The following is a 134,103-nucleotide window of genomic DNA, read 5'->3' as shown; positions in this document are numbered from 1 at the left end:
TAAAATGCTCAGCTGTTTAGCCTAGCTGGATTGTAAATAAATAAACATATTTCATGGTGGCATCACTGACAGTAAAACAGAGGCGTGTGTGGGCATCATCTTCATCACTCGTTCAGGTGTGTTTGTTTTATTCATTCATTTTTCCGGCCATTGATGAAAATGACTGCATCTCATGTTTAGCCAAAATATTTACCAGTCTTATGCAAAATATAATAATAATAATAATTATTATTATTATTATTTGTGTCGAGGTGGGGCTATATTACTAATTGCGCATATTCGAGCGAGGGTTGTTGCACACTGGAAATTTTAAGATAACGCTACTGCGCATGTCAGAGGACGACTCAAACGTTTGGCGTCTGACTGCGGGCGAATGCTCGCTGTGAGTATTATTTATATGAATACGTTTAGTAGCTTGAGATTCAAACGTGTAAAAGGTGAAAAAAATAAAATATTGAAAAAAAATTCTTGATTTTCTATTTAAAAATAACACAATTCTAATTTTATTTCACTAACAATCTTTTCTCATTGCTGGCTAATGTATTCTAATGTATTCTGGTTTTAATCTCCCTTAAGCTGCATTTAGGAGGGCATATAAGGAGACTGTGCACCATATATTAATCAATTACTTCCACAGCTGGAAATGTTTAGTTAATGACATTTAACATAATATAAAAAATGTAATAAATGCTGCAGTCTGAGTTGATTATCTGCTTCCTTTCCTGCCTATGATTTAGGAAGGATGGAGACGGGTCATGCGTTGTTCCATGATTGGTAAATACTGTCTTTGACACATGCCTACAGGCTTGCTGTGGGCAAGCTTATTCTCCTGCACCTCTAAAATGCAGCTATCTTGGTAAAATAGCCAACTCAGCTTAAGATGACAGAGAATTCAGTGCTTGCTCCAATAGTTTTAGACTATTCCTTAAGGGGGAAACAGTTTCCCTCCTCACGGGGTTATTCATGTGTGAAATTACACAAAATTACAAGAAACAGAGCAGAAGAATACTAGAAGAGTATTATACTATTATACAAGAGTGCAGTATCGAGGCAGAGAAAGCAGATGTGGTCACACGTGGTTGTCTGGTTAGCTGGGAGGGGAGTGTAAACAAGAACTAAAGTGGCATGTGAGAGCGCCAGCGGGTGTGCAGAGTGGATGTTACCCCACAGCCAAATGAAAAGCAAGTTGCTTGTCATGTGTCATTCTGTTGACTTGCTGGTGAACAGCACAGGCTGTAGTTGTGTGGGTAAACCTCTTGCTTGTTAGGCCAGGAGGACCCTTGCTCCTAATAGCAGTCGCTTCAATCATGCCCCATCAAGGTTGAGATGAATGTAACTGGGCACCTGCCTACTCCTCTGTACCTGGGGTTCTGTCAGATTTCATTGGTTTTTCACAGCCTGATTGCTGTGTTGCGATGTTTCTCTCCCCTGTGTGCGTCCCTTAACTGTTCAGTATAACCTACTTTCTTTCACGGTTATATGATCAGTGCAGCACGATTTGTTGTTAATAAAAGTGACAACCCATCTGAGTCTTCCCTCGCCACTTTCAGTTTGTTCCGCTTTGCCCAAACTGCCTGAAAGCCTTGATGATAATGATGGGATCCAGAGTTAAACCTGCTGCCATGTCTGTGAATCATGACATTATTACACTGAAGTCTCTTCAATTTCTCAGAATGGCCGCAAGCTTCTCCACTGTCAATTTTTCTCACACTGTCCAGGACGGTGTGAGATAATACAGGAGATATACAGCTTATATCTCGGTCTATCTGGACCCGCCTGTTTTCCCTCGTGGCTTTGTTCCTCCCCTGAAGCTCTGCATGACATCCTGTAATTTCTTTGGGTCTGTTCTTGCTGTGGTTGTGAATGCAAGGATCAAAAGACCTTTCATTTTGAGTAGACAACAGCCTGTGTTTACCACCCGCAAAATGTCATATACAGTGGGAAGAATTTCAGCCTGTAGATGTGCAAAGCTGGTAGAGTCAGACCCCAAAAGACTGGCAGCTGTAATTGCAGCAAAAGGTGGTTCTACAAAGTATTGACTCAGGGGGCTGAATAATTACCACACCCCACTTTGCAATTATTTATTTGTAAAAAATGTTTGGAATCATGTCTGATTTTCGTTCCACTTCTCACGTGTGCACCACTTTGTGTTGGTCTTTCACCTGGAATTCCAATAACATTGATTCATGTTTGTGGCTGTAATGTGACAAAATGTGGGAAAGTTCAAGGGGGCCGAATACTTTTGCAAACCACTGTATGAGCTGGATAGACATCATCACCTCAGCTACAAACCCAAGTGCATGGAAGTAGTTGTCTTTGGCCTTTGGACAGCTTTGGTTGGAGGTAATGGTGCCTCTTTGGCCAAGATCTCCCTGTCCTCTTTCATCTGAAAAGCCAAACCACTGGCTCAAAACCCCCAACAATCTATTTGACCAGTTTCCAAGTAACTCAAAGCCACAACATAACTCACATTATGAGACCTCAGTAAAACCCGTCGTAGCTGGAACCCTACTCGGGTACTCAGTGTTTTCTGTATTTCACCCTCCTTTTAAATGGTCTTAAAAAGCTATGATGTGGTTTTCTTGTGGTGGTGTTTCGCAGAGTGAGCGAGACACTGAATCTAACGTGGGAGCTGCTCAGAGCTGAGTTATGGCCAGAAGGTGCTCTATTGGATTTGAATCTGGTGAAGGACACGATACTTTGGCTGAAAAGTATCACGTTTCTTCCGAATTCTGATGTTCATTTTGAACTTCACCCTGAAGTCCCCTGCATGCCTGAGTGCACCAACTGCTCCTGCGATTCACTCATTAAATATTTGGAGCATTTGAGCAGATGTACCTAACAAAGTGGCGAGTGAAAACCTTCTTAGTGAGGAACAAACCTCTTTTCATCAGAGTTTGTATCTTCATATATTGTCTTCTGCTGATTATTGAAATCAAAGATAATTGAAATAATGGTTAAAAACAAGATGAGATGAGCTTTACAGTAAGAAGATGAAACAAAATGGGATGTAACTGGTTCGCACCCTGTCTGGACGCATCTGTTGGGACTGCTTGCTGCTGTGGTTATCATTGCAAAGAAAGACCTGTCATTTTAAATAGACTAAATAGACTAAATATTTATATTATTATTTAGAATAAATATTCTAAATATCTTTTTAGCTGTGGTTAGCTGGATGTCAGTCTGATGTTACAGCAGCTGTGTCGAGCTTTGGATACGTGACATATCCAAACCGACATCATGACCAGCAGCTTTACAGCCGTGGCTCCAGCAGACCTCAGCTGATACTAGAAAGTAATATTAAATACATTCTAACAACAGCTGATCACGCTTAAACGTGCTGCTGTTGTTTATCCGCTGGTCTTCTCTTTCTAGCGCAAAGTGGGCCATAAACAAACGAGAAAGGCGGGACTTGCGGCAGAAAAGCCGATCAGCTGATCATTGATCAGCTTCATGTTTGAAGTAATAACATAAATCGCTTCCTTTTCACCTCATTATGGAACTCCGATGGCCAGTCCAGCTGTGGCTCAATATATCAGTTGTTCAGCTTAACGTGGAAAACCTATGCAAACATTCAGGGATGAACTGACACACTTGCTTTACTTCTCTGGGATAGTTTTCGCCGAGATGAAACGCTGCGGTTAGGAAGCATGTAGGAGGCTCCAAATGCTCCAACACAGCCGCTCTGCCGCCTGACACATACCGCTCTGATGCGCCGGGCTGGGTTACACCGACTAGCGCGTTTTGTGAGGTGACTTCATGATACTTCGGATAGGATTACATTTTTTATTTCTCTCCGATATCCGATCCAGTAATTTAGGTCAGTATCGGACCGATACCGATACGACCATCTCTAGTCTCTATATGTTAAACCATGATATAAAGCATTATATGATGGTCTACAGAAAAGAGCCAGTACATTTACTGTGCACCCTAAATGTTATTGCTGTCTTCAGCATAGAAATGTTCTTCTTTGTATTTCCTGTCTTTTCTTTTTTTGTTCTTTTGTCTTCTTATGTTCTCCTGTCTGTTTTGTAGTGTAGCTGTATTGTTTCTTACATGCTGTGTTGCTGTTGTTTGTCTTTTATTTTTTTTAAAGTCGACGTTTCAAAATGTGCTACTTTTGTCTTAGAAAAGTTTTCAACTAAAAGAAATGAGCCTGTTAGCTGTTTCCTGTCAGCACATGAAATTCTAGCTTTGTTCAGAACCTGACAAAGGTTTTTGACGTTCACACTAGATTGCTAATTCTATTGTAAAGTCAGTGTGTGACTTTCATGGGCATGTGCCTCGAGATGGACTAGAAAACTATTTCTGTAAATGACGCTAATGACACAAAGTGACAAGACAAAGAAAAGCATAAAAAAACCTCCCTCATTTTGTGACTGTGCACTTCACCACATCAGTTTCAGCGCGTTAGCCTGACAGCTTGTTAGCCTGTTCAGTGCACTCTGCGGGCTCTCCTCGTCTGTCACTCGGTGAGCGTCAGGAAAACGATAATGAGGCTGTTACTGTTCTTACTGTTCGGTTTCATCTTCACAGACTCGAGCAGACATCCGGTCAAGATGCTAGCGAGAGGCCGGAGAGGCTGTAGGAAGCAACTCAGAGGTATTATCATACTGTAAGTGAATAATTGGATATTCAAACCTGTATTACAGTGCACTTTAAAGTCACTCTACACCTGAAAGCATGTCAGTCTACACTGAAGCTTCCTTACAGGTGTGCTGCCTTTTTTGTGCTGCCACAGTGGAAATCTGCATTTACGTTCTATTAATTTGTTAATTTACTAATTATTTGGCACCAACCTCATAGCAGGCCACATTTTAAAAGCCAAGCTAGTGTTGTACCCCAATGATTTGACTTAAAATGCCCCTAATGTTCTCTAAAGTTATTTAGCAAAAAATTCTTTCCCTCTTAATTACAATATTTATTCATGTTTTAAAATTCAACTGTTCAGCTCAGTCAGCCAGTTTTCAGTGCTGCTGTGAGTCTTGTTTCTGAAAGGGTGTCAGTGTCAGAAACGAGTCATGTGTTAATCATGCGAGTGTGAAACCAAGAGTGACTAAATGTTGTGAAAGACGGAAAAGACCTTTTGTGTTGTTGTATTGTAGTAATCACATTTTTTGGTATCGTCTGACTGCCGCTGAACCTGCTGTGCCACAGCCACACCTGGACAAACCTTTCAGTGTGCAAGCTGTCAATTCCATGACTTAGTTCCACGTATGCCACGTTTTCCAAAACTAATTTCAGATTTCGACCACAGAACAGTTTTCCATCTTGCCTCAGTCTATTTTAAACGAGCTTTGCCTGCAGGGCAGACTGTAGCATAGCATTTCTGAATCATATAGTTATATACATATAGCTTCTCCTTTGCATGATAGAGTTTTATTCTTTACCTGGGCGGTTTGGGGAAATGTGCTCAATGATTTCTGGAAGGGTTCCTGAACCATTCAGTGATTTTCATGACAGAATCGTGCCTGTTTTTGATGCAGTGCCCCCTGAAGTCCTGAAGATCGCAGCATCCAGCACTGATTTTCAGCCTTATTGCTTGCACAGACATTTCTCCAGATTCTATAAACGTTGAGATATTTGAAACCGTTGTTCCACAGTTAGTAGACAGATTGGTGAACCTCTGCCCAGCTTGACATCTGAGAAACTCTGCCTCTCTAAGATGCTCTTTTTATACCCGATCCTGTTACTGACCTGCTGCCGTGTTCAAAGGATTACGAGGACAGTTAATTAATTTCCTGCTTGAGAATTCTGGTCAAGTTTGCTTCGTTGGCAAAAGTTGGTCAATTACAGCAAATATGAATTTCTTAGTGCATAGTTCATAAACTTACATGGAGTATTGCAGAATTCTAAAACAAAGCAAAACTAAAAAGCTTTGGCAACATTTTTTAGGAATAATGTTACACAGTGTGCTGCAGCATAGGGACTTCATCATATCTGTTTTAGGAAGAAACAACCTCCTTTATACTTAGTTCATCGTTTGTTCTTCTACACCAGAGAGCCGTAAGTTAGTCCTTACATGGTGCAGCACTCACCAACACATTTCTTCCTCTCTTACAGTCGTTGCCAATTCATTACAAATTGGAACTCCGTTTTGGCGGACCACATGTTTACAAAAAAGACTTTTCTATATAGAATCTCCAGTGTTTGAAGGTAAAAAACAGCAAATTCATCTGTTACTCTGCGTATCTGTAGGAGGCTAACTGCTTTTGTGCAAGCTTTCCTCATTTAATGAATCATTGTTGTTTATCTCCTCATCGCTACCCAAGGAAAAAAGGTTAATGAGAGGAATTTAAAATTTGTTTAATGACGCAGTAAAATTTGTAATATTTAAGTGTTTATGAGAAGTGTTTGTATTTAAGTGCTCAGTTAGGTGTAGATGAGGTGAAAAATCACCTGCACATGCATACTGTGAACATTTATCACAGCCTTTTTGTTCTTTTTTTTTTTAAAGGCAAAGGGTTGAGATGCACACAAATGTACATCTTTTGTTAGGACAACAGTTACCAACTGTTATTTTGATTTGTTGCTTTATAAAACTGAATTAATAGAACTGAATTAATCATTTTCAGATATTTTTCCTGGGTTTCATTTCTAGAAAAAATGTGTGGAATGAAGAAAACGTGTGTTTAAAGTAGCCTGATTTTATAAATCACTTTGACTTCAACAATAACATGAGAAAAAACATTCTGGTACAATTTTTTTTCTTTCTTAGGACTGAATGAACTTTCTGAGGACTGGCCCAAAAGAGAGGAAAGCAGCAGCAGTATAAATAACTAGCCTTTATCTTAAATAAAAGCTTGCTCCTCTTTGATCTTGAAAGCATGATGGGGTCTGTAAGAGAGGATAATGGTGACTTTTTGAGCTGTCTGTATTCCTACTGAGGAGGTAATATCACCCCTGACTGAAGCCTAGTATGCACTATATGATGACACACCCTGCTAATGTGTGTCCCCTGAACGACTGAAAGGAAGCCAGAAATCTCAGGAAACTGAGTTGTTGTGCTGCATAGGGAACAATAACTACAAAGGCTCAATCATTAGCTAGATTTACCTCCTCATTATGTGATTTAGCATGGGATAAATCTGCTTGCTCCAAGCATTATTTAATACAAATGAGGATGCAACCTTGAGTTTTTCTATACTTGTTCAAAAATAAGCTGCTTTCATACAAACATGCTGATGTGTATCGGAGGACGTACACTGGGAATGCCAGTTGTATTAGCATGACCAAGTTAAGTACTGAGTCCTGGTAAAAGAAATTATCCCGTCCTTACTAGAGATGGCACGATACCATTTTTTTAATGTCCGATACCGATACCATAAATTTGGATATCTGCCGATACTGATATGAATCGATATAGTCAATTATATAACGAATAAAACTGTTTTTTAATGTCCTGCTGCATTTTGTACAAGTTCAGACTAAAATTTAAAAAAACAAAACACTAAAGCTATTCTATTGTACTTGTATGCAAAACATGCACTGCACTCACAATATTTTTTGCAGTTCAGCAATACTGATCTTTTAAACTTGTAGCAGAACTTTCAATCTAAGTATTTAAAGTAATACTCAAAAAGTTATTAATATGTAATTTTATGCAGATTTCAAAAACTCTTTGGTTCTGAAAAAAAGAAGTGCAATATCTGCACAAAATAATGTTTATAACCAACAACAATTTGTAGAATGGACCCTTTTATACTTAAAGCTTAACATAAATAGACATCTGGAGTGGAAAGCAGTGCAAATAGATGCAAACACAGCTTCATTAGTCTCATCTTTTATCAAGACGGATGTCAGTGTAAACTGTTTCTATCACATTTGTGTCATTTCTATACAAAATGTAACAAAAGTATGATAAAAGGGTTTTGGTCGTGTCATGCTGGTGGAATTTGTTTCCCCTGCGTCGAGAGCACACACTGGGCTGTCCAAATCACGGACAAACGGTATCTCACAGTCGTGATTTTTTTTTTTTTTTTTTTTGTTCACAAAAACTTCTTATAACAACGAACTACTCCTGAAACTTTGGAGGTTTTAGCTCTTTATACAGTAAAGTTACAGGAGAACAAAAATAAATGTCCTTCGTTTGTTAAACTGATCTTGTCCGATACCACGTGAGAACAATAAATATTTACTTTTTTGTTGTAATCCTCAAACTGAATGGTAATGTAATGACACTCACTTTTCACCTTTTCACAAAACTAAAACATCACTACTGCCACATCTAATTGTCTGTAATGGAGGCGGAGTAAACCAGATCCACACTCCGTGCCCAGCAGGTGCTCTCGGCGCTGGGGGAGCGGGTTTTGTCGGGATGCCTACCTTGGCACAACACCTGGTTTGGAAGCATGTAGCGAGGCTCCGGATGCTTTCAGTGTGAAGTAGCTCCAGAGTGCCGATAGGTTTCTCGCACAACAGCCGCTCTATCATGTTACGCATACTGCTCCGACGTGCTCAGGTCACTACCTGGGTTACGCCATGTCGCAAGGTTTGTGAGGTGCTTTTGTGATATTTAATGGATCGATTACATTTTTTGTTTCTCTCTGATATCCGATCCAGTAATTTAGGTCAGGATCAGACTGATACTGTATATCGGATCGGTCCTTACCAGGTCCAAACATTAGATAAATATACAAACCCCGAAGGATAAAATTGAACATGTATTAAACTGTAAAAGTATTTATTTAACAGAAATCGAACCAAAATGCAGACTTGCTAACACTCTGTGATTCAGCAGCTTGTAGAACCCCTCTTAGCAGCAATAACCTGAAGTCGTGGTTTTCTTTATGAATTTATCAGTCGCACGTTGTGGAGGAATTGGGTTTGGGTTCTTTAGACCACTGCTTCAGTTTAGGTTTGCAGCATTTCTTATGCACGGCTCTCTTGAGGTCCAGATTTGGTCTGCATGTCAACGGGACCTTGCAGCACCTTGAACCTTGTTTTGTTTTTTTGGGATGATTGTCCTGTTGTCAGTTTGATCCGTCAGAGAGCCAACCTCACATTTGACTCTACGAATACTTTGATATACAGAGGATTTCATGGTCAGCTCTGTGACCGCGAGGTGCCAAAACAGGCCGAAATCATCACCCCTCAACCATGGTGCTGCCAGCCAGTGTGTGGTGTTTGTGCTGATGTGATGTGTCTGCTTTTCACTAAACATGGCACTGTGCATTACATCAGACATACTTTGGGCTAGGGCTGCTCAATTAATCGAATTTTAATCTCGATTACGATCTGGGCTTTCAACGATCATTAAAAATGACTGAGCCGATTATTAGCACCTCCCTCGTGCTTTACTCTCCGTTGTGGCAAATCGAGCGCACCGCTCTGCATTTCGAACACGCGTCACAACAATTAAGAGGACCCGAGGGAAGCTCGGAAAGCTAAGCAGAAGTTATTTGGAGAGGAGAGTGACTGCCGTTGGTTGAAAAGAGGTAAAAAAACTTCAGTGGTGTGGAAACATTATGGTTCACGGAGTCAGACGTGGATCAAGTAGACACAGTGTGTAAACTTTGCTACGGTGTCGTAGCTGCACCACAGAGCAACACTGCAAAGTTCACTAAACATAGATGTTTACATTTTTCATTTATTTCTTATATTGCAAACATTTGCACTGTTATCAGTATTTGCACTATTTTATATTATTTTTTAAAGTCATTATTCAACACATTGTTATTGTTAAATAAATATCGTCAAATAATCGAGATCTCAATTTCAGTGAAAATAATCGTGATTATCATTTTTGCCATAATCGAGCAGCCCTACTTTGTGCTTGTCAGTCCGAACAACATTGTTCCAGACGTCTCGAGTCCTGATCAGATCCAGCTTTGCTTAAGCAACCCACGCTTGTTCTTTTCAGAGAGAGGAGAGTTTCTCCTCGCAGACCTTCTAAACAAGCCATACTTGTTCAGTGTTTTTCTAATTTTACTGTCATGAAGTTCAGCATTTAACATCCTAACTAACTGAGGCCTGTAGAGTCTTAGATGTAGCTCTGGGGATTTTTGCACTTTCTCAGAGTTTCTCTGACCTCAGGGTGAATTTGTTTGGATGCAGGAACATTTGCAGCTGTTTTTGACTTGTGAATAAGTGAATAATCTCTCTTACTATAGAGTCATTGACACTGAAGGCTTTGACATTGTGTTAACACACAGCTGAATGCGCCAGACCAGCAAATTGACAAAACCTCTGCTTTTGTGGAGGTGCTAACACCACCGTTGATCAATTATTCAAGTACATTTGATTAGCAGTACGTGGCTGCTACAGTACTTACCTACCAATTCATATGGAAGCTGTAAGGTTGTTCCCCGTTTTCTGCAGATTGACTTTGAGTTTTTCTTAAATAAAACAGTGTAAATTTGCTGGTCGTGCGAGTATTTTATTTGATGTCACTCTACATTTTTTATGTGCATATTTCATCTCCTTTTTTTTTCTCATGAAAAAAGTATAATAAATAAGAGGATGCCACTTGATGACCTAGACCTGATCAGGTAGTACATCTGCGTGTCTGTCATCATTTCCAAATTGCAATCTCAGACTTTTGTGGTGGCCTAAAGTCAAGGAGTGTGAGCGCTAGGAGAACATGTGTTATGTGAAAAGGGGAGGATTTCTTTTTTGTTTTGTTTAGTTTGAATGAAAATGTAATATTGTAGACAGCATAAGTCTTAAAGCCAGTTAAAACATTTTGTTTTTAAATTTTGTTTGTGAGGGGGATCCAGAACATGAATTAATGCATGATTCTAGCTGAAAATGGTCCCTTTTCTTGAGGCATCTCGTGTGGTTTCTGTTGGCTTGGCTGGACAATATTTGCACATACAGCCAAGTTTGCTGCTGCCTCTTCAGCTCCTCCATCTGTCCTGGCACTCTCGTCTCAGTGAAGCTGGTTAACAGCAGCTGTGCTTCCACCTCAGCAGGGCTGTTTGTTTCCTACTTCAATTAGGAATAGCTAACTGTGAACTGCAGCGTGGTTGAAGATGCCGAAAGCTGTGGTTTACTGCAGCAGGACGGGTCTGTAGATTTTAAACCGGATGCTGTGTAGCTTATTTGACAGAAATCTATACATTTAGATGTTATTTATGATTGTTTGAAGACCAGATGATGGAACACAAATTCAGTAAACTATGAAAAAACTAGATCTCCACTCATGAAATAATGTAAGATAAAAATAAGAGCATATTTAGCAACAAGTGCACTCACTTGGGTGAATTTAGTATTTGACATTAACCACTGTAAAATCATATAGATTCTGCAGTCTAAAACTTCAGAATAAAGTATTTTACCTAAACTTTTTAGTTATGCAGTTTAAAGTAATCTATATTCATCCTCCACTGAGCCTTGAAGTCCCTCAGTTCATCCACTGTCTGAATATATTTTAGGTCTCTTCCTCATAAGGTTAAACAGCATGTGGGTCTGGAGTGTGGGGCCTCCCTGCTGCTGTGGAGTCGGGGCGGTCTGCCTCCCCCCACCGCAGGGAAAAGGGTAACACCACCTGGGTCTGGGTGCAGTTCCCCCCTCCAGGGGCAAGGGTACCTAGACCCGGTTCGTAGAGTACGCTTGGGGAGTGTGATCGTGTGTACAGCGTCTCTTTATGTCTGTCTCCACGTTGGTTGAGTGTGGAGTAAGTGCATATGAGAGCATGAGGGTGGGAATGGATGTTTGTGTCTGTGTGTGCCTGTATGTCTGTGTCTATATGTCAGGTTGGGTGTCAGGCGCCACCTCTCTGGGGACATCTCAGGCCCTCCAAGGTTTGGAGGCCTATCTCCACCTACCACCACTTCCCCTGCCAGTGGCGGACTCCCTCAGACATCGGTGCGTTGGTGGTTCTTTGTGTCCGGGGATGGGCGTCCAGGTACACACCGGCTCACTCCTTGGCGGCCGCTTATCGGGGCCTGGAGCCTGGGGCTCGCTCGAGCCACTTCGGAGGTGGGGTGCCCCCGGCCTCTCGGCCTGGGGCTCGGTCACTCAGGCACGGCTGGCTGCCGGCGGAGCTCACGGGCGCGTCACTGCAACTCCCCCTGGCTTCTGCTCCGCGGCTGCTGAGTGAGCCCTCATCTGGGACTCTCCTCAGCTCTTTCTGGGACAGTGGCGCGGCTGCCCCTCTGTTGGTCTTCCATGGTCTCTTGTGTTCTGGGGGCCTCTGGATGTCTGGAGTTTTGATCTCCTCCATACCTGCTTCATGCCCTGGAGGACGGGGCTGTGGCCCCCCCCACACAAACCAGAGCCAGGTAGCAGCAGTGGACTTCCCACTGACTCCCTCTCCTGAGCCTGGATACTTGCAAAGGTATTCAAAAATGTCAGTAGACAAATAAAAACAACAACTCTTAGTAATTGTACATTTATTAACTTGTGTTCTTAAGAATTATCTTGTTGATAACACACATACATACTTTGTATTTTTTTAAGTTATCTCATTTCTTTCTGGCCTGCGAGGTGGGTGACTTTCCCCTGCAGGCCCATCTTCTCCAGAATTGTCCTGATCACACACAAAATATAAGAGACGAGAAAAAACCACGGCAACTATGATGATCCCTAAATCCAAAAGCTTTCACAGCAGAACACCAGAGGAACACCGTCTGGACATCACATTCGAGGACTCTTCTAATTTGGACAGCCTTCGTTGCGTCGCTGTGACATCATTGCCTCCAAATATGCCATTTGAAGCATCCTTCTCCTGAATTTGGACACAGCGTGGTTTTGCTTTCCCCTTGTCTTGTGTTTGATTGCTCCCACAGCTCTCCCCCTGTGTCCCAGTCCCTCGTTATCCCTCAGTGTATTTTAGCCCTGTGTTTCTCTCTGTCAGTGTTGCGTCGTCCCCTCACCATGTTGTGTCTCCTTCCGTTCTCCCTGAGATCTCTGTCTCTAGTTTCCAGGTTTCCCAGTGTTTTTGTTATTAGTTCCCAGTTTCTAGTTTGGTTTTTGCAAGTTCATTTTTGTGAAAAGCATGCAACTGCAATAAAACAGCCTCTTTACATTTATTCCTACGTTGACTGTTTTGCGTTAGGGTCCTACATCCTGCCTGCCACACAGCTGTACCGCGACAGTTTCTATACAGATGGGATGTGGGAATACAGGGAGAAATGCTGCATTTGTATCAAATATTGATTAAAATAATACAGTAAAGTGCTTCTTTGTACAAATGGGATATGGGAATACACTACAGCTTTATGATGCTCGGGGGAGAGACTAATGTTGCGGGACAACCCAGAAAGAGTGGACGGTCTGATTTCTTTGTAAATTTCAGATGAAATACTGCTGTTTAAACAGCTGGAAGAATCTGACACTCTGCTTGTAGAGCTCAGCTCTGAATGTCGTGGCAGGAACAAACACCCAGAGCCTGTGCGGACAGAACATGATAACAACATGTTGCTTTTACTGTATTCCCCTCCTGCTGTCAATGACAGCTGTCAGGCGCTGGTGGGTAAAGCCGTCATCTGTCAGGGCTCTGTGTGCGGGCAGGAGGAGAGCAGGACTCGAACACTGAGTAGTAACTCAAAAAAAACTCAGCTTTATTTGCTGGCAGAAAACAAAACATAAACTGAGCAATGGTACTGAACACGAAAACACACAGGCATAATCCGAAGGTGCGGCAGGAAAACACAGGGCTATATACACAGGGTGGTAATCAGGGAACGGGCAACAGGAGGGAGTCACAGCTGGGGGTGTGTCTCCCAGCTGTGTCTCCCTGACTAACGAGACAGGGGGAGCAAAGCTGCACACACTGACATAAGACATAGACCTTCACAATAAAACAGGAAACAAGAAAACACTAAACAAAGATGCAGACCCGACACAGAGAGACAGAAAATGACACATGGAACTGAACTATACATGAAACAACAAATCCTTAAATACAGATACACAGAAACATGAAACTAATAATAATCTATCATCATCATATCCATCACCACCACCACAAGAGACTGAGAAAACAATCCATAACACCAAGATAACTGAAACACAAAGACCAGAGAAACCTAAAGAATAATCCATCATTCAAAAATAAACCAAAACGTAACAACTCAAAAAGCTGGGTCAAAATCATCGCTGGATTCTCAGTGGCACAGAATCTTTAATACTCTGAGGCAGAAGGAAGTTGTTACCGTCAGACTGTTATGGGTGATTGAAGTGTAAAAGCTCACTGCTACCTCGCCCTGGCAGGAAGCTTTTTGACATGAGGAGAAGTGGGAGGGAAAAAATCCCTGATGTGATTTAAAAAAAAAAAATGAAATCATTGCTCAGCAATTTAGTTTTAGTCTCTTATGAAAACTGCCCATTAGTTTCCCAGAGGCCGATGTTTTATGTCGCCTGTATTCCCTGAAAAGCAGACACAACCCTAAAATTTCCAATCAAGGGAATATTTATCTGTGCAACTGCAAAACTCTGCTTGCTGTAATTTTGATTATGCTGCGCTGCATGAAAGGTGGATGGCAACAGAAAGCCTACAGTCTATCTGTGACGCCTACAATAACAGTAGCTGGTAGCTCTGATGAGCTGTGGGTGTCATTTCGCTGGCATGATTCAGGTCCATATTCTGTATCCTGCTGTAAAGCGTACTCTGTGGCACAGACGGAACCGCAACGCTGCGTAGGTGTAAATAATTCTGTATACATTCAAGGCTATTCACTCTCTCTCTCCACCGTACCTCTCTGACTTATTACAGATGAAGCTCCCATCCCGCTGCCTCAGATCTTCATCTTCTCTTTCTCTCTCTGTTCCCTCTGCTCGTCTGATCACAATGGGAGGGAGGGCCTTTAGCTGCTCTGCCCCTCGACTTTGGAATTCCCTACCCCCGGACCTCAGAAATATTAGTTCATTCTCTCTTTTTAAGTCCACCCTCAAAACTCATCTGTTTAAAATTGCCTATTCTTAAATTTCTGTATGTTTTAACTTTTATCTTCTATTTTTACCATTGTGTATATTTCCAGTTTTTATCTGTTGTACAGTGTCCTTGGGTGCTTTGAAAGGCGCTATTTAAATAAAATGTATTATTAGATGATGTTACTTCTCCTCTGCAGACACAGTGTATCTGAAGAAGAGCGAGAAGTAGTTCTGAACATGTTTATGTGAAGTTTCATAAATTGAGCATTACTTTTGGACATTTCCTTCATCACACGGTGCCACAGTGAGTAGCTCAACGTGTTTGATTTGGCAGATTTGGACGCCTGATGTAATGGTATTGGTGTCTCTGCTGGGATCAAGCCAGGGATCTTCTGCTTGTTAGATGAATGTGTAAACCACTACTCTCTCTCACTAGTTAATGAGTACTTTAACAGGCTTTAGAATACACAGGAACAATGTTTCCTTAATTTTGATCCAGAAAAACTTCTCTTGCCAATTGGTGCCGGTGATCGTAGTCCTGTCCGAGATGCCCTCTCACACAGTGCAGCACTTATTGGAGTTTTCTTCATCCACTCTTTCATTCATTCAGTGATGGCTTCTCTCCTTATGCCTCCGCTTCTTTTCCCTTTCATTTTTCCCAATGTGACATCATATTACAATTAGAGATGGCACGATACCACTTTTTTATGTCCGATACCGATACCGATATCATAAATTTGGATATCTGCCGATACCGATATGAATCCGATATAGTGTTTTTTAATCAACAAAACTGTTTTTTAAATATCTTGCTGCATTTTGCAAGTCTGCAAGTTCATACCCAAGTTTAAAACAACAACTACACTAAAGCTATTCTGTTATACCTGTATACAAAAAAAATGTTTCATAGTTCAGCAATACTGATCAATCTAATAAACTTAGACCTACACCATCCTCCCTATTCTGGTATTTTAAAGAGTACTTAGCATAAATATTAAGCAACCTAACTAATAGGGTTCCAACTCCCAGCAACAAAAATAAATAAATAAAAAATAGGGAACCACCCCTCACGCTCCACCTCATGATGCTTAATCGACGTAATCAACCTTAATTTGATGCAGTGTGAAAAAAAATGCACAGAAATCAATTATTTTTCAAGAAATATTAAATAGATTCAACATCTTTCTTCAACAAAATTGCAGACTGCACAGATGGTACCTTCCCAAAGGAAAAAGTACTATAGCTTACTAGGGTATATATATTAGACTTAACAGTTACTATATACAGTAATGGACTTCTATTCATTTTGCATCAAATTAAAACTTTGGGTGTCAGATAATTATTTATTAAAAGCTCGACATTTTAAATGAGAATAAGAAAGAAAAGTATGTCTTTGTGCCCCCTTTTCCCAGTTAATGCCCTATCGGCCCCCCTGGCTAAACTTTGCTAGATCCGCCCCTGCACAGTTACCAGCGTCAGCTACATAGAAAAAGATCCTGGTGTAGAAAGTAATATTAAATACATTCTAACAACAGCTTATCAAGCTTAAACGTGCTGCTGTTGTTCAGCCGCTGGTTTCCTCTTTCTGGTGCAAAGTGGACCAAAAACAAACAAGAGACACGGACTCGCGACAGAAAAGCCGATCAGCTGATCAGTTTCATGATTGAAGTAGCAGCCGGAGAGCGAGAGGCAGTCGCTCGTTAAGCTTAACGCAGGAATGCTTTACAAACATTCAGAGATGGACTTACACACTTGCTTTACTTCTCTCGGGGATAACTTTGTCGGAGATGAAATGCCGGGTTGCTAGCAAAGCTCCAAATGCTATCTAGACCACCGACAGGTCCCGCATGCCACAGCCGCTCTATCACGTGATGCATACTGCTCCGACGTGCTAACGTTCTGAGGTGAGTTACGGCGTGTTGCAAGTTTTGTGAGGTGCTTTCGTGATATTTAATGGATCGGATTACATTTTTTATTTTTCTCCGATATCCGATCCAGTAATTTAGGTCAGTATCGGACCGATACCGATACGTAATATCGGATCGGTCCATCTCTAATTACAATCCTCCTCTTCTCATAATTCATCCAAAGACTCCCTCTGATCTTTTCACATAATGATCTTTGGGTGTTTGCTCTTTTCTAAAACTCATTAGTCAGTCTGATGAACCACATTTCTGCTGCACTGATGGTTTTTACACTTTTTTAAAAAAATGTCTGCACTTCACTTCCATGCATGAGGACTGGTGTAATGTATGCATCTAGAACTCTATCTTGTCTCAGAAGAAATTTGTTGGTTATTAAAATCTTGTCAGTGAAAGCCAGCTTTGCTGCTGCAATCCGAATCTTAATTTCATGCAACGATCTAGTGTTACCCAAAAAACTGAACTTGTTGAGTTTTTGTAGTCTGATGTTACATGTTGGGTTGTCTTTTTGGACATGACCAGTGTCTCAGTTGTCTTCACATTCGGGAACAGTCCCACTTCTTCATTCTTCTCGTTTACGATGTTTTCTGGTCACGTTTTCTTCAGATGTTGACGTTGTCTGCATACCTCAGATTATTAATGCGAAAAACAGAAACATTTAAAATGCCACTTAATGCGAAGTTTGTATTTTATACTTCTGTAAAGAAACCAAGAAAGATGTTGCACATTTGTTTTGGGGTTTTTTGGGTTGTTTTTTTTTTATTTAGGGTCACATTGAAAAATAATTGAGATTAGACCAGTGGTTTGCTGTTTGACAGGCGATCTGTCTCTTATTAATGCTACGTGGAACTTCTCAAGCTGAGAGGCCAGCAAATTCAGCTAATTTGTTTTTGCATACACATTATGGATGAACTTGTGGTGGAGTGGAGTGGAGACTGATGGGAGATTAGCATGCCACACGAGTTGCCACTGGCTCTGCTTTCACTGCTCTGAGATGAGTTGCGCTTTGTGTGAGAACACAACTATCTTTAGTATAAGATGAGCTTCTGTGATTTATCATCACAACAGATACACTTTCCCTTACTGAGCATCTTGGCTATTTTGAGAGAAGATGGGGTGCAGAGTGAAGAAACTTTGAATAACTCTGTTAGCAGATTAGCAAAGAACGCCTTGATGATTTAGAGGAGACGCGAGTTGAACGGGTGCAGGCTCAGCAGCTCGTTCACTGTCTCTGGTTGCCTCTCTGTAAAAGTTACTGCACTCCACTTCAGGATTAAAAACTTTTATTTGTTCTTGTTTAGATTTTTGTCTGTAGCACTTTCATGAGAGCAGAAGTCCCGAATGCTCTTTTTGTTTCTTTTCTTTTTTTTTGTAATATATCCCTGGGTCTTCTGAGGCAGCAAGATGGTGTGGATAAATTCAAGGACGGGAAGAAGGCAGGCAGTAATTTTCTGGGTGGAGAAATGACCTTCTAGTGCACTCCCCTGTCTGCTAAGGAACAGCCAGTCATCCCTGCAGGGCTGCAGTAATATAGCAGTATCCCAGTGAACAGTAGTAGATGGACACCAGTGGTTCCCCATTAAAGTTGGTCTGTCTGATGATGCTCTGAGCGTTTCTGATTACAAGCATGCGTTAGTGATCCACAATAGGCTGTAAACTATTTGCACACTTAGAAATCTGCAGCACACAGTTCCTATAAAGATTTTCTTCCTACTACAGTCGATGGTGACTTCTTCTGTTCAGAGGTGGATGTGTTCTCTGAACAGCATCTCTTCATCTCTATATATTTCCCCCCACACGGTAAGCCTCACTGCTGTGAAGTCAACACACAGCCCCCGTGGGGGGCCAGCACTGAAGGACAGTCCTCCAACACTGTTGGATGCGTTGATTTTCAGGCTGTTAACAAGGAGAGGTGATGCACCAAGCACTGTTTCAAGTAGACTGAAGAAAAACGTCCAAATGTTTTGAACAATGTAGCTCAATATAATCTTGGCAATTTTTAGGTTTGTTTGTTCGCACTATTAAAAATAGGTGGCTCGTTTTGTTATGAACAAGACATGGCTGTGTTTTTTAAACTTTGAATTGTAAACTTGAACTTTTTAAAATCATCACCAATGGTGTTTCACAGAGAAAATAAAGTTTTGAATGAGTGGTCGACCTGCATCCGTCCATCTTTGAAGTTTCCTCACATGGCCGAAATTGCAGTGGCTGCTTGTGATGATCTGCAAGATTAAATTAGGTTCAGTCTGGTGTATCCTCATTTATCTAAGAAATGTTAACTAAGCAGTGCATCATCTGTGAGTATGACATCAAAATATGCATCTGTAGAGTGATTCACATTACCTCAAGAAAATGTGGCCAGTATTTTTTGTATTATATTTGTATTTTTATAGAATCTTTTGCACCTGTATAGTTTTATTGGTGATGTTAGATGTTTTTCATGGACACTGAAACCTAATGAAACCTTTAGAAGCCTTGGATACAGCACATGAAAAAAATATAAAGAGTAACTGAAGTTAAGTTAAATTATGTGTATTGACAAATTCTTCTATACTTTATTTTATTTACTAGGTGCATTTCAAAATATTGTCAATAGTGCTTAATGGTACTTGAGACAACAATTTTTTCTTCCCTGAATTAAGTTGAAGTAGTTGCAGCAACTAACCAGAGGTTGAGGAGGTTGCACGCTCAACCTCTCGGTGACTACTTGGTTGCCAAAATTCCTACATTCAATTGCAAGGGAATTGCACGGGTCACCTAGTGGGAGGCAACCTCCAAGTCATTGTGCTCCAACTCAGACTGATTGCAATCACTCTCAACAGACATAATTGCCATCAAATATCTAAAAACTCTTTATGTTCCATCTATGCTAAAGTCATCTGCAATGCATCTCTTTGTGGTTAGACTTCACTCAGCTGGTTGTATTCTGATAACGTTCCTGACACAGATGCAGGGCCGCCAAGCATCGTTTTCATATTTGAACTCATTCCTGCAGCAACGTTGTCACTATTTGTGAAGTCATTTCTTCCAGTCTGAGGTTCCGGCTGGATAATGATAATGGGAATTTCTGTATGTGCAGCTGGCAACAGATTTGCACGAGACGTTTGTACAATATTATCTTTATTCATGACCATTTGGATGTTTTGTTGCTCACAAAAACACAGATACACCCTCACACGGTCTGGGCATGTTGAAATATCCCTTGATTTAAAGAGGAAAAAAAGACAGAAAAGAAAAAAGCAGGACAGAAAAAAAAAGCATACAGGGAGTGCAGAATTATTAGGCAAATGAGTATTTTGTCCACATCATCCTCTTCATGCATGTTGTCTTACTCCAAGCTGTATAGGCTCGAAAGCCTACTACCAATTAAGCATATTAGTTGATGTGCATCTCTGTAATGAGAAGGGGTGTGGTCTAATGACATCAACACCCTATGTCAGGTGTGCATAATTATTAGGCAACGTCCTTTCCTTTGGCAAAATGGGTCAAAAGAAGGACTTGACAGGCTCAGAAAAGTCAAAAATAGTGAGATATCTTGCAGAGGGATGCAGCAGTCTCAAAATTGCAAAGCTTCTGAAGTGTGATCATCGAACAATCAAGCGTTTCATTCAAAATAGTCAACAGGGTCGCAAGAAGCGTGTGGAAAAACCAAGGCGCAAAATAACTGCCCATGAACTGAGAAAAGTCAAGCGTGCAGCTGCCAAGATGCCACTTGCCACCAGTTTGGCCATATTTCAGAGCTGCAACATCACTGGAGTGCCCAAAAGCACAAGGTGTGCAATACTCAGAGACATGGCCAAGGTAAGAAAGGCTGAAAGACGACCACCACTGAACAAGACACACAAGCTGAAACGTCAAGACTGGGCCAAGAAACATCTCAAGACTGGTTTTTCTAAGGTTTTATGGACTGATGAAATGAGAGTGAGTCTTGATGGGCCAGATGGATGGGCCCGTGGCTGGATTGGTAAAGGGCAGAGAGCTCCAGTCCGACTCAGACGCCAGAAAGGTGGAGGTGGAGTACTGGTTTGGGCTGGTATCATCAAAGATGAGCTTGTGGGGCCTTTTCGGGTTGAGGATGGAGTCAAGCTCAACTCCCGGTCCTACTGCCAGTTTCTGGAAGACACCTTCTTCAAGCAGTGGTACAGGAAGAAGTCTGCATCCTTCAAGAAAAACATGATTTTCATGCAGGACAATGCTCCATCACACGCGTCCAAGTACTCCACAGCGTGGCTGGCAAGAAAGGGTATAAAAGAAGAAAAACTAATGACATGGCCTCCTTGTTCACCTGATCTGAACCCCATTGAGAACCTGTGGTCCATCATCAAATGTGAGATTTACAAGGAGGGAAAACAGTACACCTCTCTGAACAGTGTCTGGGAGGCTGTGGTTGCTGCTGCACGCAATGTTGATGGTGAACAGATCAAAACACTGACAGAATCCATGGATGGCAGGCTTTTGAGTGTCCTTGCAAAGAAAGGTGGCTATATTGGTCGCTGATTTGTTTTTGTTTTGTTTTTGAATGTCAGAAATGTTTATTTGTGAATGTGGAGATGTTATATTGGTTTCACTGGTAAAAATAAATAATTGAAATGGGTATATATTTGTTTTTTGTTAAGTTGCCTAATAATTATGCACAGTAATAGTCACCTGCACACACAGATATCCCCCTAAAATAGCTAAAACTAAAAACAAACTAAAAACTACTTCCACAAACATTCAGCTTTGATATTAATGAGTTTTTTGGGTTCATTGAGAACATGGTTGTTGTTCAATAATAACATTATTCCTCAAAAATACAACTTGCCTAATAATTCTGCACTCCCTGTACACACAACCACCACTTTTCCCCACTGATTCAACACTAACACAATTAGGGTCCTTAAGGGAATATACACTCAGTGATCAGAACAATGAAACTACTGGTCTGTGAAGGAAGGTGTTTTCTGTCAATGTGGAATGAGCGCTGGAGATGGAGGGCTTTCACTTGGCACAGCTTTGGTTCATCTAATCATGGAAATGATTAGCTTGAGTCATGCCCTGCAGAATTTTTGCAAAAAGCAGCAAAACATCAGAGGCACATAATAAATTAAGAAAATGGGGCATTTTATCCTGTCATTATAAGAAGATAAACAAAGAATAGTTGTAGGAATGTTCAAGGAAATTAGTTTGCCATTAGACTCGGGAGCATATTAATGTTGAACTGTACTTCTGCTTTTGTGCACAGCCAGAATACTTATTGTCTCTGAACTCCCCTCGAGCCAGTGGTGCTTCAAGGTGGTACTAAGCAGAGACTCTATTGTTCTGGTCACTGAGTATATAAAACAGAGATGGAAGGCAAGTATCAGCTTTTGAAAGTAGAACAAAAAGAAATCAGAAAAGCATTAAACAGAGATTCTGTCCAAAATCACTCACTGTTCCAGACTAGCTTAAAAAGCAGGAATGAGCTTAGTTGGGAAATTGCTTTCCGATATTCACTGGACACCATTTACACATTATTCTAAGGCAGTCACATAAATTAATTCATTTTTAATCATTTAACTACAAGAAAAATTAGAAGTCGTGACCATCTATAGATTTCAGGTCATGTTAATGAGTCATTTTAACATACTTGATAATTTTTGATCACTGTACATAGACATTAATTCTCACTAGACAGCTGGACGACATTAGAGGAAAAAAAGGGAGAATAGAAATTTGTAGACTAAAAGAGAAATAATGAACAATTTTGGACAAATATGCATCTTTTCTCAAAGACACTATCAAAAAATAGACCAGAGTAATCCTGTGTTTGTTTTTATAAATAAATAGTACTACAGCGTGTGCGTCGTACAGTGGAGCAGCGTTCACAGACCTTGAAGACACATCTAGTTCCTTTCAGGATGGGATGAATTCAGAGCATATGCTTTGCACTCACGAATTCTCACCATCCTTCTCGTCAGCAACAACAACACAGACTGTTCGTCTCAGTCTGCATAGCTAAGCATTAAGCTACAAGTACGTCATATCACAGGTAGCAAATCATATGAGAACACAAAGTGGCTGCCATAAAGTCACTAGCAACCAGTTTGAGACCACGTTCAGACTGGTCTGCGTAAGAAGATGCTTCTCTTATTCATTATCTCCAATAAGGCAGTGCATAAGTCATCATGGGTTAGATTGCCATGTGTGCCACACCAGGTCAAAAATGCCCCCCCCCCTCCCTTTTTTTTCTTTTGTAAATGATGTCACTAGGCCACTTTATTAGATACACCTTGGAGTACTAGGCTGAACCTCATTTTGCCACAGGTCGGCATGAGGTGTTTAAACAAAGGTCAGCTGGCGATAATGGCCCCAAAGTGGACCAAGGAAATATCCTTCCCATCTTAATATTATGAATCCGAGTCGGACTCTTTCCCGATGGGTGATGGACTCTGGCAGGGCTGGTCTTTGTCACCAATTCTGTTGTACTCAAGGTGCAGCCAAGTGTCAGAAGGCTTTCACTTCGGTGGCCTCAGAATCTCATCTCTGCTTTTCGCAGATGATGTGGTTCTGTTGGCTTCATCGGGTGATGGCTTTCAGCTCGCACTGGAACGGTTCACGGCCGAGTGTGAAGCGGTGGAAATGAGAATCAGCACCTCCAAATCTGAGGCCATGGTCCTCAGCTGGAAAAGGGTGGAGTGCCCACTCTGGGTCAGGGATGAGTTCAAGCTCCAAGTGGAGGACTTTAAGTATCTCGAGGTCTTGTTCACGAGTGACGGGAGAAGGGAGCGGGAGACAGACGGTGCTGCAGCTGCAGTGATGCTGGCGTTGTACTGGTCCATGGTGGTAAAGAGAGAGCTGAGTGTAAAAGCAAATCTCTCAATTTACCATTCGACCTACGTCCCTACCCTCACCTATGGCCACGAAAGAACGAGATCGCGGATACAAGCGGTGGAAATGAGCTTCCTCCGAAGGGTGGACGGCCTCTCCCTTAGAGATAGTGTAAGGAGCTCAGACATCCGGGAGGGGCTCAGATTAGAGCCGCTGCTCCGCCACATCGAAAGGAGCCAGGTGAGGTGGATCAGGTCTGATAAGGATGCCTCCTGGGCACCTCGTGGGTGAGGTGTTCTGGACATGTCCCACCTGGAGGAGTCCCTGGGGCAGACCCCCCCAAGGCTGGCCTGGGAACGCCTTGGTGTTCCGCCGGACAAGGTGGGCAGGGAGAGAGAGGTCTGGGGTTCTCTGCTTAGGCTGCTACCCCCGGAGAAGCAGATGGATGGCTCAGTCAGTCAATATTGGTGAGTTTGTAGCCTGGGTTTCCTGTTCTCAGCTGACAGAAGTGGCTCTGGTCTTCTGTTTCTGTAGCCCTTCTGCTTCCAGGGGGGGGGGTTGAAAAAGACCAGCCCATCTGGCACCAACAACCTTCAGTTGGTCACTCCGAACATGTCTGCACACCTGGATGCTTAGAAATCTCTGTTAATAAGCTGAACAGGTGTACCCAATAAAGTGTCTAAGATGTGTCGCAGGTCTGTCTGTTGTAATGTCATCAGGCTTTTTCAGAGGCACATCTGTTTAAATCTGGTCATTAAACTTCTGGTCTCCCTAATATATAACAAACGTGTCAAGAAATTGTTATTTTACCACTATTGGCATGAATTAGAGGCATTAAGACATTTCATTAGAAACTTGATTATAAACCTTGCCTAAATTTTGTGCTGACAATCACAGAGGTAATAGATAATCTGATGAATAGCCCTTCACAATTTAAAATAGGACACCGTTCGCTTCCTCGCCTTCAGTAAAAACCTACAATCTCCATTCTATTAAAAAAAGTCCACATTTGTGTCCCATTAAATAAACAATATTTACGAACACAAACACAAAAGAACACACATGCTACTACACAAAATAGTCACATGCAAGCTACACAAAGGTACCAAGAGATCACAAAAAGTATTTCACAGTAATTCATTGCAATGTGATTATTTTTTTTCACCACAGGCACCAAAAAGTACAAATTCATTACATTCAAAACTGGACCTTCATACATGTTTGTGCTAAATGTGTTTGCTGGAGTGTTGTGTACCTCAGCAGTGTTGTCGTGTTTAAGTTATTGTTGACGTCTTTGGCAGTAAAATCAAAACAGCTCACTGCTTGAATCAGAGAAAAGTGTAACGGCTACATAACAAAATGAGAAACGCACCAAAATGTGGAACCAATATCTATTTTTGGCTTAACTAATGGTACAACTAGTACTTTGAAGCTGAAAAACAAAAATATGTGAGTATTGTCTGATGTCTTGGTATTAATTATCAAATGCACCATCTGGATCTTGGTTCTGTTCATTTAATATTTACAGTGTTTATTTTTCTGCAGGTATTTTTGTTTGTTTGTGTAAGAAGTTAAACCAGGAACCAGGAATGATGCTATAAAATGTGTTATTTGGACGCTGTAGCGAAACTTGTTCTTTATATTAGCATTAATATTTAAAAAAAAACAACCTTGTTGTGGCTGTGATGTATCCATGCTGTGGCTTGCTTGGATAAGAGAGGCTGGATTTGCTACATGCACTTTGGATCCAAGTTTAGATCTCGTAACTGCCCAGATTCCCCAGTCTTAACTTAAATTTTAAGCGCTCTTGAGCCACTCCTCAGTTCTTTGTTTTTGTTTCCAAGAAGCCAGATTTTCTTCTCATTCTTTTAAAGCAAACCTTCTCCAGGCTTTCTGAAGGTCTTTCAAAGTTTTTCTTTGGACATTGACTGCTTTTTCACTCATTTCAATCCTCTGATTATTTTTAGAGCAATGCTTTTGTTGTTTTTTTAAGCCTTTTAAATGACTCATAGGTCAGTATTAAGTGTAAAAACTGCACTTTAATCGAGGGATGAAATATCTGCAGCAGCTGAACAGTATCTAATGTCAGGTCCTTAGAAAGAGATGCATTTCTTCAGGACCTGAGATCCATCTGGCCCTCCATCCATATACTGTTCACTAGTCTCATCACAAATGGTCTCAGTGGACACGTTGGCTGCCAGGAAGCCATTTTTGAAGGGAAACAGTGGGAAAAGGCTAAGGTTATAGAAATTACACACAAATCAGTGGCAACAGGTCTGATGGCGTGATGAACCTAAACGGTATAACTGTGATGGTTTAGGAGCGTTGTCATGTTTGGGGCTGCATTTCAAGCAGTGGTGTTGGAGATCTTCTCAGAATTGATGAATTACGAGCACGGAAAATTGAACCACCATCTGAAAAGCACGTGGATTAGCAATCGCTACATTTTTCAGCATGACAGTGATCCCAAACACAGTGCCTATGCAGTAAAAGCATACCTGGATAGAAAAACGCACACTGGAACAATATATTAAAGCAGACTGGGAACGTCTTGATGGAGACCGGAATAAAAGGCAGGAACATTCAGAGAAGAGCTTTGAATGTCTTTGCGGGAGCCTGGAGAACTATTTAAAGAAATAACAAGAATAAATAAAGCTTGCCTTATACACTGTATTTCAGTTCATGCTGTCCATAAATCAGGACAACCTCAGCAAAATATGAAGAAATGAGTGGTGGCTCAAGACTCATGTAAATTTTTATTATTATTTCATGAGAATTCATATTTGAAGTACTGATTTGATTAAAGGACCAGTGGCACCCAATGCTCTAACTTAAAAAAAACACTCAGCTATACTGAGTATATGTTTCTTTGCCCACATTCACGCTGCATTTTTTCTCTCTACAGTGAATTATGAATTCTTTCGGCATGTATAATCAATATGGCACAAAGTTGAATTTGAGTAGCAGTATGAAGTGAAGAAGTGAGCAGGCTGTTTGGGGTCAAATCAGGGTCTAAAGGGAGACATGCACCCTCTTCAGCAGACATGTCGAGGTCAGCGGTTATGTTGTTAGCAGTTACATTAAATGGCAGAATACGTTATGACCACAAAGACCAAGGGTGTGACTGCAGTGTAAAGGTTAGCGGGAGTTATAAAATGCCTGGAAACCATGTCTGGCACCATAATAAAACAGTGTAAAGATGGCAGTTTGTTTTTGATATTTCTAAACAAGACAGAGACTTGGTCTTCATCTAATCATTGAAAACCTAATGTTTTGGGACAATGACTCTCATATAGCAATAATTGATGACATCGAGTCCAGTACATTGTGCCCAGTGCACACAAAAAAAGTGTCGGATGGATGTCACCTCTGAGCCTTGCATTCATTCATTCATCATGCTGAGACCGCGCACCGGTCAACTGCAGGGAAGCAGCCACTTTCAGGCTAAATGTGTTTGTCTCTTGTAAGTTCAGTTAGTTTCTACGTGCACGTGGATATCCGTTTACTGAACTGGTTGATGTGGACAACTTGTCAAGCGTAAGTTTGCCTGCCTTTGAGAAGTGTCCGAGTTTTTTAGCATTAGCGGATCCATTTATTTCCCTCTGGGACGGCAGTGATCACTGTGCACTTACTCACAGCAGGCAAAGAGCTACAACCTGCTGTGCTGAAAGGCTTCTGCTGATTTTGCAATAATTTGATGTTTTGATTTTTTTAAAACATGACATATTCACACTAATGCTAAAGGTTGGAGTGATATGAAGAAATTTTAGGTTGTAGAGCTCAACTTTAAAACTGAATTGTATCACATTACATGGCATATTATCAGTGTGTATATATCTGTGCTGTAAAGACTCAGCAGTAGAAATCTGCATGAAATTAGCATCTAAAACGTGGAAATTATTGGACTGTGAACATGTTTATCTGAGAGGTAAATAATGCCTACCTTAACTGACACCACATGCCTTATCCTGGATGTAGTGGTATTCTTTTCATTTCGGGATGTAGAATTTTTTTTTTTCTTGCAGTCTCAGCAAGCATACGTGATTCAGCTGCACTGAGCTATATTAGTGATTGGGCTTAGCGGGTTCATGACTTCTTGGGTGACTGCCTTGTCCCTAAAAGCAGCTGTCCTGCACATTTCACTGCAGGCATTCATCATTAGAGAACGCTGACAGTGTTTCCAAAATGGATCACTGACTGCAACTCATTGTAAACTCCAACTGTACGCAAACTCATTACAGCCTGATATGAAGTTGCTCTGATGCTATTTGCAGTAAATATTTGCCTGCGGTGGTTTTGCCAAAAGCAGCGACTAAAATCAGTCGAGTTTCTGGGTGATTTTATTTAGTGATGGCTGGCCTGGTTAGCCTTTGCTGCACTGTTCAGGCTTACTTGAGGGGTTTTGTAGCAGGAGAGAGATGCAAACACGAGATGTGTTGCTTACTGAAAGGGTAAACTACATAAAGCAATGTTAAATTTTAACCTTTGTATAAATCGACATATATAAAGATGTCAACAAGACCAAAGCATTAAAGTGTTGGCAATCTGAATGTGTTGTGTATTTACCGAGGTACCCCTTGAAGTTGTTCTAGTTTAGATCTCACAGCTGCCAGAGTTTATAATGTAAATAATGTAAAATCATGATGTTTTTGTTGATTACAGCTTTACTTTTTCTGTGATTTATAATCTTTTCTATGAATATTTTCAAAATTGCTTGAAAAAGGACATTTAGTACAAAAAGCGACTGAAGTCATTCATTGGATCATATTTACAGTGTGACGACAGCACAACAGGGTTCAGAGAGATTTTAAAAAATAAAATAAAATGACAGGAAAAGATTTGATGTGGTGTTTACACGGCACATTCATAAAGGGCTCATTGAAGGTTTCTGTATAAATAATGTGCATAATTGCACGTTGACGTGTGGATGTTTACAGAGCAGATTTTAGGGTAAAATCCTGAATGAAAATTTTGTAAATGGATAATCATAGCTTTCATCTCTTTGCCATCTATAGGGCTTTATGCCCGAATAAAAAAACCCAGTAAATGTGTCACCTGCAGAATATCTGTTGGCAAGTATCATCTTTCCTGCTTAATGTCTTTCTGTCAATAAAAAGACACAAACTGTCTTCAGTTCAAAGCAACATCTTCACAAAAAATGATTCTAATGTTTTAATGTCAACAGATCATTAGCACATTTATTATGTGACCTTATTTTAGTTATCATAAGCAAAGTACATGTTTATCATTTTTAATCCAATCTCTATAGCAGAGCTCTCAAACCTAAGCCTCTTTGCCCATCTCCAGTGTCTCTGAGAAAAATCTTGGTGAATATCAGAACTCGCAGCAAACTCTCCTAACTACTGGTGTGTTTGCTCTGCTGCTGGACTTTAATCAAAATCAAGTGGAAACCTTCCTTTTTTAAGTTTTACAACCTTTAATTATCACTTTTGCACAAACAGGGTTTTTTCTGTCTTTGTGGTTTTGGAGTTACTCTGTTTCAAAGAAGGCCATCCATTCTCTTAGCTGCTTATCCGACTGTCATGGAGGAGGCTACTCTGGACAGGTTGATTGCAGGGCTGACACAGAAAGACAACCATCCGTAGCTACGCCTAAAGACCGTTCGTGTCTCCATATGCATGTTAGATCAAAAACTGCTTAATTATGGCTACTTTCATAACTGTTACATCCTGTGAGGCTGTGGGAGTGTGTGGGTGGGGTGTTTGCCCGCTCTCCCCGCCTCCTCTCTTGCCACTCCTACCCCCTCTGTCTCTCTCACTCTCCTCTCTCCCCAGGACACAGCTGCTTTTGATTAGCCTCGTTTGCCACCTGACTCCAGTCAGCAATCACCTCTGAGGCTATTTAAAAAGGCTGATTGCTCCTGCTTTACAGTCTACTACTTCTCCTCCTTTGAGTTGATTCACACAAACTTGCCTTTCTTAGTGTAAAGATGTCACCTTTCTGCACCATTTTTATAGGAGCAGCTACAAACTGGGTTACAAAACAGCTTGTTGTAAGCCTCTAGATTAATGGCATAAAAATCATAGAAAAAGATTTCATATTTACTGAAATTACTTGTTAGTTGATCTCTGAAGTGAGTGTGATATGCTGTGGCTGTGATAGCAGAGCATAAAAACATGCCTCGCTTTAAAAAAGAACTGTTCTCATGTATTAATGCATCTGTGAATATAAAAGATCGTGATGACTAATACTTGCTAATAGTTGCTACATCAACCTCCACTTCTTTTCTCAACTCCTTTATTCCTCATTTGAGCCCTTTGACTTTTATATCTTGTGTATGTTGTTTGACTTAATAAAGCAGTTCAAACATTAGGCGACACAAACCACACAACGTGGGATTTCTCCTCGTGATCTGAAAGTTGCCGAAGGTTTCAGCAGCAGCAGCAGTGAATAATACGAGACAGATGTTGGGAGAATTTTTGTTCGTGTAGTTTGCCACATTACAAAGACATATCTTGAAATCTTCTCTGCAAGTGTCATGCTGTCATGTTTGATGCATCTTTATACATTTATACACAGAAATTTTATATGGTGCAGATTAAAGATTAAAGGGACACTTGAGCATTACTGTGAAGGGATCTGGGGGCTCTTTTATGCTTTCGGGGACATTTATCAGATTTGTACGTCTGTTTTTGTCTCCTATAATGAAACGTTTCTGTCGTGATCAGGGCAGTTTCTTCAAGTTTGACAGGGGCTCCTTAAAAAGTTATGAATCATTAAAAGACTAGAAATGCATTTTGAAAGGATGGCGCTCATCCCTCCGTCACAGTTTTGGACCTGAAATCTTACATGGTGTTGTTGGCTGCTCTTTTTTCCCCTTTAATTTGACACCATCTGTATGTCAAGTGTGCAGCAGCCTGTTATCAAAGCAATATTGACAAGTCTAATTGACCATTCTGCAACGGACAGCAGGAATATTAAGTCCTGCCCTTGCACGTGTGTCACATGGTGTGCATCTGAAGTGATAAGATTACAACCAAAGGCTGTGTTCCCCTTAAAACTAGTCACTTAAAGATGTGTATTTATTATTTTTATTTATTTTCTTGCCTTGAAATCTTGTATTGTATTGAAATCTTGGACATTTTCCAGCTCACCATCCGCTTGTAAAATCTATTTAAGGGAGCCTTGTGGTTTTCTTAGGCACAGCACAGCATGATTTAAGATTCAAATATCTTTCCTCACCACCTACAACAAAGTGTGTGTGTGCGTCCTCAAATAGACACTGCAGTCACACCCCCACTACTGCAAGATGCCTTTTCCAGGTCCTCCATGACCAAATCCTGCTCGGTGACATGGTTGATTCGCCTGGACGTGTTCTTTTCCAAGCTGTTGAGAGAGATGGGTTCCAGGCAGGTCTGTGCATTATTCGCAGGGAGGACAGAGTTTCCCTGCAGCCTGTGCGAGTAGGTTTTCCTCCGCTGGCCGTCGGCTGTGCACAGGCTGAACTTGAACACGGCTTGAAAGCCTCTGCGGAAATTCTCATTGAAGAAACCGTAGATGATGGGGTTGACGCTGCTGTTGAAGAAGGCCAGCCAGTGGGCAAAGGGGTAGATGTAAATGTTGATGATCCTGTACTGCTGCTCAGTCAGCCTGGCGTAGTCGCTCAACATCATGAGAGTCCACAGAGGCAGCCAGGACAGGATGAAGAGCAAAGCAACTATGAGAAGCATTTTAATGACACGTTGCTTTTTCTTGGACACCGTGTGGCGGTTCTCGTGGCCCGGCTTTCCTCCCGTTGGAACTGCTGTTTTGAAAAGCGTAATCCCAATCCGGGCGTACATGATCACAATGAGGGAAAGAGGGGCAAGATAGATGTTGGCAAACAGGACTGTGGTGTAAATCTTTCTCATGTCTTGGTTTGGCCAGTTCTCTCTGCACCAATAAAAAGGAATAGTTTTGTTATCATATCCCAGCAACACCCGGATGGTTTGCTCCTTGGTCACTTGTAGCATCACGCCAGAGGGACACATGATGGATACGGCCAGAACCCAGATGATGACTATTATCAGCGTGGCTGTGGAGATGGTCAGCTTTTGCTTGAATGGGTAGACGATGCATCTGAACCTGCAAGAGGGTACAAAAGGTGATGGTTAAGATGCATGTAGGCATTTAAAATACTTTTTCTGACTACGTGAGCATGTGCGTCTGAAAAGCTACATGGCGTTCACATCATATTGCACTAAAGGTCACCGTGCACCTGGCATGCTGTTTGAATAAATGCTGCTGATTAGCTCATTAGGACATTAAGGTTTACGAGGACTATTTTTGTGTCATTTTCCTTTGTGTTCAAAGCCTTAAGAAGCACAAATGTGTTCTTTAAGGTTCAAGGTTCTTTATTTGTCACATGCATAGTTATACAAGTATAACACACAGTGAAATGTAGCCTGACACGCTCCTCGACATGTGCAGAAATGGGGGGTGTAGAGGAAGAACATTATATATATATATATATATATATATATATATATATATATATATATATATATATATATATATATATATATATATATATATATATATATATATATATATATATATATATATATATGTATGTATATATGTATATATGTATATATATATGTATATATATATATATATGTATATATGTATATATATATGTATATATATATATATATATATATATACATATATATATATATATACATACATATATATATATATATATATATATATATATATATATATATATATATATATATATATATATATGTGTGTGTGTAGTATATACATTGGGTGAATGTGCAGTAGTAGCAGCAAGCAGGTGAATTCTGTACATTAATATGAATAGACATCTGACTATTTTACAGGATAGACAATATAAACATATTTAAAATTAAAGGAATTGAAATGTACATTGTTCCTTGGTTTAGTGTCTGGAAGAGTCCTGTCTCAGTCAATTATAGATGATGTGAGAGGGCGGGTGTGTGTGTTTAGGGCACGGATGGCTTGGGGATAGAAGCTCCTCTTGAGTCTCTCTGTCCTTGCCCGGATGATGCTGAACCTTCTACCAGATTGCAGAAGTTGGAACAGTTTGTTGCCAGGATGGGACGGGTCCTTCAGTATCTGCTCTAGTCCGGCATCTCCTGGTGTAGGTGTCCTGAAGCCGGGGGAGAGCAATCCTGCAGCAGCGTTCTGCTGTACGGATCACTCTCTGGAGAGCTTTTTGGTCCTTCACACAGCTGTTCCCAAACCACGATGTCATGTTCTGTGTGAGGATGCTCTCCACAGCGCCTGTATAGAAAATCCTGAGGATCTTTGGAGAGACCCTGAACTTCCTCAGTTGTCGTAGGTGATACAGGCGCTGCCTAGCCTTTTTGGTCTGGACCTGAATGTGGGCAGCCCATGTCAGGTCTGAGGAGATGTGGACACCAAGATACTTGAAGGACTGCACCCTCTCCACCGGAGCTCCATTGATGATAATGGGCTTGTAGTCTCTGTGCTGACTCCTTCTGAAGTGAGCACTTGCCAGCTATAGTTACAGTGTACAATTCATTTAGAAATCAGCTTATATGGTCGTGTTCTCACCTCTCCATGCAAACATTACACCATCACTTTCCATTTGTTTGCAGTATCTGACAGTCATGTCAGCTGCATTGTGTCTAAGCATGCAAACTGTATTTGAAAAGTTTCAGTTGGACTTATTTTGGTGTGGCTAATTTGCTTTGTGGATGTCATTGTGAAGTAAAGCCCTTTTTTCCCTTGATGCCTGTCACCGTGCAGCGCTGGATAAACGAGTGACTAAATAAGTTCCCCCGGGCCAGTCTGCTTTTTCCGTGTTTACAAATGTCACTGCCGGGTACTTCAAAAATGCTAATGCCCTCCTTCTTCTGTGCCTTTTTCTCCAGCCATTGTCTGAGATGTCTTGCCCACTGACTTCACGGTAACACAACAACATATAATCAAAAGCTTCAATCCAACTGGACATGCTGTGCAAACATTCAACCTGCATGACTCTCGGAGTTTAAAATGAATTGCTCGTAGACTGAAAAGATATTTTGGTATTAAATTAGTCATGATGATACAGTGCTGTGTAATGTGACAGCAGTAAGGTGAAGGCACAGAAGATGAGACTGAGTGATTACTGGCTCACTGAACAATGACAGCAAAGGTGACAACACACAGCTCTGTGTCTCCTTGTCCTTTCAAATTTAATTCTAAGTATGTAGCTGATGGATATTGAAGGTGACTTTCAATTCTGTATGTCAAAGCATTTCAAAATCTGTCCATCCCAGAGGCACAGACAGCCTCTAGTGATATCAAATAGTGATGGAGTGATATCGCTGCATGTCTAGTGTCTGAGGACAGAGAGATGATAATATACAGCGCTGTCAGTTTACACCACGCAGAGCTTTTGTCACCCTCATATTTACACCTTCTAACTCCACTTAGGATGTGGGGCTTTTTGTGGGGCTCGAGTGCTGGCGACAGACTGGATTCTAAAGCCTCTTGCTTTGGTTTGTAAAGCGATTAAGCAGGATTAACATCTTTGACATTGACATCTTGTGGACGGCAATGAAGCAATTCAAATGAAGACATGTGCCAGTTAAAGATAATAAAGCTGCACAAGCCTGTCCGGCTTATGTCTTTCTCAACAAGACATCACAAAACAGATTTCACTGACATTTGGTGAATTTGAAAAAAGGGGCAGGATAGTTGTTTTGTTTTTTAATTATTATTTTTTTTGCCACTTGAGGGAAACAAGCAGATAAAATTTTAACACAGCCGCCACTTATGGCTAAGTAAGACTGGCAGTGTTTTACAGACGTGTCTCTGTGATCTAATGCCTGCAGTCCAATATTCTCCAACTTCAAGCATTATGAAGAACCCTGCACTACAGGCAATTTTAAGGATTGTTTTTGGTCTCCTTTTGCACCCAAGAGAAAATCTTTCCTCCTTTAGCTGACAGATGCTCCGTAGCTGCGGCACATAGGTGTGCCGTGGAAGATTATCCGGTTCCACCTGATTAGTACTCTAAGTGATCGGTGTGAGTAACAACTACATTCTCTTCCACTAGAGGGCAGCACAACTACCTGCTCTTATTACAGTTTTTTACAGACGCTAGGACACATTTCCCAATATTTAGGTCACTTTTGCAAAACTCTTCACACAATCCTCCTAACTGACCGTCAGCTTGGCAAAGCAGTTCATTTCACATTCAAAATGCACTACAACTACCAAAACACTTCATTCAGGTCTCAAATAACCTCATTCTTCCAGAACACTAGCAAAGGTTGACAGCCGACAAACACACTTTGTCACCCACAAAACAATGACCTAAAAAACACTAGCAACATGTAGCATTACAGTGTTTTCTTGTGTAAAACAAGGACACATCTCATATGTTACTGGAATGAATCAGACATCATGCAGAATTCGTTAATATTTGTTTATGTATTTTTATTTTTTTTGCACTAAGTAATCCCAAAATACAAGAATTTGTATACACACCATCCACTGATACACATACAATAGTAATGCTAATCTACTCGGTCTCCTCCATTTGGCCACAGGTTCTCATCCACATCACATCTTATGTCATCTTGGGCAACACACCTAGGAAAGAATCTTCTGGCTGCCAGAATTGAAGGAGTTGAACAATTGAAGGAGTAACACCTGTGTAGATGTTCACAATGAGAATCAGCTGTGGCTGGTTAAACTGCATTTTTAGATTTAAAATATGTTTCAATAAAATATTGCTGTTGCATTTTGCTCTTTTCAAGTTTTGCATTGTGTTATTGTTTTGGCCATAAGTTTAACAGTTTTGAAAACAGTATGTAAGCACATGCAAAATGTCCTGTACGTACAAAGATTTTTGGCAGTTGTTGTGTCTGAGTGAGAAGATAATTCATGAAATTTGAGAGATGTAGTCATTGAATGCGTCCAAAGACATGCAGTTTGTGGGGATAGGTTAATTGGATAATCCAAATTGCCACTAGGTGTGAATGTGAGTATGAATGGTTGTCTGTCCTTGTGTGTTAGCCCTGCGACAGACTGGCGACCTGTCCATGGTGTACCCCGCCTCTCGCCCTATGACAGCTGGGATTGGCTCCAGCACCCCCCGCGACCCTGAAAAGGATAAGCGGTAGCGAATGGATGGATGGATGGATAGTCATTGAATGCATTTTGTGCCAAAACAATGATAACTGGTCCTCAGTTTAGCCCACATAGACTTCTGTTGTGCTCACTGTGTGAGGAGTTTTGCAAAAGTGACCTAAGTATTGAGAAATGTGTCCTAGCGTCTGTAAAAAACTGTAAATGGGTTGCCAACCGCCAGTAAAACAGAAGACAAAGAAGAAATTACATAATGTCATGCTGTGAGTGAGATAACCAGCGTGTAATAGCAATAGATACATATTTGAAAAGGAAAAGTGGTCAATCCGACCTGGTCCCGGAGAAAATTCTCACCCAGATGAAGGCAGGAGTAGTGGTCAGAAGAAAGCAAAAAAGGTATACTGGGGACAAACCGAGCCAATTCCACTGTGCCTGGTGAAAAATGATCAATATGCTTCTTGTGACACTTTTGTTTGGTGGTGTGCCGTGTGATTTTTCTAATGTGAAATATGTGCCGCGGCTCCAAAAGGTTGGGAAACACTGCCGTAGCGTTTCCATTTCCTGCTGAGGCAAAAACAGCAACAGTCTGAGAATGAAAAAAAAATTATTGGTATAATAGCTCAGCTATTAAATACCCAAAGGCTGAGAGAAGTTAGATTAAGGCGATTCTCTGGTTCGATTCAATTTTTAATTCAGTTTTATTTATACAGCGCCAAATCCCAACAACAGTCGCCTCAAGGCGCTTTATATATATTGTAAGATAGATCGTACAATAATAGATACAGAGAAAAACCCAACAATCATATGACCCCTATGAGCAAGCACTTCGGCGACAGTGGGAAGGAAAAACTCCCTTTTAACAGGAAGAAACCTCCGGCAGAACCAGGCTCAGGGAGGGGCGGGGCCATCTGCCCTGACTGGTGAGAGAAGGACGACCGGATGAAGACAAAGGTTCTCTGTTTGCTCAGTAGTTGTTCAGCCCATGCACTCTGTTACTGTAATGGTACAAATCTCCTGTAACACTCACCAAGAGGACGTAACTAACTGTGATGGCTTAGGTGCATTTCTGCACACACGAGATAACAAAAGAGGAGACAGGATCCACTGTTTCCGTCACTGACATGCGTGTAATCCTCGATTAGAGGACACAAATAGATGTATGTCAGCTATCTGTGGTGTTTGGGGCCAGCAGGGTGCCCAACTCAGGCCAGATGGGCCGCAGAAAGTATAGAAACAAGGGGATTTTATGGGAATTTTGATAATCCCCATAAAATTATCTCAGAACTCTGAAGCTGCAGTTTCCTGTTTCTTTGCATCAGAGCACTACCATTTACTTGCCTACTGTCATCAACGTCTTCTTGTTTGGGCTGCTGCTTTTAGAGTCTCACTCTTTTCCTCCTGCCTGGCAGCTTCATATTCAAAATCTTTTGTCCAGTATCTCCAGCATCCCTAAACCATCTTACCCGTGCCTCTCTACCTTTGTCTCCATACTTTTTAACCTGAGCTAGCCCTCTGTCCCTCTAATCCTGTCCTTCCTGGTCTGTCCAAATTAAGTTTTACTATCTTCAGCTCGACCTCTTGTCTTTTTATCAGTGCCATCACCACAGCAGGTCTTCCTACCATTTTATAAACCTTCCCTTTCACTCTTGTGATAGAAGGACACTCATCTCCACCTGCTCCACCCTGCCTGTGCACTCTTCTTCACCTCTCTTGTTTACTGCCCATCGCTTTGGATGCTTGACCCCAGGTATTTCATTTCATCCACCTTCAATATCTCTACTCCTTACATGTTCACCTTTGCTTCTGCGTCCCTGTCATTCACACACATGTATTCTGTTTTGCTTCTGCAGACCTTCCTTCCCCTTCTCTCCAGAGCATACCTCCCCGCTACAGATTCTCCTCCATCTGCTTCCAACTCTCACTGCAGATCTCAAAGTTGTCTGCAAACATCATAGTCCACAGAAACTCCTGCATAGCCTCACTTGTCAACCTGTCCATCCCTACTACAAACGATCCCACACTCAACTTAAACTCATCTGTCACTCCTCACACTGTACCACTGTCTTTCCTATGCCCCCTCACATACCTCTGACTTCCTCATGCAGTACCACAGTTCTTCTCTCGGCACCCCATTATTATTAGTGTGAATGCTTGAAAAGCATTCACAGTATTGTTCTTCTAATTAGTGTGAATGCTTGAAAAGCATTCACAGTATTGTTCTTCTAATCTTTATTCTATTTTATTTATTATTCTGTATTCCGTACGTTTTTTGTAATCTATCTCCTTCAAAACCGTTCAACTTAGAAAAACCATTCAAACACCGTTAGATTCCTATTCTTTTGGACATGACTGCTTCTATTTTTCTCATTTCTAACATTTATATTTTTAATTTTATTCAACTTTATTTAACAAAAATTTATAATGTATTTCAATGGAGAGACCCTTCAAATTCTCATTCAAATTCCTCCTCTTTAAACTGTATCTACTTCCACATACATTGACATAGAGCCACCATTCAAACTTTAAAACGAAGACAAGACATTCAACTATTCAACTTGTATTTATCTTTTCAATATCTATTATACTTTTTCTTCAGTTCCAGTTTAAGTTTCATGATGTTTTTTCACCCGTTTCAGAGTTTATAATGGGTGTGTATGGGACGGAATGTTGGGGCTAGAGTGAGGCAGCTCAACTGCTAGAGTGAGAGGAGCAAAAAAAATAATCTTAAAATCTTTTTTAAAACTGCTGCTGTGTCCGCAGCGTTTGCTCTACAGGTATGATTTTACCCTCAAAACGTAGCCATGGCTGTCCTCTTTCATCCAATGTGTTTACTATTGTCCTAGGTGTTATGGTTCTTTCGTAAATGTCACCAATGCACAGCCTCCTCCCTCCAACTCTTCCATAGACTCTAATGTTAAAATGGCTCAGAAGGTTCGTTTGAAAATCAGAAGAGCATGGTGTCTTTACACTGTCACCACGTCCATATAATAAGCTCCACAGGCATGAAAACTGAGAATTAGGTAGACTAGACATGGCTGTCGCTCACGGTGAAAGAATTTTGTCAGTACGACATGTACTTTTCATTTGGGAACGATTTGTTTCGGCCTGACTTTTCTGTTCATTTTAAGCAGCAAAAGTGAGGCGCATGTCTGTGTGCGTGTGTATGGAGCCATTGGGTGCGGTCACTATAGCAACCAGGCTCACACCTGCCTGCTTAACGAGCTCTGCCTGCCACTGTACCAAGATTCATCTTAAACACTTCTCTTTCAACTGCTGCTGTGTCCACAGTGTTACAGCCATCATTTTACCCTCAAAACGTCGCCATCGTTGTTCTTTTTCCAACATCTTGTCTTTCAAAGCTCAGAGATGTAAACTTTTTAAACTGTGTGGGTCCAAGTGGAGGGATCACATTTTAGTCATTCAGTGATTCAAAGAATATGACCTTTTAATATTCTTTCAGATGTTTTCTGACTCTAAATGTTCTTTTCTCATTTCTTAGGTTTTTCTAATTTACAATTAAAACATTTTCAGCTTTTTTCCAACTTCTTCTTCTGTGTAACCTTCAGCTTTTAGCAGTTCAGCACCTTTGTTTTCAGGTTAAATTCGGGTTTTTTTTTTAATCTCATTCAAAATTTTTAACTTAAATTCAGTAATTATTTCATTTCAATGCATACATTCAGATTCAAGCATTCACACTGCAGTTTCTTCAGAAAATGCACTTTCTAGTCTTTATTCTATTTTATTTATTATTCTGTATTCCGTACGTTTTTTGTAATCTATCTCCTTCAAAACCGTTCAACTTAGAAAAACCATTCAAACACCGTTAGATTCCTATTCTTTTGGACATGACTGCTTCTATTTTTCTCATTTCTAACATTTATATTTTTAATTTTATTCAACTTTATTTAACAAAAATTTATAATGTATTTCAATGGAGAGACCCTTCAAATTCTCATTCAAATTCCTCCTCTTTAAACTGTATCTACTTCCACATACATTGACATAGAGCCACCATTCAAACTTTAAAACGAAGACAAGACATTCAACTATTCAACTTGTATTTATCTTTTCAATATCTATTATACTTTTTCTTCAGTTCCAGTTTAAGTTTCATGATGTTTTTTCACCCGTTTCAGAGTTTATAATGGGTGTGTATGGGACGGAATGTTGGGGCTAGAGTGAGACAGCTCAACTGCTAGAGTGAGAGGAGCAAAAAAATTAATCTTAAAATCTTTTTTAAAACTGCTGCTGTGTCCGCAGCGTTTGCTCTACAGGTATGATTTTACCCTCAAAACGTAGCCATGGCTGTCCTCTTTCATCCAATGTGTTTACTATTGTACTAGGTGTTATGGTTCTTTCATAAATGTCACCAATGCACAGCCTCCTCCCTCCAACTCTTCCATAGACTCTAATGTTAAAATGGCTCAGAAGGTTCGTTTGAAAATCAGAAGAGCATGGTGTCTTTACACTGTCACCACGTCCATATAATAAACTCCACAGGCATGAAAACTGAGAATTTGGTAGACTGGACATTGCTGCCGCTCACGGTGAAAGAATTTTGTCAATACGACCTATACTTTTCATTTGGGAGCGATTTGTTTAGGGCTGACGTTTCTGTTCATTTTAAGGAGCAAAAGTGAGGCGCATGTCTGTGTACGTGTGTATGGAGCCATTGGGTGCGGTCACTATAGCAACCAGGCTCACACCTGCCTGCTTAACGAGCTCTCTCTCTCACTCTGCCAAGATTCATCTTAAACACTTCTCTTTCAACTGCTGCTGTGTCCACAGTGTTACAGCCATCATTTTACCCTCAAAATGTCACCATCGTTGTTCTCTTTCCAACATTGTCTTTCAAAGCTCAGACTTTTACATTTTTTAAACTGTGTGGATCCAAGCGGAGGGATCACATTTTAGTCATTCGGTGATTCAAAGAATATGACCTTTTAATATTCATTCAGATGTTTTCTGACTCTAAATGTTCTTTTCTCATTTCTGAGGTTTTTCTAATTAGTGTGAATGCTTGAAAAGCATTCACAGTATTGTTCTTCTAATCTTTATTCTATTTAGTGTGAATGCTTGAAAAGCATTCACAGTATTGTTCTAATCTTTATTAGTGTGAATGCTTGAAAAGCATTCACAGTATTGTTATTCTAATCTTTATTATTAGTGTGAATGCTTGAAAAGCATTCACAGTATTGTTATTCGAATCTTTATTAGTGTGAATGCTTGAAAAGCATTCACAGTATTGTTCTTCTAATCTTTATTATTATATCATCTTCCGTACGTTTTTTGGCATCTAACTCCTTCAAAACCGTTCAACTTAGAAAAACCATTCAAACACCGTTAGATTCCTATTATTTTGGACATGACTGCTTCTATTTTTCTCATTTCTAACATTTATATTTTTAATTTTATTCAACTTTATTCAACAAAAATTTCCCATGTATTTCAATGGGGAGACCCTTCAAATTCTCATTCAACTTACTCATTTTTAAACGCTTACTACTTCCACATACATTGACATAGAGCCACCATTCAAACTTTAAAACGAAGACAAGACATTCAACTATTCAACTTGTATTTATCTTTTCAATATCTATTATACTTTTTCTTCAGTTCCAGTTTAAGTTTCATGATGTTTTTTCACCCGTTTCAAAATTTATAATGGGTGTGTATGGGACGGAATGTTGGGGCTAGAGTGAGACAGCTCAACTGCTAGAGTGAGAGGAGCAAAAAAATTAATCTTAAAATCTTTTTTAAAACTGCTGCTGTGTCCACAGCGTTTGCTCTACAGGTATGATTTTACCCTCAAAACGTAGCCATGGCTGTCCTCTTTCATCCAATGTGTTTACTATTGTACTAGGTGTTATGGTTTTTTCATAAATGTCACCAATGCACAGCCTCCTCCCTCCAACTCTTCCATAGACTCTAATGTTAAAATGGCTCAGAAGGTTCGTTTGAAAATCAGAAGAGCATGGTGTCTTTCCACTGTCACCACGTCCATATAATAAACTCCACAGACATGAAAACTGAGAATTTGGTAGACTAGACATTGCTGTCGCTCACAGTGAAAGAATTTTGTCAATACGACTTTTACTTTTCATTTGGGAACGATTTGTTTCGGCCTGACTTTTCTGTTCATTTTAAGCAGCAAAAGTGAGGTGCATGTCTGTGTCCGTGTGTATGGAGCCATTGGGTGCGGTCACTATAGCAACCAGGCTCACACCTGCCTGCTTAACGAGCTCTCTCTGCCACTCTGCCAAGATTCATCTTAAACACTTCTCTTTCAACTGCTGCTGTGTCCACAGTGTTAAAGCCATCATTTTACCCTCAAAACGTCGCCATCGTTGTTCTTTTTCCAACATCTTGTCTTTCAAAGCTCAGAGATGTAAACTTTTTAAACTGTGTGGGTCCAAGTGGAGGGATCACATTTTAGTCATTCAGTGATTCAAAGAATATGACCTTTTAATAATATTCTTTCAGATGTTTTCTGACTCTAAATGTTCTTTTCTCATTTCTTAGGTTTTTCTAATTTACAATTAAAACATTTTCAGCTTTTTTCCAACTTCTTCTTCTGTGTAACCTTCAGCTTTTAGCAGTTCAGCACTTTTGTTTTCAGGTTAAATTCGGGTTGTTTTTTTTTATCTCATTCAAGATTTTTAACTTAAATTCAGTAATTAATTCATTTCAGTGCATACATTCAGATTCAAGCATTCACACTGCAGTTTCTTCAGAAAATGCACTTTCTAGTTAGTGTGAATGCTTGAAAAGCATTCACAGTATTGTTATTCGAATCTTTATTATTAGTGTGAATGCTTGAAAAGCATTCACAGTATTGTTCTTCTAATCTTTATTAGTGTGAATGCTTGAAAAGCATTCACAGTATTGTTATTCTAATCTTTATTATTATTATATTTTATTTTTCCGTACGTTTTTTGAAAGCCTACTCCTTCAAAACCGTTCAACTTAGAAAAACCATTCAAACACCGTTAGATTCCTATTATTTTGGACAACATTGCTTCTATTTTTCTCATTTTTAACATTTATATTTTTAATTTTATTCAACTTTTTTCAACAAAAATTTATAATGTATTTCAATGGGGAGACCCTTCAAATTCTCATTCAACTTCCTCCTCTTTAAACTGTATCTACTTCCACATACATTGACATAGAGCCACCATTCAAACTTTAAAACGAAGACAAGACATTCAACTATTCAACTTGTATTTATCTTTTCAATATCTATTATACTTTTTCTTCAGTTCCAGTTTAAGTTTCATGATGTTTTTTCACCCGTTTCAGAGTTTATAACGGGTGTCTATGGGACGGAATGTTGGGGCTAGAGTGAGGCAGCTCAACTGCTAGAGTGAGAGGAGCAAAAAAATTAATCTTAAAATCTTTTTTAAAACTGCTGCTGTGTCCACAGCGTTTGCTCTACAGGTATGATTTTACCCTCAAAACGTAGCCATGGCTGTCCTCTTTCATCCAATGTGTTTACTATTGTCCTAGGTGTTATGGTTCTTTCATAAATGTCACCAATGCACAGCCTCCTCCCTCCAACTCTTCCATAGACTCTAATGTTAAAATGGCTCAGAAGGTTCGTTTGAAAATCAGAAGAGCATGGTGTCTTTACACTGTCACCACGTCCATATAATAAGCTCCACAGGCATGAAAACTGAGAATTAGGTAGACTAGACATGGCTGTCGCTCACGGTGAAAGAATTTTGTCAATACGACATGTACTTTTCATTTGGGAAGAATTTGTTTGGGCCTGACTTTTCTGTTCATTTTAAGCAGCAAAAGTGAGGTGCATGTCTGTGTACGTGTGTATGGAGCCATTGGGTGCAGTCACTGTAGCAACCAGGCTCACACCTGCCTGCTTAACGAGCTCTCTCTCTCACTCTGCCAAGATTCATCTTAAACACTTCTCTTTCAACTGCTGCTGTCTCCACAGTGTTACAGCCATCATTTTACCCTCAAAATGTCGCCATCGTTGTTCTCTTTCCAACATCTTGTCTTTCAAAGCTCAGAGATGTAAACTTTTTAAACTCTGTGGATCCAAGTGGAGGGATCACATTTTAGTCATTCAGTGATTCAAAGAATATGACCTTATAATATTCTTTCAGATGTTTTCTGACTCTAAATGTTCTCTTCTCATTTCTTAGGGTTTTCTAATTTACATTTAAAACATTTTCAGCTTTTTTCCAACTTCTTCTTCTGTGTAACGTTCAGCTTTTAGCAGTTCAGCACCTTTGTTTTCAGGTTAAATTCGTTTTTTTTTGTTGTTTTTTTTTATCTCATTCAATATTTTTAACTCAAAATTCAGCAATTAATTCATTTCAGTGCATACATTCAGATTCAAGCATTCACACTGCAGTTTCTTCAGAAAATGCACTTTCTAGTTATTATATTTTATTCTGTATTCCGTACGTTTTTTGAAAGCCTACTCCTTCAAAACCGTTCAACTTAGAAAAACCATTCAAACATCGTTAGATTCCTATTATTTTGGACAACATTGCTTCTATTTTTCTCATTTTTAACATTTATATTTTTAATTTTATTCAACTTTATTCAACAAAAATTTCCCATGTATTTCAATGGGGAGACCCTTCAAATTCTCATTCAACTTACTCATTTTTAAACTCTTACTACTTCAACATACGTTCACATAGAGCCACCATTCAAACTTTAAAACGAAGACAAGACATTCAACTATTCAACTTGTATTTATCTTTTCAATATCTATTATACTTTTTCTTCAGTTCCAGTTTAAGTTTCATGATGTTTTTTCACCCGTTTCAGAGTTTATAATGGGTGTGTATGGGACGGAATGTTGGGGCTAGAGTGAGGCAGCTCAACTGCTAGAGTGAGAGGAGCAAAAAAATTAATCTTAAAATCTTTTTTAAAACTGCTGCTGTGTCCGCAGCGTTTGCTCTACAGGTATGATTTTACCCTCAAAACGTAGCCATGGCTGTCCTCTTTCATCCAATGTGTTTACTATTGTCCTAGGTGTTATGGTTCTTTCGTAAATGTCACCAATGCACAGCCTCCTCCCTCCAACTCTTCCATAGACTCTAATGTTAAAATGGCTCAGAAGGTTCGTTTGAAAATCAGAAGAGCATGGTGTCTTTCCACTGTCACCACGTCCATATAATAAACTCCACAGGCATGAAAACTGAGAATTCAGTAGACTAGAAGCTGCTGTCGCTCACGGTGAAAGAATTTTGTCAATACGACTTTTACTTTTCATTTGGGAACGATTTGTTTCGGCCTGACTTTTCTGTTCATTTTAAGCAGCAAAAGTGAGGCGCATGTCTGTGTACGTGTGTATGGAGCCATTGGGTGCGGTCACTATAGCAACCAGGCTCACACCTGCCTGCTTAACGAGCTCTGCCTGCCACTGTACCAAGATTCATCTTAAGCACTTCTCTTTCAACTGCTGCTGTGTCCACAGTGTCACAGCCATCATTTTACCCTCAAATTGTCGCCATTATTGTTCTCTTTCCAACACCGTATCTTTCAAAGCTCAGGCATTTAAACTTTTTAAACTGTGTGGATCAAAGTGGAGGGATCACATTTGAGTCATTCAGTGATTCAAAGAATATGACCTTTTAATATTCATTCAGATGTTTTCTGACTCTAAATGTTCTTTTCTCATTTCTTAGGGTTTTCTAATTTACATTTAAAACATTTTCAGTTTTTTTCCAACTCCTTCTTCTGTGTAACCTTCAGCTTTTAGCAGTTCAGCACCTTTGTTTTCAGGTTAAATTCGTTTTTTTTTTTTTATCTCATTCAATATTTTTAACTCAAAATTCAGCAATTAATTCATTTCAGTGCATACATTCAGATTCAAGCATTCACACTGCAGTTTCTTCAGAAAATGCACTTTCTAGTTAGTGTGAATGCTTGAAAAGCATTCACAGTATTGTTCTTCTAATCTTTATTATTAGTGTGAATGCTTGAAAAGCATTCACAGTATTGTTATTCGAATCTTTATTAGTGTGAATGCTTGAAAAGCATTCACAGTATTGTTCTTCTAATCTTTATTATTAGTGTGAATGCTTGAAAAGCATTCACAGTATTGTTATTCGAATCTTTATTAGTGTGAATGCTTGAAAAGCATTCACAGTATTGTTCTTCTAATCTTTATTATTATATTTTATTAGTGTGAATGCTTGAAAAGCATTCACAGTATTGTTCTTCTAATCTTTATTATTATATTTTATTATTTTTCCGTACGTTTTTTGAAAGCCTACTCCTTCAAAACCGTTTAACTTAGAAAAACCATTCAAACATCGTTAGATTCCTATTATTTTGGACATGACTGCTTCTATTTTTCTCATTTTTAACATTTATATTTTTAATTTTATTCAACTTTATTCAACAAAAATTTCCCATGTATTTCAATGGGGAGACCCTTCAAATTCTCATTCAACTTACTCATTTTTAAACTCTTACTACTTCCACATACATTGACATAGAGCCACCATTCAAACTTTAAAACGAAGACAAGACATTCAACTATTCAACTTGTATTTATCTTTTCAATATCTATTATACTTTTTCTTCAGTTCCAGTTTAAGTTTCATGATGTTTTTTCACCCGTTTCAGAGTTTATAATGGGTGTGTATGGGACGGAATGTTGGGGCTAGAGTGAGACAGCTCAACTGCTAGAGTGAGAGGAGCAAAAAAATTAATCTTAAAATATTTTTTAAAACTGCTGCTGTGTCCGCAGCGTTTGCTCTACAGGTATGATTTTACCCTCAAAACGTAGCCATCGCTGTCCTCTTTCATCCAATGTGTTTACTATTGTCCTAGGTGTTATGGTTCTTTCATAAATGTCACCAATGCACAGCCTCCTCCTTCCAACTCTTCCATAGACTCTAATGTTAAAATGGCTCAGAAGGTTCGTTTGAAAATCAGAAGAGCATGGTGTCTTTCCACTGTCACCACGTCCATATAATAAGCTCCACAGGCATGAAAACTGAGAATTAGGTAGACTAGACATTGCTGTCGCTCACGGTGAAAGAATTTTGTCAATACGACTTTTACTTTTCATTTGGGAGCGATTTGTTTCGGCCTGACTTTTCTGTTCATTTTAAGCAGCAAAAGTGAGGCGCATGTCTGTGTACGTGTGTATGGAGCCCTTGGGTGCAGTCACTATAGCAACCAGGCTCACACCTGCCTGCTTAACGAGCTCTCTCTCTCTCTCTGCCAAGATTCATCTTAAACACTTCTCTTTCAACTGCTGCTGTGTCCACAGTGTTAAAGCCATCATTTTACCCTCAAAACGTCGCCATCGTTGTTCTCTTTCCAACACCGTATCTTTCAAAGCTCAGGCATTTAAACTTTTTAAACTGTGTGTATCAAAGTGGAGGGATCACATTTGAGTCATTCAGTGATTCAAAGAATATGACCTTTTAATATTCATTCAGATGTTTTCTGACTCTAAATGTTCTTTTCTCATTTCTTAGGGTTTTCTAATTTACATTTAAAACATTTTCAGTTTTTTTCCAACTCCTTCTTCTGTGTAACCTTCAGCTTTTAGCAGTTCAGCACCTTTGTTTTCAGGTTAAATTCGTTTTTTTTTTTTGTTTTTTTTTATCTCATTCAATATTTTTAACTCAAAATTCAGCAATTAATTCATTTCAGTGCATACATTCAGATTCAAGCATTCACACTGCAGTTTCTTCAGAAAATGCACTTTCTAGTTATTAGTGTGAATGCTTGAAAAGCATTCACAGTATTGTTATTCTAATCTTTATTATTATTATATTTTATTTTTCCGTACGTTTTTTGAAAGCCTACTCCTTCAAAACCGTTCAACTTAGAAAAACCATTCAAACACCGTTAGATTCCTATTATTTTGGACAACATTGCTTCTATTTTTCTCATTTTTAACATTTATATTTTTAATTTTATTCAACTTTATTCAACAAAAATTTATAATGTATTTCAATGGGGAGACCCTTCAAATCCTCATTCAACTTACTCATTTTTAAACTCTTACTACTTCCACATACATTGACATAGAGCCACCATTCAAACTTTAAAACGAAGACAAGACATTCAGCTATTCAACTTGTATTTATCTTTTCAATATCTATTATACTTTTTCTTCAGTTCCAGTTTAAGTTTCATGATGTTTTTTCACCCGTTTCAGAGTTTATAATGGGTGTGTATGGGACGGAATGTTGGGGCTAGAGTGAGGCAGCTCAACTGCTAGAGTGAGAGGAGCAAAAAAATTAATCTTAAAATATTTTTTAAAACTGCTGCTGTGTCCACAGCGTTTGCTCTACAGGTATGATTTTACCCTCAAAACGTAGCCATGGCTGTCCTCTTTCATCCAATGTGCTTACTATTGTACTAGGTGTTATGGTTCTTTCATAAATGTCACCAATGCACAGCCTCCTCCCTCCAACTCTTCCATAGACTCTAATGTTAAAATGGCTCAGAAGGTTCGTTTGAAAATCAGAAGAGCATGGTGTCTTTCCACTGTCACCACGTCCATATAATAAGCTCCACAGGCATGAAAACTGAGAATTAGGTAGACTAGACATTGCTGTCGCTCACGGTGAAAGAATTTTGTCAATACGACTTTTACTTTTCATTTGGGAGCGATTTGTTTCGGCCTGACTTTTCTGTTCATTTTAAGCAGCAAAAGTGAGGCGCATGTCTGTGTACGTGTGTATGGAGCCATTGGGTGCGGTCACTATAGCAACCAGGCTCACACCTGCCTGCTTAACGAGCTCTGCCTGCCACTCTACCAAAATTCATCTTAAACACTTCTCTTTCAACTGCTGCTGTGTCCACAGTGTTAAAGCCATCATTTTACCCTCAAAACGTCGCCATCGTTGTTCTTTTTCCAACATCTTGTCTTTCAAAGCTCAGAGATGTAAACTTTTTAAACTGTGTGGGTCCAAGTGGAGGGATCACATTTTAGTCATTCAGTGATTCAAAGAATATGACCTTTTAATATTCTTTCAGATGTTTTCTGACTCTAAATGTTCTTTTCTCATTTCTTAGGTTTTTCTAATTTACAATTAAAACATTTTCAGCTTTTTTCCAACTTCTTCTTCTGTGTAACCTTCAGCTTTTAGCAGTTCAGCACCTTTGTTTTCAGGTTGAATTCGTTTTTTTTTGTTTGTTTTTTTTATCTCATTCAATATTTTTAACTCAAAATTCAGCAATTAATTCATTTCAGTGCATACATTCAGATTCAAGCATTCACACTGCAGTTTCTTCAGAAAATGCACTTTCTAGTTATTATTATCTATTCCGTACGTTTTTTGAAAGCCTACTCCTTCAAAACCGTTCAACTTAGAAAAACCATTCAAACACCGTTAGATTCCTATTCTTTTGGACAACACTGCTTCTATTTTTCATATTTTTAACATTTATATTTTTAATTTTATTCAACTTTATTCAACAAAAATTTATAATGTATTTCAATGGGGAGACCCTTCAAATCCTCATTCAACTTACTCATTTTTAAACTCTTACTACTTCCACATACATTGACATAGAGCCACCATTCAAACTTTAAAACGAAGACAAGACATTCAACTATTCAACTTGTATTTATCTTTTCAATATCTATTATACTTTTTCTTCAGTTCCAGTTTAAGTTTCATGATGTTTTTTCACCCGTTTCAGAGTTTATAATGGGTGTGTATGGGACGGAATGTTGGGGCTAGAGTGAGGCAGCTCAACTGCTAGAGTGAGAGGAGCAAAAAAATTAATCTTAAAATCTTTTTTAAAACTGCTGCTGTGTCCACAGCGTTTGCTCTACAGGTATGATTTTACCCTCAAAACGTAGCCATGGCTGTCCTCTTTCATCCAATGTGTTTACTATTGTCCTAGGTGTTATGGTTCTTTCATAAATGTCACCAATGCACAGCCTCCTCCCTCCAACTCTTCCATAGACTCTAATGTTAAAATGGCTCAGAAGGTTCGTTTGAAAATCAGAAGAGCATGGTGTCTTTCCACTGTCACCACGTCCATATAATAAACTCCACAGGCATGAAAACTGAGAATTCAGTAGACTAGAAGCTGCTGTCGCTCACGGTGAAAGAATTTTGTCAATACGACTTTTACTTTTCATTTGGGAACGATTTGTTTCGGCCTGACTTTTCTGTTCATTTTAAGCAGCAAAAGTGAGGCGCATGTCTGTGTACGTGTGTATGGAGCCATTGGGTGCGGTCACTATAGCAACCAGGCTCACACCTGCCTGCTTAACGAGCTCTGCCTGCCACTGTGCCAAGATTCATCTTAAGCACTTCTCTTTCAACTGCTGCTGTGTCCACAGTGTTACAGCCATCATTTTACCCTCAAATTGTCGCCATTATTGTTCTCTTTCCAACACCGTATCTTTCAAAGCTCAGGCATTTAAACTTTTTAAACTGTGTGGATCAAAGTGGAGGGATCACATTTGAGTCATTCAGTGATTCAAAGAATATGACCTTTTAATATTCTTTCAGATGTTTTCTGACTCTAAATGTTCTTTTCTCATTTCTTAGGGTTTTCTAATTTACATTTAAAACATTTTCAGTTTTTTTCCAACTCCTTCTGTGTAACCTTCAGCTTTTAGCAGTTCAGCACCTTTGTTTTCAGGTTAAATTCGTTTTTTTTTTTTGTTGTTTTTTTAATCTCATTCAATATTTTTAACTCAAAATTCAGCAATTAATTCATTTCAGTGCATACATTCAGATTCAAGCATTCACACTGCAGTTTCTTCAGAAAATGCACTTTCTAGTTATTATTCTATTTTATTATTATCTATTCCGTACGTTTTTTGAAAGCCTACTCCTTCAAAACCGTTCAACTTAGAAAAACCATTCAAACACCGTTAGATTCCTATTATTTTGGACAACATTGCTTCTATTTTTCTCATTTTTAACATTTATATTTTTAATTTTATTCAACTTTATTCAACAAAAATTTCCCATGTATTTCAATGGGGAGACCCTTCAAATTCTCATTCAACTTACTCATTTTTAAACTCTTACTACTTCAACATACGTTCACATAGAGCCACCATTCAAACTTTAAAACGAAGACAAGACATTCAACTATTCAACTTGTATTTATCTTTTCAATATCTATTATACTTTTTCTTCAGTTCCAGTTTAAGTTTCATGATGTTTTTTCACCCGTTTCAGAGTTTATAATGGGTGTGTATGGGACGGAATGTTGGGGCTAGAGTGAGGCAGCTCAACTGCTAGAGTGAGAGGAGCAAAAAAATTAATCTTAAAATATTTTTTAAAACTGCTGCTGTGTCCGCAGCGTTTGCTCTACAGGTATGATTTTACCCTCAAAACGTAGCCATGGCTGTCCTCTTTCATCCAATGTGTTTACTATTGTCCTAGGTGTTATGGTTCTTTCGTAAATGTCACCAATGCACAGCCTCCTCCCTCCAACTCTTCCATAGACTCTAATGTTAAAATGGCTCAGAAGGTTCGTTTGAAAATCAGAAGAGCATGGTGTCTTTCCACTGTCACCACGTCCATATAATAAACTCCACAGGCATGAAAACTGAGAATTCAGTAGACTAGAAGCTGCTGTCGCTCACGGTGAAAGAATTTTGTCAATACGACTTTTACTTTTCATTTGGGAACGATTTGTTTCGGCCTGACTTTTCTGTTCATTTTAAGCAGCAAAAGTGAGGCGCATGTCTGTGTACGTGTGTATGGAGCCATTGGGTGCGGTCACTATAGCAACCAGGCTCACACCTGCCTGCTTAACGAGCTCTGCCTGCCACTGTACCAAGATTCATCTTAAGCACTTCTCTTTCAACTGCTGCTGTGTCCACAGTGTTACAGCCATCATTTTACCCTCAAATTGTCGCCATTATTGTTCTCTTTCCAACACCGTATCTTTCAAAGCTCAGGCATTTAAACTTTTTAAACTGTGTGGATCAAAGTGGAGGGATCACATTTGAGTCATTCAGTGATTCAAAGAATATGACCTTTTAATATTCATTCAGATGTTTTCTGACTCTAAATGTTCTTTTCTCATTTCTTAGGGTTTTCTAATTTACATTTAAAACATTTTCAGTTTTTTTTCCAACTCCTTCTTCTGTGTAACCTTCAGCTTTTAGCAGTTCAGCACCTTTGTTTTCAGGTTAAATTCGTTTTTTTTTTGTTTTTTTTTTATCTCATTCAATATTTTTAACTCAAAATTCAGCAATTAATTCATTTCAGTGCATACATTCAGATTCAAGCATTCACACTGCAGTTTCTTCAGAAAATGCACTTTCTAGTTAGTGTGAATGCTTGAAAAGCATTCACAGTATTGTTATTCGAATCTTTATTATTATTATTATATTTTATTATTCTTCCGTACGTTTTTTGTAATCCTACTCCTTCAAAACCGTTCAACTTAGAAAAACCATTCAAACACCGTTAGATTCCTATTCTTTTGGACAACACTGCTTCTATTTTTCATATTTTTAACATTTATATTTTTAATTTTATTCAACTTTATTCAACAAAAATTTATAATGTATTTCAATGGGGAGACCCTTCAAATCCTCATTCAACTTACTCATTTTTAAACTCTTACTACTTCCACATACATTGACATAGAGCCACCATTCAAACTTTAAAACGAAGACAAGACATTCAACTATTCAACTTGTATTTATCTTTTCAATATCTATTATACTTTTTCTTCAGTTCCAGTTTAAGTTTCATGATGTTTTTTCACCCGTTTCAGAGTTTATAATGGGTGTGTATGGGACGGAATGTTGGGGCTAGAGTGAGGCAGCTCAACTGCTAGAGTGAGAGGAGCAAAAAAATTAATCTTAAAATCTTTTTTAAAACTGCTGCTGTGTCTGCAGCGTTTGCTCTACAGGTATGATTTTACCCTCAAAACGTAGCCATCGCTGTCCTCTTTCATCCAATGTGTTTACTATTGTCCTAGGTGTTATGGTTCTTTCGTAAATGTCACCAATGCACAGCCTCCTCCCTCCAACTCTTCCATAGACTCTAATGTTAAAATGGCTCAGAAGGTTCGTTTGAAAATCAGAAGAGCATGGTGTCTTTCCACTGTCACCACGTCCATATAATAAACTCCACAGGCATGAAAACTGAGAATTCAGTAGACTAGACATTGCTGTCACTCACGGTGAAAGAATTTTGTCAATACGACCTATACTTTTCATTTGGGAACGATTTGTTTGGGCCTGACTTCTCTGTTCATTTTAAGCAGCAAAAGTGAGGCGCATGTCTGTGTACGTGTGTATGGAGCCATTGGGTGCGGTCACTATAGCAACCAGGCTCACACCTGCCTGCTTAACGAGCTCTGCCTGCCACTGTACCAAGATTCATCTTAAGCACTTCTCTTTCAACTGCTGCTGTGTCCACAGTGTTACAGCCATCATTTTACCCTCAAATTGTCGCCATTATTGTTCTCTTTCCAACACCGTATCTTTCAAAGCTCAGGCATTTAAACTTTTTAAACTGTGTGGATCAAAGTGGAGGGATCACATTTTAGTCATTCAGTGATTCAAAGAATATGACCTTTTAATATTCATTCAGATGTTTTCTGACTCTAAATGTTCTTTTCTCATTTCTTAGGGTTTTCTAATTTACATTTAAAACATTTTCAGTTTTTTTCCAACTCCTTCTTCTGTATAACCTTCAGCTTTTAGCAGTTCAGCACCTTTGTTTTCAGGTTAAATTCGTTTTTTTTTTGTTGTTTTTTTTAAATCTCATTCAATATTTTTAACTCAAAATTCAGCAATTAATTCATTTCAGTGCATACATTCAGATTCAAGCATTCACACTGCAGTTTCTTCAGAAAATGCACTTTCTAGTTATATTTTATTATTTTTCCGTACGTTTTTTGAAAGCCTACTCCTTCAAAACCGTTCAACTTAGAAAAACCATTCAAACACCGTTAGATTCCTATTCTTTTGGACAACACTGCTTCTATTTTTCATATTTTTAACATTTATATTTTTAATTTTATTCAACTTTATTCAACAAAAATTTATAATGTATTTCAATGGGGAGACCCTTCAAATCCTCATTCAACTTACTCATTTTTAAACTCTTACTACTTCCACATACATTGACATAGAGCCACCATTCAAACTTTAAAACGAAGACAAGACATTCAACTATTCAACTTGTATTTATCTTTTCAATATCTATTATACTTTTTCTTCAGTTCCAGTTTAAGTTTCATGATGTTTTTTCACCCGTTTCAGAGTTTATAATGGGTGTGTATGGGACGGAATGTTGGGGCTAGAGTGAGAGAGCTCAACTGCTAGAGTGAGAGGAGCAAAAAAATTAATCTTAAAATATTTTTTAAAACTGCTGCTGTGTCCACAGCGTTTGCTCTACAGCCACCATTTTACCCTCAAAACGTAGCCATGGCTGTCCTCTTTCATCCAATGTGTTTACTATTGTCCTAGGTGTTATGGTTCTTTCATAAATGTCACCAATGCACAGCCTCCTCCCTCCAACTCTTCCATAGACTCTAATGTTAAAATGGCTCAGAAGGTTCGTTTGAAAATCAGAAGAGCATGGTGTCTTTCCACTGTCACCACGTCCATATAATAAACTCCACAGGCATGAAAACTGAGAATTCAGTAGACTAGAAGCTGCTGTCGCTCACGGTGAAAGAATTTCGTCAATACGACTTGTACTTTTCATATGGGAACGATTTGTTTCGGCCTGACTTTTCTGTTCATTTTAAGCAGCAAAAGTGAGGTGCATGTCTGTGTACGTGTGTATGGAGCCATTGGGTGCGGTCACTATAGCAACCAGGCTCACACCTGCCTGCTTAATGAGCTCTCTCTCACTCTGTGCCAAGATTCATCTTAAGCACTTCTCTTTCAACTGCTGCTGTGTCCACAGTGTCACAGCCATCATTTTACCCTCAAATTGTCGCCATTATTGTTCTCTTTCCAACACCGTATCTTTCAAAGCTCAGGCATTTAAACTTTTTAAACTGTGTGGATCAAAGTGGAGGGATCACATTTGAGTCATTCAGTGATTCAAAGAATATGACCTTTTAATATTCATTCAGATGTTTTCTGACTCTAAATGTTCTTTTCTCATTTCTTAGGGTTTTCTAATTTACATTTAAAACATTTTCAGTTTTTTTCCAACTCCTTCTTCTGTGTAACCTTCAGCTTTTAGCAGTTCAGCACCTTTGTTTTCAGGTTAAATTCGTTTTTTGTTTTTTGTTTTTAATCTCATTCAATATTTTTAACTCAAAATTCAGCAATTAATTCATTTCAGTGCATACATTCAGATTCAAGCATTCACACTGCAGTTTCTTCAGAAAATGCACTTTCTAGTTATTATTAGTGTGAATGCTTGAAAAGCATTCACAGTATTGTTATTCTAATCTTTATTATTAGTGTGAATGCTTGAAAAGCATTCACAGTATTGTTATTCGAATCTTTATTATTAGTGTGAATGCTTGAAAAGCATTCACAGTATTGTTATTCGAATCTTTATTAGTGTGAATGCTTGAAAAGCATTCACAGTATTGTTCTTCTAATCTTTATTATTATATTTTATTATTTTTCCGTACGTTTTTTGAAAGCCTACTCCTTCAAAACCGTTCAACTTAGAAAAACCATTCAAACACCGTTAGATTCCTATTCTTTTGGACAACACTGCTTCTATTTTTCATATTTTTAACATTTATATTTTTAATTTTATTCAACTTTATTCAACAAAAATTTATAATGTATTTCAATGGGGAGACCCTTCAAATCCTCATTCAACTTACTCATTTTTAAACTCTTACTACTTCCACATACATTGACATAGAGCCACCATTCAAACTTTAAAACGAAGACAAGACATTCAACTATTCAACTTGTATTTATCTTTTCAATATCTATTATACTTTTTCTTCAGTTCCAGTTTAAGTTTCATGATGTTTTTTCACCCGTTTCAGAGTTTATAATGGGTGTGTATGGGACGGAATGTTGGGGCTAGAGTGAGAGAGCTCAACTGCTAGAGTGAGAGGAGCAAAAAAATTAATCTTAAAATCTTTTTTAAAACTGCTGCTGTGTCCACAGCGTTTGCTCTACAGCCACCATTTTACCCTCAAAACGTAGCCATCGCTGTCCTCTTTCATCCAATGTGTTTACTATTGTCCTAGGTGTTATGGTTCTTTCATAAATGTCACCAATGCACAGCCTCCTCCCTCCAACTCTTCCATAGACTCTAATGTTAAAATGGCTCAGAAGGTTCGTTTGAAAATCAGAAGAGCATGGTGTCTTTCCACTGTCACCACGTCCATATAATAAACTCCACAGGCATGAAAACTGAGAATTCAGTAGACTAGAAGCTGCTGTCGCTCACGGTGAAAGAATTTCGTCAATACGACTTGTACTTTTCATATGGGAACGATTTGTTTCGGCCTGACTTTTCTGTTCATTTTAAGCAGCAAAAGTGAGGTGCATGTCTGTGTACGTGTGTATGGAGCCATTGGGTGCGGTCACTATAGCAACCAGGCTCACACCTGCCTGCTTAACGAGCTCTCTCTCACTCTGTGCCAAGATTCATCTTAAGCACTTCTCTTTCAACTGCTGCTGTGTCCACAGTGTTACAGCCATCATTTTACCCTCAAATTGTCGCCATTATTGTTCTCTTTCCAACACCGTATCTTTCAAAGCTCAGGCATTTAAACTTTTTAAACTGTGTGGATCAAAGTGGAGGGATCACATTTGAGTCATTCAGTGATTCAAAGAATATGACCTTTTAATATTCATTCAGATGTTTTCTGACTCTAAATGTTCTTTTCTCATTTCTTAGGGTTTTCTAATTTACATTTAAAACATTTTCAGCTTTTTTCCAACTCCTTCTTCTGTGTAACCTTCAGCTTTTAGCAGTTCAGCACCTTTGTTTTCAGGTTAAATTCGGGGTTTTTTTTTTTTTTTAATCTCATTCAATATTTTTAACTCAAAATTCAGCAATTAATTTATTTCAGTGCATACATTCAGATTCAAGCATTCACACTGCAGTTTCTTCAGAAAATGCACTTTCTAGTTATTATTATTATTATATTTTATTCTGTATTCCGTACGTTTTTTGTAATCCTATAACTTCAAAACCGTTCAACTTAGAAAAACCATTCAAACACCGTTAGATTCCTATTCTTTTGGACAACACTGCTTCTATTTTTCATATTTTTAACATTTATATTTTTAATTTTATTCAACTTTATTCAACAAAAATTTATAATGTATTTCAATGGGGAGACCCTTCAAATCCTCATTCAACTTACTCATTTTTAAACTCTTACTACTTCCACATACATTGACATAGAGCCACCATTCAAACTTTAAAACGAAGACAAGACATTCAACTATTCAACTTGTATTTATCTTTTCAATATCTATTATACTTTTTCTTCAGTTCCAGTTTAAGTTTCATGATGTTTTTTCACCCGTTTCAGAGTTTATAATGGGTGTGTATGGGACGGAATGTTGGGGCTAGAGTGAGGCAGCTCAACTGCTAGAGTGAGAGGAGCAAAAAAATTAATCTTAAAATCTTTTTTAAAACTGCTGCTGTGTCTGCAGCGTTTGCTCTACAGGTATGATTTTACCCTCAAAACGTAGCCATCGCTGTCCTCTTTCATCCAATGTGTTTACTATTGTCCTAGGTGTTATGGTTCTTTCATAAATGTCACCAATGCACAGCCTCCTCCCTCCAACTCTTCCATAGACTCTAATGTTAAAATGGCTCAGAAGGTTCGTTTGAAAATCAGAAGAGCATGGTGTCTTTCCACTGTCACCACGTCCATATAATAAGCTCCACAGGCATGAAAACTGAGAATTAGGTAGACTAGACATTGCTGTCGCTCACGGTGAAAGAATTTCGTCAATACGACTTTTACTTTTCATTTGGGAACGATTTGTTTGGGCCTGACTTTTCTGTTCATTTTAAGCAGCAAAAGTGAGGCGCATGTCTGTGTACGTGTGTATGGAGCCATTGGGTGCGGTCACTATAGCAACCAGGCTCACACCTGCCTGCTTAACGAGCTCTGCCTGCCACTGTGCCAAGATTCATCTTAAGCACTTCTCTTTCAACTGCTGCTGTGTCCACAGTGTTACAGCCATCATTTTACCCTCAAAATGTCGCCATTATTGTTCTCTTTCCAACACAGTCTCTTTCAAAGCTCAGACATTTAAACTTTTTAAACTGTGTGGATCAAAGTGGAGGGATCACATTTGAGTCATTCAGTGATTCAAAGAATATGACCTTTTAATATTCATTCAGATGTTTTCTGACTCTAAATGTTCTTTTCTCATTTCTTAGGTTTTTCTAATTTACATTTAAAACATTTTCAGCTTTTTTCCAACTCCTTCTTCTGTGTAACCTTCAGCTTTTAGCAGTTCAGCACCTTTGTTTTCAGGTTAAATTCGTTTTTTTTTTGTTTTTTTTTTAATCTCATTCAATATTTTTAACTCAAAATTCAGCAATTAATTCATTTCAGTGCATACATTCAGATTCAAGCATTCACACTGCAGTTTCTTCAGAAAATGCACTTTCTAGTTATATTTTATTTTTCCGTACGTTTTTTGAAAGCCTACTCCTTCAAAACCGTTCAACTTAGAAAAACCATTCAAACACCATTAGATTCCTATTCTTTTGGACAACATTGCTTCTATTTTTCTCATTTTTAACATTTATATTTTTAATTTTATTCAACTTTATTCAACAAAAATTTATAATGTATTTCAATGGGGAGACCCTTCAAATTCTCATTCAACTTACTCATTTTTAAACTCTTACTACTTCCACATACATTGACATAGAGCCACCATTCAAACTTTAAAACGAAGACAAGACATTCAACTATTCAACTTGTATTTATCTTTTCAATATCTATTATACTTTTTCTTCAGTTCCAGTTTAAGTTTCATGATGTTTTTTCAGCCGTTTCAGAGTTTATAATGGGTGTGTATGGGACGGAATGTTGGGGCTAGAGTGAGACAGCTCAACTGCTAGAGTGAGAGGAGCAAAAAAATTAATCTTAAAATCTTTTTTAAAACTGCTGCTGTGTCCACAGCGTTTGCTCTACAGCCATCATTTTACCCTCAAAACGTAGCCATGGCTGTCCTCTTTCATCCAATGTGTTTACTATTGTCCTAGGTGTTACGGTTCTTTCATAAATGTCACCAATGCACAGCCTCCTCCTTCCAACTCTTCCATAGACTCTAATGTTAAAATGGCTCAGAAGGTTCGTTTGAAAATCAGAAGAGCATGGTGTCTTTCCACTGTCACCACGTCCATATAATAAACTCTACAGGCATGAAAACTGAGAATTCAGTAGACTAGAAGCTGCTGTCGCTCACGGTGAAAGAATTTTGTCAATACGACTTTTACTTTTCATTTGGGAACGATTTGTTTCGGCCTGACTTTTCTGTTCATTTTAAGCAGCAAAAGTGAGGCGCATGTCTGTGTACGTGTGTATGGAGCCATTGGGTGCGGTCACTATAGCAACCAGGCTCACACCTGCCTGCTTAACGAGCTCTGCCTGCCACTGTACCAAGATTCATCTTAAGCACTTCTCTTTCAACTGCTGCTGTGTCCACAGTGTTAAAGCCATCATTTTACCCTCAAATTGTCGCCATTATTGTTCTCTTTCCAACACCGTATCTTTCAAAGCTCAGGCATTTAAACTTTTTAAACTGTGTGGATCAAAGTGGAGGGATCACATTTGAGTCATTCAGTGATTCAAAGAATATGACCTTTTAATATTCATTCAGATGTTTTCTGACTCTAAATGTTCTTTTCTCATTTCTTAGGGTTTTCTAATTTACATTTAAAACATTTTCAGTTTTTTTCCAACTCCATCTTCTGTGTAACCTTCAGCTTTTAGCAGTTCAGCACCTTTGTTTTCAGGTTAAATTCGTTTTTTTTTTTTGTTTTTTTTTTATCTCATTCAATATTTTTAACTCAAAATTCAGCAATTAATTCATTTCAGTGCATACATTCAGATTCAAGCATTCACACTGCAGTTTCTTCAGAAAATGCACTTTCTAGTTATTAGTGTGAATGCTTGAAAAGCATTCACAGTATTGTTATTCGAATCTTTATTATTATTATTATATTTTATTATTCTTCCGTACGTTTTTTGTAATCCTACTCCTTCAAAACCGTTCAACTTAGAAAAACCATTCAAACACCGTTAGATTCCTATTCTTTTGGACAACACTGCTTCTATTTTTCATATTTTTAACATTTATATTTTTAATTTTATTCAACTTTATTCAAGAAAAATTTATAATGTATTTCAATGGGGAGACCCTTCAAATCCTCATTCAACTTACTCATTTTTAAACTCTTACTACTTCCACATACATTGACATAGAGCCACCATTCAAACTTTAAAACGAAGACAAGACATTCAACTATTCAACTTGTATTTATCTTTTCAATATCTATTATACTTTTTCTTCAGTTCCAGTTTAAGTTTCATGATGTTTTTTCACCCGTTTCAGAGTTTATAATGGGTGTGTATGGGACGGAATGTTGGGGCTAGAGTGAGGCAGCTCAACTGCTAGAGTGAGAGGAGCAAAAAAATTAATCTTAAAATATTTTTTAAAACTGCTGCTGTGTCCGCAGCGTTTGCTCTACAGGTATGATTTTACCCTCAAAACGTAGCCATGGCTGTCCTCTTTCATCCAATGTGTTTACTATTGTACTAGGTGTTATGGTTCTTTCATAAATGTCACCAATGCACAGCCTCCTCCCTCCAACTCTTCCATAGACTCTAATGTTAAAATGGCTCAGAAGGTTCGTTTGAAAATCAGAAGAGCATGGTGTCTTTCCACTGTCACCACGTCCATATAATAAGCTCCACAGGCATGAAAACTGAGAATTAGGTAGACTAGACATTGCTGTCGCTCACGGTGAAAGAATTTTGTCAATACGACCTATACTTTTCATTTGGGAGCGATTTGTTTCGGCCTGACTTTTCTGTTCATTTTAAGCAGCAAAAGTGAGGCGCATGTCTGTGTACGTGTGTATGGAGCCATTGGGTGCGGTCACTATAGCAACCAGGCTCACACCTGCCTGCTTAACGAGCTCTGCCTGCCACTGTACCAAGATTCATCTTAAGCACTTCTCTTTCAACTGCTGCTGTGTCCACAGTGTTACAGCCATCATTTTACCCTCAAATTGTCGCCATTATTGTTCTCTTTCCAACACCGTATCTTTGAAAGCTCAGGCATTTAAACTTTTTAAACTGTGTGGATCAAAGTGGAGGGATCACATTTTAGTCATTCAGTGATTCAAAGAATATGACCTTTTAATATTCATTCAGATGTTTTCTGACTCTAAATGTTCTTTTCTCATTTCTTAGGGTTTTCTAATTTACATTTAAAACATTTACAGTTTTTTTCCAACTTCTTCTTCTGTGTAACCTTCAGCTTTTAGCAGTTCAGCACCTTTGTTTTCAGGTTAAATTCGGGTTTTTTTTTTGTTTTGTTTTTTATCTCATTCAATATTTTTAACTCAAAATTCAGCAATTAATTCATTTCAGTGCATACATTCAGATTCAAGCATTCACACTGCAGTTTCTTCAGAAAATGCACTTTCTAGTTATATTTTATTCTGTATTCCGTACGTTTTTTGAAAGCCTACTCCTTCAAAACCGTTCAACTTAGAAAAACCATTCAAACATCGTTAGATTCCTATTATTTTGGACAACATTGCTTCTATTTTTCTCATTTTTAACATTTATATTTTTAATTTTATTCAACTTTATTCAACAAAAATTTCCCATGTATTTCAATGGGGAGACCCTTCAAATTCTCATTCAACTTACTCATTTTTAAACTCTTACTACTTCCACATACATTGACATAGAGCCACCATTCAAACTTTAAAACGAAGACAAGACATTCAACTATTGAACTTGTATTTATCTTTTCAATATCTATTATACTTTTTCTTCAGTTCCAGTTTAAGTTTCATGATGTTTTTTCACCCGTTTCAGAGTTTATAATGGGTGTGTATGGGACGGAATGTTGGGGCTAGAGTGAGGCAGCTCAACTGCTAGAGTGAGAGGAGCAAAAAAATTAATCTTAAAATCTTTTTTAAAACTGCTGCTGTGTCCGCAGCGTTTGCTCTACAGGTATGATTTTACCCTCAAAACGTAGCCATCACTGTCCTCTTTCATCCAATGTGTTTACTATTGTCCTAGGTGTTATGGTTCTTTCGTAAATGTCACCAATGCACAGCCTCCTCCCTCCAACTGTTCCATAGACTCTAATGTTAAAATGGCTCAGAAGGTTCGTTTGAAAATCAGAAGAGCATGGTGTCTTTCCACTGTCACCACGTCCATATAATAAACTCCACAGACATGAAAACTGAGAATTTGGTAGACTAGACATTGCTGTCGCTCACGGTGAAAGAATTTTGTCAATACGACTTTTACTTTTCATTTGGGAACGATTTGTTTCGGCCTGACTTTTCTGTTCATTTTAAGCAGCAAAAGTGAGGTGCATGTCTGTGTGCGTGTGTATGGAGCCATTGGGTGCGGTCACTATAGCAACCAGGCTCACACCTGCCTGCTTAACGAGCTCTCTCTGCCACTCTGCCAAAATTCATCTTAAGCACTTCTCTTTCAACTGCTGCTGTGTCCACAGTGTTAAAGCCATCATTTTACCCTCAAAACGTCGCCATCGTTGTTCTTTTTCCAACATCTTGTCTTTCAAAGCTCAGAGATGTCAACTTTTTAAACTGTGTGGGTCCAAGTGGAGGGATCACATTTTAGTCATTCAGTGATTCAAAGAATATGACTTTTTAATATTCATTCAGATGTTTTCTGACTCTAAATGTTCTTTTCTCATTTCTTAGGTTTTTCTAATTTACAATTAAAACATTTTCAGCTTTTTTCCAACTTCTTCTTCTGTGTAACCTTCAGCTTTTAGCAGTTCAGCACTTTTGTTTTCAGGTTAAATTCGGGTTTTTTTTTTTAATCTCATTCAAGATTTTTAACTTAAATTCAGTAATTAATTCATTTCAGTGCATACATTCAGATTCAAGCATTCACACTGCAGTTTCTTCAGAAAATGCACTTTCTAGTTATATATTCCGTACGTTTTTTGGCATCTAACTCCTTCAAAACCGTTCAACTTAGAAAAACCATTCAAACACCGTTAGATTCCTATTCTTTTGGACAACACTGCTTCTATTTTTCATATTTTTAACATTTATATTTTTAATTTTATTCAACTTTATTCAACAAAAATTTATAATGTATTTCAATGGGGAGACCCTTCAAATCCTCATTCAACTTACTCATTTTTAAACTCTTACTACTTCCACATACATTGACATAGAGCCACCATTCAAACTTTAAAACGAAGACAAGACATTCAACTATTCAACTTGTATTTATCTTTTCAATATCTATTATACTTTTTCTTCAGTTCCAGTTTAAGTTTCATGATGTTTTTTCACCCGTTTCAGAGTTTATAATGGGTGTGTATGGGACGGAATGTTGGGGCTAGAGTGAGGCAGCTCAACTGCTAGAGTGAGAGGAGCAAAAAAATTAATCTTAAAATCTTTTTTAAAACTGCTGCTGTGTCCACAGCGTTTGCTCTACAGGTATGATTTTACCCTCAAAACGTAGCCATCGCTGTCCTCTTTCATCCAATGTGTTTACTATTGTACTAGGTGTTATGGTTCTTTCATAAATCTCACCAATGCACAGCCTCCTCCCTCCAACTCTTCCATAGACTCCAATGTTAAAATGTCTCAGAAGGTTGGTTTGAAAATCAGAAGAGCATGGTGTCTTTACACTGTCACCACGTCCATATAATAAGCTCCACAGGCATGAAAACTGAGAATTAGGTAGACTAGACATTGCTGTCGCTCACGGTGAAAGAATTTTGTCAATACGACTTTTACTTTTCATTTGGGAGCGATTTGTTTCGGCCTGACTTTTCTGTTCATTTTAAGCAGCAAAAGTGAGGCGCATGTCTGTGTACGTGTGTATGGAGCCATTGGGTGCGGTCACTATAGCAACCAGGCTCACACCTGCCTGCTTAACGAGCTCTGCCTGCCACTGTACCAAGATTCATCTTAAGCACTTCTCTTTCAACTGCTGCTGTGTCCACAGTGTTACAGCCATCATTTTACCCTCAAATTGTCGCCATTATTGTTCTCTTTCCAACACCGTATCTTTCAAAGCTCAGGCATTTAAACTTTTTAAACTGTGTGGATCAAAGTGGAGGGATCACATTTGAGTCATTCAGTGATTCAAAGAATATGACCTTTTAATATTCATTCAGATGTTTTCTGACTCTAAATGTTCTTTTCTCATTTCTTAGGGTTTTCTAATTTACATTTAAAACATTTTCAGTTTTTTTCCAACTCCTTCTTCTGTGTAACCTTCAGCTTTTAGCAGTTCAGCACCTTTGTTTTCAGGTTAAATTTGTTTTTTTTTTTTGTTTTTTTTTAATCTCATTCAATATTTTTAACTCAAAATTCAGCAATTAATTCATTTCAGTGCATACATTCAGATTCAAGCATTCACACTGCAGTTTCTTCAGAAAATGCACTTTCTAGTTAGTGTGAATGCTTGAAAAGCATTCACAGTATTGTTCTTCTAATCTTTATTCTATTTTATTCTTCCGTACGTTTTTTGAAAGCCTACTCCTTCAAAACCGTTCAACTTAGAAAAACCATTCAAACATCGTTAGATTCCTATTATTTTGGACATGACTGCTTCTATTTTTCTCATTTTTAACATTTATATTTTTAATTTTATTCAACTTTATTCAACAAAAATTTCCCATGTATTTCAATGGGGAGACCCTTCAAATTCTCATTCAACTTACTCATTTTTAAACTCTTACTACTTCCACATACATTGACATAGAGCCACCATTCAAACTTTAAAACGAAGACAAGACATTCAACTATTCAACTTGTATTTATCTTTTCAATATCTATTATACTTTTTCTTCAGTTCCAGTTTAAGTTTCATGATGTTTTTTCACCCGTTTCAAAATTTATAATGGGTGTGTATGGGACGGAATGTTGGGGCTAGAGTGAGAGAGCTCAACTGCTAGAGTGAGAGGAGCAAAAAAATTAATCTTAAAATCTTTTTTAAAACTGCTGCTGTGTCCACAGCGTTTGCTCTACAGCCGCCATTTTACCCTCAAAACGTAGCCATGGCTGTCCTCTTTCATCCAATGTGTTTACTATTGTCCTAGGTGTTATGGTTCTTTCATAAATGTCACCAATGCACAGCCTCCTCCCTCCAACTCTTCCATAGACTCTAATGTTAAAATGGCTCAGAAGGTTCGTTTGAAAATCAGAAGAGCATGGTGTCTTTCCACTGTCACCACGTCCATATAATAAACTCCACAGGCATGAAAACTGAGAATTAGGTAGACTAGACATTGCTGTCGCTCACGGTGAAAGAATTTTGTCAATACGACTTTTACTTTTCATTTGGGAGCGATTTGTTTCGGCCTGACTTTTCTGTTCATTTTAAGCAGCAAAAGTGAGGCGCATGTCTGTGTACGTGTGTATGGAGCCCTTGGGTGCAGTCACTATAGCAACCAGGCTCACACCTGCCTGCTTAACGAGCTCTCTCTCTCACTCTGCCAAGATTCAACTTAAACACTTCTCTTTCAACTGCGGCTGTCTCCACAGTGTTACAGCCATCATTTTACCCTCAAAACGTCGCCATCGTTGTTCTCTTTCAAACATCTTGTCTTTCAAAGCTCAGAGATGTAAACTTTTTAAACTGTGTGGATCCAAGTGGAGGGATCACATTTTAGTCATTCAGTGATTCAAAGAATATGACCTTTTAATATTCATTCAGATGTTTTCTGACTCTAAAGGTTCTTTTCTCATTTCTTAGGTTTTTCTAATTTACAATTAAAACATTTTCAGCTTTTTTCCAACTTCTTCTTCTGTGTAACCTTCAGCTTTTAGAAGTTCAGCACTTTTGTTTTCAGGTTAAATTCGGACTTTTTTTTTTTATCTCATTCAATATTTTTAACTCAAAATTCAGCAATTAATTCATTTCAGTGCATACATTCAGATTCAAGCATTCACACTGCAGTTTCTTCAGAAAATGCACTTTCTAGTTAGTGTGAATGCTTGAAAAGCATTCACAGTATTGTTATTCTAATCTTTATTATTAGTGTGAATGCTTGAAAAGCATTCACAGTATTGTTCTTCTAATCTTTATTATTATTATTATTATTATTATTATTATATTTTATTCTGTATTCCGTACGTTTTTTGTAATCCTACTCCTTCAAAACCGTTCAACTTAGAAAAACCATTCCAACACCGTTAGATTCCTATTCTTTTGGACAACACTGCTTCCATTTTTCATATTTTTAACATTTATATTTTTAATTTTATTCAACTTTATTCAACAAAAATTTATAATGTATTTCAATGGGGAGACCCTTCAAATCCTCATTCAACTTACTCATTTTTAAACTCTTACTACTTCCACATACATTGACATAGAGCCACCATTCAAACTTTAAAACGAAGACAAGACATTCAACTATTCAACTTGTATTTATCTTTTCAATATCTATTATACTTTTTCTTCAGTTCCAGTTTAAGTTTCATGATGTTTTTTCACCCGTTTCAGAGTTTATAATGGGTGTGTATGGGACGGAATGTTGGGGCTAGAGTGAGGCAGCTCAACTGCTAGAGTGAGAGGAGCAAAAAAATTAATCTTAAAATCTTTTTTAAAACTGCTGCTGTGTCCACAGCGTTTGCTCTACAGGTATGATTTTACCCTCAAAACGTAGCCATGGCTGTCCTCTTTCATCCAATGTGTTTACTATTGTCCTAGGTGTTATGGTTCTTTCATAAATGTCACCAATGCACAGCCTCCTCCCTCCAACTCTTCCATAGACTCTAATGTTAAAATGGCTCAGAAGGTTCGTTTGAAAATCAGAAGAGCATGGTGTCTTTACACTGTCACCACGTCCATATAATAAACTCCACAGACATGAAAACTGAGAATTCAGTAGACTAGACATTGCTGTCGCTCACAGTGAAAGAATTTTGTCAATACGACTTTTACTTTTCATTTGGGAACGATTTGTTTCGGCCTGACTTTTCTGTTCATTTTAAGCAGCAAAAGTGAGGTGCATGTCTGTGTACGTGTGTATGGAGCCATTGGGTGCGGTCACTATAGCAACCAGGCTCACACCTGCCTGCTTAACGAGCTCTGCCTGCCACTCTGCCAAAATTCATCTTAAACACTTCTCTTTCAACTGCTGCTGTGTCCACAGTGTTAAAGCCATCATTTTACCCTCAAAACGTCGCCATCGTTGTTCTTTTTCCAACATCTTGTCTTTCAAAGCTCAGAGATGTAAACTTTTTAAACTGTGTGGGTCCAAGTGGAGGGATCACATTTTCTTCATTCAGTGATTCAAAGAATATGACCTTTTAATATTCTTTCAGATGTTTTCTGACTCTAAATGTTCTTTTCTCATTTCTTAGGTTTTTCTAATTTACAATTAAAACATTTTCAGCTTTTTTCCAACTCCTTCTTCTGTGTAACCTTCAGCTTTTAGCAGTTCAGCACCTTTGTTTTCAGGTTAAATTCGGTTTTTTTTTTGGTTTTTTTTTAATCTCATTCAATATTTTTAACTCAAAATTCAGCAATTAATTCATTTCAGTGCATACATTCAGATTCAAGCATTCACACTGCAGTTTCTTCAGAAAATGCACTTTCTAGTTATTAGTGTGAATGCTTGAAAAGCATTCACAGTATTGTTATTCTAATCTTTATTAGTGTGAATGCTTGAAAAGCATTCACAGTATTGTTCTTCAAATCTTTATTATTATTCCATATTCCGTACGTTTTTTGGCATCTAACTCCTTCAAAACCGTTCAACTTAGAAAAACCATTCAAACATCGTTAGATTCCTATTATTTTGGACATGACTGCTTCTATTTTTCTCATTTTTAACATTTATATTTTTAATTTTATTCAACTTTATTCAACAAAAATTTCCCATGTATTTCAATGGGGAGACCCTTCAAATTCTCATTCAACTTACTCATTTTTAAACTCTTACTACTTCCACATACATTGACATAGAGCCACCATTCAAACTTTAAAACGAAGACAAGACATTCAACTATTCAACTTGTATTTATCTTTTCAATATCTATTATACTTTTTCTTCAGTTCCAGTTTAAGTTTCATGATGTTTTTTCACCCGTTTCAAAATTTATAATGGGTGTGTATGGGACGGAATGTTGGGGCTAGAGTGAGACAGCTCAACTGCTAGAGTGAGAGGAGCAAAAAAATTAATCTTAAAATCTTTTTTAAAACTGCTGCTGTGTCCGCAGCGTTTACTCTACAGGTATGATTTTACCCTCAAAACGTAGCCATCGCTGTCCTCTTTCATCCAATGTGTTTACTATTGTACTAGGTGTTATGGTTCTTTCATAAATGTCACCAATGCACAGCCTCCTCCCTCCAACTCTTCCATAGACTCTAATGTTAAAATGGCTCAGAAGGTTCGTTTGAAAATCAGAAGAGCATGGTGTCTTTCCACTGTCACCACGTCCATATAATAAACTCCACAGGCATGAAAACTGAGAATTCAGTAGACTAGAAGCTGCTGTCGCTCACGGTGAAAGAATTTCGTCAATACGACTTGTACTTTTCATATGGGAACGATTTGTTTCGGCCTGACTTTTCTGTTCATTTTAAGCAGCAAAAGTGAGGTGCATGTCTGTGTACGTGTGTATGGAGCCATTGGGTGCGGTCACTATAGCAACCAGGCTCACACCTGCCTGCTTAACGAGCTCTCTCTGCCACTCTGCCAAGATTCATCTTAAACACTTCTCTTTCAACTGCTGCTGTGTCCACAGTGTTAAAGCCATCATTTTACCCTCAAAACGTCACCATCGTTGTTCTCTTTCCAACACCGTGTCTTTTAAAGGTCACACTTTTAAATTTTTTAAACTGTGTGGATCAAAGTGGAGGGATCACATTTGAGTCATTCAGTGATTCAAAGAATAAGACCTTTTAATATTCATTCAGATGTTTTCTGACTCTAAATGTTCTTTTCTCATTTCTTAGGTTTTCTAATTTACATTTAAAACATTTTCAGTTTTTTTCCAACTCCTCCTTCTGTGTAACCTTCAGCTTTTAGCAGTTCAGCACCTTTGTTTTCAGGTTAAATTCGTTTTTTTTTTTTTTTTTTTAATCTCATTCAATATTTTTAACTCAAAATTCAGTAATTAATTCATTTCAGTGCATACATTCAGATTCAAGCATTCACACTGCAGTTTCTTCAGAAAATGCACTTTCTAGTTATTATTATATTTTATTCTGTATTCCGTACGTTTTTTGTAAGCCTACTCCTTCAAAACCGTTCAACTTAGAAAAACCATTCAAACACCGTTAGATTCCTATTCTTTTGGACAACACTGCTTCTATTTTTCATATTTTTAACATTTATATTTTTAATTTTATTCAACTTTATTCAACAAAAATTTATAATGTATTTCAATGGGGAGACCCTTCAAATCCTCATTCAACTTACTCATTTTTAAACTCTTACTACTTCCACATACATTGACATAGAGCCACCATTCAAACTTTAAAACGAAGACAAGACATTCAACTATTCAACTTGTATTTATCTTTTCAATATCTATTATACTTTTTCTTCAGTTCCAGTTTAAGTTTCATGATGTTTTTTCACCCGTTTCAGAGTTTATAATGGGTGTGTATGGGACGGAATGTTGGGGCTAGAGTGAGGCAGCTCAACTGCTAGAGTGAGAGGAGCAAAAAAATTAATCTTAAAATCTTTTTTAAAACTGCTGCTGTGTCCGCAGCGTTTGCTCTACAGGTATGATTTTACCCTCAAAACGTAGCCATGGCTGTCCTCTTTCATCCAATGTGTTTACTATTGTCCTAGGTGTTATGGTTCTTTCGTAAATGTCACCAATGCACAGCCTCCTCCCTCCAACTCTTCCATAGACTCTAATGTTAAAATGGCTCAGAAGGTTCGTTTGAAAATCAGAAGAGCATGGTGTCTTTCCACTGTCACCACGTCCATATAATAAACTCCACAGACATGAAAACTGAGAATTAGGTAGACTAGAAGCTGCTGTCGCTCACGGTGAAAGAATTTTGTCAATACGACTTTTACTTTTCATTTGGGAACGATTTGTTTCGGCCTGACTTTTCTGTTCATTTTAAGCAGCAAAAGTGAGGCGCATGTCTGTGTACGTGTGTATGGAGCCATTGGGTGCGGTCACTATAGCAACCAGGCTCACACCTGCCTGCTTAACGAGCTCTGCCTGCCACTGTACCAAGATTCATCTTAAGCACTTCTCTTTCAACTGCTGCTGTGTCCACAGTGTTACAGCCATCATTTTACCCTCAAATTGTCGCCATTATTGTTCTCTTTCCAACACCGTATCTTTCAAAGCTCAGGCATTTAAACTTTTTAAACTGTGTGGATCAAAGTGGAGGGATCACATTTGAGTCATTCAGTGATTCAAAGAATATGACCTTTTAATATTCATTCAGATGTTTTCTGACTCTAAATGTTCTTTTCTCATTTCTTAGGGTTTTCTAATTTACATTTAAAACATTTTCAGTTTTTTTCCAACTCCTTCTTCTGTGTAACCTTCAGCTTTTAGCAGTTCAGCACCTTTGTTTTCAGGTTAAATTCGTTTTTTTTTTTTTGTTTTTTTTTAATCTCATTCAATATTTTTAACTCAAAATTCAGCAATTAATTCATTTCAGTGCATACATTCAGATTCAAGCATTCACACTGCAGTTTCTTCAGAAAATGCACTTTCTAGTTATATTTTATTCTGTATTCCGTACGTTTTTTGTAAGCCTACTCCTTCAAAACCGTTCAACTTAGAAAAACCATTCAAACACCGTTAGATTCCTATTCTTTTGGACAACACTGCTTCTATTTTTCATATTTTTAACATTTATATTTTTAATTTTATTCAACTTTATTCAACAAAAATTTATAATGTATTTCAATGGGGAGACCCTTCAAATCCTCATTCAACTTACTCATTTTTAAACTCTTACTACTTCCACATACATTGACATAGAGCCACCATTCAAACTTTAAAACGAAGACAAGACATTCAACTATTCAACTTGTATTTATCTTTTCAATATCTATTATACTTTTTCTTCAGTTCCAGTTTAAGTTTCATGATGTTTTTTCACCCGTTTCAGAGTTTATAATGGGTGTGTATGGGACGGAATGTTGGGGCTAGAGTGAGGCAGCTCAACTGCTAGAGTGAGAGGAGCAAAAAAATTAATCTTAAAATCTTTTTTAAAACTGCTGCTGTGTCCGCAGCGTTTGCTCTACAGGTATGATTTTACCCTCAAAACGTAGCCATGGCTGTCCTCTTTCATCCAATGTGTTTACTATTGTACTAGGTGTTATGGTTCTTTCATAAATGTCACCAATGCACAGCCTCCTCCCTCCAACTCTTCCATAGACTCTAATGTTAAAATGGCTCAGAAGGTTCGTTTGAAAATCAGAAGAGCATGGTGTCTTTCCACTGTCACCACGTCCATATAATAAGCTCCACAGGCATGAAAACTGAGAATTAGGTAGACTAGACATTGCTGTCGCTCACGGTGAAAGAATTTTGTCAATACGACTTTTACTTTTCATTTGGGAGCGATTTGTTTCGGCCTGACTTTTCTGTTCATTTTAAGCAGCAAAAGTGAGGCGCATGTCTGTGTACGTGTGTATGGAGCCATTGGGTGCGGTCACTATAGCAACCAGGCTCACACCTGCCTGCTTAACGAGCTCTGCCTGCCACTGTACCAAGATTCATCTTAAGCACTTCTCTTTCAACTGCTGCTGTGTCCACAGTGTTACAGCCATCATTTTACCCTCAAATTGTCGCCATTATTGTTCTCTTTCCAACACCGTATCTTTGAAAGCTCAGGCATTTAAACTTTTTAAACTGTGTGGATCAAAGTGGAGGGATCACATTTTAGTCATTCAGTGATTCAAAGAATATGACCTTTTAATATTCATTCAGATGTTTTCTGACTCTAAATGTTCTTTTCTCATTTCTTAGGGTTTTCTAATTTACATTTAAAACATTTTCAGTTTTTTTCCAACTTCTTCTTCTGTGTAACCTTCAGCTTTTAGCAGTTCAGCACCTTTGTTTTCAGGTTAAATTCGGTTTTTTTTTTTTGTTTTGTTTTTTATCTCATTCAATATTTTTAACTCAAAATTCAGCAATTAATTCATTTCAGTGCATACATTCAGATTCAAGCATTCACACTGCAGTTTCTTCAGAAAATGCACTTTCTAGTTAGTGTGAATGCTTGAAAAGCATTCACAGTATTGTTATTCTAATCTTTATTATTATTATATTTTATTCTGTATTCCGTACGTTTTTTGTAAGCCTACTCCTTCAAAACCGTTCAACTTAGAAAAACCATTCAAACACCGTTAGATTCCTATTCTTTTGGACAACACTGCTTCTATTTTTCATATTTTTAACATTTATATTTTTAATTTTATTCAACTTTATTCAACAAAAATTTATAATGTATTTCAATGGGGAGACCCTTCAAATCCTCATTCAACTTACTCATTTTTAAACTCTTACTACTTCCACATACATTGACATAGAGCCACCATTCAAACTTTAAAACGAAGACAAGACATTCAACTATTCAACTTGTATTTATCTTTTCAATATCTATTATACTTTTTCTTCAGTTCCAGTTTAAGTTTCATGATGTTTTTTCACCCGTTTCAGAGTTTATAATGGGTGTGTATGGGACGGAATGTTGGGGCTAGAGTGAGGCAGCTCAACTGCTAGAGTGAGAGGAGCAAAAAAATTAATCTTAAAATCTTTTTTAAAACTGCTGCTGTGTCCACAGCGTTTGCTCTACAGGTATGATTTTACCCTCAAAACGTAGCCATGGCTGTCCTCTTTCATCCAATGTGTTTACTATTGTACTAGGTGTTATGGTTCTTTCATAAATGTCACCAATGCACAGCCTCCTCCCTCCAACTCTTCCATAGACTCTAATGTTAAAATGGCTCAGAAGGTTCGTTTGAAAATCAGAAGAGCATGGTGTCTTTCCACTGTCACCACGTCCATATAATAAGCTCCACAGGCATGAAAACTGAGAATTAGGTAGACTAGACATTGCTGTCGCTCACGGTGAAAGAATTTTGTCAATACGACTTTTACTTTTCATTTGGGAGCGATTTGTTTCGGCCTGACTTTTCTGTTCATTTTAAGCAGCAAAAGTGAGGCGCATGTCTGTGTACGTGTGTATGGAGCCATTGGGTGCGGTCACTATAGCAACCAGGCTCACACCTGCCTGCTTAACGAGCTCTGCCTGCCACTCTGCCAAGATTCATCTTAAGCACTTCTCTTTCAACTGCTGCTGTGTCCACAGTGTTACAGCCATCATTTTACCCTCAAATTGTCGCCATTATTGTTCTCTTTCCAACACCGTATCTTTCAAAGCTCAGGCATTTAAACTTTTTAAACTGTGTGGATCAAAGTGGAGGGATCACATTTTAGTCATTCAGTGATTCAAAGAATATGACCTTTTAAAATTCATTCAGATGTTTTCTGACTCTAAATGTTCTTTTCTCATTTCTTAGGGTTTTCTAATTTACATTTAAAACATTTTCAGTTTTTTTCCAACTTCTTCTTCTGTGTAACCTTCAGCTTTTAGCAGTTCAGCACCTTTGTTTTCAGGTTAAATTCGGTTTTTTTTTTGGGTTTTTTTTTATCTCATTCAATATTTTTAACTCAAAATTCAGCAATTAATTCATTTCAGTGCATACATTCAGATTCAAGCATTCACACTGCAGTTTCTTCAGAAAATGCACTTTCTAGTTATTATTATTATTATTATATTTTATTCTGTATTCCGTACGTTTTTTGTAATCCTACTCCTTCAAAACCGTTCAACTTAGAAAAACCATTCCAACACCGTTAGATTCCTATTCTTTTGGACAACACTGCTTCCATTTTTCATATTTTTAACATTTATATTTTTAATTTTATTCAACTTTATTCAACAAAAATTTATAATGTATTTCAATGGGGAGACCCTTCAAATCCTCATTCAACTTACTCATTTTTAAACTCTTACTACTTCCACATACATTGACATAGAGCCACCATTCAAACTTTAAAACGAAGACAAGACATTCAACTATTCAACTTGCATTTATCTTTTCAATATCTATTATACTTTTTCTTCAGTTCCAGTTTAAGTTTCATGATGTTTTTTCACCCGTTTCAGAGTTTATAATGGGTGTGTATGGGACGGAATGTTGGGGCTAGAGTGAGGCAGCTCAACTGCTAGAGTGAGAGGAGCAAAAAAAATAATCTTAAAATCTTTTTTAAAACTGCTGCTGTGTCCGCAGCGTTTGCTCTACAGGTATGATTTTACCCTCAAAACGTAGCCATGGCTGTCCTCTTTCATCCAATGTGTTTACTATTGTACTAGGTGTTATGGTTCTTTCATAAATGTCACCAATGCACAGCCTCCTCCCTCCAACTCTTCCATAGACTCTAATGTTAAAATGGCTCAGAAGGTTCGTTTGAAAATCAGAAGAGCATGGTGTCTTTCCACTGTCACCACGTCCATATAATAAACTCCACAGACATGAAAACTGAGAATTTGGTAGACTAGACATTGCCGTCGCTCACAGTGAAAGAATTTTGTCAATACGACTTTTACTTTTCATTTGGGAACGATTTGTTTCGGCCTGACTTTTCTGTTCATTTTAAGCAGCAAAAGTGAGGTGCATGTCTGTGTACGTGTGTATGGAGCCATTGGGTGCGGTCACTATAGCAACCAGGCTCACACCTGCCTGCTTAACGAGCTCTGCCTGCCACTGTACCAAGATTCATCTTAAACACTTCTCTTTCAACTGCTGCTGTGTCCACAGTGTTAAAGCCATCATTTTACCCTCAAAACGTCGCCATCGTTGTTCTTTTTCCAACATCTTGTCTTTCAAAGCTCAGAGATGTAAACTTTTTAAACTGTGTGGGTCCAAGTGGAGGGATCACATTTTAGTCATTCAGTGATTCAAAGAATATGACCTTTTAATATTCTTTCAGATGTTTTCTGATTCTAAATGTTCTTTTCTCATTTCTTAGGGTTTTCTAATTTACAATTAAAACATTTTCAGCTTTTTTTCCAACTTCTTCTTCTGTGTAACCTTCAGCTTTTAGCAGTTCAGCACCTTTGTTTTCAGGTTAAATTCGGGTTTTTTTTTAATCTCATTCAAGATTTTTAACTTAAATTCAGTAATTAATTCATTTCAGTGCATACATTCAGATTCAAGCATTCACACTGCAGTTTCTTCAGAAAATGCACTTTCTAGTTATTATTAGTGTGAATGCTTGAAAAGCATTCACAGTATTGTTATTCGAATCTTTATTATTATTAGTGTGAATGCTTGAAAAGCATTCACAGTATTGTTATTCGAATCTTTATTATTATTATTATTATTATTATTATTATTATATATTCCGTACGTTTTTTGGCATCTCACTCCTTCAAAACCGCTCAACTTAGAAAAACCATTCAAACACCGTTAGATTCCTATTCTTTTGGACATGAATGCTTCTACTTTTCTCATTTTTAACATTTATATTTTTAATTTTATTCAACTTTATTTAACAAAAATTTATAATGTATTTCAATGGAGAGACCCTTCAAATCCTCATTCAACTTACTCATTTTTAAACTCTTACTACTTCCACATACATTGACATAGAGCCACCATTCAAACTTTAAAACGAAGACAAGACATTCAACTATTCAACTTGTATTTATCTTTTCAATATCTATTATACTTTTTCTTCAGTTCCAGTTTAAGTTTCATGATGTTTTTTCACCCGTTTCAGAGTTTATAATGGGTGTGTATGGGACGGAATGTTGGGGCTAGAGTGAGGCAGCTCAACTGCTAGAGTGAGAGGAGCAAAAAAATTAATCTTAAAATCTTTTTTAAAACTGCTGCTGTGTCCGCAGCGTTTGCTCTACAGGTATGATTTTACCCTCAAAACGTAGCCATGGCTGTCCTCTTTCATCCAATGTGTTTACTATTGTACTAGGTGTTATGGTTCTTTCATAAATGTCACCAATGCACAGCCTCCTCCCTCCAACTCTTCCATAGACTCTAATGTTAAAATGGCTCAGAAGGTTCGTTTGAAAATCAGAAGAGCATGGTGTCTTTCCACTGTCACCACGTCCATATAATAAGCTCCACAGGCATGAAAACTGAGAATTAGGTAGACTAGACATTGCTGTCGCTCACGGTGAAAGAATTTTGTCAATACGACTTTTACTTTTCATTTGGGAGCGATTTGTTTCGGCCTGACTTTTCTGTTCATTTTAAGCAGCAAAAGTGAGGCGCATGTCTGTGTACGTGTGTATGGAGCCATTGGGTGCGGTCACTATAGCAACCAGGCTCACACCTGCCTGCTTAACGAGCTCTGCCTGCCACTGTACCAAGATTCATCTTAAACACTTCTCTTTCAACTGCTGCTGTGTCCACAGTGTTACAGCCATCATTTTACCCTCAAATTGTCGCCATTATTGTTCTCTTTCCAACACCGTATCTTTCAAAGCTCAGGCATTTAAACTTTTTAAACTGTGTGGATCAAAGTGGAGGGATCACATTTGAGTCATTCAGTGATTCAAAGAATATGACCTTTTAATATTCTTTCAGATGTTTTCTGACTCTAAATGTTCTTTTCTCATTTCTTAGGGTTTTCTAATTTACATTTAAAGCATTTTCAGTTTTTTTCCAACTCCTCCTTCTGTGTAACCTTCAGCTTTTAGCAGTTCAGCACCTTTGTTTTCAGGTTAAATTCGTTTTCTTTTTTTTTGTTTTTTTTTAATTTCATTCAATATTTTTAACTCAAAATTCAGCAATTAATTCATTTCAGTGCATACATTCAGATTCAAGCATTCACACTGCAGTTTCTTCAGAAAATGCACTTTCTAGTTATTATTATATATTCCGTACGTTTTTTGGCATCTCACTCCTTCAAAACCGTTCAACTTAGAAAAACCATTCAAACACCGTTAGATTCCTATTCTTTTGGACAACACTGCTTCTATTTTTCATATTTTTAACATTTATATTTTTAATTTTATTCAACTTTATTCAACAAAAATTTATAATGTATTTCAATGGGGAGACCCTTCAAATCCTCATTCAACTTACTCATTTTTAAACTCTTACTACTTCCACATACATTGACATAGAGCCACCATTCAAACTTTAAAACGAAGACAAGACATTCAACTATTCAACTTGTATTTATCTTTTCAATATCTATTATACTTTTTCTTCAGTTCCAGTTTAAGTTTCATGATGTTTTTTCACCCGTTTCAGAGTTTATAATGGGTGTGTATGGGACGGAATGTTGGGGCTAGAGTGAGGCAGCTCAACTGCTAGAGTGAGAGGAGCAAAAAAATTAATCTTAAAATCTTTTTTAAAACTGCTGCTGTGTCCGCAGCGTTTGCTCTACAGGTATGATTTTACCCTCAAAACGTAGCCATGGCTGTCCTCTTTCATCCAATGTGTTTACTATTGTACTAGGTGTTATGGTTCTTTCATAAATGTCACCAATGCACAGCCTCCTCCCTCCAACTCTTCCATAGACTCTAATGTTAAAATGGCTCAGAAGGTTCGTTTGAAAATCAGAAGAGCATGGTGTCTTTCCACTGTCACCACGTCCATATAATAAGCTCCACAGGCATGAAAACTGAGAATTAGGTAGACTAGACATTGCTGTCGCTCACGGTGAAAGAATTTTGTCAATACGACTTTTACTTTTCATTTGGGAGCGATTTGTTTCGGCCTGACTTTTCTGTTCATTTTAAGCAGCAAAAGTGAGGCGCATGTCTGTGTACGTGTGTATGGAGCCATTGGGTGCGGTCACTATAGCAACCAGGCTCACACCTGCCTGCTTAACGAGCTCTGCCTGCCACTGTACCAAGATTCATCTTAAGCACTTCTCTTTCAACTGCTGCTGTGTCCACAGTGTTACAGCCATCATTTTACCCTCAAATTGTCGCCATTATTGTTCTCTTTCCAACACCGTATCTTTCAAAGCTCAGGCATTTAAACTTTTTAAACTGTGTGGATCAAAGTGGAGGGATCACATTTGAGTCATTCAGTGATTCAAAGAATATGACCTTTTAATATTCTTTCAGATGTTTTCTGACTCTAAATGTTCTTTTCTCATTTCTTAGGTTTTTCTAATTTACAATTAAAACATTTTCAGCTTTTTCCCAACTTCTTCTTCTGTGTAACCTTCAGCTTTTAGCAGTTCAGCACTTTTGTTTTCAGGTTAAATTCGGGTTTTTTTTTTATTTTATTCTAAATTTTTAACATAAATTCAGTAATTATTTCATTTCAATGCATACATTCAGATTCAAGCATTCACACTGCAGTTTCTTCAGAAAATGCACTTTCTAGTTATTAGTGTGAATGCTTGAAAAGCATTCACAGTATTGTTATTCGAATCTTTATTATTATTAGTGTGAATGCTTGAAAAGCATTCACAGTATTGTTATTCGAATCTTTATTATTATTATTATATTTTATTCTGTATTCCGTACGTTTTTTGTACTCCTACTCCTTCAAAACCGTTCAACTTAGAAAAACCATTCAAACACCATTAGATTCCTCTTCTTTTGGACATGACTGCTTCTATTTTTCATATTTTTAACATTTATATTTTTAATTTTATTCAACTTTATTCAAAAAAAATTTCCCAAAATTTCCCATGTATTTCAATGGGGAGACCCTTCAAATTCTCATTCAACTTATTCATTTTTAAACTCTTACTACTTCCACATACATTGACATAGAGCCACCATTCAAACTTTAAAACGAAGACAAGACATTCAACTATTCAACTTGTATTTATCTTTTCAATATCTATTATACTTTTTCTTCAGTTCCAGTTTAAGTTTCATGATGTTTTTTCACCCGTTTCAGAGTTTATAATGGGTGTGTATGGGACGGAATGTTGGGGCTAGAGTGAGGCAGCTCAACTGCTAGAGTGAGAGGAGCAAAAAAATTAATCTTAAAATCTTTTTTAAAACTGCTGCTGTGTCCGCAGCGTTTGCTCTACAGGTATGATTTTACCCTCAAAACGTAGCCATGGCTGTCCTCTTTCATCCAATGTGTTTACTATTGTCCTAGGTGTTATGGTTCTTTCATAAATGTCACCAATGCACAGCCTCCTCCCTCCAACTCTTCCATAGACTCTAATGTTAAAATGGCTCAGAAGGTTCGTTTGAAAATCAGAAGAGCATGGTGTCTTTACACTGTCACCACGTCCATATAATAAGCTCCACAGGCATGAAAACTGAGAATTAGGTAGACTAGACATTGCTGTCGCTCACGGTGAAAGAATTTTGTCAATACGACTTTTACTTTTCATTTGGGAGCGATTTGTTTCGGCCTGACTTTTCTGTTCATTTTAAGCAGCAAAAGTGAGGCGCATGTCTGTGTACGTGTGTATGGAGCCATTGGGTGCGGTCACTATAGCAACCAGGCTCACACCTGCCTGCTTAACGAGCTCTGCCTGCCACTGTACCAAGATTCATCTTAAGCACTTCTCTTTCAACTGCTGCTGTGTCCACAGTGTTACAGCCATCATTTTACCCTCAAATTGTCGCCATTATTGTTCTCTTTCAAACACTGTATCTTTCAAAGCTCAGGCATTTAAACTTTTTAAACTGTGTGGATCAAAGTGGAGGGATCACATTTGAGTCATTCAGTGATTCAAAGAATATGACCTTTTAATATTCATTCAGATGTTTTCTGACTCTAAATGTTCTTTTCTCATTTCTTAGGGTTTTCTAATTTACATTTAAAACATTTTCAGTTTTTTTCCAACTCCTTCTTCTGTGTAACCTTCAGCTTTTAGCAGTTCAGCACCTTTGTTTTCAGGTTAAATTCGTTTTTTTTTTGTTTTTTTTTTAATCTCATTCAATATTTTTAACTCAAAATTCAGCAATTAATTCATTTCAGTGCATACATTCAGATTCAAGCATTCACACTGCAGTTTCTTCAGAAAATGCACTTTCTAGTTATTAGTGTGAATGCTTGAAAAGCATTCACAGTATTGTTCTTCTAATCTTTATTATTATATCATCTTCCGTACGTTTTTTGGCATCTAACTCCTTCAAAACCGTTCAACTTAGAAAAACCATTCAAACACCGTTAGATTCCTATTATTTTGGACATGACTGCTTCTATTTTTCTCATTTCTAACATTTATATTTTTAATTTTATTCAACTTTATTCAACAAAAATTTCCCATGTATTTCAATGGGGAGACCCTTCAAATTCTCATTCAACTTACTCATTTTTAAACTCTTACTACTTCCACATACATTGACATAGAGCCACCATTCAAACTTTAAAACGAAGACAAGACATTCAACTATTCAACTTGTATTTATCTTTTCAATATCTATTATACTTTTTCTTCAGTTCCAGTTTAAGTTTCATGATGTTTTTTCAGCCGTTTCAGAGTTTATAATGGGTGTGTATGGGACGGAATGTTGGGGCTAGAGTGAGGCAGCTCAACTGCTAGAGTGAGAGGAGCAAAAAAATTAATCTTAAAATCTTTTTTAAAACTGCTGCTGTGTCCGCAGCGTTTGCTCTACAGGTATGATTTTACCCTCAAAACGTAGCCATCGCTGTCCTCTTTCATCCAATGTGTTTACTATTGTCCTAGGTGTTATGGTTCTTTCGTAAATGTCACCAATGCACAGCCTCCTCCCTCCAACTCTTCCATAGACTCTAATGTTAAAATGGCTCAGAAGGTTCGTTTGAAAATCAGAAGAGCATGGTGTCTTTCCACTGTCACCACGTCCATATAATAAACTCCACAGACATGAAAACTGAGAATTTGGTAGACTAGACATTGCTGTCGCTCACAGTGAAAGAATTTTGTCAATACGACTTTTACTTTTCATTTGGGAACGATTTGTTTCGGCCTGACTTTTCTGTTCATTTTAAGCAGCAAAAGTGAGGCGCATGTCTGTGTACGTGTGTATGGAGCCATTGGGTGCGGTCACTATAGCAACCAGGCTCACACCTGCCTGCTTAACGAGCTCTGCCTGCCACTGTGCCAAGATTCATCTTAAACACTTCTCTTTCAACTGCTGCTGTGTCCACAGTGTTACAGCCATCATTTTACCCTCAAATTGTCGCCATTATTGTTCTCTTTCCAACACCGTATCTTTCAAAGCTCAGGCATTTAAACTTTTTAAACTGTGTGGATCAAAGTGGAGGGATCACATTTTAGTCATTCAGTGATTCAAAGAATATGACCTTTTAATATTCATTCAGATGTTTTCTGACTCTAAATGTTCTTTTCTCATTTCTTAGGGTTTTCTAATTTACATTTAAAACATTTTCAGTTTTTTTCCAACTCCTTCTTCTGTGTAACCTTCAGCTTTTAGCAGTTCAGCACCTTTGTTTTCAGGTTAAATTCGGGTTTTTTTTGTTTTTGTTTTTTTAATCTCATTCAATATTTTTAACTCAAAATTCAGCAATTAATTCATTTCAGTGCATACATTCAGATTCAAGCATTCACACTGCAGTTTCTTCAGAAAATGCACTTTCTAGTTATTATTAGTGTGAATGCTTGAAAAGCATTCACAGTATTGTTATTCGAATCTTTATTATTATTATATATTCCGTACGTTTTTTGGCATCTAACTCCTTCAAAACCGTTCAACTTAGAAAAACCATTCAAACACCGTTAGATTCCTATTCTTTTGGACATGACTGCTTCTATTTTTCATATTTTTAACATTTATATTTTTAATTTTATTCAACTTTATTCAACAAAAATTTCCCATGTATTTCAATGGGGAGACCCTTCAAATTCTCATTCAACTTACTCATTTTTAAACTCTTACTACTTCCACATACGTTGACATAGAGCCACCATTCAAACTTTAAAACGAAGACAAGACATTCAACTATTCAACTTGTATTTATCTTTTCAATATCTATTATACTTTTTCTTCAGTTCCAGTTTAAGTTTCATGATGTTTTTTCACCCGTTTCAGAGTTTATAATGGGTGTGTATGGGACGGAATGTTGGGGCTAGAGTGAGGCAGCTCAACTGCTAGAGTGAGAGGAGCAAAAAAATTAATCTTAAAATCTTTTTTAAAACTGCTGCTGTGTCCGCAGCGTTTGCTCTACAGGTATGATTTTACCCTCAAAACGTAGCCATCGCTGTCCTCTTTCATCCAATGTGTTTACTATTGTCCTAGGTGTTATGGTTCTTTCGTAAATGTCACCAATGCACAGCCTCCTCCCTCCAACTCTTCCATAGACTCTAATGTTAAAATGGCTCAGAAGGTTCGTTTGAAAATCAGAAGAGCATGGTGTCTTTCCACTGTCACCACGTCCATATAATAAACTCCACAGGCATGAAAACTGAGAATTCAGTAGACTAGACATTGCTGTCACTCACGGTGAAAGAATTTTGTCAATACGACCTATACTTTTCATTTGGGAACGATTTGTTTCGGCCTGACTTTTCTGTTCATTTTAAGCAGCAAAAGTGAGGCGCATGTCTGTGTACGTGTGTATGGAGCCATTGGGTGCGGTCACTATAGCAACCAGGCTCACACCTGCCTGCTTAACGAGCTCTGCCTGCCACTGTACCAAGATTCATCTTAAGCACTTCTCTTTCAACTGCTGCTGTGTCCACAGTGTTACAGCCATCATTTTACCCTCAAATTGTCGCCATTATTGTTCTCTTTCCAACACCGTATCTTTCAAAGCTCAGGCATTTAAACTTTTTAAACTGTGTGGATCAAAGTGGAGGGATCACATTTGAGTCATTCAGTGATTCAAAGAATATGACCTTTTAATATTCATTCAGATGTTTTCTGACTCTAAATGTTCTTTTCTCATTTCTTAGGGTTTTCTAATTTACAATTAAAACATTTTCAGCTTTTTTCCAACTTCTTCTTCTGTGTAACCTTCAGCTTTTAGCAGTTCAGCACTGTTGTTTTCAGGTTAAATTCGTTTTGTTTTTTTTTGTTTTTTTTCAATCTCATTCAACATTTTTAACTTAGAATTCAGCAATTAATTCATTTCAGTGCATACATTCAGATTCAAGCATTCACACTGCAGTTTCTTCAGAAAATGCACTTTCTAGTTATTATTATATATTCCGTACGTTTTTTGGCATCTCACTCCTTCAAAACCGTTCAACTTAGAAAAACCATTCAAACACCGTTAGATTCCTATTCTTTTGGACAACACTGCTTCTATTTTTCATATTTTTAACATTTATATTTTTAATTTTATTCAACTTTATTCAACAAAAATTTATAATGTATTTCAATGGGGAGACCCTTCAAATCCTCATTCAACTTACTCATTTTTAAACTCTTACTACTTCCACATACATTGACATAGAGCCACCATTCAAACTTTAAAACGAAGACAAGACATTCAACTATTCAACTTGTATTTATCTTTTCAATATCTATTATACTTTTTCTTCAGTTCCAGTTTAAGTTTCATGATGTTTTTTCACCCGTTTCAGAGTTTATAATGGGTGTGTATGGGACGGAATGTTGGGGCTAGAGTGAGGCAGCTCAACTGCTAGAGTGAGAGGAGCAAAAAAATTAATCTTAAAATCTTTTTTAAAACTGCTGCTGTGTCCACAGCGTTTGCTCTACAGGTATGATTTTACCCTCAAAATGTAGCCATCGCTGTCCTCTTTCATCCAATGTGTTTACTATTGTACTAGGTGTTATGGTTCTTTCATAAATGTCACCAATGCACAGCCTCCTCCCTCCAACTCTTCCATAGACTCCAATGTTAAAATGGCTCAGAAGGTTCGTTTGAAAATCAGAAGAGCATGGTGTCTTTACACTGTCACCACGTCCATATAATAAACTCCACAGGCATGAAAACTGAGAATTAGGTAGACTAGACATGGCTGTCGCTCACGGTGAAAGAATTTTGTCAATACGACATGTACTTTTCATTTGGGAAGAATTTGTTTCGGCCTGACTTTTCTGTTCATTTTAAGCAGCAAAAGTGAGGTGCATGTCTGTGTGCGTGTGTATGGAGCCATTGGGTGCGGTCACTATAGCAACCAGGCTCACACCTGCCTGCTTAACGAGCTCTGCCTGCCACTGTGCCAAGATTCATCTTAAGCACTTCTCTTTCAACTGCTGCTGTGTCCACAGTGTTACAGCCATCATTTTACCCTCAAATTGTCGCCATTATTGTTCTCTTTCCAACACCGTGTCTTTCAAAGCTCAGGCATTTAAACTTTTTAAACTGTGTGGATCAAAGTGGAGGGATCACATTTGAGTCATTCAGTGATTCAAAGAATATGACCTTTTGATATTCATTCAGATGTTTTCTGACTCTAAATGTTCTTTTCTCATTTCTTAGGGTTTTCTAATTTACATTTAAAACATTTTCAGTTTTTTTCCAACTCCTTCTTCTGTGTAACCTTCAGCTTTTAGCAGTTCAGCACCTTTGTTTTCAGGTTAAATTCGGGTTTTTTTTTGTTTTTTTTAAATCTCATTCAATATTTTTAACTCAAAATTCAGCAATTAATTCATTTCAGTGCATACATTCAGATTCAAGCATTCACACTGCAGTTTCTTCAGAAAATGCACTTTCTAGTTATTATATTTTATTCTGTATTCCGTACGTTTTTTGTAATCCTATAACTTCAAAACCGTTCAACTTAGAAAAACCATTCAAACACCGTTAGATTCCTATTCTTTTGGACAACACTGCTTCTATTTTTCATATTTTTAACATTTATATTTCTAATTTTATTCAACTTTATTCAACAAAAATTTATAATGTATTTCAATGGGGAGACCCTTCAAATCCTCATTCAACTTACTCATTTTTAAACTCTTACTACTTCCACATACATTGACATAGAGCCACCATTCAAACTTTAAAACGAAGACAAGACATTCAACTATTCAACTTGTATTTATCTTTTCAATATCTATTATACTTTTTCTTCAGTTCCAGTTTAAGTTTCATGATGTTTTTTCACCCGTTTCAGAGTTTATAATGGGTGTGTATGGGACGGAATGTTGGGGCTAGAGTGAGGCAGCTCAACTGCTAGAGTGAGAGGAGCAAAAAAATTAATCTTAAAATATTTTTTAAAACTGCTGCTGTGTCCACAGCGTTTGCTCTACAGGTATGATTTTACCCTCAAAACGTAGCCATCGCTGTCCTCTTTCATCCAATGTGTTTACTATTGTACTAGGTGTTATGGTTCTTTCATAAATGTCACCAATGCACAGCCTCCTCCCTCCAACTCTTCCATAGACTCTAATGTTAAAATGGCTCAGAAGGTTCGTTTGAAAATCAGAAGAGCATGGTGTCTTTCCACTGTCACCACGTCCATATAATAAGCTCCACAGGCATGAAAACTGAGAATTAGGTAGACTAGACATTGCTGTCGCTCACGGTGAAAGAATTTTGTCAATACGACTTTTACTTTTCATTTGGGAGCGATTTGTTTCGGCCTGACTTTTCTGTTCATTTTAAGCAGCAAAAGTGAGGCGCATGTCTGTGTACGTGTGTATGGAGCCATTGGGTGCGGTCACTATAGCAACCAGGCTCACACCTGCCTGCTTAACGAGCTCTGCCTGCCACTGTACCAAGATTCATCTTAAGCACTTCTCTTTCAACTGCTGCTGTGTCCACAGTGTTACAGCCATCATTTTACCCTCAAATTGTCGCCATTATTGTTCTCTTTCCAACACCGTATCTTTCAAAGCTCAGGCATTTAAACTTTTTAAACTGTGTGGATCAAAGTGGAGGGATCACATTTGAGTCATTCAGTGATTCAAAGAATATGACCTTTTAATATTCATTCAGATGTTTTCTGACTCTAAATGTTCTTTTCTCATTTCTTAGGGTTTTCTAATTTACATTTAAAACATTTTCAGTTTTTTTCCAACTCCTTCTTCTGTGTAACCTTCAGCTTTTAGCAGTTCAGCACCTTTGTTTTCAGGTTAAATTCGTTTTTTTTTTGTTTTTTTTTAATCTCATTCAATATTTTTAACTCAAAATTCAGCAATTAATTCATTTCAGTGCATACATTCAGATTCAAGCATTCACACTGCAGTTTCTTCAGAAAATGCACTTTCTAGTTATTAGTGTGAATGCTTGAAAAGCATTCACAGTATTGTTCTTCTAATCTTTATTATTATATTTTATTATTATTATCTATTCCGTACGTTTTTTGAAAGCCAACTCCTTCAAAACCGTTCAACTTAGAAAAACCATTCAAACACCGTTAGATTCCTATTCTTTTGGACAACATTGCTTCTATTTTTCTCATTTTTAACATTTATATTTTTAATTTTATTCAACTTTTTTCAACAAAAATTTATAATGTATTTCAATGGGGAGACCCTTCAAATTCTCATTCAACTTCATCCTCTTTAAACTGTATCTACTTCCACATACATTGACATAGAGCCACCATTCAAACTTTAAAACGAAGACAAGACATTCAACTATTCAACTTGTATTTATCTTTTCAATATCTATTAAACTGGAACTGAAGAAAAAGTATAAGTTTCATGATGTTTTTTCACCCGTTTCAGAGTTTATAATGGGTGTGTATGGAACGGAATGTTGGGGCTAGAGTGAGGCAGCTCAACTGCTAGAGTGAGAGGAGCAAAAAAATTAATCTTAAAATCTTTTTTAAAACTGCTGCTGTGTCCGCAGCGTTTGCTCTACAGGTATGATTTTACCCTCAAAATGTAGCCATCGCTGTCCTCTTTCATCCAATGTGTTTACTATTGTACTAGGTGTTATGGTTCTTTCATAAATGTCACCAATGCACAGCCTCCTCCCTCCAACTCTTCCATAGACTCTAATGTTAAAATCGCTCAGAAGGTTGGTTTGAAAATCAGAAGAGCATGGTGTCTTTCCACTGTCACCATGTCCATATAATAAACTCCACAGGCATGAAAACTGAGAATTCAGTAGACTAGAAGCTGCTGTCGCTCACGGTGAAAGAATTTTGTCAATACGACTTTTACTTTTCATTTGGGAACGATTTGTTTCGGCCTGACTTTTCTGTTCATTTTAAGCAGCAAAAGTGAGGCGCATGTCTGTGTACGTGTGTATGGAGCCATTGGGTGCGGTCACTATAGCAACCAGGCTCACACCTGCCTGCTTAACGAGCTCTGCCTGCCACTGTACCAAGATTCATCTTAAGCACTTCTCTTTCAACTGCTGCTGTGTCCACAGTGTTACAGCCATCATTTTACCCTCAAATTGTCGCCATTATTGTTCTCTTTCCAACATCTTGTCTTTCAAAGCTCAGGCATTTAAACTTTTTAAACCGTGTGGATCAAAGTGGAGGGATCACATTTTCTTCATTCAGTGATTCAAAGAATATGACCTTTTAATATTCATTCAGATGTTTTCTGACTCTAAATGTTCTTTTCTCATTTCTTAGGGTTTTCTAATTTACATTTAAAACATTTTCAGCTTTTTTCCAACTTCTTCTTCTGTGTAACCTTCAGCTTTTAGCAGTTCAGCACTTTTGTTTTCAGGTTAAATTCGGTTTTTTTTTTATCTCATTCAAGATTTTTAACTCAAAATTCAGCAATTAATTCATTTCAGTGCATACATTCAGATTCAAGCATTCACACTGCAGTTTCTTCAGAAAATGCACTTTCTAGTTATTATTCTGTATTCCGTACGTTTTTTGTAATCTATCTCCTTCAAAACCGTTCAACTTAGAAAAACCATTCAAACACCGTTAGATTCCTATTCTTTTGGACAACATTGCTTCTATTTTTCTCATTTTTAACATTTATATTTTTAATTTTATTCAACTTTTTTCAACAAAAATTTATAATGTATTTCAATGGGGAGACCCTTCAAATTCTCATTCAACTTCCTCCTCTTTAAACTGTATCTACTTCCACATACATTGACATAGAGCCACCATTCAAACTTTAAAACGAAGACAAGACATTCAACTATTCAACTTGTATTTATCTTTTCAATATCTATTATACTTTTTCTTCAGTTCCAGTTTAAGTTTCATGATGTTTTTTCACCCGTTTCAGAGTTTATAATGGGTGTGTATGGGACGGAATGTTGGGGCTAGAGTGAGGCAGCTCAACTGCTAGAGTGAGAGGAGCAAAAAAATTAATCTTAAAATCTTTTTTAAAACTGCTGCTGTGTCTGCAGCGTTTGCTCTACAGGTATGATTTTACCCTCAAAACGTAGCCATCGCTGTCCTCTTTCATCCAATGTGTTTACTATTGTCCTAGGTGTTATGGTTCTTTCGTAAATGTCACCAATGCACAGCCTCCTCCCTCCAACTCTTCCATAGACTCTAATGTTAAAATGGCTCAGAAGGTTCGTTTGAAAATCAGAAGAGCATGGTGTCTTTACACTGTCACCACGTCCATATAATAAACTCCACAGGCATGAAAACTGAGAATTCAGTAGACTGGACATTGCTGTCACTCACGGTGAAAGAATTTTGTCAATACGACTTTTACTTTTCATTTGGGAACAATTTGTTTCGGCCTGACTTTTCTGTTCATTTTAAGCAGCAAAAGTGAGGCGCATGTCTGTGTACGTGTGTATGGAGCCATTGGGTGCGGTCACTATAGCAACCAGGCTCACACCTGCCTGCTTAACGAGCTCTGCCTGCCACTCTGCCAAGATTCATCTTAAGCACTTCTCTTTCAACTGCTGCTGTGTCCACAGTGTTAAAGCCATCATTTTACCCTCAAAACGTCGCCATCGTTGTTCTTTTTCCAACATCTTGTCTTTCAAAGCTCAGAGATGTAAACTTTTTAAACTGTGTGGGTCCAAGTGGAGGGATCACATTTTAGTCATTCAGTGATTCAAAGAATATGACCTTTTAATATTCTTTCAGATGTTTTCTGACTCTAAATGTTCTTTTCTCATTTCTTAGGTTTTTCTAATTTACATTTAAAACATTTTCAGTTTTTTTCCAACTCCTTCTTCTGTGTAACCTTCAGCTTTTAGCAGTTCAGCACCTTTGTTTTCAGGTTAAATTCGTTTGTTTTTTTTTGGGTTTTTTTTTAATCTCATTCAATATTTTTAACTCATTCAGCAATTAATTCATTTCAGTGCATACATTCAGATTCAAGCATTCACACTGCAGTTTCTTCAGAAAATGCACTTTCTAGTTATTATTATTATTATTATTATTATTATTATTACCCATCTGAGCTTTGTCATAAGCTTAATGATATCATTCACTCTAAAAGACTGTTTTAAATAAAGCTGGGGGTGGAACTGCAGGAGAACTGAAGGCTCAAATACACAAGAGGTAATCTGGGAGATGTGACGCACCGGGGAAACACAGCTGAGCTAAATCAGGGGAAGCATGACAGAGTGAAACAAAGCTACACGCAAAGCACATGAGACAAGGGACTGGCAAATTAAACAGGAACTAAGTGAACAGGTGACTGACTGATATATACAAACTTGACACGAAACAAGAAACACCGAACTGACATAGAAAAAGAAATCCAAACAGATGGGGGGACATGACTGAGGAGACAGAGGGATGACAAAGGAGGACGAGAATATAAAAATAGTACAAACAGATTCCAAACGAGAGACTCTTACAACTAAAAGGAATCACAAGCTCACAAAAAGCCCAGGATCATGACAGGACTTCAAAGTACTTAATTACACAAATTCATGGAAAGCACATATTGAACAAATTGCATAAAAGACGCTGCGACCTTTATATTTTTCAAAAGCAGCTTAAAAGATAAAATACATCTACGTTACCTGTCAACAGCAATAGCGACGAGCGTGAAGACAGAAGCTGACACAGAGATGCCTTGAACCATGCCGCTCATTTTGCAGACCAAGCTTCCGAAAGGCCATCCTGTTGACAAGAGAGATGCACTCAGCTGATTTACTACTGAGACAACAAACTGTGACAGTTGGCATGATGACTGTAGCCCCAGGCTGTGACTCTCATGTAATGGCATACTTCTGGGACACAGAAGAAACCATCAGTTCCTCTAAGAAATATTTAACCAGTGAGTTCTGAAAAAGCCAGAAGGCCATTTAGGAAACACTTTTCAAAACAACCTTTTAATAATCCAGACCATAGTGTTAAACACTGCCGGTTAGTCTTAATTATGCGACCCACATGTATGCAAAGGCCTGAGAGGCACGACTGCTCTATATGATAGTTTTCCAGTACCTATGTAAATTCTGGAGAAGAATAAGAAACGAGAAAACAAAGATTACACCCACAAACTCACCAGTGTACGCTGAAGCTGAGGGGATTTGTCTTAATGCCATAAGCAAGTGTTTTGATTGGGAACAATACGTAATCAGTGATGCTGGTAACAGTAACACCTACAGTGTTGATGTTTAATATGCCTGCAGACAATCATCAGTACAGAGTGAACAGGAAGAAGAAACACGGTACTCAAGGAATCCTCAATCCGCCCTTTGTGCAAGAATAGTTTAGTAAAATCTGCAGAAAATGCTTTTAAGCATTCAGTAAAACGTGTGAATCCCTCTCCAGTTCATTCATATAGGAGCTTCACTGCACAAACAAGCGCCCGAGAGGCCAGCAGGCTAGAAGGATGTTGATATGAGCCATTTATCTGCACTTGCAATTAATTGTTATACCAGATGAAGGTTGAATGAGACTAACAAACCTCACGGGGTTCCTGGCAGAGCGTGTTGTTCTTATTAGTGAAGTTGAAATCTGAGGTTTAAAATATTGGCATTGAACAGTGACGAGAAAAACATTTATAGGACGAGATTTTCAGGGAACTTTATAATAGTGTTTCTATCTCCACCCACCAGCAGTATTACTACGTTTTGGGGGATCTGATGAGGGCTCTTTGAGTTTGAAAATGAACCTCACTGTAAGAAATGTACATAAAAATGACAGTTAATAACTGTAAAATGGTAAATTACCATTAAATCAAAAAGAGTAATTTATTGTAATATGGACATTACATTTCTGTAAATTGAAAAATGGTGATTTGCTTTTATTTTTACACTGCTAATATGTTGAAAATAAATTAATGTACTGTAATATGGCACATTGTCTTTGAAAACAACAGGAAAAATCTGTAACATTATTTACAATGAATCACCCTACAATTTACATAATAACTCTGTATGAATGGCAATCTTTCCTGCTTTTTTCATTTGAATTTACGATTTACAACTGTATATTACCTAAAACATACCGTACTTTTAATTTTAACAAAATGTCAAAACATTGTTAGAATTATTGTCAAAATTACGGTGAAATGTTTTTAATATTAATAAGCTCAGGCTGTTTGATAAAACAGTATATGTTAACAGTACATACAAACAATTACTAATAATTAAAAAAATATGTATATTTCTTTAAGTTCTAGAGTCTCACCAAGTATAACACAGCTGTTTACAATGAAAAAAAATATTTTGTGGTATAGGGAGGTTTAAATCATGTATTTCCCACTGTTCAGTCCGTGTTCAATCTGTTCGAGTGTGATACCACCTGCTGAAATTAAAATTAATTGATCAAAATGAAATACAAAAAAATTAATGAAATAATTTTTCTTTTCAGTTTCTAATAATAACATAAGGCATATCTCTGTTACTATGGAACGCCAGGACTGCCATAATGAATTAATTACTGGTTTAAGATATAAAAATGTATATCTAGGAAACAGAATAAGGGATTTGAAAGAGGAGGGGATAGTCTTGTTTTTGAACTATGTAAATTATTTGAGGATTAAGCCTCGCACAGCTGGGAGCACAACGATCTGGAAGTTTGCTCTCTTACATGGATGATGTCAGATAAATATAATGGCAGAAATAACTGGACTGAAAGCGTATTTTTATTTCACTGTGTATATGTTTACCTCCTTGTCTTCCTTTCTTTCATTTTTTAAGGAATAAACAGATTAACAAGCTGTCTACATAATACGCTCAGCTTCTTAATCCCTTTCAGAACAGAAAACTCTAAATAAGGCAGAGACAGACCCACTTTCATCAAATTTCTTCTGTGTAGGCAGACAATATGCTGATATCCTGAGCTGCCATCCATCCGCATACTGGATTTAGAACCAGCAGACACGGTCTAGTGTCATTATTAATTACGGTTTCCATAATAAAAAATATCCTCAAACACCAATTCCTTCTTGCTGGAGGTCTGCAGTTACTGTTTTTTACAATAATTTCTGTTCACAAAATTATATTATACAGTGCGATAGTGCACTTCTGTTACACACAATATGTTATTAACCAAAATTACACAGCATCTGCCAAATCTGCTCACAGTGCTGAGCAGACGAGCAGGCAGATTTTTGGGCGTCTTTAATCTTCTTGCGATGCCTCTTTCATATAATTTGAATTGCCAGTAAGCACTGATGCAGATTCAATACCATCAATCACGGTGAACTAGAGCATCATCACATGGGCTGTAGATGAAAGCTTTCTTAGAAACTGCGGCAGATTGCGAGTAGTCCAGTCTTTTCAGAGCACTCATGGGCTAAACAAGAGCCTCTTATCACTATAGCTGAAAGAAGATGACTGTAACCGTCATCGCACTGCTTTTCGTTGGTGTTGGGAAGCTTCACAGTCTCATTGTCAAATGGAGAGCTGTACATTTTATTTATTGCTTCACTTCATTGTGTTAAAGCCCTGACCCCTGACCTCCATTAACATTGAATCCAGTCTCGTTTCCAAAAAAGCTGAAAAAATGTGAATTAAAAATGCAGAAACACATTTTAGTATGTTCATTTTTAAATTCATGCCAGCAACATGTCTCAGAAAGGTGAGATGGGGGCAAGTTACCTCTGGTTGCATCACCTCTCCTTTTAACAACATTTCTAGGTGTTTTCAGCCACTGAGGGCTTAGCTGTAGTTTCATAGCTCACATAGATTTGAGTGCTGAGCACCCAGGAGATATCAGCATTTCGAAAATGTGCATTATGCATCTGTTTGTTTGCATTTTAGAGTTTTTACTTGTTTTCCTGATCGCAGAGAGAGTGCTCCTGAGAGGCCGAACCTCACATTTACTTGTTTATGTACCAAAAATTCTTCATAATTGTGAGACGTTTGCACACGCAGTCCTTCAGAGTGGTGATCCTCTTCTAGTCTCTATTAAATTTGCAACCTCTCAGGAAATGTCTGTTTATTCCAAATAATGCTACTAATTAACATCTTAGTTATCAGATGTTCCACTGTGTGTTTTTTAAAATGTATTATTATCACTTTTCATGTTTTTGTCGCCCCTGTCCTAACTTTTAATTATTGCCTACAAAATTAAGTTGTGCTTTTCTCCTTTTGTCCACAATCTCTCATCAACACATTTTTTCACAGAAATATATCTTTTTGGTATTTGTGAAATTTTAAATATAAATCAAACACCCAGAGTTTTCATTGACAACCGAAACTAACATACAAAAAAGGATATGCATCACATCCCTGAGCCTTTACAGGTGTGAGCAGCACACGAGCGCAGTATCAGCAGCAGCGGCTCCCATACTCTGTCTGTGCCTGAATGCATCGTGCATTATCACTCAGCTGTAGGTCGCCCATGCTTGGCTGCACTCGAAGCTCGGTGCACGATCACTGTAAACACATGACTATTACGCTACAAGGAGAAAAAATTATGCATAAGGTCATGTTTTCATACATGCAGCCTGAGTAACATGCAAACTGCAGACAGACAGATTACAATGGCATCTAATCTGTTCTGACGCAATAATGGAAAGCAGAGCTGAATTGAGATGTCGGAGTGATTTATTGGCCAAATGCCACTGAATTTCTCTGTATCCTACTCCTAACACTGAAAGAACTGAAAGATGGAGTGCAGGCAGACTGGTGATGAGCTCTGCCCACTTTATGATTGACACAGCCCTTTACGTTCCAGCTGAGTGAGCTCAATTTTCATCTCTGTGCCAAAAGCTCTTTGGCCTGCTGGCGTCTGAATGAATCTTTCATTTTGTCCTCATACAAACTGCAGCTTGACTCACCTTGAACCTTTTTTTTTTGTCTGCTGCATCACATTTACCATTATGTCCACTGATATTTTACTCAAATCTCAACAGTCGATCAGCAAACATAGAGGGCCATCTTTTTTCGCCTGATCATCACTTTGGGCTCCCTTCTTGCTCAAATGTTTGGATCTTCAGTGGCATGAAAAATCTGCTGGAGACGCCGACGGTAATCTTTCTTGCCCTGTTAACACGGCCTCTCCACTAGGTCATGCAACATAACACACTAAAGAAACTGCAGAGAATTTACTGGAGTATATTCTTCTAAAACATCTTGTGTTATCCTATCTTGTGTAACATGAAATGTGACAAGCTGACTCATGAATTCTCAGAACAGACCCAAAAAATAAAAGTGTTGCAATAGGCATCTAGTGGTCGGGGTCATCAGCCACTTGTTCCTCCCTTTATTGAACCAGGCCTTCATTTTGATGTCTCCTATCCCGCTTTATCATTTCATGATTGCATGAAATTGTGTGGCCATGACACCTTAATGTTGACAGAATCTTCACATAATCACCTTCTGGAGCGATCAAAAACAGTTATGGCTGCAGGTGGCGTCACATAATAAGATGGTATATCCACATTTCATTTTTTCTATAATCTTGCTGATAAGAGAGTCAGGTAATGTAAAGCTCTCGGGTGGTACATCCTTTGCAAAGGCTAATGCATTCTGGAAAGCAATCAGGATCCCCGCTTAATTATGACCTATAAGCATGCACCTCCCACCAAAGTGTAATCCTTTTAAAATCCATATCTGATGAAGCCTAATCAAATATTTTAGATTTCTGTATGGAGACGTGCTCTGCAGATGACCTGAGTTTGGTCAATACTTGACCTCAACCAGAGACAGCCCCATAGGCCAGCCCTGCCAATCACCCTTCCTACTGGCTGGGGGGTCCACTGGTGTCTGATGCAATATGAATGGGGAAGCAGTCGGGGGGGAGGTCTGGGCAGTCAGATCCAAACTGGTTCTTGGCACTTCGAACAGCAGCAGCTGGAGCTATTGCACCAGGCTGAGAGATGCCAGTTGTATATAGTCATGCTTTCTTCAACGCACAGCTCGGGTTTTGAAGCCTATGTCCTAAAGACGGTCTGTAAAGTCGTCCTCAGTGAGAGGTGGCGAGCAGGGGTCGGTATACTTGTATCTCCTGGGTTCAGTGTTTACACATTAGGCTTCTTCTGTGCAAGACGTTTGTTCCCCTGCAGATATGGATATATCCAAGTTGCACAAGTGCAAAAATCTTGCTATTATTAGCCAAATGTAATCATCATTCTCTCCAATAAGCTACATCACAAAATAATTTTTACTGATGTTTTTTCTATTATTACTATTATCCTGTTATTTCTATTATTTTGTGCTCGGCAGGTGTTGATTCCAGAGCTCAATTCCTACTCCGTTGACATGTCTCTCTTCTAGGTTTCTTTTATTAATGGATGACACTGGGATTGCATACACGCTTTATTTTATTAAATGCTTTTGTTATTTTTAGCTGTTCCAGTGCCATTCATAGTGCAGCAAATGCTTACCCACTGGTGTATTCTTGAACTGTTGAGGTTAGAGGTTCGCACTGAAAGAGATTTTTCTAAAACTCTGCATAATTTTTAATGCGATAATCTACTGGAAAGCTAATCTGGAATATGCTTCCTGCTGGTGGGTGCAAGCCGTCCCTTACATTTCTGGATTAAATTCATTGTTATGTCATCGCAGCAGGAATTTAATCACACAAAGAATTCCAGCCAGCTGTACGTTCACATGTCTGGTTTGGCTCTTGATTCAGACTATAATGGGGTTTTTTCATACCAAATATCTGCTCTTACAAAGAGGAAAGATGTGGATAATTGGTCTGTAACTGTAATCACTAATTGCAGATTCCACTCTCGTTATACATCCAAAATTGTTGCTCTAAATGAGTAAAGCAATTTCGTTGTCACTCAGTTGACATTCTTATTGTTAGCAAAATACAGAAGCTCGTGGGCTTTAGTTTGAAACTGTCATTTCATATCAGAATCAAAGGAATTTGAAAACACTTTCCAAGAGTAAATTATCATAAAATCATTGTCAGGAAAATTTTAGTCATTTAATTTCAATGTGTAACTGTAGACAGTATCTGAACCCCCAGCTACTATCACTTGCCTTAAAAATTGCTCATGTGTGATTTAGTCATCAGCAACCAACTGTCAAACGGAATTGGAGCACAATGTGGAAAAAGCCCCGGTTTCTCCATCTCAGCTCACAATTTCAACTCTGCCGAGCCTCTTCTGTTTCTCACCACCACAGGCGATAAGAAAGCGGTGGGTCATGTCTCAGTGCTCACAAGGTTCATTTAGCAAGGGATGGCTCTACAGAAAACTTGGGTAGTCCACATTAATACAACTCAAAGCCAGCAGCTCTGACGCTGTGATTTCACAGTAGAAAGCTAAATGGCTGGTTGAACTCTGGAAAAGATGGTGAGAACACTTTTTTTCATACAGCATTTTCTTTGCGATCACTGAAATGTGAAGCAAGTCTTGGTAAAACAGGGCAAAAGTGAAGACGACAGAAAAACCTTAACCCTTCTGCTCGGTGGCCGTTTCAGGATACCAGGAATCAGATCTGGTTCCACTGCAGTGACTGGATTTTACCATACTCCGGCTGCCTTAACATTCATTTGTAATTTAGGTTTATGTGTGCAGTGGGTATACCAAATCTTTCTAAGATGTTCTATCGCTACCAAAAAGTGGTTATTTTCTGCTTCAGAACCTGGTAAGTAGCTGGTTATGATTCTGTTCATTAGTATTTGCTGAGTTCTGCAGATAATCTGCAAAACTTTCATCAAGGAAATTAGATTTTAACTTTCATGTTGGCAACCTTTTATTTTGTTGTCCATTATTGCTGTTCAGTCTACACACTGAAGCTTAAATACGCCTTTCGGGATGTTAATCACAATAGAAGTTTGTCCTCTATCTGGGTTATCAGAAAGCAAGAAGCAATAAATCATCTAATTTATAAGAATCCACATGCAGAAATTCCTCTGTGCTAAAAGGTAATAGTTTCTTCCCTACTCCATGCTCAACCTCTCAAATTTGATGCAATTTCACCAGGTAGTTTTTGGGTAGTGTTGCCACTGATAGCACAAAAGAGCAACACACCTCTATTACTGTCTGCTCACCTGTAATTATGTTGTCAAGAAGCGTTGTTGGCATGCAGAAAATCCCCACCAGCAGGTCACTCACGGCAAGGTTTAGGATGAACAAATTGGTAACAGTCCGCATATTTTTGCTCCTCAGCACGATGAAGCACACCACTCCATTTCCCACCATGCACACGAGGAAAATCAGCAGGTAGGACACGATGAAGATGGCTGCCGTGGATGGCTGATGCAGGTAAAATCCAACATAAGTGATGTTGCTCCTGGGTATGACAGACTCCAGGGAGGAGTTGTACAACGTCCAGTTGTCATTCAGTTGAGTCAAGTTGTTTTCAAATCCTTCGTTCATTTTAACCCTGTAATATGAAAAGTCGTTAGAAAAGTGCAATGAGAAGGTACTGGAGTATTTATTTATTTATTTTAAGATTAGTTTTGTATTAAGTAAAATCCTGCAATCGAAGGTTTGTTAAAGGATTTTTGGTGAAAACATGTTTGTTGACCACGGCTGAATCCCTCTCTAGTGTTGTAAATCATTTCAGTTTTATTCACATGGCACCAAATCACAGTCACAGTCACCTGAATGTGCATCATACTGTAAGAGCCTACAATACTGGAAAGAAAACCCCAACAATTAGATGACCCTATGAGGAAGCACTTGGTGACAGTGGGAAGGAAAAACAAGAAGAACCAGGCTCAGAGAGGGACAGCCATCTGCTTGGGGGTTAGGGAGGAAGAAAGGAAAAAGACGCACTGTGGAAGTGAGCCAGAGATTAATAGTATTTAAAAAACAAACAAACAAAAAAGATGTGAGTGAAGAAGAATCCCCCAGCAGACTAGACCTACTGCAGCATCACTAAGGGAGGATTCAGGTCACCTGATCCAGCCTTAACTATAAGCTTAATCAAAAAGTTTTAATCCCAATCTTTTAAAAAAGCACCCATTAAGGAGTACAAAAATACCTTAAAAACATATCATCCTGTCAGATTATAATGTGTAATGTTACACAAGAACGGGAAGAAATCAAAATGAAGAAAGATAATGCTCCTCTAAAAGTAAAAGAAATACCCTCACCTCTTCAAAGAGAAGTTTTCTGCCTTTGTAGCTGAATGATAAAGTTCAGAGAAATCTGTGATGAAACCTTGTTCCTTTCACTCTCACATCAGTGCAGCGTGTTGGGTTTTTATTGTGTTACAACAATGCTGCGATTTTTGCATGATACCAGATGTTGAGTGTGGGCAGATACATTTTGATTTTGATCATTTCTTATCAAAAAAGCTCGAGTCGGCTGATGTATCTGATGGTTATCTGATCACCCGCTGTGTTTTATTTGTCTGTTATTTTAATGGAGGTGATGATAAATTATTTTTTAAAAGCTCCATTTTGAGCAACGTTGTTGTAACTGCTTGTACTTTATCCCCTGAGGTTTTCCAGGCTGGAGTAAGTCTGATTTTAAAATATAAATGCATTTGTATAACGCTTTACTCAGTCCCTAAGGACCCCAAAGCGCTTTACACATCCAGTCATCCACACATCCACACACTGGTGATGGCAGCTACATTGTAGCCACAGCCATCCTGGGGCGCACTGACAGAGGCGAGGCTGCCGGACACTGGCGCCACCGGGCCCTCTGACCACCACCAGTAGGCAACAGGTGAAGTGTCTTGCCCAAGGACACAACGACCGAAACTGTCGGAGCCGGGGCTCGAACCAGCAACCTTCCCATTACAAGACAAACTGCCAACTCTTGTCCAACTTTTACCTACTGGGCGTTTATTGGCCATTATTCAAACGTAGTTTAGTATAGTCAGCATTCAGTACATCCGTACATTATGAAGTACAAAATGAAAATATTAAAGTGTCCAATAAGACTTTGAAACTTGCAACTCAAACTCGTTATTGGAAAAGCTGATGGATTAAGTTTTCCCAGTCGTCCTCTTAACAGCTGCACTTGGTTTTACAACCACTTGTTTCACTTTACAGATCCCAAGCTGTGTCCATCTTTTCAGTCTCTGGTATAAATGAGATTATCAAACCTTTCCTCAACATTTTGTTTAAGCCTTTTTAATAAAATAAATAAATCAGCATCTCTTTCAATACATGTCAAACCGGCCCCGTGCCAGCAGCAGCGCGCTACTTCACTGTCCTATTTTCCATCTGTGTTGCTACTTGAAAAGAGCACTTCTTCCCCCTTCACTTTTTCAACCCGAGCATTGCCACACTGGAGCAGCTCTTGTTGTGGGATCCTGCTGTCGCTGTCTAATTGTGTTTTATAAAACGAGATGAGATGGTTGTTGAGGGAAAAAGAAAATGCCAAAGAAAAAATTACCCACCAAGTCAACAAACTCGCAATTGTGAATTTATGTTCGTATGCTGTCGAAAACATTTCAAAGGTGAACATGTTGTAAGTACAGGCTAATCATTTCTACTCTGACATCCTTCTGCATTCAGAACTGTGAAGGCTCTTTTAGAGCGTTTCAAGCAATCTTCCTCTTTTTCAGTGAAACCAGTGGTTTATGCTTTGTAATAAACCCTGAATGTGTTTCTATTCATTAAGCCAACTTTGGTTTGTAAATGTTGACAGTGACACGCTTACCCCCTCAAAAAGGGTCTTGCCTTGGTTAGATGTCATCCACTCTAGTTGGCCTCTATTTAATTCAGTTTTATTTAATCACAACAACAGTCTCCTCGAGGCGCTTTCTGCAGTCTTTCAGCTTTTTTTTATTTTTTTTCTCTCTCTGACAGGCTTATTCAGTCTCTTAAACCTTTTGACAGCCTCCCTCCCTTGTACTGGTATCTCATATCATGTTTGATGTTAGAATGAAAAGCTATGAATTTAACACTTTCATTTTTTACTCTCTGCTCGTACAGAACTTAATCTGTTTTCTAAGAGTAGGTCCACCTGAATTTGACACACGTGAAGAAAAGTAAAATAACTATTGATTATATGTGAACAACAAAATGGGCCAATGAAAAAGTCAGCCTCCTCTCAGCTGTCTGAGTGTCACACTCGTGTGCCTTCAAGCAGACAGCAAATTAACAGCTGTGATAGCGTCTACTCAAGAAATTATATAGAAGAGATTTGGATCAGATAAGGGTAGCTGCTGAGAATCATTAAGTCTGATTTGAACTGTCTGGTCATGATTGGATGTTACTTACATGGAGTAATATGAAAGTCTAGATGGAAGAAAACACAATATTACTTTGGAGCTGACTTCCTGTGCTTTGCTGATGTCTTAAATTGATTCCTTCAATCACCGTCATCCTCCCATCACATTTTCTGAGTCTCCTTTATGATGCATCACAGTTTTTACAATTTCATCATTGAACCCAAGATCAACAATTCCCCTTCAGTTAAGTGTATCACATTTGGTGTTGTTGACAAATGGTTTCTGTAACACCTTTTTGATAGAAGTATCGAGCTCTTCTTCATGCGTCTCTGCATTTCTGTGATTTGATATAAGATATTATTTTCAAAAAAGTGTAGGATTTAATAGCCTGCAAATAAATTATAATTCTAATGTAATAGTCATTAATCTGCCAGTGTAGCCACATCCTGATTTCTGTTTCTCACAGTTCCAATGCATGTATATACTCTGTCGATTCTAACCCTTTTTTTATGTTAAGTCTTATTCAACATTTAATCAGTCCAACAGCAGGTGGATCACCTCAGTGTTAGCTGCCATTGTTTGAAATGCACAAAAAAGCCCAGCTCCGCATAGAAAGCCCAGTGCAAACTAAACTGCAACATAGTTACAGACTCATGCAAGCTGGCTACACTTTCAGTTAGATCAATCAACAAAAGTTAACCTAAGTCCAGTAACCTGAGGTTTTTCTGAGGTTTGATTCCAGGTTCTAATAGCTGCTGCAGATTGTTATAAAAATTCTTAGGTATGCTGTGAATTATAGTTCTCAGAAAATCAAAAACCTCAAAAAATTGTAATAAGCAGATGTAACTTTTAAAAAGCAAAATGTAATCAGCCAAGAAAGTTAAAAAAGGGGCCGTCTCTTACTTCCTCTCACAGGTATAACAAAATCAGATTTACACAGCACAATTAAAATTGAGCTTTTGAATTGCTGTGCAAAGAATACAGTTGCATTAAATGTAATTACATTAAAAATACATACAAATACAGTGGAACCCCGACTTACGAATACCCCGTTAAACAAAAAATTCAAGTTACGAAGGCGCTGAACGGCAATATTTCTGCCCGAGTTACGAAATCCGCTGGCTCTGATTGGCTGAGCCCACAATGCCTTCCGAATCATGTGACAACCCCTTGGCTTTCGTAATTGCGCTTCGCTGTTCCACTTGAACAACGTGTTGTTGTTCTAGTTAGCAATTAGCCTACAGCCTATCGTTCAGCATCGCCTCACTCAAAAGGCGCGACGGGTGCTTCGACTTACGAAAATTTTCAACTTACGAAAGACCCTCAGGAACAAATTAATTTCGTAAGTCGGGGTTCCACTGTACAATGTAAAGTAAACAGTGGAGATGCAGAATACAGAATTAAGTGGCCTTCAGTAGCAGGTACATAACTACTACTACATCAACCAGAAGACAGCAGGGTTACAGATATAACAACAAATGAGAGGTTAGTGGGTTGGAAAGGCCAGAGAGTAAAGGTGGTTTTGAGCCTAGACTCTCCTTTTATCTCAAGCATTAAGTGATTCCATAGCTGTGGAGCAGTGACTGCAAAGATGGTTACCTTGTTACTCCAAATGTGATATTGGAAATGTAAGAAATCAGCAATAAAATCTAGCTGCTGAACTCTGTTAACGTGTTTAAAGACACAGGTGACACCAAGGTACAGGAATCTCCAAAAAAGCAGACATAAAGTAATAAAGGAATGGATGAACTTCCAGATCACGAAAAGCCAAAAAAAGATTTGCGTTTAAAGATGATTTTTAACAAGAGAACAAATGGGTTTAAAAAATTGCATCGGTATCAACAGCACCACTAAGCTCCAGCGTAATCAGGGCTGGTCTATCACCTGTAAACCCTTAGAAAAGGTAGCACCTTTGGTTGCCTTGTGCATGTTACACACTGTGGACTTGTGCACTGGTCTGCACAAATCTCCTAAATCTCTCACATACTGGCTCCAAGCACCACAGTTACCCCAGGACTGATATTACAAGGACATCACTTGCTCTAAGGAACCTTTGGGAAGAAAGTCGCCGAAAAGGGCAAAAGAGCTTTTCCCCACTCAGCCGGCTAGTGTTTGTGAGGAGGAGGCAACAATGCTTGTTACAGGCTCCAAGCTATGGTAGACTTGGATGCTAATTTCCATATGAGAAGCAAAATTTGACCCAGAAACACTCAAGGACTTCAGTCCTTGTCCTAATGTGCTAACCCACAGCAGCTGAGCCTTCAGTATAATTGGTGGGGACATACTAATGCACACTACACTTTAAAGCTTCATTGTGCAGCTATGAAGCCATCTTTTCACACTATGTTCACATTGTCAACCACCACATTACCTATAACGATGAGAAAAGTGCGAAAACGACTGAATTCTGCAGGACAGTCATGTGCTGTGGACACAGATATATCAGCCACTCCAAGCAGCCCACCCTCCAACAAAATCAAGTCCATTTTGGAGATCGGTTTCTAATCAGAGTGTCTGAATCTGTTAGTGTATGAGTGTTTTTCTGTGTTTGATGCCGCTGGTACACTGTGTGACACTTCACTAGGGAACTGTAAAATAAAGTGCAACTGAAGTGTCTTCCTCCTTCAGTGAATTACTTCCACAGCAGATATACTGCAGGTAAAAGAAAGCACCACTATATGAAATTTCAGTCAGAAACATTGTTGGATTTCAAAGGAAATCATTTGTAAGCTGGAAATATCTAAACATGGTTTTAGAATCAGAATCAGAAAGGGTTTTATTGCCAAATGTTGAGCGGGTTTACAACATTAGCACATTAGGTGGACCTCAGGAATCACATGATAACTTCTCAGTTTGTGTTCTGGTTTGTGCTAAAAGCTTTTGAACTTCAACATAAAAGTGTATCAATCCTTCTATCTGGGTAATTCTCTGTATTTCAACAGCACAAGTATGAAAGGGGAAGAGCTGACCAGCAAAACGAGCCTCGTCTCAGTCATCTGACTAAGATCTGCGTTAAAATAAGGCTTTATAAAATAAGGTTTTTTACTAATTACATTACTGCACTGGGGAGGTACTGTGTTAAGTGGTCCACAGCAGCCCAACAATACATGTTATCATGTTAAAACATTTACATTTTGTGAAAAAACAAATTTACATCTTAATGTTAAAAAACCCTCTAAAATTCAATCGACTGATCGTGACCTCTTAATTAAACACTAATCTCACTATCCAACCATAACTGCTTCTCCTTTAGCAGGCAGAAGACCACGTTCAGAGCAGCTTCCTCCTCTCACTCATGTTCACTAAACAATAAAGTTATTACAATAAACAGTGGAGGTTCTGCTGTCATTAAACATGCTCTTCACATGATACTGCATATGAGCTGGGAGCCGCAAGGGAATTCCAGACTGTGTTCATGTCCCTAATATGCCACTGATCATTTTTTGGTGAACTTGCGATCACAGTGCATTTATCCAGGGTGTAACTGGAAATGTAGCTCAAAAACGAATAAGATCCTTTTGCCTTCTCTAATGTTTGTCAAACATGCAGCTTAAAATAAACTTAAATGTCAGATCCAGTCCTTCATCATCTTTCACCAACCCCAGATTTTGCATTTCTCATCATTCTTTAAGCATGTATTAAAAGCAGCCATTGTAATGGCATTAATAGAGCTGCATTGTGCACGTTTGTATTCAGATTTTAATGCTCCACCTTCGTCTGCATGAGACAAGAGGAGCTCATTACGTGTTTAGAAGTTAATTAATTAGAGTCAAACCCAGTTAAATTTCATATTTTAATGAAAAAGGTGAAAAGAAGTTACGTTTTTTTATTAACTAATCAAACAATTCAAATGTAATTCTAATGGAGCTCCAAAAGTCCCCAGTGATGACTGTGCATGATCCTCTTTCCCACTAATGATAATGATAACACGTACACAGGAGCTCGTTAAGTTCGCGTCCATCCAGCAGCATTCTGCCTGATGCATCGAGGCGAGCAGACAGCTCCATGAACACACTGTGCAACCATTATGCGCACATCACTTAATGAAACATTAAAGTTAATCAGGACATAATATCGCTTCTTCAGATTCCCAGTAAATCTCACAGGAGAGGAATTGGATGCAGACTTCAGGAGCTGAATGACTGAGCGCTCCTGGACAAAGAGCGTCCTGTCAGGCAGCGGACAAAAACGCGGTGATAATGGTTTGGATGGATGCGCACTTGTTCCCTGCCTCTACACGCCCCAACGAGCTTTAAACGCTGTCCAGTTTTAACTATTCAGCTTGAAGATAAGTAAAAGTTACTGAAAATTAATTCTACAGATTCACGTCGCCCTGCCAAACACTGAAATGTTCACCATTGCCTTATTTATGATGTTGTCCTACCTTGTTTGCTTTCACCTCAACGGGCAGCGTTCATTTAAAGAAAATGTCCAAATTTCTACTTTTCTCCGAATGAGACATATTTATATGAAACCGAAGAAAAAACAGAAAGAAGCCAGTCTCTCTCTCTCACTCAGCTCCGTACCAATCCACGTTCAAGCGCGTCGCCTGAAAGCGCGCTTCTCGTGGCACATGGTGCGCTCTGCCGGCCGCTCAGAGCGCAATTGTGGGATTTGTGCAGATCCAGCCGTGTTTGATGCTGTGACGTCGGGGGCGCAGGGGTGGGATTAGAGGATGAGGATGAACGGGCTAATGGTTGAGTGATATCGCCACGATCTCGCCCAGCTGCTGACTCTTAAATGTCATTGTCTGTGATGGTGGAAGTGTGGGGGGGCAGAACACAGATGGTCTGCGCAGTAAAACATAGCCTCAGGAACCGTCACACAACACCCCATATAGTCATGTGGATGTTTTCTAAAAATGTTCAAAGCCACGGTCAACAAATTTATGGAAGCCCTGAGATGCCAGAATTTATTAAGTCTGCACTCCCCTGGCAACCACTGGTCGCTAGGAAAATTGGCTATTCCCCAACCAGTTGGAGAGCGGTTGCTGTCTGTTGCTGAATGGTGCTAGCTAAAATCAGTCCTTAAATCAGGGTGCTGCACAACAAAACCTTGCAATTGCTTTGGGTGCCAGCAGTTTGCTTGGTTGCCCATAGTTTGCACTGAAGACAGAAACTTGTCTGCCCCCACCAACTAATCAACGAGCAATAGTGAAACTAGAAAAAGTGTGACGCACACTTGTTTCAAAGTAAAAGTGCCTCAATGCTGCAGCCAACGTGTTTTGAAAGGTGAAACTTGCCACCCAATTTTTTGTTGTCATCTAATCTTTAGACCTGTGTGACTGAGGCCGAACTTCCCTGCAGAGAAATGAATAATAACCTCAGATTTTATCAATAAAATGCCTTTCCAGTGGAAATCCATGTACATACAGCATTTCATTTGTTGTTTTGGATTATTAAGAACTAACAAATTATGATTTTTATGTGTTGTTATGCTTTTTTTAAAGGTCTATTTGTGAACCATATAATTGAATGCAAATGTAATGAGAGAAGATTAAGTGTGTAACGATGAAAAGTAGCATTTATTGCTTTTGTATATCTATAGATGGATTTATTTATAATTTACTGATGTGGCTCACTTGAGATCAAATTGGACCAAATGCGGTCGGCTTGATAGCCCAACATTAAAAACCTGTATTTCTGCTTTGGTAGCTGCTGTGCTGCATTAAAACCACCACCACCCGCCTGCTTGCGCTGCTTCAGCTCCCACAGCTTGACTGTTGCCTCATCAAGGGATTGGTCTAACAGGGTCACTTCTCTTATCTGGGTTTCTTTGTGGTTTGTGGGTTTAATGTGTTGGTCAAATAATTGAACTATGAAGTTACTGGTTTGAATCTTGCTGTGGACCTTTCCTGCATGTGTTCCTTTCATTGCGCTAATATGTTAAGAAAGTATTAATCTGTCTCTAAATCAGCTTCTATTAATGCAAATTCCCACTTTGTATTTTATTTCTTTTTTGTTCTTTGGACTCTGATGATGAAACGTGTGTGCAGCACACAGTATGCTCCCCTGTAGATGGCAGATGGAAGAGAGTGCTGTTTTGCTGCGTACACACTGAGAAAGCGTTGCAGTTAAAAGCCCAAACTTTCTTCCCCAGGCTCTGGCATGTTTGATTCGGCTCAAGTCTGAATCATTGAGAAAAAGTTATTGAGCAACAAGATCTAACCTGCAGAAGCATCGTTAATGGCGGCCTTCCTGGCTGCCTTACCCTTAGATGCTTTATCTTTGAAGCCTAAAGCGACCAATTAAGTGAGATAAACGTTATCATGATTTTGTGACGATTGTCGTAGTCAGTCACAGTTATTGCTGCGTCTTTTATTGATATGTGAGGATTCATCATGAAACACGTTTGTTTTTAAACCATATCTCCTGTGTTTCCCTCCCTGTTGTCTGTGTGAGCTTTGTGTCGCTCGTTGTTCTTATTTACTGTTTATTTTGTTTGCTACGTGCTCGTGTGTCTCAGTTGGTTCTGCTTCCTGTAAACTCGCCTGTGACTTGTTAGCCAATCATAGTTCTGCACCTCCCTGTCGGTCTCCTCGTGTCTCTGTTTTGCCCCTTGTGATTTTTCTTCCTGCTGCTTTGCTACAACTTTGCTGTACTTTCTAAAACTTTTGCTTTTATGCTGCTTGTATTTTCTGGACTCTTTCCTTTTCCTGTTTTGTCTTGATCTCAAATCTACTTGTCAGCTGTTTTTTTTTTTTTTTTTCACTTTTTTCTCACGAAAGTATTAGCAGATGTTGCCTCATCTTAATATCATAGTATTTCTTTTAAAATTGATTTAGGCTTGTGCGGCGTTTGTGGAGGACTGTGATTGCCATCTTGTGGTGTTTTCATTTTTCCATGTTACCTGCTGAGCAACAAAAAAAACCTTTAGATTTGACAGTCACTCTTTTCTCTTTCTAAAAGAAATGTCTTTTCTTTTTTGTCTTTAAATAAACTTTAGTTACCAACCCTGAATCTAAAAGTGTGCCGACTCTCTCTTGAGACAGTTTCTCTGCTTGTAGTGATTGCAGCCTGAAGTCTTAGTTTACCAGTCGGTCTGCTGGATTATTTGGCTTCAGGCTCTCAGGCTGGTGTGTATTAACGGGATAACCTGCTGAACATCTTCTCTATTTCTCAGAATAAATGTGAGACCTCGGCGAGTTTAAAACTGTAGAAAAAAATAGAAAAGCAAGATATTTTTAAAAATCTTAACCTGTAATGTAAATAAAACTCTTTATCTTTTTATTTCTGTGCAGACGAGTGCTGATATTCTGACCTTGCCTCTGAGCACATTGCACAAAAGTTGTGAGATTTTAGATTCACCTCAGCTGCACATGAAGAATGTTTTTTCTCACTCTCAAATGTGAACAACTGGTGGTGAACAGTGCAGCCAAGTGCACTTACACACACAAATCACAGGAACATAGACTCTGAGTTCAGTTCTCAGCACGCCAGGAGCAAATTGTCTCATTGCAGACAGGACTCAGAAGAAAGCATGACTTGCTGTATTTCTTTCCTGTGTGAGCTGGAAAGAAGTGCAGTGGTTCTCAATGGAGGAAAGGCTGACTCCTGGGGTGCTGTGAGCTGCTACATGTGCGTGCTTTAGAGGACTGCAAGGCTGGGAAACCCGTGTGGGCTGAGAGACGTGGTTATGCTTTACACTTGTGCTGCAGGAGCTACCAGTAGTGAAAGTGTATGTTAGTGTTGCAGAAGGCTTGAGGCATTATGCAGATGTTTATATGGATTTCTTGCTCTCTTATCCCTTCAGTTATTAACTGAATTCCTCCCATTATATATTTTGTTTTATATATTTGCTCATTGCTGCCTTCACTTTGTGTTATTTTGAAAACATCTCACTTTTTCTTTTTGTTTGCGCAGATATGCAATGAAACACTATTTTTGGAGAAAAGCACTTACATGTTTGGTTAACTCCAATTTGGTTTACCCACCCAATGATTTAATTGTAGTAACATGATCCACATTTAGGTTTTTTAGAACCAGAGATGAAGCGATGCAGATCTTGCTGGCAGACATGTTTAAAGTAGCCTTTTAAACCTTCTCCACCTATTGAAGGGCATGCATGTGCATGTATTTGCTTCCCTGCTCCTTTTGTCTCCCAGTATTAAGATGGGTCATTCCCACAAAGAGCTGATTTAGGTATGACTGGCGTTCCCAGTTTTACACTTGGCTTCTTCTTAATTAATTTATTCACTGTGATGTTTTATTTTCATTCTTAAATTTTGCCACATTTGCTCTTCATTTTAAATCTTTTTCTTTTTTTACAGACTTTTAGGACCGAGCTTTGATTTGATGGTCCAACTTCATACCAAGTAATGAATGTGTCACTGAACCATGTTAATCTATAATTAAACTTAAATTGTGGGTGACCGGTGGAGCGAGTGGCACAGGGTCGAACATATCAGATTAGTGGGTGCTTCAAATAGGCTGCCCTTCTATTAAAGAAGCAATGTTGTGCATTGTACTTCGGTTTTTTGTGGTAAGAAATCGTGCAGTAGTAACTGCACCCCCCCTGTGGGAGTTGCAGTATGGCAACACAGCTGTTTTAGCAAGGGGGTTTTGTCATTTGAAATAAAGTGATGCCAAACACTTTTTGCACTAATAAAATCCAAAAATGACACCAGTTTAAAACTTGAACTTGCTGCAACTTTTGGGTCATCCCTCAGGACACCTCAAACAATTGGATTACTCTCTGGGAATCCTGTGTGTGTGTGTGTGTGTGTGTGTGTGTGTGTGTGTGTGTGTGTGTGTGTGTGTGTGTGTGTGTGTGTGTGTGTGTGTGTGTGTGTGTGCGCTGATGAAAGTCACCATGGTAACAAGAAGGCAGTTTGTGGACGACAGGCATCCTGCAGTATATGCAGGTCGAGCCTTGAGAATAACATTGTTTTATATGCACAGCAGCTGTAGAGAGTGCAGAGAGCTGGCCTCATGTGGAAGGATAGATAGGATTGCATTATTTTTTCAAACTTTACAAACACTGCAGCTCCCTGACCCTGTGCTTTGTTTACTGAACTTGCCTGCAGTGGAGTGTTTACTGACATGTCTCCCCAATGTGATGTTTGTGTAAAGTTGGTCAGAAGGTTCCTTTGTGAGTGCGCATGCGCCATTAGCGTGCTGCCTGCTGTAACCCCTAATTTCCCTCGGGATGAATAAAGTATTCTGATTCTGATTATTTTACGGGCTGGTTGAGTTATGTGTGATTAGGTCTTTTCAGTTTCCTCATCATTATCAGAACTTTACATAGAGACCTAAAATCCAAATCATCAATCCAATGTTTGTCAAATGTCTGTCCAAATCTGTTTGGCTCTTTACTAAAGCCGTAATAATTTAAATTGAACAAAATCGAAAACAGAAAGTAAGATTGCGCCGTATATTAAAACTGAGGCAAATTTACAGTTTTACGCATGTCTCTGTCTAAACCACAGCATTTTTAAGCTTTGTTAGAGCTATATAGCTACACATCTGGCAGCGTATTTAAATGTTATTTTACTCCATGTACATTTGTGCATTATCTTTAGACAAAGGACAAGACATCTGGAAGCAAAATGCTTTCTGTTTTTTTTCCTGGTTAAACCAGCTTTGGCTTCATGCGGTTGGACTGTGCATTTGGTGAAGTTCAGTCTCAGAACCACTTTGATAAAAACTGGCAAACAGAACAGGAAGTCTACATGGAAAGCCTGCCTTTAGCAAGGTTAACTCCAGGAACACAGCACGACGTTTGGAGCTGATCACAGCCTCCAGTCGGCCTAGACTGGGTCACTTAATGCTAAAGATTGTATAACATTTAACATTTTTATTGTAAGTATGTATATATTGTATATTGGTACACATATAAAAATAAAATCATCAGTTCATTCTGCTTTACAATATGAAAACCTGTACAAAAATAAACTCTGCCTCCAGAAGAAAGGCTGCATAGATGGCTTAGTGCCTGGTCTTTGAAATGATTTATATTGTTTCCATGGTAATTTGAAACATTTTCATAAAGGCTTTGATAAAGAAATGTTACTGCAGCTCTGTCATTGTATATTACATACATATGCGCTTACTTGCAGCAAAGCTGTTTGATCAATTGCAAATAAGTGCATACATCATTCTCCAGCTGCTTAGCCAAACTGTAGGGCTCTTCTTTGTTTTCTGTCTCGGTATGTTCGCCCGTTTTACTACTGAAAATAAAATAAAAGATTATTATTTGGATTCTCAAGTTGATAAATAAATATGAGATTCATACATTTGTTTACCCTGATCTACACAGACGACAAATAAAAAAGGATAAGCACCACCTACCTGCAGCTCCAAGCCATAACCAAACCCCGCAGGAATGAATGTGCATGCTGGATCTAAGAGTCACTGGACATTTGGCTTTAGTGCGAGGCCAGATCTTTATTCAGTTAGTTTTATTCAGCTTATGATCTATGCATAATTTGGCTAAGACAAGTGTGAATAAAGAAGAACAGCGGGAACTACTTTATGTAGCTGGCCTTTCTACGGACGATGATTTCTTCTTGGTCAGACTGAAAGAAGTATCAGCTTCAGAAAATAATCTTTTCATGCTGTTTTTCTTTCAAATGATAAAAAAGGGGGGAAAGAAATGTCAAATGACCTATCTCAAGTTTCTAAGCAGTGCATTTGAAGATAAAAATCTGACTTTTCAGTGAGTCATGACATGTAATGTCTGTGTCTTACGTGACCATAATGCTGTTGATTTAAAGGTGCCTCTGGCAGGAAGTGTCTCATCTCACCTTGTACTCACCTGCATCATCAGTAAATGACATCTAGTGTCAGGCAGGTGCTTTCAGACTGAACAAGGAGCTGATTTTTATCTTACTTTTCATCTCATGACTCAGAAATGTTGTTGCCTGGAGACTTTTCCTACACTCTGATTTTAAAACATGTTTAACATGCAGGACTTTGCTTCAAACTTTCCATCCTTTTCCTCATGTGTTCCAGATAAATATTTTACTACACGAGAATATCTTCTTGTTCTGTTTGCTCAGATGCTGTTTTCAGAGTAAGGCTGATAGAATGCAGCTTGGTGTGTTGGCTGATCTCCTTGGAGCTTCGGAGCTTATCCGAACAAAGGTGCTGGACTTTTCTGCTCTTCACATCATCATTTGTCCCACCTTCTTATCCATCGTGCTGCTAAGGCACATGAAAGCTGCGCAGCATCAAGCCAAACAGGTTCTTTGTTGCTGGTGTTGAGTAGGTATAATTACAGGAGCTCAAGGTCATCCACAAAGTGTCCACTGGATCCCTCTTACTGCTGGCAGTAGACTTCATGATCCGGTCATTAACCAGAACAATCTAAATGGATTGTCTCACTCCTCTGTCTCACGTGCACTGTGAATCACTCTGCACGGCATCCCTTTGTTGTGGATGAGGCAGACAGGCTTCTGGGGATGCCTGAGCAGCTTCAGCCAGTCCAAACTCGTAGTTTACAAAATGACTGTAGAGCAATGTGTTCCAGAGAACATCGTAAAGCTTTAGAAATATCAGACAGCATGAACTCTGTAGATGTCAGAAGATCTTTCCATCCAGTCTTCTGTCAAACCCACAAACCTTTAATGACAAATATTAAAGGCCTGAAAATGCAGAAGCAAACACGGCTGTGTTGAAGGTGTTTCAAACTTGGGACGACTGGATGTTAATGAGGTTTTTTTCCATTGACGTTTGGTCCCAAATATAATTTAATATGCCATTAAAAAGGTCACAAAGTTACAGACTTAATGTGTGTATACCTGCAGACAACAAGTCCACAGTAGACTAAGTCGACTGAGGCTAAAGCTATGAATAAAATTAATCATGCATCTGTGGATCCCTGCAGAAGAGAAAAATGAGACCTTCTCTTTGCATGTTTAGAGCTAAGCAGACTGAAGTATCCAGAGGAATGTGAAAACGGCATGCATTTTCCTTTTTATATAAATCTATGTGAACGTTCACAGTTCATATTTGGACACACAGGAGTGATTTCACATTCACTTTATTGCAACAGTTTTTACCCAACAAGTGAAAAGAAGGTGAAGTCATGGGTTAACTCTCTGAAGTCTGATATGTTTAAAATGCAGAACACGTGTTATTCTTTGTTTAAATTCTGTCTTATCTCACAGCAACAATGAGGGAATTCAGGGAAACATCTCTTTTTTCCCCCCTGGAGTGGTCGTGGGAAGCATCTGTCAGCCGTTTTTTCTTCTGAAGTATTGTACATGCAGCAGGCTGTTTGTCTCCAGTGACGGTGAAGGCAGGATGCTAATCAGAGCGACTGCTTTACCTCTGGCCCACTTCAGACATTTATACAGGTTTTTTGGCACTGGTTGGGGAGTGAATGAAAAATGTGTTACTGTCAGAATGGATTCCCCAAACACCGAGGAACAAAAGTACACACAGAGGAAAGAGGAAGAACTCCTGGTCCAACATGGATTTAACTGCTGTGTGTGTGTGTGTGTGTGTGTGTTGTTTTATTTTTTGTTTTTTGCATTTTAGCTTAAATGATCAGGTTATAAACTGTTACGAATAGGGATGGGTACCGGTATCTGATGCCATGATGGCACCGGTTCTGACATAAACGGTAGTAACCAGACCGAAAAGCAGAGCACATTTCGGTGCTTTTTTCCCCCTGAGATGTGATACGCTTTAGACTCTAGCCAATCATTTTACGTTTCCGAGGATAGTAGGCGGGGCCAGGTACATACGTTCTTTTAGAGCAGAGCTACAGATTTAAAAAGCGGTCAAAAGTCTGGCTGTACTTCACAGCAAAAGATGCAAACTCAGCAGCCTGCAACAACACCTGGCGACGCATAGTGTTCTGTTAAAAGCCGAGAAATGTGCTGTATTTGATAGCTTGCTGCGAGACCTCACACCGAGCACATCTACTGCGGTGTGGTGCCTGTTATCGGACCCGGAGTTAGCAACATCCCCCAAAAACCCGAAGAATAGAGTCCTGGCCCCTAGCCCTGCCAGTGTAGCAGAAATGATGAGGATGATGATGCAGCAGCAGCCGTTCTTCTCTGCGTGAGTAGCTTAATGTTGTTCGTGTGTAATTTACGTTGAGTACTCTAACCACTTTATTATATTAATGCATGTAAGGTAAACTAGCAAACACCATCATAGCTACATGCAGCTGTCTTCTTGTTTGATGGCAGATACTCCCTTCACCCTGGCCAAAAAGCTTAAAATGACCAAAGAAAAAGTGGAAAACAGTTAAACATGAGAGGTTTTTGGACAAAGTTTGTGTTTTTTCCATTGTTTAAGCACTGCTTCCAGCCAAGAGTGATACCATATATGCCCCATAGCTGCAGAAAAGGCTAACATTGTTATCTTTTTACAAAAAAACAGCTGAACATGAGGTTTTTGGACAAAGTTTGTGTTCTCCATTCTTTAAGCACCGGCAGTGATAAAACCTAAACGATACCCATCCCTAGTTACGAATATGTTTGAAGACACACATCCCAACAGTCAAGTCTTTCCTGGTGCCCAGTTATCACCACGTTCCTGAACCGCTTAATTTGTCAGCTTTGATGTTGTATCAGTCTGACTTTCCTTTATACGCTTTTTGCAGCATAAAATCATTTGCAACTTTTCTTGTTCATTCACTTTTTTCCTTTTGCTTATTTTACATCCTTAAACAAACCTATCAGCCCGTCTACGATCAACCAGCAGCCGCACTGTGTTCAAACATTTTTCAGCACTTCTGTGTTGCCACCACTATTCATAAAGGCTAAAAGCAGATAAACCGGGGAGATTTGTCTATACTCTTTCTGCTACAAATTATATTTTCTGACATGTATACAGAAAATACAAAGTAATTCTGGCATATTTAAAAACATTAACATTATAAATGAGTTATTTAATTAGTTAATTAAGGATTGGTCATGCTCTCTTTCATCATTAATATGATCAGTCACCATGGTAATAGCCCTTTAAAGAACTGAAAAACTATCAGACTCAAGATTAGATAAGAGTCCTGGTTACGACTTTAATATATAGTTTCTTAAAATGCGCTTGGTTGTTAAAGACACTAGTAGCTGCTAAGTCTCTGAGGATGATAATCAAATGACGTCTTGTCCTGCACTTATATGTCTTGCGCATGTGTGTTACAGTCTTTCCTCTTTCAAATTCCCTGCATCCACCCACAGTTGGTTTGACTAAACTGTGGTGTCAGGTGACGTGAATCTGGGGGAAAAGAGTGCTAAGACAGAAAAGTGTAGAGCAGCTGAGGGTGAGATGCACTGCAGGGTTATAAAAGTGCACCCCAGGGACGACCCTTAGATCCTGATTATTACAGACAGGAGGGTTGATACAGCTGGAACGTCTACCTCTGCACACCTGACAGGCCTCAGGGCAACAGGTTCATCAGCATCACAAATTTTCTTTCTATCGGCTCATGAATTTGAAACATGCAAACTAGCTCCAACCACAGCCTGTAATATACATCTTGAATGTAGCTCAGTGCCCTTTCAGTTTTCACTAAATAAGGAAGTTGGTGATCTATTTCCCTTTTTTTCTTTATTGGAATAAACTATATGATAAAAACCCAAAAAAAACCAACAGTCTGGAAAAAAAGTCTGGAAACTTGTCGGCTGTTCTGCCGGTTCACAGTTTTTCATTGAATTTGTCACCAGCACATTTTCTTTTGTTTCTTTTGTCACTAAAGTCCACCTGACAGATCACAACGAACAATGTGCCAATTTTCAGCACTTTGACGTCCCTCCACAGACATCCATCACTCGCGAGGCTTTCTTTAGTTGAATCTAATAAAAATGTTAAAGGTAACCGTTTCACAGACATGAAATAAGATTTTAGCATCAACAAGGCGATTCCAAAAGAGCTGTTAGCTGAAAATGTGGCACATCTCTGCATGCTGTGCAGCGTTCCCTTAAAAATCTGAGGAAGTGGAGGGCAAACAAAGAAACGGCAGGCATAAAAACTATCTACAGCAGATGAACAGCATGTGAAAGTCACGTGCTTAACAAATACGAAAAGAAAATCCAGCAAAGACCTGATACGGAGCCTGAGAGATGCATCAGAGCCTTCAGTTCATCCTTCAGCCGAGTGGCTGTCAGGAAGACAGGATCAGGGAGGATCAGGGAGAAAAGACTGAGGTATACCAAATTACACAGAACTGGACTGACAGTCAATGGCAGGGAGTGATGAACCCAAATGAGAAATTTCAGTTTTCTCGAAGCAGTTTTTGATAACTTTAACAAAGATCGGAACAAAAGATATTTCCACAGTACTGTCCTTTTTTTCTTTTAACAAGCTTGGAAATCATTGGGGAGTCTGTCCTCTCAGACACGCTGCCATCTGCCAGAAGGGGTTTTCCTGCGAGGCAGAGCTCGTTCTTTTTTAAACACACACCCACACAAACCAAGAGAGAATTACACTTTCTGCATACTGTATATATTAACTCATACATATCTCAGGGTTGGAGCCTATATCTATATATATAGCACATAGTAGAAAGTGCTTTATATGTCTATATTTTTAACAAAGTGCAGAAAGATCAAAGCAGTGCTGTCTACGGATTGAACATTTTTCCAACTTGATGTTTTTGTGGATATATTTATAGCAGAAATCTGAAAGCTGAAGTACTGTGATGTTTACAGATTGTTAGGAACTAAGAAACAAGAAAGAGATTTTTGGCTTGACAGAGACATTGACAGACATTGAGCTGGAAAGGAGAGCGATGAGTGAGATGAAAAGTAAGTAAGTAAGTAAGTAAGTAAAATTTTATTTATATAGCACATTTCTAGATAGAGATCACAAAGTGCTTTACAAGATATAACAGATTAAAAAGACAAAAATACAAACAAAGACAAAAAAAAGATGGAAGGAGTACTTTTAGGACTTCATGAATGAGGAAAATGAGAGAAGAGGACAGATGGAGGAAAGTGAATTAGTAAAAAGGAAGCGAGGGAAGCTTTGAAGAGGATGAAGAACGGTAGCTGGTCCAGCTGAATCTCTGTACTTCCACAGGTGTGAGGATGTCTAGGAGAGTGGTTGTTTAACGCAATATTGAAGAATGACAGGATTTCTGAGGAATGGAGAAGAAGTGTGTTGATACTGAGTTTCAGGAATAAGAGAGCTGTGGTAACTGCACAAAGCTGATCAGCCACACCGCGAAGATCCAGAAAAGAGTCCTGGAAGAAAACAAGTATTGAGAAGGTCAGACAGCACTTCACTCTGTCTTTGTGAAAAAAGGACATAACAGGGAGAAGAACTGAGGTAGACACGAGTGGCAGAGAAGTATGTGAGTGTGGTGGACATGGATGAGGACAGGAAGACAGTGGTGAGGTGTACAGTAGGAGTGACAGATGGAGGTTGGCTCACATCAGAGATCAGCTCTGAGCTCATTCTTTGTTTGCAGCAGTGATGGACAGGCTGACCGGCAGGAGTGTCTGCAGACGATGACATTGTGACCTGTAGTGAGAGTAGGGAGCAGGTGGTAGAGACGCATTAGAGGTGGAGGTATGAAAAGAAAGCACACCTCCAATACATGAGTTTGAATAAGAGAGAAAGTTTAAATACCTGGGCACAGGAGAGGTGAAGAAGAGAGCAGGCAGACAAAGTTAGAGAGGTGAGGTTTAGATGTTTTGGACATGTGCAGAGGGCAGATAGTGAATATACTGGACAAAATAAGTGAAATAGTGAGCTGCCAGGCATCTTGGAACATAATAAGAAACATCCGGCTCACTCGTGATGGTGATATTTGGATCTCACAGCTGCCCAGCTTCCTGCCCAGGTGATATTACAGCTTATGTGGCAGGAATCCACTGCAGGGTATCTTTTGAAATGGAAATATCAAAAAACATCCAAGAGACTAATTAATAATTTCACAAGAGGCACCTCAGTCTCGCAGGAAGCCAATTGCCTCCCCCGGGATTAGACAAGCTCATGTGCAGAACATAACAAGACAGGCGTATTTCTGCTAATACAAACCCTGTTTATAAAATAAGAACGCTGTCAGTCAGAATAAAGCTGGTTACATAATAACAGGCAAAAACAGAATGATGCAGCACCGTGTCAATTTTGAAAACAAAAGTCAGAAATACATTTAATGACTTAAGGTGGTGCCACTTAAAACACACATTTCAAGTAGGATGAAAAGCACTGTCGTGTTTTGATCTCCGGTCTAGACTTTTGGGACAGCCGTCCTTGCCTGAGGATTTAAGAGTCTCTGTTTGTTTGTTATGCATGTTCTTGGGCAGTAAGCAGTTACCTCAGGATGTGTGCATTTAGATGAGACAAATCCAGGGACAAGAAGTTGCAAAAAGGCAGACTGTGATGCGGAGCGCAGCGGTTCAATGTCGACCAAAACTACCAAAAGAAAAGGATAAAAGCTGTAACATGGAAAACACTTTAAGCTGTTCTAGAGTCATCATTTCAACCTTTACAGACTCAAATTTAATTTCATCCCAGCTTTGATCACCTTACTACAACAAATTAGCGTAGGGCTTTTTTTCCTACAGGCATTCATCTTATCCTTTCAGATAAAGCTGGCAGAAAATACACTGACTGTTTGCAAAAAGAGTAGAAGAAGAAGTAAAATTAGTATGCTGTCTGTGTTCCTGCCTTTGTTGTTCTCCTGGGCCTTGTTGTGTGTGATGACAACATTTCTTCCAAAAATACTGATTTTAGTTAATAAACTTTAACAGCTGTGACAATGAGAAAAACACATAATGAACATCTGAGGATGCTGAAGCTTTGCTGAAAACAAACAACTGATTAGACCTGCAAGGAATCGATTTGATTACTTCTTCCAAGGAAGTTACGTTTTTTTGTGTGCATGCGTGCATGTCGTTCGCTCTGTAAACACGATAGCTCGAAAAGTTTTCAGCAAATTCTGATGAGACTTTGTGGTGGTGTAGCAGGAGGACGTGTTAACGGTTAACGTGTTAAACTACCAAGTTTGTAAAGGTCAACTTCACAATTTGTTGGTTGAAAACAGACAAAAACTATGCTTCTTATAAGTGTGGTGTATGTTAGCAACATTTGGAAAGTATTGTATAACTAATTAAAATATGTCCCATTTGACCTCTGACCTCTCAGTAGATTGATCTGAATCTGATCTGGTCAAAATGATAATAATCCTATGAAGCTATTTAAAACTATATTTCTTACTGTCATTGTCTGCATTGGCATTACAGAGGCATACAGGGAATGATATATGGAGATTCAAAATATCACATGACCTTGGACCTCTGACCTCTTTTTCAAGGTCAAATAAGATCAAATTTTCTTAAAATGTGTTTGATCTTTAAAACTTAAAATTCCTTTGGTTGTATCGCTGACAGTTAGGAAATGATACTGCTACAAGAGGATTCTAAATATCACATTATGCTTTGTATCCAAATATCATTCCACATTTGACCTCTGACCCCTGATCTGCCTTTTATCACCTGTCAGGTATGTCAAGTATAATAAAATGGATACTCCAGCTTCCTGCCACAGTTCAAAGACACTCGGTTAGTGGAGTTGAGTTAACTGGCGATTCTAAATTTCCCAGAGGTGTAGCTGTCTGTCTCTCTGTGTCAGATTGGAAACCTGTCCAGGGTGCATCCTGCTTCTCGCCCTGTGGTAGCTGTACTATAGTTGTGTCTACTGAAAATCTCAGATGAGTTCAAATCCCAGTGACTTTGGCCTGAAGGTCAGATCACTGATTCGTAGCACTAGTGGCAGACAGTCATTTTTTCCACATTAGCCTCCACTAGAAGCAGCACCATGAACGCTCCTATAAAAGGGCTACAAGCATCACAAAGGTCATAAACTGTTAATTTACTTCCTCTTGCTTCCTTTCGGCGTGAGCTTTGTCTCCTTGTCGTTCAGCGGCTCCAGCAATCTACAGTAAAAATTACCCACGTCGTAGAGTCGCTTTCACGCCGCGGAAAGCTGCTCGCTATTGATAGATGATAAAGACCGAGCCGTCCTTCCTGCTCCTTGGTTCTCTCCCCTCTGTCTCACCCTGAGTAATATTCCAGCTGCAGAGTGAGAAGTGCAGACTCTTAATGAGTTATTATAGTTTGATTAAAACACAGCTGTTAAATCTGCCTCCTGGCCAGACTGTCAATGAACGACCTCAATAACAGCATCGATCTTTGATCTCAATCGAAGAAGTCACCGTGTCTGCAGAGCTGCTGGTTGTGTGAAACCTTTTGTAAGACCAAAGACTGCTGGTTAAAGGATTGCACTGAAAGTGAAGTTTTCTGTATCATCCTGTGTATCAGTTTTCAGTGCTACTGCACTAACATTGTTTTTACCTATTTCACAGTTTGGGGAGTGTAGGAGTTGAATTTGATGAACAGTCCTGCTTCTGTTTATGCTTTCAGTAAAATGCTTTAATGACCGATCGATTCTTTGGTCATCTTGATCATCTTTTTTGTATTAATGAGCTGCATTCAGAAGTCAGGAGGGATTTTGTTACATTACATTTCTGAAGCAAGTTTGCATGACTGATACAAGTGAAGCTAATGTGCAGATTGCAGGACATTCCTGTTGTAGAAAACTACATTCTTATCCACTGTGATGTGTGTGTGTCAGGTGTGTGTCAGGTGAAAGCATCACCCAGTCTAATCTCATTATAGCCTAATAAAGTGGTTTGTAGCTGCAATGGCTGATGACTGATGTAGTCATTTTAAGCTAAGTGATGATGTACACACTGCTGGCAGAGGACTGATAATCACCTTGTCCAAAGCTGATGATGCACTGGCTCCTGACAAATTGGCTCTTGCATTGTTTTTTTATTTAAATGTCTTTATGACATTAAAAACAAGCAGAGACATAGTTCAAGGTGAACATTCACAAGAACAGCAGGAGGCAACCATTCGCTGCATGAATGGTTTTTAGACATATTTAGAGCTCTGATTTGTAGTACTTGTGTCTTGTTTTTGTTTTTAAGGTGCATTTCCATTATCTGCTGTCCTCCAAATATCAGAGGTTGGTGCATAGCACTCCCTCCAGTCAGCTGCATTACAATTTATCACTGAATGCATGTTGGCTGCATTTAAAGGTTTTCAAATCCAGTTTGGACGCACCTTCTCATTTAATGTTTTTTCTTTATTTTTACTACTTTCTACACTGTAGCTACAAACTGAAAACATCAGAGCAAGATAAATGGAGCAAAGAAACAATCAATAAATAACTCTAAATGTGTCTCATAGTTTATATTCTCCAGAGTAGCCACGCTTTGCTTTGTTGACAGCGCTGCAAACCCTCGGCCTTCTCTCAATGAGCTTCATGACGTATTCACCTGGAATGGTTTCACGTCACAGCTGTGCCTGTCAGGCTTCATTTGTGGAGCTTCTTGCCTTCTTAATGGGGTTGGGACCATCAGTTGTGTTGTGCAGCAGTCAGGTTGGTGCACAGCTGACAGCCCTACTTGAGAACTGTTAGAATTCATATTATTGCAAGAGCCAATCTGCGAAGTAAAGAGAAACGAAACTATAAGAACTGAGGGTCAGTTCTTAAAGTAATGATGGAGTAAAACGTTGCTAAAATGTTGAACGTGTCCACAAGTGCAGCTGCAAAAACCATCAAGCACTGCGACGAAGTTGACTGCCAAAATTTGAGATCTTTGGTTCCACTCGCCGTGTCTTTGTGTGACTCAGAAAAGGTGAACAGATGGTCTCTACATGCATGTTTCCCACTGTGGAGCATGGAGGAGGAGGTGTGGTGGTGTGGTGGTGCTTTGCTGGTGACACTGTTGGGGATTTATTCAAAGTTGAAGGCACACTGAACCAGCATGGCTACCACAGCATCCTGCAGCGACATGCCATCCCATCAGGTTCGTGTTTAGTTGGACCATCATTTATTTTTCAACAGGACAATGACCCCAAACACACCTCCAGGCTGTGTGAGGCAAAAGTGCAACAAGTGCTCAGCACCTCTGTGAACTCCTCCAAGACTGCTGCAAAACCCTTTCAGGTGACGACCTCATGAAGCTCATTGAGGGAATGCCAAGAGTGTGAAAGCAGTAATCAAAGCAAAGGGTGGCTGTTTGAAAAAATCTAAAAAATAAAACGTGTTTTGAGACATTTCACACTTTTTTTTGTTTACATAATTCACATGTGTTCATTCATAGTTTTGATGCCTTCAGTGAGAATCTACAATGTAAACAGGCTTTAAAAACATAGAAAACCCATTAAATGAGGTGTGTCCAAACTTCTATCTTTCATTTAATGAAATAAATTTCTTGATCTCTGTTTTATTCATTATTGAATGAGGACGTCCTGAAAACAGGAGAACGGTAAGTGACACACAAACAAGCTGACACAGGCAAATCAAGCTGAACGTATTTTACTTTTCAACAAGAGAAGCATGCTCAGGCTTTTATTGTCCCATAACACATTACGGTTAAATGAATAGGAGCACGTCTACATCTGATTTGCCGACTGATTTTTCTCTGTGAACAATTGAGTCACAACTCATAAGGTTTGGTTATGAGTAAAGCCAAAGGGTTGTGTTCTCTTCCTTTTTTGTTGTGTCGGGAGTTCAGCATTTCATGTGACAGATCAAAGGATGAGTTCATGTTCAAGATATTCAGTCAAGTGCCCGAGGTCTGAGTTTGTGTCAGTGAAACATCAGGGTTGCTGTGCTGAGGCCTTAGACTGATGTTTGGTTGCACAGTTGGGGGTCCTTTCCTTTGAAGCTCCTGCATGGATCTGTTGATTGATTGTTGTTGTGGGACTAATAAAGGTATATCAAATCAAATCCTCCACCTAATGTCACTGTGCTTCACTGTGTGAGTTCTTTTCCATCATACCTGTGATGTAGCCGTGGTGAGCTCTCATGGTGAAGCAAGGATGTGACAAAAATGACAGCGCGGGCACTTCTGCAGATGCAAGCTTGCTGAGGTCTTTTTAATTTTCACTTGTCTTGAGTTTGTCATATTAATAGAAACGTGTGCCGTCAGGCTCTCTCTCCATCCAGCTTCTCTAATTTATTCATCTGTTCTACTGTGCATGTTCTTTCTTTCACTCTGGCTTCATGTCTGTCATTATGTCCTGTGTCTGAGGGAAAATACCAGCTTATTCTAAAGAAAATGAACTAAGTGGAAACGGTTTTCTGAATGAAAATGAACATCATCACATTTTATGTCAATCAGTGTCTTAAGATGAGTGCAAGATTTTTGCTCCATATCACAGAGCTCAAGTGTTGTGTTATCTCTGCTCTCTTCCTAGAAGGCTTTCTCTGAATGTGACACGTCATCAAATCTGGACTGGAACAGCACATTAACTGCTGCTGTACATTGTAGAATAGCACAAAAGTTTGCAAGTTAACACAAATTTTATTTGCAAAAGTATTCCAGAAACAAATCTACTCCTGTGCCCACTCTGGGGCTTTGCTTTGAAGCCAAGCAGTCATGTTTCTTTTTCTTTTTTTAGAACAGGACGACGTGTCCAAGCAGCAACGGTTTCAATATCTCTCCCTGGAAACGATGATGAAACCATGGAATGGACTGATGCTTGCCTTAAACAAAAGACTTTACCCTAAATTTGACACAATTGATGAAAATGGCAGGAATGCATGTCAGGAGGGGTTTTGCTGGTAAATAGCACCCAGAAATAAAAGCTTAATTCTAGCAGAATTGGAGGAGCTGGAGTTCGGAGCGTATTTCATCTCATATTTGAGTGAAGACAGATTTTTCCAAAGCCAATATGTTATTGTCTGGCGAGCGTCCTCCAAATGGCACATTCAACACTTGAAGCATCGTTGAAAGCCTTTTTTGAGGAGGAATATTGGCTTTTATCAGAAGACAACTTTTTGCATTCAGAGCGGAGGTGTCAGACTCATTGTAGTTAATACGCCACATGCTGCCCACATCGATCTAAAACGAGCCAGAGCAGTGAAAGAGCTGCGTGAAAACACCACTCCAAAGTTTTCACTGTGTTTACCGTAAAGAAATACATTTTTGAAATGTTCTCCTGGGCCAAGATTGTAAAAAAAATATATATATTTTTGAAAAGCTTTTGGATCACTGCCTGGTCTTAATTTCATTGTGTGACTTGTTTTCATTTTGGGATGCTCGTACGGGAGAAAAGATCGTCTAAGATCGTCCCGCGGTGCCCCGGGCCATGGACCGGTCTGTGAGAGTTGAAGCTCGGGTGTGAAATTTATGGTTTTCTGGGTTTTTGTCATTAACTCGGTTTCACTGGGCCTTTACCGTGCTGTAGTTGTGTGTCTTATGTTGAAAGAAATATTTACCTGTTACCATAGCGACCAGAGAGCATTAAGGGGAGGAGGACGCTGCTAATAAAGTTACACAATTAAACTGAATTCGCGATTGTTATTATATTTACAAAATACCACAGTTTTTGTCTTGGTCGTGTCATTTTATTTTGTTGTATTCATCCGGGACACATTAAAGGCCGGTCCGTGAAAATACTGTTGGACATTAAACCGGTCGGTTGTGGACCCCTGATAAACCACCTGGGTTTTGGAGTTTCAGTTAGTATGAAGTGAAGCTGCAGTGCTGCCGCGGTCTCTGAGAAACCTTTGGTAACAAGCTTAATGTGGGGGTGTTATTTTAGTAATTCTAGGTTTTGGGTGGAAGCACGAATAAGTGCAACCCAGCATGGATCCACATGTTTGTGTTTTGCTTTTCTTTCCTTCAGTGTAAGCAGAACCGTCTCAGCACAGCAGAGAGGCATTTAAACTAAAGTTTAAAAATGTCCTTCAAGTTATTTATTATTTTTCAGATACAAACTACAGAGAAGCAAAAATGGTTTATGCAATAAATCGAGTGCTTCTCTACAGTGACCCAGAGAGGTCAACACACTTAATGAAAGACCAGAAAGTAGAAAAATGCTGCAAAAGCTCAAAACATGACAGATGTGTTTTTATAAGGTGACAGAAGTGACGAGTTAACAGTAACCAGCAAATGGCAAACTGTTATCGACAGTAGTGATTTGTAAAGTGTGGGCCACCTGGTGGGCAGTGACGGTACTGCAGGTGGGCTTCAGAACAGAAATACAGCTTAAAGGTATGTACAGTTACATATTTCTATAAATGATTTTATTTATATAAAAAGTGAATTAAAACGTGTAATAGCAGGTGGTTAGTCTGTGATATTACTCATTAGTCTGACATAAATTTACTGTTGATTTTAAAGTTTGTGCCCCAGTAGCAGCTGGGTCACACATTGGACTGAAACCTTTGACTATGACTGGGTAGAAATTCCTAGTTTCTAGCCAACAAGTGGTAACAGCTCTCTTTACTTTAGGAATGGCTGATTGTAAATAATGCAGTCAAAATACACATTACCTTGCATCTTTTTCTCCCTGTCCAGGGTCTACCCCGAGCCCTGCTCCCAGGACGTGTCTAGAACAACTCACTTAGGAGGTGCTCAGGAGACGTCGTATTCAGATCCTCAAGCCACCTCAACTGGCTCCGCTCATTGTGGAGCATTCTTCTAATTGCTGGTGTTTTCTTGAGTTGCAGTGCATTTGACCTCTTGGGGCCACCGTACAGAAGCTAGAAGCGAAAGCAGTCTGTGGCTGTTCTAATGTGAAATAGGGAAAGATTAGAAAATCTATAAATACTGGTAACCACATGTTCATCTAAATTTGAGAGCACTGAAAACCTGAGCAGGATAACTGGCGAGGAAAAAACAACCACACTGTGCTTCTGTATTTCTGTATTACCTCCAGCCAGTTCTGCAGGGTGTGCGCACACGGGTGCTCTCAAGATTAAAATTAAGATGATAATATACAGTGTGATGTTTTAACCACGAGTACTAAAGTTTCTGTCCCATTAAAACAGTGTAATTATAAAAACACTAACACACGCTAATGATGTACTTTCAGAACTTCAGAGAAATTTCTGCTGCCCCAAGGCAATAATCCATCATTTTAACTGAATAAATGTAACATCTGCGCAGCCTGATTCAATTATTTTTCAAGAGCAAACTGTCCGACAGCACTAATGTGACATCTAGGTCTGCCCTCAATGTCATTTCCTCTTTAAAAACGTGTCCTTACCTGTGGTGACTGTAATCCATCCTTTTAAAGCACGTTTTCAGTTTCTTTGGTGCATCAGAAATTTTTCTTGGATGCTTTGAGGTTTCAATTATTTTACAGCTGTGTTAACTACCAAAATGTCTTCAACTTCTTCTTCTCTGGTGCCTTTTCTGTTAATCAGTGTAATAAAGTTGACACACTTGGTAATGAAGTATGCTGTTTTACACAAGTCACCAGAGATCAAATCTCCTGCCAACAAATTCCAGTCCCATATCCCAAAAGTCTGATCCCATGTAAAATGTACATTAAAGACAATGATTTGCAAATCTCATAAACCCGGATTTTATTCAAGATAGAACAAAGAAAAAGTATAAAATGTGTAAACATTTCACTGTTTCCTGAAGAATATTTGCTCCTTTTGATATTTGGGAAAACGGTAATAAAAAGAAACAGTTTTAGGAACATTTTGCACCTAATCAGCTTAAATGGCATCAAGTCAGAAACCCTACTGGGAATAGAAAAAGAACATCTTAGAGAGCATCACCCATCTGCAAAAAGAACTGCATCTATAAACTGTGGAACAATTTCAATATGATGTTAAATAATGTTAAAATTGCAAAGACTGAATATCTCATCATCAGCAGTGTGAGAGTTGATCAGAAAATCAGTCCTGGATGCCCGTGAATCCTGGACATCAGCTCATCATGGGCTCAGGAAATGTTTGCAAATGCAGGTTAAAGCTGAGTCATACAAAGAAGCAGCCATGTGTGAACATGATGCAGAAACACCGCTGTCTTCTCTGGGGCAAAGCTCATTTCAAATTCATAAATGACCTGGACTCTTCATAGCAGAAGGGTCCAGGTGCTGAACTGGCCTGAACAGACCTTTCACCAACCAACAACGTTCGGCTCATCATAAAACCAAAAAGCTACAATCGTCTATCAGACAAGAACAGGACACATTCCTCCTCCAAAGGTCCAGCAGCTGCTCTCCTCAGTCCCCAGATGTTTGCCAACTGTTTTTAAGCCGTTTCTGTCACCAAATTTTCAAAATACTGAAATACTGATTTCTTTTTTTTTTTTTTTTTTTTTTTTAACTTAAGTAAATGTGTTATTTTTATTTTTATTTTTTGCAGAAAAAGCTGGCAATATCTTTTTGTGATCTTTTTACATTTTTTCAAAGAAAAACTGCAAGTACACCCCTTTGGACAAAACATGATGACTTAACAGTAGGAGAATCACTAAAGATGCAACTTGAAACATTGCTTTTTTTTTTTTTTTTTTTTTTTTTTTGGCCTGTCCCGTTTGGCTCTTTTGCATCAGAATTGTTGTCTAAAGGCAAAGAAAGATGCCCAACGGATTTACTTTACCAAACTGACCATCCCAGCCTTGCCGTAATGGTCCATTTGATTCACCTTTTATTGTTTATTTTATTTTCACTTACTGAATACGGGACAGACTTGACTGGGGGAAAGAAAGAGGGAAAGGGAAACAGCTGAGAAGAGGGACGGGGGAGAAGGGCAAAAGACAAAAACCAACAGAACGGGCAGAGAAAAAAAATGCATATATCAATCACCTGGATCACCTGCTGAGAAAGAAAAAAGAAAACAAGCAGAAGAGAACAAGAGTAATAGAATAAACAACATCACAATGATATATGGGAATATGACAGTAAATACTAAATGTTAAACATTATTGTGCAGCACATAAGATCAACAGAACACAGTGTGCTTTGAGGTAGGAGCCAAAAAGGGTGTAGTTTGTGGGTGTGATCACCCGTGTGTACACCTGTGAGCATGGACGCGCTTGTTTTTTTTAAAAGGTTCCTTCATGTAATGATCTGCTAGAGGGTGTGGGGGGGGCCACAGCCCCGTCCTCCAGGGCGTGAAGCAGGTGTGGAGGAGATCAAAACTCCAGACATCCAGAGGCCCCCAGAACACAAGAGACCAAGGAAGACCCACAGAGGGGCAGCCGCGCCACTGTCCCAGAAAGAGCTGAGGAGAGTCCCAGATGAGGGCTCACTCAGCAGCCGCGGAGCAGAAGTCAGGGGGAGTTGCAGTGACGCGCCCATGAGCTCCGCCGGCAGCCAGCTGCGCCTGAGTGACCGAGCCCCAGGCCGAGAGGCCGGGGGCACCCCACCTCCGAAGTGGCCCGAGCGAGCCCCAGGCTCCAGGCCCCGATAAGCGGCCGCCAAGGAGTGAGCCGGTGTGTACCTGGACGCCCATCCCCGGACACAAAGAACCACCAACGCACCAATGTCTGAGGGGGTCCGCCACTGGCAGGGGAAGTGGTGGTAGGGGGAGATAGGCCTCCAAACCTTGGAGGGCCTGAGATGTCCCCAGAGAGGTGGCGCCTGACACCCAACCTGACATATAGACACAGACATACAGGCACACACAGATACAAACATCCATTCCCACCCTCATGCTCTCATATGCACTTACTCCACACTCAACCAACGTGGAGACAGACATAAAGAGACGCTGTACACACGATCACACTCCCCAAGCGTACTCTACAAACCGGGTCTAGGTGCCCCCGCCCCTGGAGGGGGGAACTGCACCCAGACCCAGGTGGTGTTTCCCTTTTCCCTGCGGTGGGGGGAGGCAGACCGCCCCGACTCCACAGCAGCAGGAAGGCTCCACACTCCAGACCGCAGTCGGACGGCCAATCAGACAAGAACAGGACACATTCCTCCTCCAAAGGTCCAGCAGCTGCTCTCCTCAGTCCCCAGATGTTTGCCAACTGTTTTTAAGCTGTTTCTGTCACCAAATTTTCAAAATACTGAAATACTGATTTCTTTTTTAAGTTATACATAGTGTCCAAACTTTTTTGGAAGTAGGGTTGTGAATAAAATAAAATGAATGAAGGCTGTGATTTGTTTGTTCTGGTTTTGAAAACTTCTGGAAATACATTATATTATTGGGAGCAGCGGATCTGTGGTTCGGCCCTCAGACTGACAGCTACGTTTAATGTTGAGAAACACTCGGGATTCCCAAAGGATGAATCCTACTAACTGTTGCCTCCTGTATGTTTCCTCTAGTCCTGCTGTGAGGTTGGCACATCAGGGTGAATTTCAGATCCAATGGCGTGGCTTCCTTTGATCAATAGTTATGTAAATCAGTGGCGATATATATATCCTGAAGCTGTAAACATATTTCATAATGAGTCTCTCGGTTTATTCTGTTTATCTCATTTGCTTTTTGTCCTACTTAATTACAGAGCTATAAAATTTAATTCTTCTTCAGCTCGTTGACGTGTTTTGCAGCCACACACTTAATGCTGCGAAATGATGAAATGCATCCAAATAAGAAGTAAACTGTGGACTGAGGAGGATGACTCATGTTTGGATGATGCTCAATACTTTTCCATGTTGACACTGACCTAAAATAGCAGCCTCAGAGTTTATCAGAGCATCAGGGTTGTAGACGTTGTGTTTTTGTTGGTCCTCTCTCCCTCGTCCTCGGGGCCCCATCTGGGTTCACTGGACGAGGTGAATATCTGCGCAGCGAGGCAGGCTTAAATTTAGTGATAACATTCCCCCCACTGTCACAGATATAAGCGGCATAAACAGGACAAAGGCTTGTGTCAGGCTCAAGAGTTGTTGTGGTGACAAAGTGGGGGTTTCATGGATCTGGAGCAAAGATGTTACTTAACTGTACAATAATCTCTCCACATAAGTCCCACATCACGCAGACGGACTTCATCAGACTAAAAATGTAAACTTTGCATCCCAGAGGTCATGACACATTTCTCAGTGGTCCCAGAGTCCCGGGCCTGTTGTTTTATTGGTGTTGGCAACTCCTAAAACACAGTTGCTACATAGCGTCACAGGATGGTGCCTCCTTTGCTTTTGTTGTGATGAGTAAGAGGGGAGATTTTACACATCTACATGTTCTCCCATCTGACCAACAGGGAGTAAAAGAAGAATAGATGTGAAGAGAAGGGGTCCAAACACAGAACCTTGTGGCACACCATGATTTCCTGGGGCAGGAGTGGATCAGGAGCCTCCCACTGGTGACAAGAGAGACGGGACTGAAACTAGGAGAATACAGTACCAGTGAAGCCAAGACAGTTGGATAGATGTGACAGAAGGATGGTGAGAGAAAGGTTGATAAAGGCTCCAAAGGTCCAGGAGGATGGGGATGCTGATGTGGCCAGAGTCAGCAGGAATGAGAAGCTTTTAGTTATTTTGCTAAAGTCTGAGCACTGCAGTGTGTATGGAAGCCATACTGGAAGGGTTCATAGAGCCCTTATTGGTAACAGAAAGACAGACAGGAGAGATGGAAACTGAGGATGCTGTGAAGCCCAAAATGTCCAAACTAATTTCATCTGAATTTAACCTGTCAATAAACTAATTGTTGACTGCAGTTAGGTTATAATTGAGCCTTCATATTGTGAGTGACAGAGCAGAGCAAATGAAGAGCTGAGGAGGAAGATTAAGGAAGCTAAGCAGACAACAAAACAACAGCTGAATCATAATGAAGGAAACTTCCTGTAAACATTTCCTCTCCAGTAGGTGTGTGGCAAAAACAGCATAAAGGACTGAAAAAAAAAAATTGAAGATCAGTGTAATAAAATGTTTTTTTTTTAATTTAAAAAAAGGATTTTCAGTCTTAAAAGTGTCTAGTCCCATAGATTTGTCACCCTATAACTAGTCCTACAACCTTTCGTTGCAACGAACAGTGGGCCACTTCCTCCAAACATAAAAACATGTTTTCATGTTTGGAGGAAGTGGCCCACTGTGTGGTGAGAGTATTGTAAAGTTGTGTGACGTCATTTACAGCCCATTAATTTTTGTTCTTTCTATCACGGTTGGGTTTGATTTTATTGTGATTTTGCACCTATAATCACTACATTGTAATTTCCTGAATTAATTAATATAAATATAGTAGAAAGACGTCCTGCTGCAGCAGGCTTGATTTTCAGTGCTTTTGTACAAAATACTTTAAAAGTTCAGTTCAGTCCTTTTATTGAAACAGCTCGGTTGTTTCAGGGTCAAAGACATCAATATAACAATTCCACATACAGACAAAGGGCGAACCTGCACTATTGTCAGAAGGTAGTTCCTTTGTGCTTCAAGCCACTGTATAAAAACTGCACACTTAGTTATGTCACTACTGTAAATGGAGAATCAAACCGAGGCTCAAATGCACATTTCTAAAAGAAACGTGCAAACTGAAGCTCGTCCTGCAAATCATTCAGGTCCTAAACCTTGCACTCTGTTGTTGTTTGTCCTTTGTAGTTACAGAACATTGAACCTTGAAATAGCTGTGCTGTAAGAACAACCATGAATTTATTGTTAAATCGGTCACAAAATGTTCCTCTTCTTGAATGCTTCCCTGTCAGTGTTGGTCTGTGTTCACACAACAGTGAAATATCCTGACGTCAGCAGGCAAACACATACTGATTAAGATGTGACAGATCACTCGTGCACTGCGATTAATCACCCGGTTTCCTCCGGTGAAGGGACACAACGTCTTAATAATACAGTTTATGTTTATAGAGCTTATACTCATCCTCTCTGCGGGTATACCTTGTTTTTGTTACTCCCAACCTGCCACACAATGAGCTTCCAATTTTAACACATTAAAGAGAATGAGCTGGTTTTTTATGAGGCTGTGTCAGTTCTCATCATGAAAGTAAAAATGATGAGCGTCGACACTGGACAACAAAGCTTCAGCGTCTGCAAAGTTCAATCAGTGCAAAAATGCTTTAAACCTGCATTCTTTCTCATGGCCAGCAGGAGGCAGCGACTCTGGTTGCAGGAATAAGTCCGATTGTTTAGAAGTCTATAGGAAAAAAACCCTATAAAGTGTGCCCTCGATCATCACGTTTTTCATGTGTTTATGGTCTCTGATCACTAGCTTTAAAGGCCTTTCACACACAGGATCTGTGTGAATATGTTTAGTGTTAAAAATTCAGTTGAACCGCAGACGTTCGGATGAATTTGCAGCATTTATTTTTTCTGACTAAGGTTGATGCTTTTTTTGTTTTGTTTTGTCGAATGCAAATAAGCAAATCTGACCAATCAGACCGCTGCATTTGTCCACAAATGTGCTTGTAGCTCAAAATGCACACCAGTACTGCATGTACAAAAGTAAAATAATATTATTTTACCCCAGACACACAGCTAGAAGGACTGTGTTATTCGTGTGGGTGGATCCTGCTCTCGCTCCCCAACTCAAGTGTCACCTCTCTTCTCCTGTGGAGCCTGTGCTCATGTTCAGCCACTGAAATCTGCTCGGTTACAACCTGTACTCTGTGCTAAAAGACACCCATCACACCAGTAACACTGCTAAAGGTCCACATGCCACTCCAGGATTAAAATGAGCCTTTTACAATTTTTTTAGTTAGTTAGTTAGTTAGTTAGTAGGGGGGGCAGGGATAGCTCAGTAGGTAAAGTGGTCGCCCCATGATCGGAAGGTCGGCGGTTCGAATCCACTTAACGGCTACCCTGAGGTACCCCTGAGCAAGGTGCTCCCCAGGCGCCTGCTTAGTGGGCTGCCCACTGCTTCACTGAGTGAATGGGTCAAATGCAGAGAAAAACAAGTAATTTCCCCATGGGGATCAATAAAGTATCCATTATTATTATTATTAGTTATTTAGGGTTTTTTTTAACTGAGGAACACTACATGATCATTTAGCAACATCTAAATCACGAGGCGACTCTAACGGGCGCCATAACTTACTGAATGAGATCCATGTTGTATTCAACATGACTTGAAAGGAGTGACTGACACCATATGCCATGAAGAAGATGTTTAGTGAGGTCATAGAGCTGAGAGCCATCATTTGCACAAACGTCTGCATAACTGGACTTCTTTTTGCAGCCAGAGGAGTCGCCCCCTGCTGGCCATAAAGAAGAATGCAAGGTTCATGCCCTTGCCTTCACTGTCAGGACATGGCAGCTGCCTCCTCCTTTTTGTTGTATACATCCTATGCAGTGATGGGAATAACGGCGTTACTTTTTTCAGTAACGAGTAATCTAATTACTATTTCTATCGTTACAACGCCGTTACCATTACTAACAAGAAAATGCGGTCGCATTACTATTTTTCAACAAACAGACGTTTGAAGCTGTCTTCAGGTTACCGCATCTTATATCAGCTGCGCGGAGGTTGCTGTCTATGTAAGTAACATGGGACCGCGGTAAAGTGAGCCGTCATTTGTGAGCCGCGGTCAAGCCAGCCGCCTCCTATCCGCCGCATAAATGTCCTTGCGCTTTTACACCAGTCTTTACGGTAGCGCCTTTTCGCCTTTTCCAGAATAGTTGAGGTCCAACTTTCAACAGATTCCTCAACTACTCAGGATGATTTTTAATGAATTTTCGAAATTTACATAATTGTAGTGTATTGGCTGTATTGAATTGTATATAAATGTCCTTTAATTTCTGAGGAATTTTACAGTGAATCTGGATGAAACTTGGCACACAGGTACAGTAGGTGTCCCAGAGAAGGACACAAAGTTATAATTTGTGTGCGCGTCTAGGCTTTCAATCAGGATATAAAGCGAAAAGGCGCTACCGTGAAGACTGGTGTAAAAGCGCAAGGACATTTATGCGGCGGATAGGAGGCGGCTTTGGGGATAGGAGCCACTTTTTTGAAGAAGTAACTAGCAACTATAATTAATTACTTTTTCAAAGTAACTTGCCCAACACTGATCCGATGGACAATCTACTCATTCTCTAGGGAATTCACTAACGGTGAATACATGAGGCGTGCTGGCCCCTCAACAAATCAGAAACAAAATTCAAAGATATGTGAAGAAAACTCTCTGAGTTGATGGTATGCTGCTGCTCTTTCCAGGTATTTCCAGTATGAAAATACCTGTAGTGTGTGAAGTGTGAAGGAAATTAACTAATAAATTCTAACTCTGATGTAGTGCCAGTCCCAGTAGATACTGAGATTTCAAACTGTGACCTTTTGGTTTCTGTTTGATCTGCACAGTTTTTGCAGTCACACCATGACCAGGTTTGTGATAAAGTTACTGTTACATCCATGTCTGCTGCACTTTCTAGAAATGTCCTCTTTCATCTGAAAGACGGCTCATGTCAAGCTATGATTTAAGTCTATTCAGCTCATTTAATGGACTTTTTCTTGTCTCTTTCACTTGGCAGCAAACTACCACAATTGCTCACACAGCAATTTAACATAAATTATAGTCTTCAGCTACAAGTCTTGTCAGAATAAGTCTAGCTGTATTTTTTACCTATTTTCCCTTCAACCTGCTTCCAGCTGAATGCAGCTTCATCCTCACCGGTGCTTTTTATCTCTACCACAGCTCTTTATAGCCCCCTAGTGGAAACACTGAGCAGTTACCTTTTTATAACCTCTGACACAGTATCAAAGTTGACGTGAAATCATGCTTTTCATGTAATTCTGTAATTATCTCTGCATGTCTGCTAATGAACTGGAAGTCCCTGATTACATGGGAGAGCAGGAATCCCACATTGCTGATTAGTGCTTTGTTTTGATGGTGTTTCTAAATGCTGATGAGGTGGATAAGCTGCAGCGCCTCTTACACTCTGTGTAGAATAATTAGCTGACATCTGAGAGCACTGTTGGCCTTTTGTTACAGAGCCAACGGGAGCTTTGAAGCTGCTCTGAAAATGACCTGCAGGTATTTTAAACTGTAGCTGAAGTGACAGAATAGAAGAGCCCTCTATTGTCATCGTACATGAACAATGACATTATGTTGTTTATGGTCAGAAGACAGTTTTGGAAGAAGACAGAGATTGATAACAACTAATGGTTAGATGCAGAGTGGTGTGTAAACACATGGTGAGCAAAAAGGTGAGTGAAGAAGCATCTCTTCTTCTGCATCTTCCTGTGCTGTTTGGGTCTTTTTACACTTTTCAGTCTTGTTCTCTTGTCACACATACTGTTTTGAACTTTGATAACTAAGAAAAACTGTACCACCAAGTGCAGTATTTACAGTATTATGAAACTTTTAAATTAAATAGCCAACAACTACTACTGAGCCTTCAAAAGCACACACACACACACACACACACACACACACACACACACACACACTGCTCTTTTATTGAAACATCTGTACTATAGTCTTTAATAGCGTTCAGCTGACAGTAGAGGGAGTTACATAATCAGTAATGGTGAGTAAAATCAAAAACCTGTGCAAAGAGGACCCTTCCAGCACCATCATATATATATTTTTTTACAGACTATTATTTTAAGG

General features: G+C 38.9%; 1 protein-coding gene across 1 annotated transcript; it reads right to left on the bottom strand.

The window, feature by feature from the left end:
- Positions 1-19,845: 19,845 nt before the first annotated feature.
- Positions 19,846-105,369, bottom strand: npffr2a (neuropeptide FF receptor 2a). The gene is made up of 4 exons (XM_026188006.2): positions 104,336-105,369; positions 96,866-97,200; positions 89,482-89,581; positions 19,846-31,616 (listed from the first exon to the last, which is right to left on the bottom strand). The coding sequence occupies exons 2-4, from the start codon at positions 97,191-97,193 to the stop codon at positions 30,764-30,766; spliced, it is 1,281 nt and encodes a 426-aa protein (XP_026043791.1). The 5' UTR covers positions 97,194-97,200; positions 104,336-105,369; the 3' UTR covers positions 19,846-30,763.
- Between the last annotated feature and the right edge of the window lie 28,734 nt (positions 105,370-134,103).

This window comes from Astatotilapia calliptera, chromosome 12, assembly GCF_964374335.1.
Source record: "Astatotilapia calliptera chromosome 12, fAstCal68.1, whole genome shotgun sequence".
NCBI classification, from domain to species: domain Eukaryota; kingdom Metazoa; phylum Chordata; class Actinopteri; order Cichliformes; family Cichlidae; genus Astatotilapia; species Astatotilapia calliptera.
This window is presented reverse-complemented; position numbering and strand designations above follow the sequence as displayed.

What these genes read in the sequence shown, in the direction of transcription:
- npffr2a (XM_026188006.2), bottom strand. Translation starts at nt 97,193, where the DNA reads ATGAACGAAGGATTTGAAAACAACTTGACTCAACTGAATGACAACTGG. An exon ending in TCTTGACAACATAATTACAG is followed by an intron (nt 89,582 to 96,865) that starts GTGAGCAGACAG and finishes TCTTGTCAACAG; the next exon opens with GATGGCCTTTCGGAAGCTTG. An exon ending in GTCGCTATTGCTGTTGACAG is followed by an intron (nt 31,617 to 89,481) that starts GTAACGTAGATG and finishes ACCCTCTTGCAG; the next exon opens with GTTCAGATGCATCGTCTACC.